A 144,179-nucleotide genomic window follows, 5' to 3' on the forward strand; every position below is an offset into this window, starting at 1 on the left:
GACTGTATAAGTTGTGATATATTGCATAATACGTCTTTTGCTTTCTCACACATAGTGTATGGTGTTAGAGGGATTGGCCACACCCAGCTGGTACGAAGAGAAAGAGACTGATAGGAACTGTGAAAAGACAAGAAAAAGTAAGGAGAGTAATTGAATGGTTTTTAATTATTGTTTCAGATAACTAAAGTAAATATTAGAAAAAATAATATGTAGATATAAAATACACAAACTACACCTTTGAGGAACACTGAGAAAATAAGGCACTAGTTGTGCTGTTTGTACCCATTCTTATGTGTGGTATCAGTGAATGGACTGGTTAACACCGATTTGCATGAGCTATGGGGACTTTCAACATCCACACACTGTGTATTTTATGACCACACACAACCTTAGATGTGGCATGAGTCGTGGATGTCAGGATATCAGGACATGCCTTGAGGCGGATCTATTTCAGATGATTAAAAAAAAACGAGGGGAAAAAGTGCAAAATGACACCAAAATGTTGACAAGTAGGAACAAAATGATCACAGAGATGCTAAAAGACAGCCAAGAAGAGCATCGCTAATTGTAAGCATGTTAGGGGGCTAAAACAGGAGGCTTGAGGCAGAGATGAGCTGTAAACCGACCATGTGTTTATTCACCAACATTAACAATGCCAAACCATAACACATAATAAAGCGATGCAGCCCAGTGGTGGGACATGGTTCCAGCAGCCTCTGATGTCAGTGCGCTGTTGCTAACTGGCCCTCGACCATAACCTCATCTGGGGTTACGTGCTAAACCAAACTAAAAACTGCAGGGATTTTCTGCAGGGAGAAAATGTACGTGAGACACAATCTTGTCACCAGAATACTCAGTTAGGATATAATTTGGCCCTCCTGCCTATATGCACATCAGGTAAATATTAAAGTAATATTTCCCACCTAGGCAGACATTAACCAGCACTCACTGAAGGACTGCCAACAAGAAAAACCTGAAGACAAATAACCAATAAAAACACGTCAGACTTCTTCTATGACTGTCATCTTTTACACAAATGTCATGATTACTCATGTATGTTAATCTAGCCAAGCAATGAAGAAGACCTTCATTACACATTAAAAAGTAATAAATAACCATAAAGAAGCCCTTTTAAGCACGAGCGCTGGAAAACAACAGGGACCAATTATGTAAAGTCAAACTATGTAAAATCATCCAATAGTCCACTTCACATGCACCGTCAGAACCGTTTGGTTTACGTGCAGCTTGGATAGAGTGCTCAGGGGGCAGGACACATGGAAACCTTTGCTGTGAATGAAGGAGAAAATTACCTACACTGTTGTCTGTGCTGCAGGACATCACAGTTTCTGTTGGAGACCTGGTAGGACTCTGCTTCAGGCCAACAGCGTCAGACATTTTCTTCAATTCAGTGTTATTTATACAGCGCCAATTAACAGCAACAGTCACCTCAAGGTGCTTTATATTGTAAGCTAGACCCTACAATAATACTTCATTTCAGTTCATTTAGTTAATATAAGACAGTAGACATAATGAAATTTCATTTATTTTCAACGAACGGCAAGGTATAAAAGTACTTTTTACAAATGACACCAAAATAATAACAGTAAAAAACCCAAACTGAAATAGTAATATCTATACTGATGTGGACTAGGTAATGTGTTAGTAAGGAAAGGATGCTAAGGCAAATCAACCTACAGAGGGCTGAATTTAAGGACACCCTAAAAATCAAAGTGGAATGATGAGTGGATGGTGTTCTGGGGGATTACCTCCCAAATCTGGACCAGGGCATCACCTCCACCTCCACTCTCCCACAAGAGCACTGGTATTGTTGTGCACAGTGTTGGGTAAGTTACTTTAAATTAGTAACTTAGTTACATTACTAGTTACTTCTATCAAAAGTAACTCAGTTACTTCAAGTTACTCGTTATTTTCAAAGTAACTAGTTACTAGGGAAAGTAACTTTGGCTTTACTCAGAATTCTCTTGTTAACGTGTTGCTAACGGGATACCCAGCCAGACTGCCAGTCTTCTAGCATGCTTACTTGCCACAGTGGACTGTGCCACCTACCAATAGAAAGGAAAAGATAATGTGCACATTTCCACAAGAGAAATCCCACGCCTGGACCGTCGTTGACTGCTGCCATGATTCTAGCCTGCGTCACAGCGTCATGTGTGCTTTTTACATCCAACACAAAAACTGCAGTCGTGGTGCTTTCGATTGTACTCAGAACTCGGAAATTCTGCCTTCTGAATAGGAAGATGTAGGAAACACCAGACTGCAGATGAGCTGCATACAGGGCTGGACTGGCCCACCATTATAGGAAACATCATAAAGCCTTTGAATGAAAACAAATGCTGTTGTGACAGTGATGTGCACTGTCTTGTTGGTATATATGTATCAATCTATCAATCGTTTGTTGTAAGATTCAGATAATTATTTATTAAAAGGTAGACATTTTAAATGCGAATAAGAAAGAAAAGTATTTCTTTGTGCCCACCTCTCCCTGTTAATGCCCTATCTGGCCCCCTGGCAACACTTTCCTAGACCCGCCCCTGCACAGTTACCAGCTGTCAGCTACATAAAAAAAGGATCCTGGGGTTATTTGTCTCTCAGAAACAGCTCATAACTTCAACTCATTCATGTTAACTAAAAGGTAAACCTGTTTCTCCATCACCTGTTCAGCTCTGATGATTCAGTAAGGACATCTCCTGGTTTCATCTTCATGTTTCCCTCTCACCACATATCCAAACCGACATCATGACCAGCAGCTTTACAGCTGTGGCTCCAGAAAACATCAGCTGATACTAGAAAGTAATATTAAATACATTCTAACAACAGCTGATCAAGCTTAAACGTGCTGCTGTTGTTTAGCGCGACATCCGCTGGTTTCCTCTTTCTGGCGCAAAGTGGGCGATAAACAAACAAGAGAGAAAAGCCGATCAGCTGATCACTGATCAGTTTCATGACTGAAGTAGCAACAGGAGAGAGAGGGAGAGAGAAGAGGCAGCTGTGCAGCAAAGACACAGAATAACTCCAGCTTTGTGTCTTTTTCCCTTCTAGCTGAAGTCCGGGACAAACTGTGTTCCTTCTCAGCTCAATACGCGTAATATTTTCTCTGAATACGAGATGATTCTGTGTTTTTGGGGACGGTTGGCAAATCTACTAACTAACCTTATGAATAAAATAAAGTTCACTATCAGTAACATCATAGCACCCACCCAGCTGTATGGAAACTCCGTCATGCTAGCTAGTAGCAGTACGAGTTATTGTAACTGACTGTAAAAAGTCAGCACAATGAAAATAAACTCCACCTAAACTTGGTTTATATCTGACCCAGATAGACTGCAGGTCATAACTTCTTACCTGAAGTTCAGTTCACCTGATACTCGGACCGGCGGCCGCCTCGGGTCTCTCCTCCTCCTGCGTCCCCTTTCCCTCCTCCACCTACTGGCCTCCACCACTTGCTAATGTTACTGAATCTGTGGAAGCTCCGTGATAGCCACCACACAAAGTAACGAATAACGAGCCTATCTAAATCCCAGTAACGATTAACGCGTTCCTGATTTTGGCATAATAATTAGTTACCGTGCTCGTTACCAGAATAATAACGTAGTTACTGTAACGCGTTACTTAATAACACGTTAGTCCCTACACTGGTTGTGCACTAGGAGGAATCCAGGACCCACCACACCAGCTTAGGGTCTGACAATGGGTCCAAGGATTTTTAGTCCATTTTTATTTACACAGCGCCAAATCACAACAACAGTCACTTCAAGGTGCTTTATATTGTAAAGTAGACCCTACAGTAATACATACAGAGAAAACCCCAACAAGCACTTTGGCGACAGTGGGAAGGAAAAACTCCCTTTTAACAGGAAGAAACCTCCAACAGAACCAGGCTCAGGGAGGGGCGGGGCCCTCTGCTGTGATTGGTTGGGGTGAGAGAAGGAAGAAAGGATAAAGACATGCTGTGGAAGAGAGACAGAGGTTAATAACAGATATGATTCAATGCAGAGAGGTCTGTTAACACATAGTGAGTGAAGAAGAAACACCCAGTGCATCATGGGAATCCCCCGGCAGCCTACACCTATTGCAGAATAACTAAGGGAGGATTCAGGGTCACCTGGTCCAGCCCTAACTATATGCTTTAGCAAAAAGGAAAGTTTGAAACCTAATCTTGAAAGTAGAGATCACAATAGCTAATAGCAGTCAGCGTGCTAGCCTGTAGAGCTCTGCGTCTCTCCATGGCCTCCCCAGAGCATCACCGACCCACCATCAAACCAGTCATTCTGAATGATATTACAGGCAGCAGGTTGTTCTCCACAGCTTCTGCAGACCCTTCTATGTCTGCCACATTGTTTGGTCAGAGACATTCATGCCAGTGCCTGCTGGAGGTAATTTTGTAGGACTGGGAGTGCTGGTTCTGTTTCTCCTTGCACAAGGAAGCAGGAAGGTCCTGCTGATGAGGTAAGGACCTTTGGCTACGTTCACACTGCAGGTCTTAATGCTCAATTCCAATTGTTTGATCAAATCCAATTTTTTTGTCTGCTTGTTCACACGACAAATAAAAAGTGACAGCAAACGCGCTCTAGTGTGAACCTTCAAAGCGGCCGCATGTGCAAAAGAAGGCATCACACAGAACGCGCTCTGTTTGGACCCAGAGCAAACAGTATTGTTTGACTGACGGACATTACATTTGGCCTAATAATGATCCTGATTGCTGTCTTAGAGGAGCGGTGCTTCAAAGGATAGCTGCAGATTTCTGTCAGAATCTGCAGATTATACAGTACAAATAAAATGTTCACGTTTCTCCAACGTTGTCTTCCAAACAGTTTCACTAACATCTACACTGGATGGCCAGGAAGCGTTCACGATGTCTTATCGGGCGCTTCTCCGGCGGAGATAATTGGCGTTTTGTCTCGTGTCAGTGACATAAAAGACGGATTTAATGCGACAAGACCATCAAACAGCAGATGCTTTCTAGAACATCAGATATGTATCGGATTCGGTACCACATACGAAAGTGACCCAGGTTGGATTTGAAAATATCGGATTTGTGCCGTTCACACTGTCACACCATGATCGGATTTGATGCGTTTTCGCCTGCAGTGTGAACGTAGCCTTTGACTGCCCTGTTCAGCTCTCCTGGAGTAACTGGCTGTCTCCTGGATTTTCTCCTATGCTCTTGACTGTGATGAGAGACAAGCCTTGTGTCAGCGGCACATATTGATGCGCCATCCAGGCAGAGTTGGACTATTTTTGCAACCTCTGGAGGCTCACCTAATGCAGCCAGTAGCAACAATGACCATAACCAAATGGATAACTAGTGACAAAACAGTCAGAAAAGATGAGAAGGGAAAAACTGTCAATGGCCCCCCACACTCCTGTTTTGGGGGTTGTCACTGTAGTGCGCCTGTTAATTTCATTAACACCAAAGCAGCTGTAACTGAGAGAAGAGCTGTCAAAGAGAAAAGGTAATTATCTGCTTAATTTGCAGAAAACCCAGAATAGTGCATCCACGGTCCTCTGGATACATTGTTACACTGTATTATTCCAAACCAGATATCTGCATTTCCTCGCTTTTTAGGTTCCCTGTGCCACCCCGACTTATATTTCATGGAAACGCCCCTGCCTTCATGTCATGTAGCGGTCAAGAGTTGTGCTATCCGGGCAAGCAGATGAGTGTGCACATGCGTGCGTGCAAGTGAGAGCAGAAGGCGTAGCTACTTCAAAGGGGGGGTCGAAGTGGGGCACAAGGAGAGGAGCGAGGAGGGTCCGGAGGTAACGAGGAGGGAGGGGAAGTGTTGTAGGTCCCTGACATGAATGGACTATGTTCGCTAAAGGAATCGTAACTCTCCCGGTTTGCTCAATTCTCCTGCTTCATCTCCCGGTTTTCCCGCTAACGGACAGCTGGCCCGTTAAGGTAAATAACTCGGGTCGTCGCCGTTCACTTCATTCCGATCAATTCTGTGTCTGTTCAGACGTTATGAAGGGGGTCTTGGTAATTCACGGTTTTATCACCAGTTTTCGTATCAAGTTCGTAATTGATGCCATCCTCCGAGTCGGTTTATTAGTAACATGGCAATGCGCTCTCTGACGTCGAGCTTCCCCGTACAGGCGGATGGGAAGATAAGTCTTCCCCAGTCCGGGGAAGTCAGGGTTCCCCTCGACGTATCCGCGTTGGACTGTAAAGAGCCATAAAACTGCTCAACACTGTTCACATTAGACGGCAAACAGACAGCAGTGAAGTGACTTAAATGTTGCTTATGATCAAAGCAGATGTAACACTAGCTGTTGAAGCTCTCCCGCAATAACTGGTGTCATATACGTTCAAACATGCCCTGTATGATGTGTGCTTTATGTTTGAAGCCAAATGAAAAAGCGTCTTTTGTCTTCGGTGGTTCAGTGTTTGGGCTGTTCTGCCGCTTCCCCCATTCAGCTTTCCTGCTTGTTTATCACAGTGTGGCTAAAAACATCAGCTTCTTGAACTACTGTCTAATTCAAACAGATGGTTTGCTGCAAGAGTAGATCTCAAAATTTTATTTTTGTCTGAACTTTGTTCATTTACTAGGCTAACTACAGGTAACTAACGGAAACTTAATTAGAGCATTTTACAGTATGCAGTAGTTTCTCAGTAACAGCTGTGGTCCATACAGAGCATTTATTTTTTGAGTCAGATCCTCTGACTATAAATAAAAGATGGTCATAATAAGAAAATTACTCTTATTCACAAAAAGGGACTCAATGCTCTGTGGAATATGACCCCAAGCTGGACCCACAAACTCAACAGGAAAATGTTTACTAAAGGTCATAGATACAGAGGGCTGAAAGACATTTTCCCATGGACATCTATACAACCAGAGAGCGGTTTCTAAAGAGAATGTGAGTTTAAGACACGTGTGTGTTGGCTTCACTCTTCATGCCTAGAAGCTGCATATCCCTCTTTTATACTGTCTGGGCCATCCCATCGTCTCATATTTATTAAGTTTTAAACTTGGTCAGCAAGTTGCATCCGTAAACTGTATGGGTGCTAAGGAACACAATAATGGGATGCATGGGTTTCACTCAGTTAAACTACAGCATATATTTCTTGGATGAACCGTATCAGACAGCAATACATATCTGTAATATACAGTGGGTAAAATTAGTATTGAACACATCACCAATTTTTATACTTATAAAAGTGCTATTGACATTAAATTTTCAATAGATGTTGTCAACAACCCATCCAATCCCCACATGCTAAAAAGAAAAAAAAAATCAAACCATAGATGTCCATAAATGATGTGCAATGATGAGAAATGACAGAGGGAACCAGTATCGAACATGTTTACTGAAATGGATTCAATACGTCGTACAAAAGCGTTTGTTGGCTTCAATACGCCTGCTGTATGCAGAAACTAGTCACAGTGACAGGTGTGATTTTACCCGTGCTGCCACACAGTCCAGAAGGTTCCGGGTCATTCTAGCAGCTTTGGTTTGTCTCTCTGAAACTAACCGAGTTTGTTGGCTGTGTTTGGCATCACTGTCCCCTCGTTTCATCTTCATCATCCTGGTAGGTGGCAGCAGGTTTTTATCAAGACTCTCAGGACATTTTTCCACTCATCCTTTAATTATTTGAATCACAGTGCTGTATGCTGAAAAACAGCTCCCCATCATTTGGTGTTTTGGGGGTGCAGTGCCGTTCACCTCCAAACATGGGGTGTATTCTGGCATCCAGAGGTCAGTTTTGGTCTCATGTGACCAGACTCTACTCTCCCAGTTTTTCCCAGGCTTGTCTAAATGTTGTTCAGCAAACTTTAAATGTACCTCATTATGTTTGTGCTTCATTATACTTGCTGTCCCTGTGTGGAGACTGAAACACTGGGTGGATTGAGAGTTTACTGTTGGTCCCCAGATTGTGGAATGGGTTGTTCCTGTTAGATTGGCCCCAGCAGTTGCAGTTTTTAAATCATGTTTAACCTCCAAAGACCCAAACTCTTTCATGGCATGCATTTTTAATTTTTCTTTGCTATTTGGGTTGATTGGGACCTAAAGAATGTAAAAACAAAGAATTACCAATTCTTTTTTTTTTTTTTACCTAATTTTTGTTTTTGAGAAAAATGAGATCCACATATGAGGACATTTGTTTCAAATTTTGATAGCACAGTGGCAGTATAATTTCCTCGTGAGTGGATATCAGGCCCTTGTAGAGAAAAATTAAGTATTTTGGTCTAGCTGTCCCAAAATGTGATGCCCACATATGTGGACGCCAGGTCATAGGAGGTTAAAAAAAAAGCCTTTGGATTTCAATGTGAGTACTACTGTTAGCGTCCAGGTAGTTTTAGTCAGTTTTTTCATCAATTTTAATCTTTTGTACCCTTTTTAAGACTTATGTTTATGTATTGTACATTTTGTGTTTTTATTTTTCTGTTTTGTATTTTTTGTCTTCTTTATTTGATATGTGTTTGTGTATTTTATTGTCGCCGTCTTCTAACTGGAAAGCACTTTGGGTAACTAAATTCCTTTAAAGTGCTGTATTTTAAAGTCAGTCACCAGAAGTCGTTAATAGCTTTACGTATCGGGCAATTAAGAACAAACTGAACAGGATCGTCAGAACTGCTGGAAAAATATTAATCAGCAACAAACTTCATTGGATAAACTGTATCATCAGGCTGTTTAAGGAAGGTCCGGTTTATTGTTGCTGACGGTGAACACCCTCTTTACTCTGACTTTGAGTTAATGCGCTCAGGACGATGATATAGGACGCCTGTCTAGAACAAAAAAGTTGTATAAGGCGTCATTGAGAATATATAGACTTGAATGATTGCCTATGTTGGATTCTCTCCAACAACCATAAACTGCAATATTTGGTCCATCTTTGTAAAGTTTTCCTGATTATATCTCCTCCACGTCACCTCCAACTCACGGGTTATCATCCAGTTCCAGGCTTCTTTACCCATTAAAAAAAAACTAAATCAAATTAATCTCCTTTTTCAAAACGTCCTTGTTTCCTGTCTTTCTAAATAGCAGCTGCTCACCTGTTAGGACACCTAAACTTTGCCCTGTGCAAAAATCCACAAGCTGCGCTTTTAACCATCTCTCCTTGACACAGTCACTCTGGACAGATCTTCTGAAACTGAACGGCAAGTCTGGTAACTTCTGCTCACCAACTGGAATGGAATCACTTTCTTTTATCATGTTCAGCTGTCCTACCCTGAGGATATTCAGCTCTACACACATGCTGCTCTTTCTGCCAGATTTGGGGATTATTATAAAATGCACCTAGTATTCAGTGCGGGTTTTTTATGGAGCCATGAATGGTCAAAAAGATCCATTCCCATCCACTGAGACAACCTTGCCACCGTAGACCAATTAACAAAGGCCAAAGAAATTCCCCTTCCATCATGAAGCTGTCAGCCACCAGTTCTTACTCAGAACAGATCCGTTATCATTCCACCGCTGTCTCCCTGTCTCGTCGTTCAGAGCCTCGGCCCTCATGCAGAGGCAGTCCCGATGCAAGTACCTAGATTTTTGGCCACAACATTCGAGATCTAAACCCCAGCATTGCAGAGCTCATGAGCCTTTTCCAAGAAGTTATTATCAACAGCCTTGCTCCTGGACTGAAATCAATTTTTATTAATTTCACTACCACTTTAAACTTCTTTAAACTTTAAACTTCTCTTCCCATCCATCTTCGACCTCATGCTGTCTACCTCTAACTTCGGATCTTTCTGTTATTTTCATGCTCCGTTACAGATATGCTCACTGCTACCTGGATTCATGTGCTGTTCAGAGTTTACCTCAACGACGACCAAATTCAGTTCAGATCTTTATCCCTGCATAAGTGACCTTCACCCAGTCTCCGAAGACTGCCTCGTCTTCTCTCTCAAACAAAGTAAAACCTCACCACACCTCACATTCAGACCCTCTGTTTATAACTGAGTCTGGCCACGTGGATACCAGATCCTTGTTTCTCTCACACTTCAAGATCTCTTACTGTCTGGAATATCTCCTAGTCTAATATTACTAATAACAGTATATTTAGGCCTAATACTTTGTTAATCAGATCATCATGATCTTTGGTGAATACAGTCTTAAGACGATGTTGACATTATATTGTGAAGCTTTTGAGTTTTCATGTAAGGGTGTGGTTGTAGCAGCATGCCAAACTTGGACCTTTCACCATATGACACATATATATTAGGGGTGCAACGATACACAAAATTCACGGTTCGGTTCGATACTTTGGTGTCACGGTTCGATATTTTTTCAATATAAAAAATGTTCATGCTTTTTTAATTAGTCATTTATTAAAATTATAAATATATATTTTAACTCAAAAGTACAGTTTTTAAATTTAATGTTGCTGAAACAACAAAATAATAAAATAAAAAAAAATCTATCGATCGAGAAATCGCTCATCTTTGGTAAATTGAGTTTATTACAGAGAAATGGCTCTTTCAAAATAAAAGCTCTACTAGACGCTTCTTCTGGGCTATATTCTCAGCAGCATATTAAACATATCAGGTCCCCATAAGGAGAATCCTGTGCTAACGGCTGTCTAAATGACTCGGGTAAAGTTTGCAGCATGCGTGCTTGTTGTTTTTGTCTGCTTCCACTTGTCTTTGCACTAGGATGATGTTGGAGTAAATGTGCAGTCATATTCGTTGTGTTCCCACTAGTGCTGTCATCGTTAATCTGAAATGACGTTAACGCCACAACACGGCAAATCTCCGTTAACGAGCCACCGCGGATCGCCCCGTGCGTGGGGCTGGACGGCCAACACGTTAACGAGCTAACTGCGCTAACACACTAGTTCCCACCCATGTAATTGAGCATTGCGTGGCACATGCGACACACTATTTTACTTTTGTCCATGACGCGCTTACCTTCAGGGTCATACGTCACATGAAAACCAAAATAGTTCCAAACGCCAATGAATGAGGGTGGGGGAGGTTCAGTTTGCCATGTTGCAAGGAGAGCTTAGCGTCTGTCTCGCTAGCTTGCCCTGCGCTCAGTGAATCTGCGTTCGACTACTCCGCCTAGGCTGCACTGTCGAGCGCAGATCCACTGAGCGCTCAACACAGACAGCATCGTCAGAAGGAAAGTTGATAAAATAAATTAAAAATGTTGTATTGTTCGATACATATGCGTACCGAACCGAAAGCACTGTATCGAACGGTTCAATATCAATACGAGTATCGTTGCACCCCTGATATTTATATATTTGTGTTCTGTATATTGTATATCGGCATTGTACCAGTCTGTCCCAAACTTTACCTGCTTGATGGGAGTCTGAGTATGGCGACATCATCCAGTCTACATGAAATTTTCATTTATAGTTTCATGCATGATATATATCAGCATTACATACGGGTAAGTATCTCTATCGCCCTCTAGTGGGCATAGATGGCAATCCTTACATAAACAACCCAACAGCCAATTATCATCTCAAGCTAAAGAAAACCGCATAAGCACACGATGCTGTTCACCTGCAGCACGCTCAACCGCAGTGCGCCTAGACGTGCAGCGGTGTGCGAGGGCTCTGTCATCACTGGTTGCAGGTTTAAATTTATATAAATTTTTTTCCTTTTATTTTTCTTTAAGCCGTCCTAATGTTCTCCATGTTTGTGTCTGTGCATGATTTGTCTGTCTGTGTCTGTTAGGACAGAAGTGAAGTAAGGGTGGGGCAGCATGACAGCCATCTACGATCACACGGAAGTCAAAATGGGAAACAGACAGGCAAAAAGGTGATCACTGTCTTTTGAGTTTCTTTGCATGCAGAACTGTTGTCATGTAGATTTCAGTCTGACTCTGAATTTTTGCAGGTGGGGGCATTTTTAACATGCTGGCGAGAAATATGGAGAGAAATGTGCCTCAAAAGGGTTACAGACGTGTACAGTGATTGGTGTGTACTCACAAGCATGTGCTTGCACCCACACATAAATACATAGCAATTTGAGCACATGTAAAACTGCTTCAGAATCAGAAAGGGTTTTATTGCCAAATGTTGAGCGGGTTTACAACATTAGGAAATTGCTGCGGTGCTTCAGTGCAAACATACTGTCATAAATTACGCTTAAATAGACATGAAAATAAAAATAAGAATAAGAGTTAAAACTGCTACGTAGAAAGATATATACATGATATATACATGAGTGCAGGTGGTGATCAGTGCAAACATGGAATGATGCAGTGAACACAGCGTAGGGTCATGTGTTAGTGGTGGGAACAGTCATACGGTTATTGTTCATGAGTCCAACAGCAGAGGGGAAGAAACTGTTCTTATGGCGAGAGGTTCTGGTGCGAATGGACCGGAGCCTCCTGCCTGAGGGGAGCAGGTCAAACAGACTGTGTCCAGGGTGAGAAGGGTCAGCTGAGATCCAAGCTGCACGCCCCAGTGTCCTGGAGGTGTACAGGTCCTGCAGAGATGGGAGTCTGCAGCCAATCACCTTCTCAGCAGAGCGCACAACACGCTGCAGTCTCTGTTTGTCCCTGATAGTGGCTCCAGCGTACCACACGGTGATGGAGGAGGTGAGGATGGACTCGATGGTGGGCTCCCACTTCAGGTCCTGGGTGATGGTGGTACCCAGGAAGCGGAATGAGTCCACAGAGGTGATGGGGGTGTCAGTCAGGATGATGGGGGGGAGTGGGGCTGTGTGCTTCCTGAAGTCCACAATAATCTCCACTGTCTTCTGGGCATTCAGCACCAGGTTGTTGTGGCTGCACTAGGACACCAGATGTTCAACCTCCCTACTGTAGGCAGACTCATCCAAACCTGAATAAAAAAACTGGCCGTTTACACACAATTAAGTTCAGCTTATGGAGTCGGATCATTTTCTTTTTCTGTGGATACAACTATCTAAAAGTTTGAATAACAACTCCGTCTCACTCACTTACAAAACCTTAAATATGATGTGAGTCTTCAAAACTTACACACAAACCACTGCACACGTTTGTAAGTACCATTACCATTATCAAGATACCATTAAGGTAAATCTATGTTTGCCACAAGTTCCTGAAAATGTCACGGTGTAAGTCCTGTTAAGAAGTGAAGTGTTTTTGAAGCGCTTTTACTTTGAAACAGAAGTGTGGAGTTTGTATAATATACAATTACAAAGTTTAACAGAACAGGATTTGATCAGACGTTGTAAAAATACTGATGGATTATTATCATTATTACATAAAGAGACCAGATGATTGAAACAGGAGTGTTCCTATTATTGTTTATGCTCAAGTTTTAGTTGCTAATGTCAAACCAGTACATCCCAGCAGCTTGTAAGGTGGAATATTTTACCAGTTATTAGTAAAATATTTCACCTTATTCTTGACTCAATACAACAGGAGCACCAAATCAACCCATGAACACCTTAAATGTCAGCTCTCTGTTGATTGCTTTAGTCTATTCAGTTCACTGATTGCTGGGTTTTAGTGTCTCTACTGGAACTGCAGAAAAAGGCAAAAAGTGACACAGTTAATGTTTTTGGTTTCTCTTCATGCCATGGAGGAATGCAACTATCTGGTTACTACTTCACAAATTGTGTGAGGAGATAAAGAATTGGACTGGATGACTGTTCTGAGATGTGGACTGGTCTGTTGTGCTGAACAAAGGGCCAGGCCTGAAGAAGTTTACCAGTTCCTCTACGGTATACTTAACTGGAAGATCTCCTCTCATCTATGACCACAACCTCTGGATAGTTACACAAAGAATAAGATTTGGATACAAGCAAATACCTGTTAAGGTATGGCTTTATTTCTGTGCCTCTATTCTGAGCGCACATCATAACATTTTGGAAACACAAATGTTGCATTTTGAAGAGAAAATGATTTTGAGTGAAGAGAATTCATTGCTGCATGCAAGAAATGTATTTCACTGTTTGCTATTATCCACACACACACACACACACACACACACACACACACACACACACACACACACACACACACACACACACACACACACACACACACACACACACACACACACAATAACAGCCACTCTCACTCAGATCTCTGCTCTGTGTGCTCACAGACATCTGCAGACCTGCTCTCAGTGTGTCGCTCTCAACATCTCTGCTCCATGCACGCTCAACTCTCTGCACACCATTATAAGTGTGCCACAAAACCAACCAATCACAGACTTGGATGCAAAAATTTTGATTGGCTGTTACAGTCTCCAATCAGCTTGCTAGCTACTGCATTCTGGAAACATGGTCCAGAGTGTAGAAAAATCCAGTGGAGTGGTTTGGTTTAAATTAGGTTAAAACCAACAATGGTATTTAAAAAAAAAATAAAAATTTTAAATAGAATAATTCAACATACTAACTGAAAATGGATTTAACTACATTTTGGAGCGTGTTTTGTGGCACACTTATAATGGTGTAGAGAGTTGAGCGTGCACAGAGCAGAGATCTGAGCGAGAGGGGCTGTTATTGTGTGAGTATGGATAATAGCAAATACTGAAATACATTTCTTGCAGGCAGCAATCAATTTTCTTCGCTGAAAATAATTTTCTTCTCAAAATCCAACATGTGCACTTGCAAAAAATTTGTATTTGCGCTCAGAATAGAGGCACAAAAATAACTTGAGCTGTTCTGGAGGCGCTAACAGTACAGTCACTACACAGTAGAGCAGGGCGATATGACCAAAAATATTTATCACGATATACATTTGAAAATTTGCAATAACGATATAACTGACGACATAATTGACACTAGAGCAGGGGTCGGCAACCTGCGGCTCTTTAGTCCTTATACTGCGGCTCCGCATGGTTTGGGAAAATAAATTACAAGTATTTAGCTGAAGTGTATTTTATTTATGTTAGTTCTTTTTAAACTTGTAGTTCTAAATTGGAAGATTATTTTGATATTGAAGTATAAAAATAAAATTATATTTTATTATTGTTCGTCGCTCAAAATAAGCGTCACACTGGCAGAAGCCGGTGTACCCGCCGAAACGCCGTGCATTTATCGAGACTTTCAACCCCAGGTAGGCCAGTTATGGATCTTCTGATCCACATTATGTCAGCAGCTCCACCGTGAACTATGTTAAAAACAAACACGCTCACGCCTCACAGATGACAGCTTACAGTCCTGCGTGAAGATGAAAGTGACTCGTACGCCCCGATCTGCAGACGCTGTGCGCAGAGGTTCAGGAGCAGAAGTCCCGTTGTAAACATATCACGGCAGACCTGACGATGTTTGCATGAACACGCTTTACAGCTTCTCTTTATTGACCACTTTTCACACACGGTTGCTGTACGCATACAGTCGGCGCTGCAGACCACGCCCCGCAACACACATTTACCATGTAAAATAAATATAAGTAAATAAATAAATATTTATGCAGAATTTTGCAAATATTTATTTTTCATTTTTTTCAGCAGCATAGTGCTTTTTTCCAATTATTTTTTAAAAGTCAGGTCAAGGCTCCAAAAGTTCAAAGGCGATATGAGGGGGGCTCACAACAGTTTTTGTTTGCTGGATCATTTTAGTTCAGCTTTCCTTTTCTTATATTTCTTTAAGAGTTCAAAATGTGTTCATTACATAAATAAAATGTAATTTTCTCTGTAGCACTTCGTGGATTTCATAAGCAACACACTTTAGTTGTTCACACAAAGCATAAAGGTAAAAAAACAATATATACAGTGTTATCTTCATTTTAGATGTCACAAAGTATTTGCGGCTCCCAGTGTTTTCTTTTGCGAGGAAACTGGGTCCAAACGGCTCTTTGGGTGATAAAGGTTGCTGACCCCTGCACTAGACAAAATACTTTACAACTCCACAACTTTATTAGTGCAATAAAAACCATCAATGTATTTCCACTTAAACAAGCAGCTGTTTTTTATCTGCATTAAAGTTATATAAAAATGTAACAGTGCAAATGCAAATTCCTCGCTGACAGTTTAACCAAAAGGCATTTCCAGTGGAAACTGGCCGACACATCCTCAGCATAACCATGTATAATATCCACAACACTTAAAAAGAGGTTATACACACACAGTACGGTAATATTATGTTGAAGCACAGTACGTATCACTCCGCGAGGCTCCGCCTACGATAGCCGTAATGCTCCGACACTCCATCAAGCGGTGCGGCTTCGTAGCTCAGCAAAGTCGTACTGAAACATCTGACAGATTTTCGAGCGCCGTGCACATAAAATCGTTTCGAGGTCAGTAAACACAACCAGAGTTCATACATAAGGCACACGGGATTATAAGGGGCTCTGTCGACTTTCAGAAAAATCAAAGGATTGATTTTAAGTGCGCCATATTTTCCAAACAACACGGTAATAACGACGGCCCGCTAGCATGCGCTACCAAAAATAGTGCTTTGTTGTGTATCTGACGGACAAAAGCTAAACCAGTTCCACACCAGTGAAGCTGCAGCATTTTTACAAACCAGTTCAGGTTCATCTGTTTCATTCAACGATCCACTTTCACTCTTCTCATTCTGCGTCGCCTCCATGTGCGTATGAAAACAAAGGTACTGCGCATGCGCGTTTTACCCATATTCTATCGCCATATTTCATTTTCTTATTGTTGCTCAACATTATACCGGTATTACCGTGAACGGTATGATATGGCCCAGCCCTACTACACAGCTCCTTAACAAGGTGTTTCTTGTTGGAGATCCTCAGGACTCAGTGTCTGAGGAGACCGGTGGACGGAGTAGGCATCTCAGCTTGGGCTGCTGTCCTCTTCAGCCTGAACTCCAAAAAAGTGGTAGACAACTGATGACATTGAAATTGTTACTTTTCTATAATACTTGGATACAAAAACATCTCAAGTAAGTCTGAAGTAAGTGCTTGCAGACATTTCCAGCTCCTGCAAAATATTTTCAGCATAAATAATTTACTATAAGAGGCAAAACACATTTAAATCTGAATTTGTACATTTCTGTAAACAATAATTTGGTTTAAATCAATTCTTTTGTCTTCAATAACTCATTGTTCATATTGCGATAGACCTAATGAACAGCTTGCATTGGCCTGACTAGTGTAATATTACACTTTACACAGTCGTGTTTCAGCGATTAGTGAGAAGTTTAAAAAGGTGACCTTTAATTGTCAACGTTTGGTTGGTCAGTAGGTCCACAGACCACTGTTTGGTGCCCACTTCTGTGAATGCTAAGGACGACATCTGCGTTCTTCGTAACAGTGGTGTCAACAATAACGGTCATTATTTTAATGTTTGATGGCTACAGGCTGACCTTAATGACCCACTTCACATTACTCACTGGCCTGTATATTTTCTCCCAGGAGGAGGTGTTTCAGTGGTGGGGGGAGTGGTCTACGTGGTCCTCCTGTTCCAGGAGCTGTGGAGGAGGAGTGAGGAGCCAGGAGAGACACTGTCTCATGCAGAGGTAACTGAGTGACTTTCAGATGATATTCCACCTTCTGAATATTTTGGTTTCCAATACATGTGGAGTCTCAGCCTACAGATGTAACTGTAACCCATACGCACAAACACCAAACATTGTTCTGAAGAATAAAACAGATCAGCTGTGCCGTGGCTATCGATTTGTTTAGTAATTGCAGTGTTTCTGCACCATATTAAAATCATATTAAAAGAAAACATTTACATTTTAGTACAGTCATTTCAAATACAGTAAAGTACACATACAACCTAAATTAAGGCATAAAAAGCATCTCTGTCCTTTGAAAGGCTGCCAGTATCTCCTGGATGAGACCGGTTTACATTTATTTATGTCAGATAATTAAACGAAGTGTGATTCCACAGCTGTTCCCACACAAACAGCAGCACGAGCAAGAGTCGCCCACCGACTCCAGACTTCCTGTTTTATTGTGATAGTCCTCGTCTTGTGTGTCTCATGTTAACTCGTCCCTACTGACGTGTCCCAGCTGTCTCTACTCACTTGTCTTCTTCCTCCAAAATAAAAGTCTGTCTTTGATTTATCCTTCATTTGTCTGTGAGTCTGCACTACATTCATCACACGGATAGCAATTTTTTTTTCACCTGTCCCGTTTGGTTCTTTTAATAATAATAATAATGGATTGCATTTTAATAGCGCTTTTCGAGACCCTCAAAGCGCTTTACAATACCACTATTCATTCACTCTCACATTCACACACTGGTGGAGGCAGCTACAGTTGTACCCACAGCTGTCCTGGGACAGACTGACAGAAGCGAGGCTGCCATCAGAATTATTGTCTAAAGGCAAAGAAAGATCCCAACGGATTTACTTTACCAAATGGACCATCCCGGCCTTGCCGTATTGGTCTATTTGATTCACCTTTGCTTTTATTGTTTATTTTAATTTATTTTCACTTGCTACACACGGGACAGACTTGACTGGGGGAAAGAAAGAGGGAAAGAAAAACAGTGGGGAAGAGGGACGGTGATAAAAGGCAAAAAACAAAAACCAACAAAACAAACAGACAAAAAATCCATCTATCAATCACCTGGATCACCTGTTGAGAAAGAAAAAAGAGAAAACCAGCAAAAAAAGAGAGCAATATAATAAACAACATGATCGCAATAATCTATGTGAATATAACAGTAAATACTAAATATTAAACATTATTGTGCAGCACATAAGATCAACAGAACACAGTGTGCTTTGAGGTAGGAGCCAAAAAGAGTGTAGTTTGTGTGTGTGATCACCCGTGTGTACACCTGTGAGCATGGACGCGCTTGTTTTTAAAAGGTTCCTTCATGTAATGATCTGTTAGAGGGTGTGGGGGGGCCACAGCCCCGTCCTCCAGGGCATGAAGCAGGTATGGAGGAGATCCAGGCTCCAGACATCCAGAGGCCCCCAGAACACAAGAGACCATGGAAGACCAACAGAGGGGCAGCCGCGCCACTGTCCCAGAAAGAGCTGAGGAGAGTCCCAGATGAGGGCTCACTCAGCAGCCGCGGAGCAGAAGCCAGGGGGAGTTGCAGTGACGTGCCCGTGAGCTCCGCCGGCAGCCAGCTGTGCCTGAGTGACCGAGCCCCAGGCCGAGAGGCCGAGGGCACCCCACCCCTGAAGGGGCCCAGCAAGCCCCAGGCTCCAGGCCCCGATAAGCAGCCACCAAGGAGTGAGCCGGTGGGTACCTGAATGCCATCCCCAGACACAAAGACCCACCAATGCACCGATGTCTGAGGGCGTCTGCCACTGTCAGGGGAAGTGGTGGTGGGTGGAGATAGGCCTCCAAACCTTGGAGGGCCTGAGATGTCCCCAGAAAGGTGGTGTCTGACACCCAACCTGACATATAGACACAGACATACAGGCACACACAGATACAAACATCCATTCCCACCCTCATGCTCTCATATGCACTCACTCCACACTCAACCAACGTGGAGACAGACATAAAGAGACGCTGTACACACGATCACACTCCCCAAGCGTACTCTACAAACCGGGTCTAGGTACCCTTGCCCCTGGAGGGGGGAACTGCACCCAGACCCAGGTGGTGTTACCCTTTTCCCTGCGGTGGGGGGAGGCAGACCGCCCCGACTCCGCAGCAGCAGGGAGGCCCCACACTCCAGACCGCAGTCGGACGGCCAACTCCTCCTAGCCCCCCCCACCCCAACATGCAACACAGAACAGGGGTGTGTGAAGACTCCAAACCTCCCTCCACCCGCTCATATGTAGTGTTGATGCATGTGTGTTCTAAGGTGCATTTAAAACCCAGGAGGGCATGGAGCTACCTGCCAGAGAGCAGCAGGTAAGCGCATAGCCCCTCCTGATAGCCCTCAATGTCTACGTGTATTTAAAATTGAGAGGTGGGCAACAGCGCCAGGGGTGAGGTTGTACACCCTGACGGTCTTCTCGATGCCGTGTAGCGTGCCCACTGTTGGGGCTGTGTTTCCACAAGCCCCGCTGGTTCACAAACTTATTCTCGTTAACGACAAAAACAAGGCGAACATCTTTTACTTGCTAGCAAGGGAGGCCCCAGCTGGTGTCTCAGAAAGCACTCTGAATCCTACCGCGTGGGGGCCCTACCCCCACACCAATCACAACAGCGAAGGTGGGACCAAACTATGACCCCCCACCCCCACTAGGTGATGGAGCTGATCATAGGAGCCCAGAGCAATTGATCTGATGTGGTGGCAGAGGCTGTATCAAGACTAAATATAATCTATTAGATAATTTCTATATTGGTTAGAATTAACCTCCTAGGACCTGCGTCCACATATGTGGACATCACATTTTGGGTTATTTAGACTAAAATACTCAATTTTGTTCTACAAGGGCCTGATATCCACTTAGGAGGACATTATACTGCCACTGTTCTATCAAAATTTTAAACAAATATCCTCATATGTGGCTCTCATTTTTCTTAGAAACAAAAATAAGGTTAAAAAAAATCTGGTAATTCTTTGTTTTTACATTCATCAGGTCCCAATGTGACCAAATATCAAAGAGAAATTAAAAATGCATGTCGTGGAAGAGTTCGAGTCTTTTCGAGTATTTTTCCAGTTCATGAGGACAGTTTTCTTGGCTATGCATAGGGCAGTGAAAACCATATGGGCTATATTCTTTTCTGTAGTGACATTATCTAAGCTGCCCAACAAACACACTAAGGGGGAAGTTGGAATGTTACATTTCAGACACTTCGATAAGTCTTCACATATCTCGCGCCAAAACTTCTGAACTGGTGGACAGAACCAAAGAGCGTGGATATAATTGTCCGGTGAATTGGTTTGGCAGTGTGAGCAGTTGTTGGTAGACGTAAAGCCCATCTTGAACATCCGATGACCTGTATAGTGCACTCTATGTAATATTTTGTATTGAATTAATTGAAGACTGGGATTTCTAATTAGATTAAAGGTTTTTAAGCAAATCTGAGACCAGAAGTTTAGGTCTAAGTTAACTGATAAATCCGCTTCCCATTTTGCAATAGGAAGTGATATTGATTCATCTGTTTTAGAAAGCATTCTGTATATTTTGGATAGTAATTTGGGGGTTTTAAGAGTAAGAAATTGAACCACACTTGGTGGTGTTTGTAGTTCAACTTGACCCGGTTTAAATTTCTTTTTTACTATGGATTTAATTTGTTGATATTCTAAAAATCTTTTCTTGTTGATCCCATATTGTGTAACTAGTCCGTCAAATGAAATAAATTCTGTTCCTTCTAGTATATGTTCTAAATATTTGATTCCTTTACCACTCCAATCTGAAAAGTTTATCATATTATTGTTTTGTAATATGTCAGGGTTGTTCCAGATAGGTGTACGTTTGCATGGGATTAATGAAGACGCCGTCAATTTTAGAAACTCCCACCATGCTGTCAGAGAAGAGCTGATGTTGATGCTTTTGAAGCATTCATGTCGTTGGATGTTTGAGCTGATAAATGGTAGGTCTGAGATCTCTAGATTATTGCAAAGTGCTTGTTCTACATCTAGCCAAGGTTCATCTAAGAGGGTATGTTTTAGCCATCCTGAGATAAACTGAAGCCTGTTGGCTAAGAAGTAGTGCTGAAAGTTAGGCAGTTCTAGTCCTCCTTTATCCTTGGTCTTTTGTAGTGTTTTTAAGCTTATACGTGGGGGTTTATTTTTCCAAAGGAATTTGGACATACATGAATCTAGAGATCTGAACCAATCTTGTGGCGGTTTAGTTGGGATCATTGAGAATAAATAATTTATTTTTGGTAAGACCATCATTTTTATAGCGGCAACCCTTCCCATGAGTGATATGGGTAGACATTTCCATCTAGCCAGATCATCTTCTACCTTCTTTAAAAGTGGGATATGGTTTAATTTAGTTAGATCTGCAAGCTTGGGAGAAACATAAACCTAAATATTTTATATTTCCCGATTGCAGTGGTGTAGAAGAGGAATTATGGAGGGAGCAATTAATCGGCAGGACTGTAGATTTTGACCAGTTAATTGAGTAATCTGATATTCTTGCAAGAGAGTTTATCAATTCAATCACCCCAGAGATATTGGTTTGTGAATTTTGGAGAAAGAGTAACACATCATCCGCATAAAGACTGATTTTATGTTCCACGTTCTTGCATTTTATGCCCTTAATTACTGAATTCTGTCTAATTGCTGCTGCTAGTGGTTCAATAAAAATTGCAAACAGTGAAGGGAAGAGTGGGCATCCCTGCCTGATGCCCCTCAAGAGACAGAAGCTGGAGGATGTCTGGTCATTTGTTCTGACACAAGCTGTTGGGGAGTTATATAATATTTTTAACCAGTTTATGAAAGAGGATCCAAAACCAAATTTGTGTAAAGTTGCAAATAGAAATTTCCAGTTAACTCTGTCAAATGCTTTTTCTGCGTCTAAAGAGAATATTGTAGTTTCTAGGTTTTTACTTTATGAGTAGTCTATCAAATTAAGTAATCTACGTGTATTTGTTGATGAGTGCCTACCTTTTATGAAACCAGTTTGGTCAGGATGAATTAAGAGGGGGGTTATTTTCTCCAGTCTCTTTGAGAGAGCTTTGCAGATTATTTTAATGGAAGCAGATACAGTGAGAGAGGTGTGTGTTTGGGAGATATTAACGCTGTAATGAAAGACAGATGCTGTAACTCTCTGTCCTCCCAAAGTTACACACAAACACATAAATAAGGCTATTTAGTCTCTTCTTTTAGTTCAAAATAACACACACACACGATGGCCTCCTCCTAAGAAACAGATCCACTGCTTTGGCTGCTAAATAGTTTACTGTGTTTACGTCTTACTGCTGTAGGAAAGGAAGTTTTAATGAGGCCAGTACGAGCTGTAAATGTTCTCCTTCGGTCTGTTCCCACAGGCTGCAGACAAGCTTGCTGGGTTTCTACAGTGGTGTCGAGCTTCTTCTGCCATGGCCCACTTTGGAATCTGAAGAAAAAGTTTTATCCCTTTTTAATGATTATGATTTTAAAAAACACATTTGAATTTTACCTGAACAACAGTCGGGTTAGAGCTGCAACATCCCACCTACAGTGACTCAGTCTGAGAACAACAGAATGAAGTGATGATCCTAAAATGGCCTTTGCTGGGTGGGAGTATTTATGTGTCTCTCTTTGTCTTCACCCTGTGATATATTGGTGAGTTAACCCAGGTGTGTCCTGTCTGTGCAGGGATAGGCTCCAGCTCCACTTCATTTTGACCAAAGCGATTAAGAAAAACGGATGAATTTAGCAGGCAAATAAAGATACCCACTGTGCCACAGTAACCATGGTGTAGCTAGTGGGCAGTGGAAGGAAAGTGCAGGATTAGGCATGTCCATTCAAGAAAATCAGTCATCTCTAAGAGCTTACCATCTAAGGTAAGACCTGGACACTGTTGGTGGGTAGCTTGGTGACATCATCCATGATACTCAGTTATACACAGTTTATTTATTGTCAGTATGTTGGTGTGATGGACACAGGAATTATGATGGTCACAGGAATTATTAGAAAAACCAGGGTTTCCATTTAACCCCCAAAAATTATATTTACAAAAATAACAAACGTTGAGCTCATAAAAGAGGTCAAAGAAACAACTCTAAACTCAGCCCAAACAAACATAACTGACCTAAACAGGAAATGACACACAAGGGTTTATATAAGGACTGATCAGACCACCATGACACACGAGGGGTAACTAAATAAAACGCAATCATAAACCACAAAAATTATGCAGTACAGCCTGGTTTGTTTATAAAGTCAACACCAAAGAAGAACGTCAAAATCACTGAACCCTAAACTCAAATATGTAATCAAATACAAAAGCTTTTTTTTTAACATTGTCTCCTTCAGCAGGAAGTGGTGGTGCGGTCCAATTATCCCTCTTTGTATTTAAGGGCTTTAAACCCTGGCCTCCACCTTTTGTCTGGTAACTCTCAGGGATCATGGCAGGTAAGCAGCAAGTAAAAGAAACAAAGCTTAGTCAAACAAAGTAATGAACTGGTATGAATACATAACCTAAATGTGCGCGCTTACAAAAAGAGCAAATGTATCCAAACCAATCAATAAACTTATTGGAAACTAAAGTGTGTTCTTGTGTTCAAATGAAGAAATGAAAATACAAGAGTTACCGACTTTCGAGTGTGGCCGTGGGTTTGGCCATCACAGTTGGCAAATTGAAGCTTTGGTGTGAAAGCACAAGCTGCCAGCAGCACTGCAGTTAGATGAACGGTGTCATTAATAAAAGTGTTGATCATCCTGCACCCTGACACTCCTGTCTGTCTCAGGCTGTCCTCCACTCAAAATGTTAACAGCTCCTGTTGTGTTGGCTCCCCTAAGAAGTACCAGCTCTGTTCAAAGCAGGTATGATATTGATCCTTTACTGATTGATTACAATAAGGAAACGGTAGAAATAAGCATTGAAGCTTTTGTCTGTGTTTGTTCGTTTTGTGTATGTATTTGTTTTGTAGCCGTGTCCCAGCACCAGTGTTAGCTTCAAGCAGCACCAGTGTTCCCAGTTCAACTCTAAAGCCTTTGGAAGGAGATACTATCAGTGGATACCCCTGTACCCAGGTCAGCCTCATGTGTCAGTTCACTTTCATCATCTACGTTTGACGATGCAACAGTAGATACAACATGTGAAGATTGTGTATTTGACACGATGTAGCCAGTGCAATTTGTTGATGTTGTTAAAGAAATGCTTTCTTAAATGTGTCCTTCCCCATGTAGCCGATTACATCAGCATCTCCAATAGACCATGTGACCTGCAGTGTACCACCATCAGTGGTGAGCGACAGCTGCTGGTTCCTGCCCACGATGGCACCTCCTGTCGGGATACTAAAAACCATGGAGTGTGTATCGAGGGGATGTGTCAGGTAACCAACCAGAAAAAGTTCAGATGCTTTTTTACTGTAGAAAATCTTAATGAAATATTTTCAACATCATAGAAAATACACTCATTAGCTGCTTCGTTAGCTTGTACGCCGTGGTGTTCATTCAACAAGGCGCTCAGACTTTTTCGTCTACTTTGGCATGATGGCACAGGTGCTGCAGCTTTGTGGTCAGCATTTTCATGATGTTCCACTACATCCCACAGCTGCTCTGTCAGACTCATTGTGCTCGTCATGCATGATGCTTTTAATTTACCGCCGTGATTTCTCAGGCAGTCTGAGATGATATGAGCTGTTTGGTTCGAGTATCTGTTAGAGGAGGGTAAACTCTGCAGAGGAGGACGCAGCTGCTGTCAGTACTGAGGCATGCTGGGAACAGCCTTCACCTTTCAACACATGGTTTCACTTCACTATAAAGAAGTTCTTTGTATGTTCTGCCGTCGCTGTAGCAGGGGGGGAGCTAAAGGAGCTGACATTCATGACCTTTCTTCTTGAACCCAGATGTGGGGCAGCTGACTGCCCTGTTGGGCTCCACGTCACCTTTCCTCCCCACTCTGACATGTGGTTGAACTCGGCTGTGTTTAAAAGTGTGCTTTAAAGAGCAAAACATGTGAACACCTTCACCCAATCACGTGGCTTGGAAGAATATATTTCCTGGTAGTAAAAATTCAAGTCAGGTGTTTCTGGTTGTTGTGAGAAAAAGCTGCATGAGTGTTGTCTCTGAAGAACAAACAGTGTCACATGTATGTGTATTATGTCTGCTCCTCTGTTCCAGCCTGTGGGGTGTGATGGGGAGCTGTACAGCAGTAAGACTGTAGACAGATGTGGTGTGTGCGGAGGAAACGGGACATCGTGCCAGCGGATCTCTGGATCCTACAGGAAGGCACTCACACAGTTAGGTAACACACACACAGATAACCACATTCAACATATCTAACTGGCACAGGATGAGCATTTAGTGATTGTTTCACTCATCAGACAGCTCAAGGAAACCATTATCTTTACAACCACCTCAGCGAAATCCACTGCACGGTGTCCTGTAAACATGTGTTGTCATAGAAGCCTGAAACCGGGGTGGATGACTCCATGATGTCTTCACCCCCTTCTGCTGGTTTGTTACTACGCTGCCCGCCAGCAGGCTGCCCGCCAGCAGGACTCTCGAAGCGAGGGAAGCTTTTTCAACATATTTTTTAATGCCTTGATTTTGCCTGCAAGGAGCCAGACTTTGTAATCTTTTTTAAAAAAATTGGTCTTGAACATTAATGTTCTTGAATTTATGAGTTTTTATTTGGACACGGGAATGTTTTTCAGTCAGTTAAATAACTTTACATTGATCCTGACATCATTCTGTTTCTACACATAACAGAAAACTTAGCAAAGAAGACATTTTAAATTGCATCTGTAGGCAATTTATTGCTAGCAACACATACACCAGTTTGTTCTTAGTTGGACCAATGAAAAATGTTGTTTGACAGCATGGTTTTGTACCAACACGGCTTCCCAAAGAGATATTGCAATGAAACTTGGCATATTGCAACATGGTGTAAAGTACGTTCTTAAAACATCAGAAGAAACAGGAGAAGTTAAGGACAAAAGAAGTGGCACACCTGAAATTCTACAGCAGATGAACAGTTATGTCCTTCAGTAATAAGGAAAATATCCAGCAAAGACCTGACAGGATCTGAGAAATGCATCTGACCCTTCGGCTGATTCATTTACTTTCCACAGAAGCCTCATTAGACGTGCTCTGAATGGAAGGACGGCTGTCAAGAAGCCACTGTTAAGGAACAGAAAGAGGGAGAACAGGCTGAAGTATGCCACATTAGAACTGGACTGGAAATCGCAGGCAACGTAACTCTTATGGAGTGATGGATCCAAACGGACTGGATCTAATCAGGAGTCCAACTGTCTACAGCCATGTTTCAAAGATGTTGGAGGCAGACGTCGACGCATGGTGTAATCCCATCGTGTGATGCAGTACCAGTGCATTAAAAACATACTTAGATAGGTTAGCCTTCGCCAGAGATCTGTCCTCACCAGACTCAGTCCTCGTATTCACAGAAATGTGTTCCTGCTGATAAACTCTTGGAGTGTTTTTTCTTTCCAATTGTGTTGCAGTTTAGTGACAAGTTTGTTTTTGTCATCAGGTTATGTGTTTATCACCAACATCCCAGCTGGAGCTTCAGACATTCAGATCATAGAGAGGCACAAGACGGAGAACATCCTGGGTGAGAACGTACAGCTTCTTTAAGGTCAATATCATCAGGGACCATGAGGGACCATGGTTCAATATCATCAAATATATGCATATATATCAGGGGTGCAACGATATTCGTATCGATATTGAACCGTTCGATACAGTGCTTTCGGTTCGGTACGCATATGTATCAAACAATACAAAATTTTTAATTTATTTTATCAACTTTCCTTCTGACGATGCTGTCTGTGTTGAGCACTCAGTGGATCTGCGTTCGACTACTCCGCCTAGGCTGCACTGTCGAGCGCAGATCCACTGAGCGCAGCACAAGCTAGCAAGACAGAAGCTAAGCTCGTTGCAACATGGCAAATTGAACCTCCCCCACCCTCATTCAGATCTGGCGTTTGGAACTATTTTGTGACTCATGTGACGTATGACCCTGAAGGTAAGCGCGTCATGGACTAAAGTAAAACAGTATGTTGGGTGTGCCACGCAATGCTCAATTACATGGGTGGGAGCTAGTGTGTTAGCGCAGTTAGCTCGTCTTGACACCGTCCAGCCCCATGCACAGGGCGATCCGCGGTAGCTCGTTAACGGAGATTTGCCGTGTTGTGGCGTTAACGTCATTTCAGATTAACGCTGACAGCACTAGTGGGAACACAACAAATATGACTGCACATTTACTCCGACATCATCCTAGTGCAAAGACAAGTGGAAGCAGACAAAAACAACAAGCACGCATGCTGCAAACGTTATGCTGGGCTTACACTGTGCGATTTTTGGCCCATTTTGAGCCGATTTTTGAGTCGTGCGACCGTTTTGGCGATCGGCCCGATTTTGGCCTTCATCGTGCGTCGTGCATCGTGTAGTATACGTGGGGTAATGCTGGGCAGACACTGCGATTTTTTCAGTCGCGTGATTCAGCTCCTGCTCAAACTGTACGATTGACTCGCAGGGGTTAGAAGTTCATAGGTCACGATGCAGGGTTTCACACTATACGGCCCGATGCTCTGATGCGACCTGAGTGCTCACACTGTGCGTCCATAAAATGAAGGTTATAACAGAAATTCTGTCGCTCGCTCTCCCTCTCTGTCTTTCACTCACACAGACACACCACCACCATCAGCTTTGCTAAATTGCTAATGAAAAACATGATCAGGCAGCTGTGATTGAGCAGCAGTGTAGATCCAACTATTTTCACGGTTGTTGTGGTCGTGATAATTTTGTGAGGCCACATGGAAAAGGCTCGGATGAGCTTGCCATAGTTCTACAAGTTGTGCCTCCATCGCTTGTGTCCAGATCACATGCTGCACTGCCGTGCTGCGCCGTCTTTTTCGCTGACATTTGTGTTTGCGCGTGCGCAGTGTGACTAACTGCGGTGACACCCTCACGACCAAGCGATTGATGATCGGGAGCTGGTCGTGAGGTGTTAATCGCTTCTCGTTACCCCACGTATACTACACGATGCACGACGCACGATGAAGGCCAAAATCGTGCCGATCGCCAAAACGGTCGCACGACTCAAAAATCGGCTCAAAATGGGCCAAAAATCGCACAGTGTCTGCCCAGCATAACACCGCGGTAAAGTGAGCCGTCATTTGTGAGCCGCGGTCAAGCCAGCCGCCTCCTATCCGCCGCATAAATTTCCTTGCGCTTTTACACCAGTCTTTACGGTAGCGCCTTTTCGCTTTATGTGCCGATTGAAAGACTATACCCGCGCGCGCACAAATTACAATGTAGCAGCCCGATACAGTCAATACAATTATGGAAATGTCAGAAATTCATTAGGCAAGGCAAGGCAAGGCAAGTTTATTTGTATAGCACAATTCAACAACAAGGTGATTCAAAGTGCTTTACAGAGACATTAGAAACAAGAACAAATAAAAAGCATGATTTAAAATTGAATAAAACAAGCAAATAAACTAACTAACTAATTAACAAACAAACAAACAAACAAACAAACAACAGTATATAAAATCAAAACAGATAAAATCAGAACAGTAGATAAAATCAGTAGTTAAATGTAAGTTTTGAAATTTAAGCTTAAAGTGTGGATTTGGTGCTTTATTCAAATGCAGCTGAGAACAGGTGAGTCTTCAACCTGGATTTAAATAAACTGAGTGTTTCAGCTGATCTGAGGCTTTCTGGGAGTTTGTTCCAGATATAAGGAGCATAAAAGCTGAATGCAGCTTCTCCGTGTCTGGTTCTGACTCTGGGAACTGATAAAAGACCGGATCCAGATGACCTGAGGGATCTGGATGGTTCATACTGGGTCAGGAGGTCACTGATGTATTTTGGTCCTAAACCATTCAGAGCTTTATAGGCCAGCATCAGAACTTTAAAGTCTATCCTCTGACGGACAGGCAGCCAGTGTAAGGACCTCAGAGCTGGACTGATGTGGTCCACTTTTTTGGTCTTAGTGAGGACTCGAGCAGCAGAGTTCTGAATGAGCTGTAGTTGTCTGACTGATTTTTTAGGTAGACCTGTAAAGATGCTGTTACAGTAATCAAGCCTACTAAAGATGAATGCATGGACTAGTTTTTCCAGGTCCTGTTGAGACATCAGATCTTTTATCCTTGATATATTCTTGAGGTGATAGTAAGCTGACTTTGTTATTGTCTTAATGTGTTTTTCTAAGTTTAGGTCTGCATCCATCACTACACCCAAATTTCTCGCCTGGTTTGTGGTTTTTAGATGTATAGATTGAAGTTCTCTGGTGACCTGTAATCGTTTTTCTTTGGCGCCAAAGACTATTACCTCAGTTTTGTTTTTGTTTAGCTGGAGAAAATTGTGGCACAACCAGTCATTGATTTCCTCAATGCATTTACCAAGAGCCTGTACAGGGCCTCGGTCTCCTGGTGACATTGTGATATATATTTGTGTGTCATCTGCATAGCTGTGATAGTTTATTTTGTTGTTGTTTATAATCTGTGCCAGTGGGAGCATGTAGATGTTAAACAGAAGGGGTCCCAAGATGGAACCTTGGGGAACTCCACATGTGATACTTGTCTGCTCAGATAAGATAAGATAAGATAAGATAAGATAAGATAAGATAAGATAAGATAAGATAAGATAAGATAGAACTTTATTAATCCCTCGGGTGGGTTCCTCTGGGAAATTCGATTTCCAAAAAAGCACAGCACCGACAGAAGTTACAGAGTTATACACACACACATATATAAATACAGAGACAATATAAATAAAATATACGAAGGGGATAAATAGAATAAATAGGAATAAAAATAAAAATACAAGTGAATTGCACATTTCAAGTATTGAGTCTATTGCACCGTTGACTATTTACAAAAGTATTGCACAAAAGGTATTGCACAGTGAGGTGAAGAGGCACTACAGCTTAGTTGTTCCCTCCTTTGTCCTCCTGTTTCCCCTCCCTCTCCCCTCCAGAGAGGAGTTAAACAGTTTGATGGCGTGTGGGACAAAGGAGTTTTTAAGTCTGTTAGTTCTTGTCTTTGGGAGAAGCAACCTGTCACTGAACAGACTCTTCTGATTGTTTATGGCCGTGTGCAGAGGATGTCTGGCATTGTCCATAATGTCCATCAGTTTCTTTAATGTCCTTTTCTCTGCCACTGTCACCAGAGTGTCCAGCTTCATGCCGACCACAGAGCTAGCCCTCCTGATCAGTTTCTCCAGCCTGGATGAGTCCTTCTTCGCTGTGCTGCTCCCCCAGCACACCACAGCATAGAAAAGTACTCCAGCAACCACCGACTGGTAAAACATCCTCAGGAGCTTCCTGCAGATGTTAAAAGACCTCAGCCTCCTGAGGAAGTACAGTCGGCTTTGGGCTTTTTTATACAGGTGCTCTGTGTTGCATGACCAGTCCAGTTTATTGTCCACCCACAGCCCGAGGTACTTGTACTTGTTGACCACCTCCACCTCCTCCCCCTCTATCTGAACCGGCAGTGGACCTGCTCTAGACCTCCCGAAGTCCACAACCAGTTCCTTAGTCTTTGAGGTGTTGAGTTGCAGGTGGTTTGTGTGACTCCATGCGACAAAGTTCCTCACCAGACTTCTGTACTCCTCTTCCTGATCATCCCAGATACACCCCATGATGGCTGTGTCGTCTGCAAACTTCTGAATGTGGCATAATTCAGAGTTGTAGCAGAAGTCAGAGGTGTACAGGGTGAAGAGAAGAGGGGACAGCACAGTTCCCTGTGGTGCTCCTGTGCTGCTGACCACTGATGTGAAGTTACCTATTGATACAAAGTATTTCCTGTTTTCTACGTATGTTTTGAACCAGTTTAGTACAGTTCCTGAAAGACCTGTCCAGTTCTCCAGTCGTTTGAGTAATATGTTGTGGTCAACTGTATCAAATGCTGCACTGAGATCCAGTAAAACTAGGACTGACATTTTTCCACTGTCTGTATTCAGACATATGTCATTAAACACTTTGGTCAGAGCGGTTTCAGTGCTGTGGTTCTGTCTAAAACCTGACTGGAAGGCATCGTAGCAATTATTCTGTTTTAAGAAGTAACTGAGCTGTTGAGAAACTGCTTTTTCAATGATCTTACTTAAAAACGGGAGATTTGAGATCGGCCTGTAGTTGTTCATTTGTGTCTTGTCAAGATTGTCCTTTTTCAGTATAGGTTTGATTACAGCAGTTTTTAGTGATTCTGGAAACACACCTGATAATAAAGAAAAGTTGACGATCTGTAACAGGTCTGACTCTAAAGTCTTTGAGACCTTTTTGAAAAAACTTGTTGGCAGGACATCTAAACAGCAGGAGGAGGAGTTCAGTTGACCTAAGATGTCCTCCAGGTCTTTGCTGTTAATAGGTTGAAACTGTTTCATGGTGTTTAAACAGTTTTTTGGTGGACACAGTACATATCCTGGATCTGCTGTTGATGTACCAACTGCTTGTCTAATTTTTTGGATTTTTTCAGTGAAGAATTTGGCAAAGTCATTGCAGGCCATGGTCGAATGAAGTTCAGCTGCCACTGACACAGGAGGGTTTGTTAGCCTGTCAACTGTAGAAAATAAGACCCGAGCATTATGGCTGTTTTTAGTGATGATGTCAGAGAAGTAGGACCTCCTTGCATTCCTCAGTTGTAAATTATAATTGTGAAGTTTCTCTTTATAAATGTCATAATGAACCTGGAGGTTTGTTTTTCTCCATCTGCGCTCAGCTTTCCTACACTCTCTTTTTTCATTTTTCACCAGTGTGGAGTTTCTCCATGGAGACTTTTTCCTTCCAGAGATAACCTTCACCTTAATGGGAGCAATAGTGTCCATTACATTTAACATGTTAGCATTGAAGCTATTGACGAGCTCATTGACTGACCCTCTGGACAGGTCAGGTGTTAATGGGAAGACCTGGTTAAAAATTGCACTACTGTGTTCAGTTATACACCGTTTTGTGATCACTGTTGTTGATATATTTGTGTGGGCTGAGATTTTACTTTCAAAGAAAACACAGTAATGATCAGACAGGCCCACATCAGACACAGTAACCTTTGAAATGCTCAGGCCTTTGGAGATCAGTAGGTCGAGAGTGTGTCCTCTATTATGTGTGGCCTCTGTTACATGCTGAGTCAGCCCAAAGTTGCCCAGAGTGTTACTCAGGTCTTTAGTCCCTTTGTCCTGAGGGTTGTCCACATGAATGTTAAAATCCCCAGCAATAATTACACAGTCAAAATCAACACAGGTCACAGACAGCAGTTCACTGAGGTCATTAAAAAAGTCTGTGCAGTATTTGGGAGGCCTGTAAACATTAAGAAACACAACTTTGGATGGGGCCTTCAGCTGTAAAGCCACATATTCAAAAGACTGAAAACTTCCAGGAGATAGCTGCTTACATTGAAATGATTCATTAAATAAGACAGCAACCCCTCCTCCTCTCCTGCTCGCCCTGACCTCACTGATAAAACTGTAGTTAGGAGGGGTCGTCTCGATGAGAACAGCTCCACTGTTACTTTGGTCCAACCAAGTTTCAGTTAAAAACATAAAATCAAGGCTGTGCTCAGTGATTAAATCATTAATTAAAAATGTTTTCCCAGCTAGAGATCTAATGTTTAATAAAGCCAACTTAAGTGTTTTAGAGGTATTACTTGTCCCCTCGTGTTTGGGAGCAGTCTGTGGCACACAAGGTATGTTTACTATGTTTAAAGATCTTTTAGAGTGCAGCTCTCTGTGTTTTGACCAGGCCACATGTCTCCTGTCACCTAAAAGTACAGAAATTTTAAAACCTTCTAGTAAACAGGGTCCCAGCTTCTCCTGGGAAAAGTCATCACTGCCATAATCCTCACAGCCCGGACCCTCCACACATCACACATCAGACTGCGGAGACAGGGCATGAAGAGGAACTAAGGGGGGCGAGGCTGGGCAATGTGACTTCGATTGCTCTGTTGAGGGTGGGGCTCGATGGCGAACCTTTGGCCGCTCTGGTGGGGGGTTTATGGGGGACAAAAAGGGATTGGGACGGGGGGTAGATCTGAGCCCAGCATTGACCCGCTCCATCATCTCCTCAGTGAATTTCAGGTGTGGGGAGGAGGGAGAAAGGGAGGGGGAGGAGGGTGATGGCCTGTCAGGGGTTTGGGGGACTGGGGAAGGTCGTGGTCCCTTGTCCTGGTCGTTGGTGTTGTTGAGAGAGTTGGAGGCAAATAGGGACCCCTCTTCTTGCCTTAGATGTCTCTCCTTTCTGAGGCTCTTCCTCAGATGCCATGGATGTCTCTCCTTTCTGAGGCTCTTCCCGGGTGGGGGCAAATGGAGCTCCTCCTCAAGGTTTCTGCTGGGCTTTGTCTGTTCTTGGAGTACTGTTTGTTCCTCTTTATGAGATAACTCCTCGTTTATCTCAGCCTTGGCACCAAGCACGGATGGATGACGTATGGAATAAAACAAGTTGGAGGTGAACAGTTTCACCCCTGACTTGTTAAAATTAAATCCATTTGCTTTGAACAGATGCCTGCGTTCCCAAAAAATATTAAAGTTGTCGATAAAGTGCACTGAGTGGTCAGCACATGCTGATATAAGCCATTTATTCAGTGTAAACAACCTGCTGAATCTCTCGTCTCCTCCTCTGACCGGCGGTACAGGTCCACTGATGAATACAGCTGCATTCAGAGAGTTTACAGTGTTTAATAATCCAGTAAAGTCCCGTTTCAGAACCTCCGACTGTTGTTTGGACACATCGTTTGACCCTGTATGCAGAACAATGTTTGTCACAGTTGGATATTCATCTGCAATTTGAAGAATTCTCTCCTTCAGGTTGTTGACCATATCGTTAGGAAAGCAGAGGACTTTAGTGTTCTTACCGCACATGCTTTGTACATCCTTTACGGCAGAGTCACCCACAATCAGAGTTTCAGGCCTAGCCTTTAGCTTTCCCCGTGGCCTTTCACTTTTCAACAGATTTTCAGACCTTATTTCGCTGCTTTTAGATGGATGGTTGTCCGATATAGATCCAGGGTCCTTTGATAGTGGAGCAAATCTGTTCTGCAGTTTCACATTCAGTTGTTTTGGAGGTTTGTTGTTAACCTTCCTATTCACGGTTGTCCAGTCCTGTTTCCTCCCGTATACAGGGGTAGAAGAGCTTCTCTGTCTCGTAGGAAGTGAAGGCCAGTCGGTTTCAGAGATTTCAGCTCGCTGTGCCCTGCCTGTGATACGTCCTCCCCCTTCCAGGAGACATGATTTATGTCTTGGTTTTGCACCAAGACAGTCTAAGGGGGGATTATCACTTGAGGATTTATAATAATGCACAGATTAAAAATCATCCTGAGTAGTTGATGTCCAACTTTCAACACATCCCCCCTCTGGGACACCTACTGTACCTGTGTGCCAGGTTTCACCCAGATTTACTGTAGAATTCCTCAGAAATTAACCCCTGTTAGGCCCTTAAAAAATGCACCCTCTAAAGGCCCTAGGGACCAAAAATGGTCCCACCCCTAAAGGTGCAATAAAAAGATTATATATTCATTTTTTCCCCACTTTAAATTGGTCAGTCTTTTAAAACTACTTCTCCCTGAAATATTCATATAAAGTTTTAATTATATTTTCGTTGTTTTAACCCTTTAAATCCCAGTTTTATTACATGAACGCCCTGTTTTTTTAGCCCCAAAAAACAAAAAAAACTAAATATTTTCAAAAAAAAACATTTGAAGTAATATTAGTTTGTTATTATAATTAGGCCTTTAGATGGACCAAAGATTGGCACCAACATTCATTTTGATCCACTTTTATTTTTTTTGCAGGAGCAGATTTAAAAAAATGCACCCTCTAAAGGCCCTAAGGACCAAAAATGGTCCCGCCCCAAAAAATGCAATAAAAAGATTATATATTCATATTTTTTTCCACTTTAAATTGGTCAGTCTTTTAAAACTACTTCTCCCTGAAATATTCATATAAAGTTTTAATTATATTTTCGTTGTTTTAACCCTTTAAATCCCAGTTTTATTACATGAGCGCACTGTTTTTTTAGCCCCAAAAAACAAAAAAACTAAATATTTTCAAAAAAAAACATTTGAAGTAATATTAGTTTGTTATTATAATTAGGCCCTTAGATGGACCAAAGACTGGCACCAACATTCATTCTGATCAATTACTATTTTTTCTAGGAGCACAGTAAATGTAATATATTGGTGATCATGTTTTCACTTTTTGATTATGTTAACTGCTTATTGGCACTTATTATTTACTTATTGCTTATTACCACTAAATACTATTACCTTGTTGTGTTCTAAAATAAAATAAAAAAATATGAAAATAAAAATACAAGGTCACTTTGAACAAGAAAACATTTATTTTTAGAACTTTAGAACAATGAACATGTGCTGTTTGGAATGGGGAAAGGTATGAGAGATGGGGGCTGGGGCTGGGGGGGGGCAGTCCTGTTCAGGTGGAGCAGTTGCTGCAGATGGTCAGGCTGTGCTCCTTGCATGCGCCCTTCCCACATTTGCAGCAGACGGTAAAGACCCTCCTTCTTCCTGTGCAAAGGTCACATTGCTTCCTCACCTTAGATCTGATGGCTGCAGAGGGGCCTGGAGAGGGATCTGCAGCAGCACCCTGCACCTGTTTCACATGCTCTGCTGTGTGGGAAGAGCGGGGAAGTCGCTCTCTCTTGGCAATGTGCGGTTGAACTAAGGTTTCTCCGACCTCCTCGATGTAGAGCCTCCTTCTGTAAGCTTTGCTTTGCTGCCAGGCTGGTTGAACCGTGGTCCACAGGACGTAACCATTATAGAGCGAAATGTCAATCAGATGGTGGAAAAGGGCTAACGGCCACCGCCTCGTTCGCCTCCTACAGGTGCAGGTGGCAACAGCCTAATAAAAAAACAAAACACACACACAAAAAAAACCCATTAAACCTACGTATATTTTACACAAGAATATATGAGCAAGAATGAATAAATTCGTGCGCAACTGATGCGTAATGACACCTACCTGATCGAGTTTGTCCACACCTCCCTTGGATTTGTTATAATCCTTTATTATGTGTGGCCTTCTCTTCGGCTCGTCGCAGACTCCTGGAGTGCGGTGTTTGGAGCTCATCAGGAGGACATTTCTGCTGCGGCGGGGGACGTATGACACGGCCGTGTGCGTCCTAGTGAAAGCAAAGACGGAGGAAAACACTCCTCTCCCCCTTGTCTGCAGCAGTTGTGGCGGAAGCTCGGGCTTGTTCTTCCTAATGGTGCCAACCAGGGTATTTTTTCGCCTGAGCAGCTCCTCTGACAGAGGGAAGGAAGTAAAAAAATTGTCACAGGTGACGCTGTGTCCCTGGAGCCCCTCTGTCAGCTCCAGAACCACTCGCATCCCCTGGTTGATCTCAGCGCGCCCACCGGCTGCTTTTCCCGTGTAGAGCTGTAGTTTCCAGGCATAAGACGTCTCTACATCGCAGACCGCCCATACCTTCAGACCATACTTTGCTGGCTTTTTGGGCATATACTGCCTGAAGGCGCACCTCCCTTTGAAAGGGACAAGTTGTTCATCCACACAAATTTCCTTGTTTGGCCAGAACATCATCTGGAGGCGATGGGTCCAAATATCCCAGATTTTGCGAAATGGACCCAGTTTGTCATCACGGTGTCTTGGTCTCGCAAGTCTGTCGTCGAATCGCAGAGCCCTGGTAATGTAGCGAAACCTTTTCTCGGACATGGTAGCCCGAAAAACCACCCGGCCGGATTTCTCACTCCAGAGACTGAGTGTTGATTCGTTTCGGGAACGGTAAACACCGGCCAGAATTAGTAGCCCCACATACGCACGCAGTTCATCGCTGTCCACGTCTTTCCAGTCAGCGATAGCATGTCTCCCCTGGAGATTGGTCATTGAGACGATATGCAGGATAATTTCATCGGTGACGAAAAGAGAAAAACTGGATTGTAGGTCACTGATCCGGGCGATGGCATAAAAAGTAGGTCCGGTGTGTCCCGTGGCCGCTGGAACGTAGCGGAGCGTCTCAGCGTTTGTCGGAGACCACTTTGTTCCATTTTTGGAAACCCACCCTGCCGATTCTTCCTCCATCTCTCCGCTCTCATTTTCAGACTCTGATCCATATGAGTCGGAACCGGACTCCTGCTCCTCCATTTCCTCCTCCGAAGAAATCTCCGCGTCATCCCCGGGGGATGACGAGGCGCTATCCCCCGTATCACTGCGGTCAAGTGAGCCCTCACTTACGAAGTCACAGTCAAGCTAGCCGCACCGCCAGCCGCACCGAAAATGTGGTTGCATTACTCTTACGCATATTACGGTATCGGTGCCGACTGGCTTAGAAACGCAGTGTTTTCTGTCCTGACACTACATTACTTCACAATCCACTCCCAGTTTTGGTTTATCTCCACTTTTCCCCCTGTGATCCACAGCCAAAATTACTGTACGGTTTTTGAGAAAATTGATAGTAAACTTTGCACAATTTACTCCACTGTACTTTTAATTTCCTCATCTGTGACCTCAGATTACAGGAAAACTATAAGAGGTGACGCAGATATTTCACTGGATTATGACTCTGGGTGACCCCCACTCTGCACCCTGTCATCCACAGCCAATATTACTGTACGGTTTTTGAGAAAATTGATAGTAAACTTTGCACAATTTACTCTACTGTACTCTATATATTCTCATCTTTGAGCTCAGATTACAGGAAAACTGTAAGAGGTGACGCAGATATTTCACTGGATTATGACTCTAGGTTGTCGCCACTCTTCACCCTGTGATCCACAGCAAAAATTACTGTACGGTTTTTGAGAAAATTGATAGTAAAATCTTCCCATTTTGCTTTACTGTACTCTACATATTCTCATATTTGAGCTCAGATTACAGGAAAACTGTAAGAGGTGACACAGATATTTCACTGGATTATGACTCTGGGTGACCCCCACTCTGCACCCTGTCATCCACAGCCAATATTACTGTACGGTTTTTGAGAAAATTGATAGTAAAATCTTCCCATATGCAGTAATTGTATTTGAATTAGTTAAATATGAGTGGGCAACTCTGACCATGACAAGACTGCATTTACTTTAAGAAATTAATAAAAAAAAATGCAGACATATTGTTGTCATTATTTCTACTCTTCAATTTGATGTGTTTTTTCTTTAAGATAGTATCAGAAGTTGCTCCTCCACCATGAAAAAAAAAACAGCTGCATGTATTCTTTTACTACATCCACGATTCTCCTCTGTGGTCTTCCTCATTCATCCTGTTTGGAGCTTAATGTTCAACATCCTTTAACTATTAAAATTACAGAAGTAGAAGAAAGTAATCATCAGAGCAGGAATCATGATAAATGATAAATAGATTACCAGTACATGAAAACATAACATTTGCATAATTTCTCTGATAACCCTGCATTGGATGGGTTTATTAACGGTGGGCTGAAATTGTACTATAGTCTGCTGATGAGGAACTTTTTTGAATGTTGAATTAAATGTCCTCCACAATCTGTATATGAATTGTCATTAAAACCATAGAGATTCTTACTTATAAAGGAAAGAAAAGTGTGACAATGCCCATCAACATATAGTGTATATTTTTTGAAACATTACAAAGATACATGTAATTCTGGGTTCACCTGAATTACGGATTAGACTGGTGGACAAACAGATGTTGTGTACAACTGGTGACAGCATCAGTGACAGGGATGCCAAAAGGAAGAACAAATTAATCAGCAAGGCTGGAAGCAGAATTAGGAGGCGTCATAGTCAGCGAGGGTCAGAGATCAATGAACAAATTTCCCACTTTCTTGGATAATGCATCACTCTCAAAAGGATTCAAAATTTGGGCCATGAAGAACAGTTCAGGAAACCTCTTTTATTGTTTCGTCTGTGAAAATGTATAAATGAAATGTAAATTATGTTAAAGGCAAACACATTTGTAAGCAATAAGAAACAAACATGCTTTGCATTATGTCTTTAAACATCTGTATGGACTTGATACAATATTTATTAACTGAATTTAAAAACATGTCTTACATAGTGGGAGTATTTCTTTTACTGATGATATTTCAATGATATGTATTTTCTATGACTGAAAAATGCCCTAACACATGGCAATAACAGCAGATGTGGCAATTTTGTAATTTGTTGTATAAATTTGATATTATTTTAGGCAGTATATTTTCTTAGCCTTTATCATACTCTGTCAACACAGCAATCTCAGAAACCGTACAGTATATTTGGCTGTGGATGACAGGGTGCAGAGTGGGGGTCACCCAGAGTCATAATCCAGTGAAATATCTGCGTCACCTCTTATAGTTTTTCTGTAATCTGAGCTCAAAGATGAGAATATATAGAGTACAGTAGAGTAAATTGTGCAAAGTTTACTATCAATTTTCTCAAAAACCGTACAGTAATTCTTGCTGTGGATCACAGGGTGAAGAGTGGCGACAACCTAGAGTCATAATCCAGTGAAATATCTGCGTCACCTCTTACAGTTTTCCTGTAATCTGAGCTCAAAGATGTCAATATGTAGAGTACAGTAAAGCAAAATGGGAAGATTTTACTATCAATTTTCTCAAAAACCGTACAGTAATATTGGCTGTGGATGACAGGGTGCAGAGTGGGGGTCACCCAGAGCCATAATCCAGTGAAATATCTGCGTCACCTCTTATAGTTTTTCTGTAATCTGAGCTCAAAGATGAGGCTATATAGAGTACAGTAGAGTAAATTGTGCAAAGTTTACTATCAATTTTCTCAAAAACCGTACAGTAATTTTGGCTGTGGATCACAGGGTGCAGAGTGGCGACAACCTAGATTCAGAATCCAGTGAAATATCTGCGTCACCTTTTACAGTTTTCCTGTAATCTGAGGTTAAAGATGAGAATATGTAGAGTACAGTAAAGCAAAATGGGAAGATTTTACTATCAATTTTCTCAAAAACCGTACAGTAATTTTGGCTGTGGATGACAGGGTGAAGAGTGGGGGTCACCCAGAGTCATAATCCAGTGAAATATCTGCGTCACCTCTTATAGTTTTTCTGTAATCTGAGGTTAAAGATGAGGAGATTAAAAGTACAGTAGAGTAAATTGGGTAAATTTTATTGTTAATTTTCTCTGAATCATACAGTAATTTGGGCTGTGGATCACAGGGGAAAAGTGGAGATACACTAAAACTGGGAGTGGATTGTGAAGTAAAATAGTGTCAGGACACAATAGACTGCGTTTCTAAGCCGGGCTTCACCCATACCGTAATATACGTAAGAGTAGTGCAACCACATTTTCGGTGCGGCTGGCGGTGCGGCTAGCTTGACTGTGACTTCGTAAGTGAGGGCTCACTTGACCGCAGTGCACAACGAGACGCGATTAACACCTCACGACCAGCTCCCGATCATCAATCGCTTGGTCGGGAGGATTTCAAACCTGTTTGAAATATATATGATTAGTGTATTACAGTAAGCAAACTAATCCAACTCCTAAGTAACTTTTTAAAGGAAGAGAACAGGATTAGTAGCTAAACTCTGGGTACTGCTATGTTAGAAAATGATGACTCTGTGTTGAGGTGCATTCTGCATGGCTTCCAACACTCAGCTGTTCATTCTGTAATTTCACTACAGATCCCAGACCTGCACAGGAAGCAAATGTCATCACATTTCAGTGGTGATGAGCGTTTTAGTCTCCAGCTAAGACTTGGTCATTTTCACTAGTTTTAAGTTAAAGAAGTCCAGTTTGACACCAGGACCGTCTTTTTTGGGTTCTGTGAATTTGCCTCCTGTCTCGAGGTATTTGAGAGTAAGAACATGCAGATCTGAACCACCTATCTAGGTTCCTAAAGTCATTCACGTCTCATCTGAAAGGCGTCTTCAGTCCTACCAACTGATGGGACGTCCCTGGCCTCAAGTGGCTCCCATCAGTTTGTCATGTGTTCGTCACCAACATCCCAGTTGGGATTTTACTGTGTCAGTTAAAGCTGACATCAGCGTGGAAATAAAACGTGTCTGGGAACAACTGCAGAGTAGGCAGAGTTTTTTTTCACAAAGGACACAGCATCTCCTCATCAACAGCCAATCACAAGTACTTCCTGTTTCCATGTGTCTAATATATGCTTTGAATTATGAGTTGTACTTCACTGCTCTGTGTTCAGCGAGATTTAAGTCCACAGATATGTGACTTGAATCTTTAAGCGCCTGATAATAAAATAGTGCTAGGTTGTCTCGTGTGCGTCTCTCAGTAGAGCACAGTTGTCACTTTGAAGGTAGATGTGAGATATATGTGGTCAGGGAGCCCCGTCAGCTGTTAGAAACATGCGTTTCAGATGAGAGCTCTTCAACAACTAACAAACAAGTCCCATCTCCTCAAGCCCTTAGACTACCACGGCCTAGATGGGAATGTAGACAATCTGAATGATATTGTGTGCCAGTGTGGTGCTGCTTATTGTGGTTGCACCAGCACAACCTTTGCTCAGTGCTTCTACCCGCTGTAGGTTTGGCCCCTTGGCTCGGGGACAACATGTAGGAAAACACTGTCCCGTTTTGGTACATGCTCAGTACCATTGGCCTGGATTTACAAAGACACACATGTACACACTGAAGCTCTGACATTTGAAAAGGACTTTTTAGCCCTCCTACCTGACGTTTTCCCTTCTTTCTAGCTCTGTCAGATGAAGCAGGATATTTCTTCTTCAATGGGAACACTGTGTTTGACAATCCTCAGAATTTCCACGTGGCAGGAACAGTGTTCAAGTACCGACGTCCAAGCGTCGTGTTGTCTGATGGGTTGGAATACATCATTGCCCAGGGACCCACTCTGCAGGGTCTTAATGTTATGGTAGTACAGGAACACACACACACACACACACACACACACACACACGTGTTTGTTAGTTTGACTGTAACAAGGCTGCATGTCATTTCAGTACTACAACTTGAATGGGAAACTCCCCCACATCACCTACGAGTATACCATCCCACTCAAGTCTCAAGCAGCTGCCGCGGCCTCACGCCACTCCAATCTTAACCTCACCTATAATGACGTAAACGTGGATGTCAGAGGGGATCAGAGTATCTCGATGAACCACAGCAGAGGGTCAGCATCTGTCCATCACGACCTGCACGACCACCCAGATGTCCAGCTGCAGGAAGAAGAGGAGGAGGAAGTGGTGTGGGAGATCCAGACCGCCAGACCAGCACCAGTGGACATTATGGTCTACAGACCAGCTGACGTCATCACTCGTGTGTTTAGTCACAATGATGTGGAGGAACAGGGACCTCCAGCACCATCTGGCTACAGTAAGTTTCATCTTACTTGTATTATTAAAGATGTTCTGAGTCGTGCCAGAGGTTCAATCAGGAGACAACAACAGCTTTAGTGATCCTTTAATCTTCCGTGATATTGGTGCTTTCTAACCACATGATTTCTGCCACTGTCTTTCTTTTCTCTGGTCATGAAGAAAGCTCTTCCAACTCTTCCAACGAGCACTCGGCTGAAGATGACAACACGCTAATGCTCACCTTCCCAGGTAGAAAAGACAAATCCAGTTGTTTCCCAAATGTTTTCACTTCAGACATCTTCCTTGTGTACAGTAAGGCGGTGGTTCCCAAACTTGCTTTGCTAGGCCCCCGTTGTCTTACAAGAACCCCGCCCACACACACACGTGCACACACGCCCATATTTTGTTTCAAACTCCACTGCAGTTTATAAATTGTAAACAATGAAAGAAATAAAAGGTTACAGGTTGCAATTAAATAAACCGCTACCTCCTTTTAAAAAAAGAAAAACAAACCATCTTTAATTATTTTACGTATAGTTGTTTTGTGTTGTTTTTTAGGTTTTTACTGTGTAATAATATTCAACATTTTTCAAAAAAATGTCTGTGCAGAGTGTTTAAAACATGAACGACTGTGGGATACTGTTTGTCCGTGATTTGAACCGGGGGAACAAACTGTGTCGGTGTCACTGACCAAACGTCTTCCCCCTGCGTGGCAAGCATTCACTGGGCACGGAGCGAGGATCCAGTTATTCCGCCTCCGTTACAGATATTAGACGTGGAAGGAGCGAGTGTTGTTACATTACCATTCAGTTTGAGGGTTACACCAGAAAATTTATATTTATTGTTCTCACGTGGTAACAGACAGGATTATTTTAACAAACATTTTGCTTGGTAATTATTTTTATCCTCCTGTAACTTTACTGTATAAAGAGCTAAAACCTCCAAAGTTTCAGGAGTAGTTAGTCGTTTTAAGAAGTGTTTGTGAACTAAAAATCAAGAATGTGGGATCCTGTTTGTCCGTGATTTGGAGAGCCCAGCGCTGCTCCCGACGCAGGGAAACAGATCCTGGTGGGGAGACCTGCCTTGGAACGACAGCTGTTGTGCAGGTGAAGCCAAAAACATGATATCCTTCATCAATATGTTCTAGTCTTTGGCTTGGAAGGAAGTTGGTTTGGAAGAATATTTGGTAAATGGACTGGTTCATATATAGCGCTCTTCTACTCTATCTGAGCACTCAAAGTGCTTTATACAAGTATGGGTGGGTGAGTGAATACTTTGGACAATACAGGGTGTGAACGCGGAATAATACAGTCTGATGTTGATCAGCTATGTGTGTGACTGGGAGCAGCTTCATTTTTCAGACAATGATCCTGAACAGAGATGCTTCTACTGCCAATAAAGGAACCTGGAGAACTCCTCCTGAAGGCTGCTTGAACTTCAGAGTTCAGGGTGTGAATAAGACCTGTGGTCACACCAAAGCTCACTGGACTCACGCACCAGTGTTGGGCCAATATACTACAACCACAGTTCCAGTGAAGTTGGGATGTTGTGTAACACAACACAGATGTTCACAAAGTGGTGAACCTCGCCCCATCCTTTAAAACGACTGAGCCGTTTGGGGATGCTCATGACAAACACCTGTTTCCCACTAACCTGTTCACCAACTTTCCCAGTCTTTTGCTGTCCCTGTAGCCGTTTCCCATTTTTCTAGCAAATTGTAAGGAAGTGAGGGAAAGCGCAAGAACAGGACTGTAGAGTTTGACTTTGATTATATACAAGTTATGAAAAAGACACCTAATAATATGAAGATTAGCAAATAAAAAATGAAACCTTAACCTTGAAAGTAATTTTAAAAATCATTTGTTGTTCACAGGTGATCAGAGGGTTCATCCTGCAGCAGAAGATGCTCCCCACCTGCTGCTGGAGGAGACAAACACTCACTCAGCCACACACACACCCACTGAGCAGCAGTCAGTTGCTGCTGCAGACACAGACACAAGCTCACAAATGCACAGGGACGTTGTCACAGTCATGGACTCTGTGGCCTCAGAAACAGTCAGTGGTCCTCACACCGCCATCCTGGTAGAGCTGCAGCAGGTGTCAGAGGTCCAGGCAGCCGACACGGAGAGGTACGATGAAGCATCTCATGATCCTCAGAGCTTATTCTGCATTTGTACTGTAATCATAACAAGAACTGCTTCACATACAGTCCTTCATCTCATCACCACACTGGGTTCAGATGTGTGCAGACTGGTCTGGGCTTTAACACGTGATCCTCAGGTTCAGTGAAGTCATTGTGACATTGGTGGGTTTCATGAATCTGCCTCCTGTCTGTGTTTCTGCTTCCTTCTAGCAACAACTTTGATGTGGAGCCACATATTAGTCTGGGAGACCTGTATAGCTGGAAGGTGTCTGCTTATGCTCCATGCAGTTCCACCTGTACAACAGGTAAACACAAAGCTGTCACCTGATACTGTTAGAGCCAAACCAGATATTTGTGTGATTGGCTGCTGCTGCAAATCAGCACAGATTCAAGCACAGTGTAAAAGTGATTGTTCTACATTTAACTGAAGGTGATCATAGTGACACTGTACTCGCTATCCCTGAGGGACTGATGAACTCCTGATGCAGGTCTAGACTTGGTGATGCGATGTTACAGTACTGCTCTGACACTGGACAAACCGTATTATGTTGTAACTTTGTAACTAAAAATATGATTTTGACTAACACTCCTTGTTTAATAATCCATACTGAAGAAGTGAATTTGTCAACAACAGTTGCAGTGGAAACGTTTCATTGTGTTTGACGCTTCGTGCTCTTCCTGACTGAATCAGGCTGAAATGGTGTGAACAGGCCGGGGGGCCAAAAACCTGCATTTTCAGTGTTGCCACATAATCGTGTCAGTCACAGCTGCACTCAGGATGGAGAGTACAATGTGATGGTAAAAATGGCTCACAGTGATGCTCTGGCTTTGTGCTGGGAGACTGCTGCAAACTGAGACCCAGCCTAAACGTGATCGACCTGTTTAGGTGAGCTTGAAAGAAGAGCTGATGTCTGCTTTGTGTAGTGTTGCAGTCTGTGGTGAAATCATACGATGCACAGAGCAGGAGAGCAGCACAGAACTACCAGAGCAATCTAAAAATGGCTCTGAACACCATCTGTCCATGAAGCCAGATAACACACACCAATGAGTTAAACTGCAGGAATGTCTTAAAGACATAAAGACCTGGATGGCCGCTAACTTTCTGCTTCTTAATTCAGATCAAACTGAGGTTATTGTACTCGGCCCTGAAAAGCTTAGAAATATGGTATCTAAGCAGATTCTTACTCTGGATGGCATTACCTTGGCCTCCAGTAACGCTGTGAGGAACCTTGGAGTCATTTTTGACCAGGACATGGAGGATGTTCATCTCTGTGAGCACTGTGTGGTGGGGTGGCTGTAGCTCAGCAGGTGGAGCAGGGTCTTGCATGAATGTGTGTGAATATTAGATAATTAGCACTTACACAGAAGAACCATAGAAAAATCATAAATGAATGGGTGCACGAGGCAAGTTGTAAAAGTGCTCAGAGGAGAGAAGTTCTGAGATGTACTGTGTTCCCAGGTATCACCAGCACATATGCCCTGTGCGTCCGGTATGATGGCACTGAAGTTGACGACCGTTATTGTGACTCTCTGACCCGACCGGAGCCCACACAAGAGTTCTGCATTGGAAAGCAATGTCCTCCACGGTACTGTTTCACCTCAGACTCACTGCAAAATCCACACCACGTTTAACACAGTTTTATGTGTGAATGGAAATGCTGGTTAACTGGAGAAACCAATCATGTTCAGTCAGGACCTCTGAGGTGGAGCAGGGTTAGAAGCAGCTTTGATCGTAGCACACGTTTCCCAGGTGAACAGTACTGATGCTGGCTGACTCTGAGATCTGCAGGGATGGATCTCCATGTCATGGCTGAACTAACACTATGCCTGATTTCAGATGATGCTGACATACTCTGAAGTCAGATGCTACTTTTAGGACCTGGAGACTTGGAGTTCACACTGGGACGAACCAAACGTGCCATTTTTATCAAATAAATCAATAAATAAACTGTTAAAAACTGACCTTTGCATCTACAGTGGGGCAAAAAAGTATTTAGTCAGCCACCGATTGTGCAAGTTCCCCCACTTAAAATGATGACAGAGGTCAGTAATTTGCACCAGAGGTACACTTCAACTGTGAGAGACAGAATGTGAAAAAAAAAATCCATGAATCCACATGGTAGGATTTGTAAAGAATTTATTGGTAAATCAGGGTGGAAAATAAGTATTTGGTCACCTCAAACATGGAAAATCTCTGGCTCTCACAGACCTGTAACGTCTTCTGTAAGAAGCTTTTCTGTCCCCCACTCGTTACCTGTATGAATGGCACCTGTTTGAACTCATCATCTGTATAAAAGACACCTGTCCACAGCCTCAAACAGTCAGACTCCAAACTCCGCCATGGCCAAGACCAAAGAGCTTTCGAAGGACACCAGGAAAAGTATTGTAGACCTGCACCAGACTGGGAAGAGTGAATCTACAATAGGCAAGCAGCTTGGTGTGAAAAAATCAACTGTGGGAGCAATCATCAGAAAATGATGAGACAAGATGGCGCCGAGTATGGCAGCCTCATCGCGAGCTCCCCCAAGCAACGGCTTTCTTCTGTGTTTAATTTTACTTTTCCTTTATTTTTTCACGAGCAGCACTTGTCTCCTTGTGTACGACCGACAAACCTTACTGGACATAAAAGACGGTCTTTCTTATAACTTTCCGGAGTTCAAGTTTTGCAACACGGACGCTCCGTTTGCAGACCCCCCATTCATCTCACCTGAGACGCGCACTTACAGACCACCGTTACCCAGTTTATTACTGGCTAATGTGCAGTCTCTGGAGAACAAGCTATGCGAGCTTCGGGCACGGATCTCATTCCAGCGAGAGATGCGGGACTGCTGCGTGATCTGCCTCACAGAAACCTGGCTATCGGACAAAGTACCGGACTCCGCAATACAACTGCCGGGGTTCTCTGTGCACCGCGCGGACAGGTCACAGGATCTTACTGGGAAAAGCAGAGGCGGTGGTGTGTGTTTCATGATCAACAACAGCTGGTGTGATTATGCGAACGTGCACCCGGTCAAATCCTTCTGCTCACCGGACCTGGAGTACCTGATGATTAAGTGCCGGCCATTCTGGCTACCGAGGGAATTTACAGCAGTGATTATTACGGCTGTTTACATTCCCCCACAAGCCGACACTGACCGTGCACTCAGGGAACTGTACAGCGCGATCAGCAGCGAGGAAACCGCACACCCAGAGGCAGCGTTTATCACAGCCGGAGACTTTAATAAGGGAAACCTGAAGAAAGTCTCACCAAAACTCCATCAACACATCCTTTTTAACACACGTGGAAACCGGCTACTCGACCACTGTTACACCTCTTTCCGGGATGCGTACAAAGCCCTCCCCCGCGCCCCATTCGGCCAATCAGATCACTGCTCCATCCTGCTCCTGCCCGCCTACAGGCAGAAGCTGAAACAGGAAGCTCCAACCCGGAGGGCGGTGCACTGTTGGACGGACCAATCGGAGTCTGCGCTGCGGGACTGTTTTGATCACGCGGACTGGGAAATGTTTCACGTGGCCGCCAGAGACATTGATGAATACACAGACTCAGTCTGCGGATTTATCAGGAAATGCGTGGAAGATGTCGTCCCATCCAGAACAGTTAAATCCTTCCCAAATCAAAAACCCTGGATTAACGGAGATGTTCGCGCGGCACTGGCGGCACGGAACACCGCCTTTGCCTCCGCGAACACATCGGACTACAAACACGCACATTACCAACTCCAGAAGACGATCAAAGCAGCCAAACGTGAGTACAGGGACAGGGTGGAGCAACAGTTTGACAACCCTCGGAGTATGTGGCAGGGACTAAACACGATCACAGACTTTAGAGGGAAAACCAGCACACCGCAGACCACGGCCTCTCTGTGTGAGGATCTAAACGTATTCTACGCTAGATTCGACACAGCGAACACCATGAGACCGGACAGTGTGCGCACCGCGGATGACGTCAGTGCGCACACTGTGTCTGAGGAGGATGTGCGGAAGTGCTTCAGGAAGGTGAACGCACGCAAAGCTACTGGTCCGGACGGGATTCCCGGCCGCGTCCTCAAGTCATGCGCGGCTCAGCTGGCTGGAGTGTTCACACACATCTTCAACCTTTCCCTCTCTCTGTCTGTAGTCCCAGCCTGCTTCAAAATGGCCACCATCGTCCCTGTACCCAAATCCTCCACCATCTCCTCATTGAACGACTGGCGACCTGTAGCCCTGACCCCCATCGTAAGCAAATGCTTCGAGAAGCTGGTCAGGGACTTCATCTGCTCTGCACTACCCGACTCACTGGACCCTCTACAGTTTGCATACCGCCACAACAGGTCCACTGATGATGCCATAGCCCTGACACTACACACTGCCCTGTCACACCTGGAGAAGAGAGACACGTATGTGAGGATGCTGTTTGTAGATTACAGCTCAGCATTCAATACCATCGTTCCCTCGAAGCTGGACAGGAAACTGCAGGATCTAGGACTGAGCAGCTCCCTCTGCAGCTGGATCCTTAGCTTCCTGTCTGACAGACGCCAGGTGGTCAGACTGGGCAGCATCACCTCATCCCCCATCACACTGAACACTGGTGCTCCACAGGGGTGTGTACTGAGCCCTCTCCTGTACTCACTCTACACCTACGACTAGCCACTAACAACTCCAACATCATTGTGAAGTTTGCGGACGACACTACAGTGGTGGGTCTTATCACCAACGGTGATGAGACGGCTTACAGGGAGGAGGTCAGCGCCCTGACCCACTGGTGTCAAGACAACCATCTCACCCTCAACGTCGCAAAGACAAAGGAGTTGATAGTGGACTTCCGGAGGTGCAGAGAAGTACACACCCCCATCACCATCAACGGCGCTGCTGTGGAGAGAGTGAGCAGCTTCCGGTTCCTTGGTGTACATCTGGCTGAGGATCTTACGTGGTCAGTACACACAAACAAAACAGTGAAGAAGGCGCAGCAGCGCCTCTTCTTTCTCAGGAGACTGAAAAGATTCGGCATGAGCCCCCGCATCCTCAGGACCTTCTATCACTGTGCCATTGAGAGCATCCTCACTGGATGCATCACCACCTGGTATGGCAACAGCACCGCCTACAACTGCAAAGCTCTCCAGAGAGTAGTGCGGTGCTCTGAACGGATAATTGGAGGTGAGCTTCCCTCCCTCCAAGACATCTACAGGAAGCGCTGCCTGAGGAAAGCGGGGAGGATCATCAAGGACTCCAGTCACCCCAGCCATAAACTGTTCAGACTGCTTCCATCAGGAAGGAGGTTCTGCAGCATCCGGTCCCGAACCAGCAGACTGAGAGACAGCTTCTTCCACCAGGCCATCAGACTGCTGAACACGTCATAGACACCTCAGCTTCACTACTGGAACTTCAACATTATGCACTCCATACTGTACAGTAACGCCACTGTTTTGCACATGTCTCACTCTGTATATTTTATTTTATATATTTTATTTATTGTTTACTCTATTTAATTTGTAAAAATGTGTACACACACACACACACACACACACACACACACACACACACACACACACACACACACACACACACACACACGTAGGAAAATATTTAGTATACACATCCAGAAATGCATATACTATTATATATTGTACATATATTTATTAGTTTCAGGTTGGCCATTCTTGTATTTTGCTCGTTTGTGTTGTTGTGTTTGCACATCTCTGTTGCTTGTGGGGCTCGCACACAAGAATTTCACTCGCATGTGCTGTGCCAGTGTGCCTGCACATGTGATGTGACAATAAAAGTGATTTGATTTGATTTGATTTGAAAATGGAAGACATACAAGACCACTGATAATCTCCCTCGATCTGGGGCTCCACGCAAGATCTCATCCCGTGGGGTCAAAATGATCATGAGAACGGTGAGCAAAGATCCCAGAACCACACGGGGGGACCTGGTGAATGACCTGCAGAGAGCTGGGACCAAAGTAACAAAGGTCACCATCAGTAACACACTACAACGGCAGGGAATCAAATCCCGCAGTGCCAGACGTGTTCAGCTGCTGAAGCCAGTGCATGTCCAGGCCCGTCTGAAGTTTGCCAGAGAGCACATGGATGATACAGCAGAGGATTGGGAGAATGTCATGTGGTCAGATGAAACCAAAGTAGAACTTTTTGGTATAAACTCAACTCGTCATGTTTGGAGGAAGAAGAATACTGAGTTGCATCCCAAGAACACCATACCTACTGTGAAGCATGGGAGTGGAAACATCATGCTATGGGGCTGTTTTTCTGCCAAGGGGACAGGACGACTGATCCGTGTTAAGGACAGAATGAATGGGGCCATGTATCGTGAGATTTTGAGCCAAAACCTCCTTCCATCAGTGAGAACTTTGAAGATGAAACGAGGCTGGGTCTTCCAACATGACAATGATCCAAAACACACCGCCCGGGCAACAAAGGAGTGGCTCCGTAAGAAGCATTTGAAAGTCCTGGAGTGGCCTAGCCAGTCTCCAGACCTCAACCCCATAGAAAATCTGTGGCGGGAGTTGAAAGTCCGTGTTGCTCGGCAACAGCCCCAAAACATCACTGCTCTCGAGAAGATCTGCATGGAGGAATGGGCCAAAATACCAGCTACTGTGTGTGCAAACCTGGTAAAGACCTATAGTAAACGTTTGACCTCTGTTATTGCCAACAAAGGTTATGTTACAAAGTATTGAGTTGTATTTTTGTTATTGACCAAATACTTATTTTCCACCCTGATTTACGAATAAATTCTTTACAAATCCTACCATGTGGATTCATGGATTTTTTTTTTCACATTCTGTCTCTCACAGTTGAAGTGTACCTCTGGTGCAAATTACTGACCTCTGTCATCATTTTAGGTGGGGGAACTTGCACAATCGGTGGCTGGCTAAATACTTTTTTGCCCCACTGTATAACTGTATCTATAAATTTACAGCATCACCCAGATTTCCTACAAACATCTGGCCTAATTGTGTTACTGCATTAGCTGCTAAATATCTGTGGATTTCTTTTTATTCTCAATAATCTGGAGCTGATTTATCAGACCTCATGTTTTACTGCCTATTTATAATATTATTATAAATATTTTAGTTAAAAATGTTATCGTATGCATATACAGTGGAACCCCGACTTACGAAATTAATTCGTTCCCGAGGGTCTTTCGTAAGTCGAAGCAGCCATCGCGCCTTTTGAGTGAACGGTAGGCTATAGGCTAGTTGCTAACGGCAACAACAATACGTCGTTCAAGTGGAACAGCGAAGCGCAAGTACGAAAGCCAAGGGGGTTGTCACATGATTCGGAAGGCATCGTGGGCATTGTAGGCATTCTGGGCTCAGCCAATCAGAGCCAGCGGATTTCGTTACACGGGCATTTTGCCTCAACACGGGCAGAAATATTGCCGTTAAGTGCCTTCGTAACTTGAATTTCTCGTTAAATGGGGTCTTCGTAAGTCGGGGTTCCACTGTAGTTGAATGTTTTTGACAAACGTTGGAAATGATTCCAGGACTGTAAGAGTGAATATTTGGGGATAGCTTTGATTTACTGCCATAGTTTGGGTTACACCTGAAGCCGTCTGCATAATGCATCACACGGGGTCACCACCGTGGATGGATGCCCCACCAGGGAATTAAACAGAAGTCCAGCACAAATCCAGGAGAGTGATTCATTACATGTGTGGAGATGTTTTACGGACCTGTGATAACTACTCCACTTTGTTCTCAGATGGGAGACGAGTGGTTGGAGCGCGTGCTCTCGGACGTGTGGCGAGGGCGTGCAGTATCGTATCGTGCGTTGCTGGAAGATGCTGTCTCTTGGGTTCGACTCCTCTGTCTACGATTCGCTCTGTCTGTCACATGATCTCCACAAACCAGCCAATAGGAAGGTGTGCCACGGCCAAAGCTGCGGACCCCAGTGGGAGGTGTCGGAGTGGTCGGAGGTTTGTGCTACAGCAGCGTCTAACTTTCATAACAACCAGTTCTCGTTTAATGTTGGTTCACTGCAAACTTCTTACATGTTCTTACGTGTTACCAAGCAAGAAGAAACTTTCCATGATTCACCTTTTTGAGATTTTGTCTCCCGTCAGGAGGACACGTGAATATTGTCATGCTTCATCACACCAGCTGTCATTCATCGTTTCTCCCTCCGTGTGTCAGTGCTCAGCACGCTGTGGCTCTCGGGGCATCCGCACTCGAGAGGTTCGTTGCTCTATGGAGAGGAAACTATGTAACGAGACCTCTCGGCCAATAGAGAGCCAGGAATGTGAAGGCCCACCTTGTGACAGACGATGGAGCGTTTCTGATTGGGGACCTGTGAGTTCAGCCCTTTACTGTACCCACCACACACTGACACTGTCAATCACTGTTTCCAAGCCTGAAACTGTAAAGTTTGGTCATTTTGATGACCTGACAGTGTGTCTGTGAGAGGTATCACCAGATACGTCACTATGGTAACAAACCAGTCTCGAGTCACTCGGGTCTTTATCTTTTGATTTTCTTGTCGTTTTTAAAGTTTTCCAGGCTTTATGAGCGTCTGTGGACACTCGCTGCTTTTTCACTCGTTTACTTGAACCTGAATGTTTTTGTTGTTAAGCCACTAAACACTGCTTCATGCCCAACTCTGGGCTGTGTGTGCAGTGTGCAGACAGCTTAGCAAAGAACCACTTTGAAACTGCATATTAAGATTATTCGTTATTAGCACAAAAACACAGAGTTTGCAATGTTTTTTTTATTATTCTACGAAAAATGCCGAAGATAAAAGAGTTTAACAGGGTAAAATAGGTTTTATATAGAGCAACAAAGAACTACACAGAGCATTTGAAGCCTTTGGGCCTTCAGTCGATCCATCTCTTTGCTTCAGCCTCTCCTGAAATGGTCCCAGTGGAACGGCGGCTGTCAGTTACTGGGCTGAAAACCAGTGGATTACAGTGGGATAAACAGCAGATTAATCTGACTCGATTTTGCAGTGTTGTAGTTTTCAGAGGTGGAGGTTATGAGCAGCTTTTGTGCAGCGTGTAAATGTATTTTGCATGAAAATGTCTCTGCATCGTGTCAGTGCTCAGGTGAGTGCGGGGAGGGCAGGATGGTGCGTTCTGTGACCTGCCGTTCGTCAGGCGGACTTGTGATGTCAGACGGGCAGTGTGACCAGCCGTTACGCCCGTTGGCCATCTATCCCTGCGGTGACAGAGACTGTGCTCCACACTGGGTTGAGCAGGAGTGGCAACAGGTGACTGTGGCACAGTGAAGACATCATATTTTAACGCTATATAAGGATCGTGCACTCTTTAGTTTTGCGTCTGTGTTTCAGTGTAACGCTACCTGTGGCCGCGGCGTGCAACAGCGTCAGGTGGTGTGTGCTGGCCTGGAAGGAGGAGTGTTCAAAGAGTTTCCAGACAGCAGCTGTAACCAAACCAACAAACCGCAGATGAGCTCATCCTGCTTCCAGAGACCCTGCTCCAAGTGGTTCACCACATCCTGGTCTCAGGTAGCGACGCCTGTCATCAGCCACCCAGCACACAATCACAGCCGTCTCACATTTTTCAAACTTTCCTCAACAAACTACAATTGGCAAGTTTGACCTCTTGTTCACTCAGTGCAGCAAGACCTGTGGGCGTGGCGTCCAGGTTCGAGAGGTCAAGTGTTACCAAGGGGAGGAGCTGGTAACGAGGGGTCACAGCTGCGACTCTGCCCTCAAGCCAGAAACCAAGCAGAGCTGTGAAATCCAGAGCTGTCCGACAGAAGCACCAGGTATAAAAACTCCAAGAGCAGACGATGCCGCCGTGAGACGATGACTTTCTAACAGGAGCTTTGTTATGTGTGTGTTTATCCTGCAGCATCACAAGGAGCAGACTTCTGCCAGGACAAAGCAACAGCCAACTGCGCCCTGGTTCTCAAGGTGAAGCTGTGTTCCCACTGGTACTACAGGAAAGCCTGCTGCCAGTCCTGTAAGGCACCCAGACCCTGAAGCCTTCGCTGTAACCTCTCACCTCAGCATCAGCCACTGTTACCAAAGGTCACGCTTTTATTGGTGCTACACAAAGCTCGCTGCTCGCCGCAGTACATCAACATAACCTGATTACTTTTATCCAATCATTGATGTCAAAGGTCAACTTATGGTCACTGTATGATTCTCTCCTTATCATTGTGGGAAGTATACCAGTACGAGGTCTTCTCCCAGCATCCTTTCTGAACTATATCACTGACTGTGGTACTAGTTTAGTCACAACCTCCAACTCAGACAATGTGAAGATAGACTAGCTTTAGGGGGCGGAGCTGGGTGATGAGGAGGAAACAGTTCTTTCTGTGTTCATCGCTCCAGATAACAAATGTGTCATTTCTACGGTGCTAAAGAAGCTGTATGTAAACACGTCAGAGCCTAAAGCGACGGTCGTCACTGTGGCAGCAGACTGAGACAGGCGGGGAAACTCGGCCCTGTCCTTAATGTACACAAACGGGGAGTTTGGGCAGGTTGTCCTCCTGCTGCCAGCATGGAACGCAGCTCCTCGTCCTCCCCGCACAGCACGGCTACCGTAATGTCACCTGTCGTGTCCATACCGCCGCTTACGTCTTCAAATCGAACTTCATTTGAACAATATTTTCAGCCCTTCAAATGGAAACACAGCTGATATTCAAAGTGAACCTGGACACAGCACAGAAAAAAAACAGCTCATTGTGTTTCCATTTAAATGAAAGAATCCAAAGTATTAACTGAGTTTATCTATACAGCATCAAATCATAAAGTCGCCTCACAGTGCTTCACGTTGTATATAACATTGTAACGTGCCTTTTAATGGGATTAATGTGCCTTTGGAACTATTGTCAAGCGACATCTAACTGAAAACTGCGTTTTCACTGCAGCATCTCTAAAGATTGTTTCCTAGCTGGTAGTAATGAGTTGCCGTTGCACAAAATGATTCTTTAGCTTGCAGCCGGGGTCGTCCTCTGTAAATAAGATGGCTCTGGGAAAGCTGGTACAAGTTTACTGGTAAGGAGTCAAGAAACAATTGTGACTTCTGTGGGCTTTTCAACCTGCAGCAGCTGAAGGACAACACGCCAGCCGTGCAAACAGAGCAGCAGGAACACGCTGCTGCCAGTGAAAACTGCCCGGGCCAAACTCTCGTCTGCGTAGTACACTGTTTGTTTACCTGATGTTACACTGCCTCAGAGCTGCTGCTGCTCTGACTGTTTGTACTGTATCCCACTGAAAGAATTAAAGGTGAGTGTTTGTGTGTTGACCCACTGCTTCTTTGTAGTCGGACTGACCCTTGCATTTAGCGATGCTGTTGGATACCAAGGTGTAGTTGTGAAATAGAAGGAACGAGCTTAAACTTTAGTGGTGTGCAGCTTAAAGGTGGTAATTCAAGCTAGGTTGTATGTGTGTGTGAATAAAAGAAACACAGACGTGAAGACGTGATCTGACCCTCTGTGTGGATGTGTGTCACAGTTAATCGTTAGATCAGTTTCACCCTTCATGACCTTCACAATTAACATCAACGTTAGAAAAGGTGAAATCTCAGGGCCCAGCCTCCTCTGCTCCACTGCTGCAGCCGAGCCCCCCACAGAGCCCTTTTTGTGCATTAACATTATCCATGATTGTGGTTGGAAAGGTAGATAGTTAACAGATATCCTCACAAAATAAAAGACAAACAGTCATAACATTGGATTTTCATAGATGAGACATCAGATACAAATATTCAATTAAGTTTTATTTATACAGTGCAAAACCACAACAGTCGCCCCAAGGCGGTTTATGTAAGTTAAAGACCCTAATAGGGAGGAAAACCCAACAATCATATGACCCCCTGTGAGCAGCACTTTCATGACAGTGGGAAGGAAAAACTCCCTTTTAACAGGAAGAAACCTTCAGCAGAACCAGGCTCAGGGTTCTCTTTACTAATCTACAAACATGACACATTATGTGAAATCCATAAGGAATCTTGTGGACTGGATTTTACTGCCATGGTTTGGGTCTAGTGATCCTTTATCCTGTAATAAAACATTTCTACCCTGATGGCAGTGACGTCCTATAGGTCAACCTTGACTAAGGGACTTTGAGTGGTTGTAGCGCTTGTTAGATTATAATATTATTTTATGCGCTGTTATACCCCTAACTAAAGATTGTGAATTATTATGTAGTTTTAGTTTGCATTATTCTCCTGAATTAGAAGAAGCTGATAACTATTGCATTCGTTAAACTGATTTGCATTACATTAGACTGCTGATTTATTGTGGATGAATGATATTGTTTTATGATGTTATAAGAAATACTGTTTGCAGAAAGTCATCGCCTTATTTGTCTGATTAGAAGAGAACAGAGCATGCTGGAGTTTTCTGCCCCATCTCAGCAGGAGCAGATAAACGGGGAGCCAAGGTCGTAGCTTAGGCGCCGTGTGAGAGAAAAGCATGTGAATGTTTAAACTTTTATGATAAGGTGGGTGCACCAGAGGCTATAAGAGTTTGAGTAATCCTCCACCATTTTGAGATCTGATGCTGTCTGCATTCAGTTTCCATCTCCCACGTGTGTGACCATTAAAATCACCGTTTGACTCAACCCGGCCGGACCAGTGTTATTATTGTGGTTTTTCTCTTGTCTCCATCCCCAATATTTTGAACCATAACATCTTGGGGGCTCGTCCTGTGGTATTGGGGTGGAATTTAAAGGTTTGGACGGTCCGAGGTTGTCGAACGGACAGGCACAAGCCAGTGGTCTGACGTGAGTGGGCATAAGCCGGCTTATCTAAAGGTAAGGCACTACCTGTTGAATTTTTTCAAAGTGTGCCAAATTGGATATGACTAAATTAAAGTCTACTCACTGAAATTACTGGTAGAGGGTCTGTTTTGATTTTGATGAGGATCCGCGTGTGTTATGCAGTTAAAGTCGGTTAAGAGTATTTAATGAAGTTGAAAAAGTATGAAAGAAATGCTGGGTTAGAGTCCCAAGGAATTGAGTTAAAGGCTCAAGTAGTTTGGTAGGGAATTGGTCATGTTGTTGGTTAAAGTCCAAATTGGTTATAAGTGTGGTCCTGTGTGATCATCTCTAGGCACTTGCCTTAGTCACACTCTTGTTTTAAGGTGTTGACTGTTGTTTCAAATTGTTACAAATTATTATAGGACGGCACCGGAAGTTTCTAAGAAGCGCATAGCCCGGAGGTTACGCTCCCTCCTGGCCGTGGACGCGCGGCTTTGACCTGTCGGCGAACAGGGATAGTTCAGTTTGGCTTATCTGTGGGGTACAGGGCATCCTGAAATAAGCTAGGAGTTAGAGTCTCCTCACCGTTGGAAACGGTGTGATGTGCTTTTTTGGACACAGTTAAATTGAGTTAGGGATTTTAGAAATCAGGCCATAGGCTGTTCTGGAGGAAACAGATACTGGTTAATTGATTACAAAAAAGTTATCTTTCTTCGGTGAGACCCGTTATGGTAAAAATTTTTGAAATTTGTTAGGTGCTGAATCTGTCAGGCCTGTCAGTGGTTGTAAATATAAGACGTCTTTGTAATATAAAATAATAGAGTCTTGCCTGAGTTTTGTCTGACCCTGTGTGTGACGACAGCGCACTGCAGCGCTGCGAGCTATTTTTAGACTGTGTGTGAACATGCAAATGAGCTGTGAGGCGCACAGAGGATTTTTGCTTCCTGTTTAGTGTGTTTTTGAGTTTTATAATTTTGATTTGCAAACAATGATACATGCCTGTAATTAAAACGCTGATTTTGCTGATTATAATATTACAAATAAGGTTTTGAATGACTATGCTGAATGTTTGATGTTTGGCTGGGTTTAGATATAGAAGAGACAAATTGTGCTTGATTAAGACCGGCACTTCAGCCGGTCTTAATCTTAATCTTAACTTCTTAATCTTAATCTTAATCTTAATCTTCAACCGGTCTTAATCACAATCTTAAACTTAATCACAATCTTAATCACAATCTTACTCTGCCGGCACTTCAGCCGGCAGAGTAAGATTGTGATGAAAATGATATTAAATAAATCTCTTAGTGTATTGATACAGGTGGCTACGGGCCTGAACCAACTGCCCCCCACGAGCACACAAAAGGTTAAATTAACCCACCTACAAACGCACATACACTAGAGCTGGGCGATATGAGATTTTTTCATATCACGATATGTTTTTTTCATTTCAGGCGATAACGATATCTATCACGATATAAGCCAAATAACTATATTTGTAAGATTTAAATGTGCCGTTGCTCACAAGTAAAATGTGAAATAATCAGCAGCTTGTTTTGATTTAAATATTTATTTCCCATAATAAGTTCAACAGGGTAGATGTACTTAAGGAACATGAGACTTTTTCAGATAAATAAAGGCAAATATTGCAAACTACACAAAAGGCAGCCGCTAAAGTGTTTAAGTTTCAAAATAGAACAAACAAAATAGACTAAATTGTCAATTCCACTTAGAAACAAAATATTAATTCTAAAAATAAATCTTAGTTTGTTTTACAGAAGAACAGACAAAACTGACTAACTTTTGTCAATATCAAATAAACTGAGAACTAAAAGGAAATTCTCAATCTCTCCTTGTTGTATAGCTGAGCTTTTCAAACAGTTTTAACAGTTACTTTAGTCTGACAAAAGCCGAATGACGAATCAGCGCTTCCAGTCAGAGACTGAGGCTACGTCCACACGTACACGGGTATTTTTGAAAACGGAGATTTTCCGTTTTCGTTTTAAAAAATAATCCCGTCCACACATAAAGGCTGAAATGAAGGAAAACGCTGCTATGAACATGCCAAAGCAGCAGGTGGCGCTAGATTCCTAACCGTGCAGAAATGTTGGCCAATCAGAAGTCTAGAAGCCTCGGTGGGAAAAAGTAAACAAAGCTGGGGCATAGAAGCAGAACCGAGTCGTATGTGTGGACGGACAGTAACTGTGTGTATATGTGAGCATTTAAACACTGCAGAGAGTAGAATTAACAGTATTGTAGAAATTCATTTCACCGAAACAATAACGTGGCGCACAGTGTGACGCATGCACCAGTTTATTGTATTTCCAGACTTCCTTTCGGCACATTTACAGTGCAGCTACTCTGTTTTTTGTCAGACTTGAAATAGCCGAAATACCTTCACACTACGGAACTTCTATGGCTCTTCCGTTCGACAATCTCTCCGGCGTTGGAACTATCGTCTGTTTTCTCTTCGGTCACGCTCGGTTGATTTTTCTAGTCGGCACACTCATTTCCTCCATTACGCGCTGGCTCCATTACCCGCTGGCTGCTTCCCAAACAAACACACGTGCGGCTTGGCACTTGTGCTGTACGTAACAAGTCACCCGACGTGACGCTGCGGCTGTGATTGGTTCGGTTCTGCGCTACTTAATTTGGATTGGCTGACCTTTTTTTTTTTTTTTTTGAGGACAAGAGCGGCGAGGTCTATCGCGATAGCTTAATTTCTCTATCGAGTAAAAGTTATATCGCGATACATATCGTTATCGTTCTATCGCCCAGCTCTAACATACACGCAATGAAGAAACAGCTTACACCCATGAACACGTGAAGATTTTCCAGCAAGTTTAAAGCAGTGAAACTTAACATACACCCGCCGTTAAACAATAAAGTTATCCACTACTAACAAATAAACTCTCTGGGTTGCAGGACAACAATTTAACTTCAAAAAAAAAAAAAAAAAAAAAGAAGACACTGGTATGACCAACCAGTGAAGGCACGACAAATTTAGTGGTTAGGAAAGTCAAATTGTGACATGTTTTCTGCTGATTGATTAATACAAGTGATTACTGAATGAAAAAAAATTCAATTTTTGAACTTTTAAACAAAATCTTAAGAATTTTAACATGTACCTGTGTTGTCCTGTCAGCTTGGTGGGTTATGAGAGGATTATATGGTGAGAAAAAACAAAAAAAGGGGGAGAGAAGGCTGACACAGGGCCTGGCCCCGGTGTTTCTCCCCTCTCTGAATGACACAGCCAACACAACATCATTATTTTCGTTCTGTTTTGTTTTGTTTTTGTTTTGTTTTTTCTCTTTATGTTTGATTACAGGCTGCTTTGTTGGCCCAGAAAGCCGAGGCTGACCCTGGACTCCTGCTCCCCCTCCCTACCATCTTTGCTCTCTCCTCCACCATCTTTGATGTGACCCTGACCAAATGCTATAACAGCTGGACCCACAACAACAACTTGAAGATGTCAACAGCGCTACAGGAAAACGATCTTATGCAGCGGAGACGGAGAGCGTTAAATCCAAGGCCCGTTTCACTACACGGGGGAGATTTCCAGACAGCTTCAGCTGACAGAGCTGTGAGGAGACGCCCATTAAGCCCGGAGGAAAAATGAGGCCGAGAAAGACAATGCTGACCTTAACCACTCTGCATCAAAGCTGTGCAGGACAGTGACGGACCAACACTGATCATCGGGCAGTAAAAAGGGCGTGCCAGAGACAGGAGGAGTAACTGAGGTCAGGAGGCACCTCAGAATGGACAAAAGCACCAGGAGAAAATAAGCTGAAGGCACAGGTGTCGGGGCTCGGCCAGGAGCTGACCTCTAAGAAGACTCGAACAGCAGAGCTGCAGAAGGCCGTGGAGCAAAGCAAGGGAAACATCAATGGACTTCAATCTGATGTGTATGGAAAAGACTCTGAGGTTTCTGCCCTCAGTAAGAGCTCAAGGCATCAGAGCAGAGACTGAGCATGGCTCAAGAGGAGCTGGCTGATAATCGAACCCATCAGGCTTGGAGTCCCAGACACAGGACTTGAAATCAGGCCGGAGCTTGCTGGAGCCAGATGAGCATTGTGATTTGTCCAGTCTGCTGTGGAGTGAACGTTAGGGGGATGGCTTCCTGTCGCCTCTGCCGTCCTCCGGTCGCTCAGCTTCCTTGGCTGCCCAGAGCCGGACTGAACGCTCGAGCCGAGACACCCCAGCAAACATGGACTCCATTCCCCTGGAATGGGACCACGACTACGACCTGAGCCGTGGGCTTGAAAGTGCAAGTGGGGATCCCAGAGAGCACCAGAGTGAGGAGGGAGACTTCCTTCGGCGCCCTGCCTCAGGCTTGTCAGATGTAGTGATCCCAGAGAGCCCTGAGGCCTTTGTTAAACTAACAGAACAAACACTGAGGTCTTCCACTGGGGAGGTTGCTGCTGCAGACTCTCATATACACCCTCTGGATGTCAGCTGTTTCCACCTACAACAAACGGACAGCAGCCGCACTTCTGCAAGCACAGAAACGGACTCCTCATACATGGGATATCTGTGACTGATGGGCGACTAGCAGATCCCAGCAGCTCAGAGTCCCAGACTTCAAGAGTGATTGAGCGCTGGAAGCTCCGGCAGGCTCAGGACCTCAGCAAGGAGATGAGAAAAAAAGCAGAACGAGCAGCAGTGGCAGCAGCTGAACTCTGACATGAACAAAATCTTGACCTAGCTGGGAGAGACAGAGGAAGAGCTGGAGCAACAGCGTAGACTGAAGCTTGGCACGGACATCCAGACGGTTGAGCTGCGTATCAAAACCCTGACGGAGCTACAGAAGAAAAAGGGTCAAGTTAAGGAGGAGCGGAACAAGGAGAAGATACAGGACACTGGAGAAAAGGACTGCCCCAATTGGGGCCAGAACCAGTAGGGACAGAACTTTGAGCAGCAGAACCGATGGATGTAAACAGACTGAAATGGAGGAGGGCAGGACCCAAGGGCACGCTTTAGGCCGTGGTTTACCCAGAACACCACAACAGGAAAGTGATGAACACAAACACCCACACAAACACACATACGCATTCGTCGATTGAGGGGGAAATGACACACACACATGCACAAATCGAAATGCTGATTCAATTCACTGAGAAGTGATACACACACACACGCTGATGCAATGAAGAATGCTTTACTAACAAATGCTGCACACTAACATTCAAATACGGAGTCTGTTATAACAACAAGAACCCATCAATTATTTATTGGTTAAATGCATTTCATGTCACCCAGAGGGCATTTGTAGATTTAGGGGACAAGGTCTATTGCAGTTTGGTAATGAAAATAATGTGTGTGCGTGATGTCTGTTTATGGCTCAAGGCCTCCACTGAATTGTTTACTGTGCTTCACACAGCCTAACAAGCAGTGTTGGGAAGGTTACTTTTAAAATGTATTCCATTACAGAATACAGAATACATGCCCCAAAATGTATTCTGTAACGTATTCCGTTACGTTACTCAATGACAGTAACGTATTCTGAATACTTTGGATTACTTAATATATTATCATGCTTTTTACAACAACGTGAATGTCCTATTGCTGTGTGATTTATTACTGTTACTGAAGGTCCGCGACTCCGAACTGTAGTAAAGGGACCTCTGACTAATACGGCGGGGTCCCTGTCGGCTCGTAGCCGAAAAATAGCTTTACTTTGTTGTGTGGGTCAACTTTGCTTGCGAGAGACAGAGAGAGGCGTTGAAAGGCTCCAACGGAACTTATTGTTTCGGAGGAAAACACGAACACGGTGTACAGTCGAGTCTTAATAGCTTACTTACAACTGGGCTCGTCAGGCTCTCTTCTTGGCTGCAGTGGTTATTATTATATTTACATGCTTCCAGCTCCCGTTTTTCCTCGATGACAGCTCGTACCTTTCCACTCCCCTTTTTCTCCCTCCTCGCGCTCACAGACCCATAACGTGTATGGCAGTCCATTCTCCCTGCAGCACGGACTACACTGCCCATGATGCTACATTCTTTAGAGCTATGCTTGTAGCATTCTGCCTGTTAGCTTAGCACAACAACAACAACAACGAAAAGGCGCTCTCTCACCCAGGAAACACGCAGAGAGAGAGCGTCGCCCTGTAACCATGGCAACCGTAACGCTGCCGCCTGGAACAACAGAGCGTAGCTGTCAAACAAAACCCAAACAGTCCTGACCCGCGACAAAATGAAACAGGAAAGTACCGCAGTGTAATCCATTTATTTCAACAAAGTAACTGTATTCTGAATACCACCTTTTTAAACGGTAACTGTAACGGAATACAGTTACTCATATTTTGTATTTTAAATACGTAACGGCGGTACATGTATTCCGTTACTCCCCAACACTGCTAACAAGGAGCAGTGGTACAGAGTGAAAATGATGAATGAACGGTGTGAGTTTTATTTCGGAGAGAATATGAAAAGGTTGTGTTGATTTAACTTAGTTGTTTAAGTTTCTGCCAAAGCAAAGCGTCTGTGTGTAACCAGTGTCCACTATTGAGTCAAGTAAATCCAACATGTTTTCGTTGGTGCAGAAAAGGAGTTTCGGTAACTGTATGCCTACACAATATAGTGTGTGGAGTTTTGGTTGATCTTTGGGTTTTGTTTGACACTAGGATGATTCTATCAGTGAGGTTTGGATTGTTTTCCTTCTGTAAGAGAGAGAAGGATGGTTTTATGTTTGAACATGTTTGCAATGGGCCCCAGTATCTGTTATTATATGAGTGTTTTATTGGTTACGTTTGTTTTTGCTTTCGTTACAGTGCACTGAGATAAGAACGTCTGAGAGGTGTGATCCACCGGTGGTGATATTTTTGGTATTTTGTGAGCTCCTGATTTAACAAATCGGCTCCTTAATCCAGGTCTGAGAGATTGAACTTTAAAGCGCTATAAAATATTCTTACTGAAAACAGTGGCAAAGTGTTTTTCTCCATGATTATAATGGGCTGGGGAGAAATTCACTTACATGGGACACTGATCGAATGAGAAGTCCTGAGCCTAAAAGGATTGCAGCGAGTCAATCCAGTCCAAAGAAAAAATAACAAACAAGGAACTGTTTCCTTTAAAATGATGACGTCATCTTGCTGGTGATGGAGGCTCGGATAGGTTGCGCGTGAGACCCCATTATCAGCAATATCTGGAATGAATGTGTGTGTGGATGTATGCATGTGACTGGACTGTGATGGACTGATGACTAAAAGTTTTAACTGACTTGATACTGAGACAAAAACGGTACTGACTTTAGGATTAGTAAATGTCCATAAACAATTCGCCCAGCCTGTAAAAGAAGGGTGGATGTTTTGTCTTGCTTTGTTTTGTTTTTGCAAGAACAGAAGGTTGACAGAGACTAAGGGGGGAGGCTGTAGCTGCACAGGAGTGTGAACTGCAGACTTAACCCTTTGGTTGCTAATTTTGAGTTACTGATGTTTACATTAAGAAAATTATGTTTTAGTAGCTGTATTTCGATTAATGTATCATATTATATGGTTGGGAATGTTAAATGCTAAAGTGAAGAAAAGGTTTGATTCCACTCATGACTGAACATGTTATTATTAACCATAGTGGGTTACTGTAGAGAGTCAATTAACTTTTATAGAGGTAAAAAACAAAACAAAACAAAACCCTCTACCGAGGTCTATGAATAACAGGGGAATGATAGACTTGTCACACGCAAAATAGAGATATGTAATGATAAACACTGGTCCCCGCCTTTTGGGTGCTTTCTTGAAATAGTCAGCAATTTAAAAGTAAGATAGAACCGACAGGGGTGGTGCTGCACAAGAACAAGAGTAAGATAAAGTAAAATATTGTGTTTAGCTTTGAGAAATTCAAATTAAAATGTACCATTACACTCAGAGGATCAATATGAAGTTTGATATATGCTAATTTTGAATGAAGTACATGACTGGTGACTGTTCTGTCCTGAGCTTTTGTTTTTACAGCACCCGCTTGACCACAGCAACAGTTTCTCGTCACCGAAAAAGGGGTACTTGCAAAGAATAGAGAATGGGGAGGAATATCATCAAAACTGGGAAAGGTAAGCCCCAAAGGGGGTGATAACGCCATAACTTTCACTTATGGTCAAAATTCTCAAAATTTGACCCTGAACTTGAAAAATTCTTCAAACATTTAGAGACAGAGTGGAGGTTTAGATAAACATAATGTCACAAACCACATAAGGATGGAGCACTTGAATCGATAATATGGTGAATTGATACGCAGTGAAATGTTGATCATGTTGATTATGTTTATTCCAGTGTGTAGAGCAAGGTTATTACGGTATTATTAAAGACAACAAATGAAATAACGAAAACTAGAAGTGGAAAAACATTTGCGTTAACGGAAAGTTTTGTAAGCAGGAGATTAAAACTTATTTATATAATAATATCAAAAAATGTAGATCAGTGATTGCACTGGGCTTTCTATTTCACAAAAGTCAATTCATTTATGATATCTGAGGAAGTACTGTGATATTTTTATTGGGAGACACAAAGGAACATTTGGCACTTCCCACATCTCACATATGTTTTACTGTTGCACCCAACTATTCTACAACTGAAATGCCTTGGACCGTTAACCATTTCAGGCAAGTGGACTGAACCATATTTTTCTGCACTCTCATCTGATTGGGCCTCCTTTTCTTGATCTTTGGAGAGAACTTTTCACTACTGGTATTATTCAGGTCTTGTTCACATGTTTGTCCCTGGTTTCTCAGCCAAGAGGAGCTTGAACTCCAGATACGGTGAATTCTTTTCGCACATTGAGATCACTGATAACTTTTAGCAACGATGTGATCTTGTAGAAACAATTAGGTGTCATGGATTCATTTATAAATGCGACTCTTATTTTTTACTTTACTGGAAATCATTTCTGCATTTTACCCATATTTTATTTTTAACTCAAAATCAAAAATTCCAGATTCTCCTACATGTTGGTTTTGGACCAGATAGGACGACAGATTTCAGGTGGCCCTGTGTTTTTCTCTATTACATCTGCCACTGCATCTCGATAATCTTTGTGTGGCTCCTCCTGGGTTCTCACCCTCTCCTATCTGGCTCACATGACTCTCATCTTCTGAAAAATCTCTGTTTGAATCTCGCTCAATTATTCTGTTGAGAATTCTCTCCGCCTTTGTTAAAGAGTTGTCTACTAGGAAAAAGTGAAATAAATACAAGTACAAAGTCCCAACGTGCACTAGAGTACACATTAATAAATTAGTCATGTTCTCTGTGAAACTAAATAAGCCTAATTCTTAAAGACCCCTTAAATTATTTACTAGATGTTTATTTTTGAATAAAATAAAAATCTGAGTTTAACAAAACATTTTAAATGTAAATATCAAGCTTACCTTTCTTTCTTCCATAAAATGTGCTGGTGGGCACGCCAGCCATTTTGAAAAGGTGGGGAAAACAATTGGCAAGGCCACACCCCCACACATGTGATATAATGTTAAAGGTACTGTTTTCCTCTCTAAGAAACATCAGGACTTAGAGGAGTGGCAAGTAGAGTATGAGAGCTACAAGCAAAAACTAAATGTGTACTACAGTGCGCAAAAATGAATTACTGGGTCATCAGGGGGTTATGAGGGACATTTATAAAACTAAAAATCCCACAAACCTTGAAGTGCACTTGAAAAGCTCACACAAGAAGGTTAACCTAGCTTATCTTGAAGAGCTCCCCCACTCAACCCGCATCCCCAGAAAACAGCTAACCCCAGATAAGGCAGCGTGATGCATCCCGAGACAACAGGACTGGGACATCTAAATAAATGTGTGAAACAATCGCCTTCAAAAAGTCTATCAATTAACTTGAACCAAAATTAGGACCACCTGGTGCAGCAAGAGTTAATAATCTTAATACCCAAGGATAAGCAGAGGAGCATGATTGATATAATGGAACTGGGATTTGGTGACAATTTTTAATTTTTGCAAAACAAAACTAAAACTATAACTGGCGCTAATCAAAACTAAACTGAAACTAAGGATTTTCAGAAAATAAAAACTAGACTAAACTAGCAAAGAATTGGTAAAAACTAATTACAACTGGTAAAAAATTGACAATCTGGAGTCGAAGCTAAATAAAAATAAAAACAAATGAAAATGGCAAAATGTTTAAAACCCTGGTGCAGAGATTCGCAAAATCTGACCAGGAAACGTTATAAAATGGATTGTCGGAACAGTCAGCGTTAAAGTCACCTTAGGCAGTCCAGACTAAGATGGCGTTGAACATCTTCAGGGCGGAAAAGGGTTGGTGTGACCAAGGTGTGGTTTGGCTTGTTGTATGTATAGTTTGAGATCATATGGCTCTGGATAGACCAGTTACCAGGGCATGGAAGGAGGACAGACTCATTAAATGAGGAGAAGGAATTTCCTGGGATTGGAGATCCTCTGGGTGAGTGGTTGACTGAAAGCATTCATAAAATAAAAGCTATCTGTTGTTATTCACTGATAATAGATTGAAAATTGGCCACATTTACAGCTGTATTGACTTGTGGTGGACGTAGTCTGCTTCATGTTTAAGCACTCTAATTAACAGATTGAAAATAGACACATTAAAGGAAGAGTGTGCAGCGCCACCCTGTCAGACGCCAGTGACGGTGGGGCTCAGTGACGAATCAGGTGAGCTGCATTCATGGCTGACTCATAGCAGAGTTTCCCCTGCTGTGGTCAGTGAAGGAAAAACCAGGGGAAGGTCAAATTTAAGAGAGCCATCTATGAACGTTTATGTGTCAAGTTAAACGGGATAAAACGGGGTGTTTTACTGTTATTATTGTATGAGAATCATGCAACAAGCATTGCATTGATCATCATTTATTGAAGCTTTTGACCTTATACTAACATCTGTGTTCCTGTGATTGTTATAACCTCTGATTAATCTTCTATTTACAGGTGTTAGGATAATGATATAATCTTTCTTTGCAGGTGTAACCATGATAATTTTTATACATATTGCAGTTTGTTGCTCATTGTAGAGTTGTGCTCAAGTTAATAAGGGTTAAAAGCTACAGTCAGCGCGAATGTCTGACTGATCTATTGAGGGAAAAGGCTTCGAGCATAGAGGGCCGAACGCGCTTACATAACATTGATATCATGTTATTCTTTGTGATCTTTTATTCAATTATGTCTTTAAGCTAAGTTCTAAATAGTGGCAGTTGATTAAACGACATTTATTAAAATATTAAATACCTGAGTCAGAACATCACACACAGATCACCTTAACAATCTGGGAAACCTTGTAGCTGCCTAACCTTTTCTTTGAATGTTCTAGCTCCGTTGATTTGACACATGGGAATGTGTCAAAAAAGGGGGGAAAGTTGAGCTTTAACATCAAACAAGGATTATTTGAACATTTTTATAACTTCATTTGTGTCTTTAATAACTTAGGAATGGTAAAGCTTAAGCTAATAGTGGCCCGAGAAGTTTCCGGACTTTCTGTAGAGGATCAGTGAGAAGCATAAATCATTATTTCCATGTTTAGGCATTAATCATTGAAATGAACTGAATTAATTAGACAAATTAATAATTTTTAGACACACCTTGCAAATGTGCTTATAATGAGTTGGCACTTGGTCTTTTGAAGGTCATAAGCTTCGTTCGGCGTGATGGTCCAGACTGATATATTGTAGGTATTGACTTTGAGTGCAGAGGGCTAAATGCATACACGCTTACACACACATAGGATATGATTAGAATAAGTCCCTGGGACATTCTGAATGTTTTAAACCAATTCTGAAACACTAGAAGGTCAGTAGATAACAACATTAGATTATTAGGGTTAGGAGGAGAGGTGTTTTGGTTTTCTGTCTCTTACAGAGAAAGGAACAGACACCAGACGAGGTCACAGATATGCGAGGATCCTTGGCAGCAGAGATAGATACGGTGACTGCCGAGACACCAACTGGGTCCAAGGGTGATGGCGTTTGGGCTCCGGGTAGTCACCTCAAAAGGATGGATCCCATAAACACAGCAATAACCATGAAGGGGTTGGCGGAAATCCGGGAACACCAGACCAACGAGGTTCGAAAGGCTCTTGGGCAAAAGGGGGACGCCTTCCTGATCTTTTTCTGGAGGACACACAGGACCTGAGGATACACAGATCGTTGTTTGAAATCGGGGCAGAATAATCCCCTGATCTGTGCCACGACTGAAGGGTTGTCTAACCCCTGAGGTTGAAGAAAGAAGAGCAGAGGATCACCCAACTGGACGACACTGGTAGCTGCAGCAATAAAATAAAGGCTAAAAGCTCCTCGGACAGAGGTTCTAGTCTGAGTACGTCTGAAGGGTATAAGGTAGCACCAAATAAAGCTGTGGGAGAACTGGGGAGTGTCATCTGTACCTGCTATTGTTGGAATAATAGTTTTTCTTGCATCTGAACTGCGCAAACACAGAGGTCATCTCACATATGGTTCACCCATCAGGGGGACAAAGGACCTCAGGAGTGAGAAGAGATGAACCCAGCCACACTGGATTATAGGGTGTTGGTGAGCTCATTATTCTAACGAGCTCATCAGGGGGAATTGTTAGATTATAATATTATTTTATGCCATGTTATACCCCTAGTTAAAGATTGTGAATTATTATGTAGTTTTAGTTTGCATTATTCTCCTGAATTAGAAGAAGCTGATAACTATTGCATTCGTTAAACTGATTTGCATTACATTAGACTGCTGATTTATTGTGGATGAATGATATTGTTTTATGATGTTATAAGAAATACTGTTTGCAGAAAGTCATCGCCTTATTTGTCTGATTAGAAGAGAACAGAGCATGCTGGAGTTTTCTGCCCCATCTCAGCAGGAGCAGATAAAACGGGGAGCCAAGGTTGTAGCTTAGGCGCCGTGTGAGAGAAAAGCATGTGAATGTTTAGGCTTTTATGATAAGGTGGGGGCACCAGAGGCTATAAGAGTTTGAGTAATCCTCCACCATTTTGAGATCAGAGGCTGTCTGCATTCAGTTTCCATCTCCCACGTGTGTGACCATTAAAATCATCGTTTGACTTAACCCGGCCGGACCAGTGTTGTTATTTTGGTTTTTCTCTTGTCTCCATCCCCAATATTTTGAACCATAACACGCTCTGTACCCTCTTTATCAAAACCTCAGGACGGGACAGCTGAGTGTGATCAGCTGAGCCCTTGGTATTTCTCCAGCTTCTCGTGTTCCTTCTTCCTGATGTTGCTGTCATTCGGAACCGCTACATCGATCACTACGGCCGTCTTCTTCTGTTTGTCTACCACCACTATGTCCGGTTGGTTAGCCACCACCATTTTGTCCGTCTGTATCTGGAAGTCCCACAGGATCTTAGCTCGGTCATTCTCCACCACCCTTGGGGGCATCTCCCATTGTGACCTCGGGACTTCCAGGTTATACTCGGCACAGATGTTCCTGTACACTATGCCGGCCACTTGGTTATGGCGTTCCATGTATGCCCTGCCTGCTAGCATCTTGCACCCTGCTGTTATGTGCTGGATTGTCTCTGGGGCATCTTTACACAGCCTGCACCTGGGGTCTGCTGCCTGAGGTATTCACTGAGCACGCGGTCAGTTGGGGCCATCTTCCTGATGTATTCGTGGATGTTCATTATCTCATCCTGGACTGTGTTGCTGACACTCACCAGTTCCCGGCCTCCTTCCTTCTGCTTAGCGTACAGCCTCAGGGTGCTGGACTTGGGGAAAAACCCTCCATGCATGGTCAGGAGTCTTGATATCAGTGGCTTCTATCTCTTCCTTTGCTCAACTTATTATCCCAGCAGGGTACCTGATCATGGGCAGGGCGTAGGTGTTGGTAGCCCGGATCTTGTTCTTACCGTTCAGCTGACTCCTCAGGACCTGCCTGACCCTCTGCAGATACTTGGTGGTTGGAGCTTTCCTAGCGACCTCTTCATGGTTCCCATTTGCCTGTGGGATCCCCAGGTACTTGTAGCTGTCCTCTATGTCTGCAGTGTCCCTTCATTGGCTTCCTGTTAAATCCAGAATTCAAAATCCTGCCCCTCACATACAAGGTCTTAAATTATCAGGCCCCATCTTATCTTAATGACCTTGTAGTACCATATCACCCTATTAGAGCACTTCGCTCTCGCTCTGCAGGCCTACTTGTTGTTCCTAGAGTATTTAAAAGTAGAATGGGAGGCAGAGCCTTCAGTTTTCAGGCCCCTCTTCTGTGGAACCAGCTTCCAGTTTGGATTCAGGAGACAGACACTATCTCTACTTTCAAGATTAGGCTTCAAACTTTCCTTTTTGCTAAAGCATATAGTTAGGGCTGGACCAGGTGACCCTGAATCCTCCCTTAGTTATGCTGCAATAGACGTAGGCTGCCGGGGATTCCCATGATGCACTGGGTGTTTCTTCTTCACTCACTATGTGTTAACAGACCTCTCTGCATTGAATCATATCTGTTATTAACCTCTGTCTCTCTTCCACAGCATGTCTTTATCCTGTCTTCCTTCTCTCACCCCAACCAATCACAGCAGATGGCCCCGCCCCTCCCTGAGCCTGGTTCTGCTGGAGGTTTCTTCCTGTTAAAAGGGAGTTTTTCCTTCCCACTGTCGCCAAAGTGCTGCTCATAGGGGTCATATGATTGTTGGGTTTTTCTCTGTATGTATTACTGTAGGGTCGACCTTACAATATAAAGCGCCTTGAGGCAACTGCTGTTGTGATTTGGTGCTGTGTAAATAACATTGAATTGAAGAGAAGAGCTGTACATAGCCACACATACACAGAGGTGAGAGCACTAAGGTCAACAGTTTATTCAGCACTGCCATTGTGTGAACAACACATACGTTTCAGTTACATTCTTGGGGTTCCAGCATTTATTCAGTGGACCTCTGTTTAGATGTGCACTGTGGTCAAACTATTATAAACCAACTTATATATGCAGTGTTGGGAGTAATGGAACACATGTACCACCGTTAAGTATTTAAAATACAAAATATGAGTAACTGTATTCCGTTACAGTTACCGTTAGGTGGTATTCAGAATACAGTTACTTTGTTGAAATAAATGGATTACACGGCGGTCTTGTCCTGTTTGATATGTTCGGCTGTCCCCGCTCTATTTTTGGTTTCCACGCCGGTGGAAACCCAAACAAAACATGGATTAATTGGCTCTAATGTCTGTGTCTCAATCTTGCGTCTCATAATGACGTGAAGAAATATATATTTTAAATGATTTAATATGAAGGCAACAGGCAGAGTGTTACAGGCATAGCGCTAAAGCATGCAGCCTGATGGGCAGTGTAGTCCGTTTAACTGCCATAAATGTAAATTATGTCAGTTTGTTTAAGTGACGTAAAGGGAAGTAAAAGGCATGTGCAAGAAGCTAAGTTAATAAGTTAACTAAGGCAGAAGAAGGAATAAATAAGCAGTTTAAAGTAAAAGAAAGCTGCAAAGAAGAAGAAATTGGGAATTATTTTTGTTAAGTTGTTCCTGAAGCGGACTCATTCCCTCACGGTTACGTGCAGCCAGCGAGGTACGTTAACTGTGTTTGTTTATCGCGTATTTGTTAACTTGGGTTTAAATGTTTATTTGTAATATTTATGTTGGTCATTCTGTACTTTTATGTAATAACAGTTTGACGGTGGATTTTTCAAAATGTCACATACAAGTAAAGAAGCTCAGGGTGCAGTAGCTGCTCTGGAAGAAGAGACTGAGTTAGAACAGACAGGTGAATCAAATATCGGGCAAAATATAGCACCACCTGAAGAGCCTCGTAGAAGTGAAAGAGCCCGAACATTAACAGAAAAAGGAAAAGAGTTTCAGAAAGAGCAAATCAAAGGGCTATTGCTTCGCTTTGACAGCAAATATGAACGATGGAAAGCTCTGATTAAGGTAGCTAAAAGATCTGTATTAAAACAGGATCCTAGTGACATCCTACAAGAACACATCACCAGTATTCAAAGGGAATTATCTGAGTTGAACATTGCTTATGATGATTACAGAAGAATTGATCAACCAGCCCATGACATGCGTCGCAAGATGGATAACTGCATCTCGATCACAAAGACTGTAGTACAAAATGCTCAATCTGAAATGCAGGGAACAGCGGAGGAGTTGATTTGGCCAGATAATAGTTCTGTATTCTCATCGTCAGCCTCCAGTGTTTCACTTCCTGCCTCTAATGGTTCTAAAGCTTCTTCTATTCACTCAAACGTATCTTCACTTAGAAGACAAGAAGCTGCTGCCGAGTATGCAGCTACACAGGCTGTACTGCAGATTATGGCTGAACAAGAGGGCCACGAAGAGAAACTGCAAAACCTTGAAGCTGAAGAGAGGTTGATCATTGCAGACCAAGAAGCAGCAGCATTAGCTCGTCATCTTGAAGGAGAAAGGGAAGAAACTGAACGTAGGCTAGAAAGAGAGAAACAAGAGGCTGCTCTCTTAAAGAAACAGCAAGAAGAGAATGCTGCAAGAAGAAGGTCTGTAGAAAACCTAAAGAGAGAACTTGAGCGTTTGGAAAATTTGAAAAGGCTGAATGCAGCCAAAGCAAGGCTTCAAGTATATGATGAGAGTGAGCTCAGTCCAGCCCAAGGGAATGCTGCACAGAGCATGGATCTACATACGGTTATGCAGCCACTCAATCAGGTGAAGACTGAGGACCAGCACTCACAACCACCAAAGGATGCAGTGCCAACACATGTGCTCCAAGATAGCACAGGAGAGCTTGTGAAGGCCTTAGCTGAGGCTATATCAGCAAATAGGCTACCCATTCCAGAGCCCACAGTTTTTAGTGGTGATCCACTCAAGTTTAATCATTGGAAGTCATCCTTCCAAACTCTTATTGAAAAGAAAAACATTCCAAGCTCGGAGAAAATATTCGTCCTCCAGAAATATGTTGGAGGAGCAGCTAGAGAGGCATTAGAAGGTTATTTTCTGATTGGTTCAGATACTGCATATGTTGCTGCATGGGAACTCCTCAATGAGCGATACGGCCAGCCTTTTATGATTGCCAAAGCCTGCCGAGACAAATTACATGCCTGGCCAAAGATAGCATCAAGAGAGAGCGCTGACTTAAGGAAATTTGTGGACTTTTTACGCAGTTGTGAATGTGCCATGGCTCACAATGAGAGTCTGCGTATTCTTGATGATGGCATTGAAAACCAAAAACTGACAGCCAAGTTGCCTGATTGGTTAAGCAGCAGATGGAACCGAAAAGCCACACAGTATCAGCTGGAGCATGGAAGGTTCCCAGATTTCAAGTATTTCGTAACTTTCCTGACTTTGGAGGCTAGTATTGCTTGTAACCCTGTTACATCTTACTATGCTTTGCGGCAAGGGGAGCCAGAAAGGACAAGATCTAAACCTCAGAATGTAGTGACCTCTAAGAACCAAGCAGCAAGTGCAAGGATTTTTACAACTAACACCACTGAGAAGAGCATAAGCACATGTATGTTTTGTAAGAAAACAGGGCATGTCTTGCACAAGTGCCGTAGGCTAACTGCAAGGCCAGTTGCTGACCGAGTGAAGTTCATACAAGGTGAGAAACTGTGCTTTGGCTGTTTGAGTCCTGGCCATCAATCCAAGCATTGCAGCAACCGGATGGTCTGCGACACCTGCTCAAAGCGCCACCCCACATGCTTACATGAGGATCGCTCAAAGCAAAAGGAAAATGACGAGACAAGTTGCAGTAAAGAAAGAAAGCCACAATCGCCGCAAGACACCACTCACGAAACCACATCCAATAGAGTTGTGCATGATGGTAACAGTGCTCAGACTTCAGCAATAGTTCCTGTTTATGCATCAATGCCAAGTGATTCAAACAAAGAAGTCCTTGTCTATGCTCTGTTAGATTCACAAAGTGATTCTTCATTCATTCTTGAAGAAGTGGTAGATGCTCTTGATGTTAATGCAGAGCCAGTCAAGTTGAAGCTGTCTACAATGTCTTCCAAGGAGACAATTGTACCATGCAAAAGACTCAAAGGTCTACAAATAAGAGGGTTATCTTCTTCTAAGAAGATCACAGTGCCAACGGTCTACACTCGTGAATTCATACCTGCCAATCGTACACACATTCCAACACCAGAGACTGCAAAGGCGTGGCCTCATTTAGAGCATCTTGCGGAACACATTGCCCCGCCGAAGAAATGTGAAATCGGTCTTCTTATCGGGTATAACTGTCCACAAGCACTAATGCCTAGAGAAGTTGTATGTGGTGAGGACAACCAGCCCTTCGCACAGAAAACTGACGTAGGCTGGAGCATAGTGAGCTATGGTGATCCAGGTGAACACTACAGTGATGTAATAGGAGTAAGTCACCGCATCATTGTAAAGCAAGTGACCCCTGAACCCAAAGTAACAAGTAAGTTGAAGAGCGAAGTTCATTATGTTTGCAAAACAAGAATTAAGGAGATGACTGCTCCAGAAGACATACTTAAGGTGCTGGAATCTGACTTCAGTGAAAGGCTTGGAGAAGAGACAAATCTCTCGCAAGAAGATCTCCGGTTTTTGACTAAAATGAAAGAAGAAATTAAGCACAAAGAAGGCGGACATCTTGAAATGCCTCTGCCTTTTAAACAGAGCAGGCCAGAGCTACCAAATAACAAGCCAAGTGCTGTTCAACGCCTCATGTGCTTGGAAAAGAAGCTCAAGAGAGACCAGAAATATCGGACAGACTACATGAACTTCATGGAAGACATTATCAGTCGTGGTGAAGCAGAAAAGGTCCCAGAAAAAGAGCTTGATAAACGATCAGCTTGGTATATTCCCCACCATGGCGTATACCACCCTCAAAAGCCAGAGAAACTGCGAGTGGTCTTTGATTGCTCGGCAAGATTTCAAGACATGTCATTGAATGACTACCTTCTTACAGGGCCAGAGCTCACAAACACCTTGGTGGGAGTTCTTTGTAGATTTCGAAAGGGCCCAGTCACTATTATGTGTGATGTGGAACGAATGTTTCATCAATTCCATGTAAAGCCTGAAGACCAAGACTACTTGAGGTTCTTATGGTGGGAGAATGGTGATCTTGAGTCTCCGCCATCAGTTTTTCGGATGAAAGTCCATTTGTTTGGGGCAGCTTCCTCACCTGGCTGTGCCAATTTTGGACTTAAACATCTAGCCACAGAAGGTCAAGATCGATTTAACCAAAGCACTGTCAAGTTCATCCGAAGAAATTTTTATGTTGATGATGGACTGGTGAGTGTAAGGTCTGATGCTGAGGCAATTAAGCTAATCAAGGAAGCAAGAGAGCTTTGCAGCACAGGCAAGCTTAGACTACACAAGTTCATTTCCAACAGCAAGAAGGTATTGGAGTCAATACCAAAGGAAGAGTGTGCAGACAGTGTCAAAGAACTGGACATAGATTTAGGGGAGCCACTCCTAGAAAGAGCACTGGGCGTGCAATGGTGCGTATCCTCTGATGACTTTCAGTTCAGAGTAACCGTCAAGAAACACCCAATGACGAGAAGGGGAGTGCTATCCACAGTAGCTTCCATCTATGATCCTCTGGGAAGAAAAAAGAAAGAGAAGGAGAGAAGGAAACGAAACAAGAGAAGAAAAAAAGGAAGGAGAAAATAGTACTACTTGTTGAAGCAGAATAAGCATGTGTTAAACTGTTGTAAATGCTTATAACTTGAAGATGCAAATCTGTGAAGAAATCGCAAGTTGAGATTTGGTGGGAGTTTAACTGCCATAAATGTAAATTATGTCAGTTTGTTTAATTTATTGTGTTCATTTATGTTATTTATTTTCTTTATTTATTGTTGTTCCTTTTGGGGTAGGAACTAAGGTTCATTCTGTGTTGCGCACAGGCCTTTTAAGTGACATAAAGGGAAGTAAAAGGCATGTGCAAGAAGCTAAGTTAATAAGTTAACTAAGGCAGAAGAAGGAATAAATAAGCAGTTTAAAGTAAAAGAAAGCTGCAAAGAAGAAGAAATTGGGAATTATTTTTGTTAAGTTGTTCCTGAAGCGGACTCATTCCCTCACGGTTACGTGCAGCCAGCGAGGTACGTTAACTGTGTTTGTTTATCGCGTATTTGTTAACTTGGGTTTAAATGTTTATTTGTAATATTTATGTTGGTCATTCTGTACTTTTATGTAATAACAGTTTGACGATGGATTTTATGGGGTTTCTGAGGAGAAGTGTGACGGAAGAATAAATCCATCTGTGAATGAAGAACCGTGGTGTCGTGTATTAACTGGAGGGAGTGATAGTCCGTGCTGCAGGGAGAATGGACTGCCATACCCGTGATGTGTCTGTGAGCGAGGGAGGGAGAGAAAGGAAAAGTACGAGCTGTCATTGAGCAGAAACGGGAGCTGGAAGCATGTAAATATAATAATAACCACTGCAGCCAAGTCAGTGCCTGACGAGCCCAGTTGTAAGTAAGCTATCAAGACTTGACTGTACACTGTGTTCGTGTTTTCCTCTGAAACAATAAGTTCGGTTGGAGCAGTCTTTCAACGCCTCTCTCTGTCTCTGCTAGCAAACTTGACCCAGACAACAAAGTAAAGCTAGTTTTCAGCTACGAGCCCGACGTATTAGCCAGAGGTCCCTTTACTACGGTTCAGAGCCGCGGACCTGTTTTATATACGCACGGAATAGTTTTCTATACGAAAAAAGTGCAGCTTTACCTAATGTCCACCTACTGTTACTCATTTATATTAAGATTTAAACATCTAGTTGGTGTTGGTGTGGAGAGTAACCTTCAGTAACAGTAACAAATCACACAGCAATAGGACATTCATGTAGTTGTGAAAAGCATGATAATATATTAAGTAATCCAAAGTATTCAGAATACATTACAAACTACATTTTGGGGCATGCAATCTGTAATCTGTAGTGGAATACATTTTAAAAGTAACCTTCCCAACACTGGATATATGTTGTGTGACACCTTGGTAACAAGAGAGCTTAAATTCAATTATATATATATTTGATGAGCCTGAACAAGCTGATATTAATTAATTTGAAATGCTTTCTAATTACTGAGATTTCAGATGGTGTCAGGACTGTTCAATACTTTGTCATTTTTCATTATTACAGTTTTAAGGATATTTGTAGCTTGAATTCTTTACGTGTACACTGGATATTACCAGCATCTCAATAGCACCTTTGTTGTTCACTTCTTACCTGCTGAGTGTGAATATTTAGTGGTGGTACAGAAATACTAACTGCATCATATGAAGTGTATTATACAGGGAGTGCAGAATTATTAGGCAAATGAGTATTTTGTCCACATCATCCTCTTCGTGCATGTTGTCTTACTCCAAGCTGTGTAGGCTCTAAAGCCTACTACCAATTAAGCATATTAGGTGATGTGCATCTCTGTAATGAGAAGGGGTGTGGTCTAATGACATCAACACCCTATATCAGGTGTGCATAATTATTAGGCAACGTCCTTTCCTTTGGCAAAATGGGTCAGAAGAAGGACTTGACAGGCTCAGAAAAGTCAAAAATAGTGAGATATCTTGCAGAGGGATGCAGCAGTCTCAAAATTGCAAAGCTTCTGAAGCGTGATCATCGAACAATCAAGCGTTTCATTCAAAATAGTCAACAGGGTCGCAAGAAGCGTGTGGAAAAACCAAGGCGCAAAATAACTGCCCATGAACTGAGAAAAGTCAAGCGTGCAGCTGCCAAGATGCCACTTGCCACCAGTTTGGCCATATTTCAGAGCTGCAACATCACTGGAGTGCCCAAAAGCACAAGGTGTGCAATACTCAGAGACATGGCCAAGGTAAGAAAGGCTGAAAGACGACCACCACTGAACAAGACACACAAGCTGAAACGTCAAGACTGGGCCAAGAAATATCTCAAGACTGGTTTTTCTAAGGTTTTATGGACTGATGAAATGAGAGTGAGTCTTGATGGGCCAGATGGATGGGCCCGTGGCTGGATTGGTAAAGGGCAGAGAGCTCCAGTCTGACTCAGACGCCAGCAAGGTGGAGGTGGAGTACTGGTTTGGGCTGGTATCATCAAAGATGAGCTTGTGGGGCCTTTTCGGGTTAAGGATGGAGTCAAGCTCAACTCCCAGTCCTACTGCCAGTTTCTGGAAGACACCTTCTTCAAGCAGTGGTACAGGAAGAAGTCTGCATCCTTCAAGAAAAACATGATTTTCATGCAGGACAATGCTCCATCACACGCGTCCAAGTACTCCACAGCGTGGCTGGCAAGAAAGGGTATAAAAGAAGAAAAACTAATGACATGGCCTCCTTGTTCACCTGATCTGAACCCCATTGAGAACCTGTGGTCCATCATCAAATGTGAGATTTACAAGGAGGGAAAACAGTACACCTCTCTGAACAGTGTCTGGGAGGCTGTGGTTGCTGCTGCACGCAATGTTGATGGTGAACAGATCAAAACACTGACAGAATCCATGGATGGCAGGCTTTTGAGTGTCCTTGCAAAGAAAGGTGGCTATATTGGTCGCTGATTTGTTTTTGTTTTGTTTTTGAATGTCAGAAATGTATATTTGTGAATGTGGAGATGTTATATTGGTGTCACTGGTAAAAATAAATAATTGAAATGGGTATATATTTGTTTTTTGTTAAGTTGCCTAATAATTATGCACAGTAATAGTCACCTGCACACACAGATACCCCCTAAAATAGCTAAAACTAAACACAAACTAAAAACTACTTCCAAAAACATTCAGCTTTGATATTAATGAGTTTTTTGGGTTCATTGAGAACATGGTTGTTGTTCAATAATAAAATTATTCCTCAAAAATACAACTTGCCTAATAATTCTGCACTCCCTGTATGACAGGTGTAAAGGTACAGGCTGGAGGGTTTTTCTGTTCCATAGAGAAGCTAAACTTAACCTACACTCACACCAACATTAACACGCTACCAGTGCTGCTACAGCTCGTCGTGCAGCAGGTGTTCGCTGCAGGTCAGGAGACAGGACACTGTGACAGATGTAGGATAAAAGCACACAGCAGATTTCAGTAGCAAACATGAGCCTTGGTGAACAGCAATGACCCACAAAGAAAAACATCTTCTCTTTTTATTTAAAATAACTGCTATGGGGACAGAATGCACAGTGGCTCATAATGGTTTTAACACCAACCCTGTGAGTCAACGCCTACCAAACGCTTTTCATCCATACCAAGATCATGTCTTTGGTATGGATGTCTGCAGGATCAGACACGTTAACGTTCACCACACTTAGCAGCTGCTACAGTCTAAAGACTGGCTGGACTTTAAAATGTGCTGCATTCAGGTCATATGGGAAACATAGGAAATATGAGCTACATCAGCTTTCTGCTGGGACCTTATCTTTTATTTAGCTTGCAAACTTAACTACAACCAAATGCAATCAAGGCTGGTTAGTAAACACTTTAAGCACTGCAGTATTTATTTGGAAATGCTACCAGAACCCCCCTCTGGAAAAAAAGAAAACAGTGTGATTCCATCCACACTGACCCTCTCGTCCACTTTTCTGAGTGGATACTGTGATTGGCTGGTGATGAACTGAGCAACAGGTGGCCCTCTGCACAGGTCTACAGGTCATACAGGACCTCCAGCACAGTGGCTAGAGACCAGGCCTGGGTCTCACAGCTGAATGGACAGTGCTGGCCATTCTCATTGGTCAGCTCTGGCAGACCCTTCCATGGAGACCTGGTGGAGGTGGACAGGTAGGGACAGGTTAGTAAAGAAAAGCAATAAAAGGCAGTCGTTTCATCAGAGGTACAGGGGAGAGCGGCCTACCTCTCCAGGTGAGTGTAATGTTGTGACAGAACATTTTTCACCAAGGTAACCGTTTTGGTGTACGTGTCTTCTCCCAGCTTCTTTGCAAAGTAGAGTTTAGCACGCAGGAAGTACCCGACTGGCCACAGCCATTCCTACGCACAAACACAAAGTGTGTAACAGGTTGTGTGACACGTTATAGGTAATGTATCCGAAATCTGACAGTGAATCCTCTGAGTGCAGCCTGTAGGTGGATGATTTTCTACCCAGAGTCCATGTCTCTGACTTTTCTACCAGTGGAGATCTGATGCATTATTAAAGTTAACTTTTAAACATTTCTTCTGGTTGGCGTTCTGTTCAGCACTGCGTTCAACCATCTGCAGTGACAGACGTGGGACTCACCGGTCCTTGGTGGTAGTTGAAGCCTCTGGCCACGTTGTAGTTGTCATTGTCCAGTGCGTTATCATAGACGCCACAGTAAACCAGGTCACTGAGACAACACAATAAGAGCCATTTAAGTCTTTCACTGCTGTTACTGAACACGCGTTGTGCTGCGGCGTTTAGTTAGAAGCTTAAATGTATTACTCAGGATCGAGGGTTTTCATTCCCAGTGGTCCCAGCAGTTTCTTCCCAGCTATCTCCAAAGCGTTCCAGGCTCTCTCCACCGTGAACAGCTCTGGAGCCTGGAGCACGCACACACGCACACACACACACACACACACACGCACGCACGCGCGCACGCACACACACACACACGCGCGCACACACGCACACACACACACACGTACACACACACACACACACGCACGCACGCACACACACACACACACACACACACACACACGTACGTACGTGTAATTATTACTGAGTGTTTTTCACACAGTACTGAAGATCACAGCGAGGCGTTGGCTGTGGTTGGCTTACCACCACCATGGCGACAGTGAAGTTGGGTCTGAGCTGGTAGTCACACCAGGGGCTGGAGGCGCCGTAGCTGTCCTTATAGATGCCTTTCTTGTGCACCAGCTCAGGGTGCTTCTCATCGGGGTCATCTGGGTCACCGGACACCCAGAAGCCAGCTTCAAAGGACTGGCTGAGCTGCTCGTTCCACTGGGAGTACGAGATGAACACTTCCTTACCTGGAATAAGGTGGTTTGGTTTTAGGTGAATGACGATGGGGAATTCGTTTATGTGAAAACAGTGGAGTTTGTCACATACCATCTCTGTGTAATTTAACTCCATCGTATGGGAACAGGCCCTTGGCGTGAAGTTCCACCACCCAGCGAACTGCAGACTTACTCAGACCAACTATCTCCACCGCTGCTCCATCTCTGCACAAAAGGCACAGGACACGATATCAGTACCAACCTGGACTTTCCTTTGATTCACTGATGTTGTCAATTCAAATTGTAATATAAAGTTCTCTAAGCCAATTAAACTTCTGTGTTTTTGCATCTTTCTAACAGCAAATGTGGCACACAGAGTGAGGACATTTGTGTTTGTCAGTTATTATCGTTGTTCTAACAATGCTGCTTGAATTGGGACTAGAAAGAGAGAGCATATTTCTCCTGTTTTGGCTTCCCTTCATTGGCTTCCTGTTAAATCCAGAATTGAATTCAAAATCCTGCTCCTCACATACAAGGTCTTAAATAATCAGGCCCCATCTTATCTTAATGACCTTGTAGTACCATATCACCCTATTAGAGCACTTCGCTCTCGCTCTGCAGGCCTACTTGTTGTTCCTAGAGTATTTAAAAGTAGAATGGGAGGCAGAGCCTTCAGTTTTCAGGCCCCTCTTCTGTGGAACCAGCTTCCAGTTTGGATTCAGGAGACAGACACTATCTCTACTTTCAAGATTAGGCTTCAAACTTTCCTTTTTGCTAAAGCATATAGTTAGGGCTGGACCAGGTGACCCTGAATCCTCCCTTAGTTATGCTGCAATAGACGTAGGCTGCCGGGGGATTCCCATGATGCATTGAGTTTTTCCTTTCCAGTCACCTTTCTCACTCACTATGTATTAACAGACCTCTCTGCATTGAATCATATCTGTTATTAACCTCTGTCTCTCTTCCACAGCATGTCTTTTATCCTGTCTTCCTTCTCTCACCCCAACCGGTCGCAGCAGATGGCCCCGCCCCTCCCTGAGCCTGGTTCTGCCGGAGGTTTCTTCCTGTTAAAAGGGAGTTTTTCCTTCCCACTGTTGCCAAAGTGCTTGCTCATAGGGGGTCATATGATTGTTGGGTTTTTCTCTGTATCTATGAAGCGCCTTGAGGCGACTTATGTTGTGATTTGGCGCTATATAAATAAAATTGAATTGAATTGCCCCTCCTTGAATCGCTACCTTATCGTGGTGGAGGGGTTTGTGTGTCCCAGGGATCCCAGGGGCTATGTTGTCTGGGGGCTTTTGCCCCCTGGTAGGTAGGGGTGCAACGATATTCGTATCGATATTGAACCGTTCGATACAGTGCTTTCGGTTCGGTACGCATATGTATCGAACAATACAACATTTGTAATTTATTTTATCAACTTTCCTTCTGACGATGCTGTCTGTGTGGAGCGCTCAGTGAATCTGCGTTTGACTACTCCGCCTAGGCTGCACTGTCGACCCTAGGCGGAGCAGTCGAACGCAGATTCACTGAGCGCTCAACACAGACAGCATAGTCAGAAGGAAGAGCGCAGGGCAAGCTAGCAAGACAGAAGTTAAGCTCTCCTTGCAACATGGACGTTCCCCACTTTCATTCAGATCTGGCGTTTGGAATTATTTTGGTTTTCATGTGACGTATGACCCTGAAGGTAAGCGAGTCATGGACTAAAGTAAAACAGTATGTTGGATGCGCCATGCAATGCTCAATTACATGGGTGGGAACTAGTGTGTTAGCGCAGTTAGCTCGTTAACGTGTTGGCCGTCTAGCCCCATGCACAGGGCGATCGGCGGTAGCTCGTTAACGGAGATTTGCCGTGTTGTGGCGTTAAGGTCATTTCAACGAGATTAACCTGAAAGCACTAGTGGGAACACAACGAATATGACTGCACATTTACATCATCTTAGTGCAAAGACAAAAACAACAAGCATGCTACTAACTTTAGCCGAGTCATTTAGACAGCTGTTAGCACGTGATTCTCCTTATGGAGACCTGATATGTTTAATATGCTGCTGAGAATATAGCCCAGAAGAAGCGGATAGTATAGCTTTTATTTTGGAAAGAGACATTTCTCTGTAATAAACTCTCTTTTCCAAAGATGAGTGATTCCTCAATCAGATACAGGGCTCGCAAAATCGCTAGCCCGACGTCCTGGGGCTAGCGATTTTTTTCAGTCGGGCTACCAAAATCTATCTCTTCCCTGCCCGTCGGGCTATTGTAGGAAGGAAAAATATATGTCAATGCTTTTGCATTCTTTCAGAAATGTAGCTGGGTAATTATGTCATTGGCATCGGTGAGCCACTGTCAATATGTGATATATTGAAATCGCGTTTGAATTTGCGCTTGTTTTTTTGCTTTCACTTTGCAATCGTGCGAACTGTGTATAGAGAGCGACAGCACTGATCTGTGAGTGATGATAATTTGTGCACCAATTCCTCTGACATCATCTTATTAATCGTTAGCTTACTATGCAAACATGACAAGTGAAATCTCCCGCAGCAAGCTTAAACATGTGAGAGGTTGATCGCGCAGAGAATCGCTGAACTTATGTGAGTGCGTGTGTAAAAGCAGCAGGATTTATATTTGACTACGATGACCTGGATGACTGAGAACCTTCACAGACAGATATATATTTTAGTTCTGCTGAGCCAAATAAGACAGGTCAGGGTGAAGAAGTGACAGCCAAAGAAAAGCTTACCACAAAACGGAGAAGTTATGACAAATCAGACTATAAGGCAAAAAGAAAGTGCAGCTTTATGGTTTCATGGACAAAAGAATTTCTGTGGCTGCAATATGACGAGCTAAATTGTTATTGTGTATATATTTATTTATATTTAGATTTCTTCATACATTCTTATATAGTTCTATATTGTGTATTGTGTATTTTGTTGTACAGTTATTTTATTTTCAACTTTAATTTATATATTTATCTTTATCTTATTCTTCCCAGTTAAATTTACCCTTCATTCTAATTTGTGTTGTACAGTTATTTCATTTTTAACCTTAATTTATATTCTATTCCTTCCTAGTTAAATTTACCCTTTTTAATTTTTCATATTTATTTCCTATCTTATTCATAGCCTTTTCCTTTTTTTGTTTTCTTTAGGTCACGAGCAGTTGTCCAAGCATTTCACTACATATCGTACTGTGTATGACTGTGTACGTGACAAATAAAATTTGAATTTGAATTTAAATAACCAGGGGTGCACATAAGTGGTCCGCAGGTGCGCATTCGCTGTCAAAATAAAAAACGCGCACAAGGGTTAGAGTTAAATTTAAAAACTGTACTTTTGAGTTAAAATATATATTTATAATTTTAATAAATGACAAATTAAAAAGGCATGAACATTTTATTTTGTATCGAAAAAATATCGAACCGTGACACCAAAGTATCGAACCGAACCGAACCGTGAATTTTGTGTATCGTTGCACCCCTATTGGTAGGGTCTCCCATGGCAAACTGGCCCTGGGTGAGGGACCAGACAAAGAGCGATTCATAAGACCCTTATGAAAAGGACACCGAGGGAACAGTTTACCCTGCCCGGGATAGGGTTACCGGGGCCCCGCCCTGGAGCCAGGCCCGGGGAGGGTGCCCGAGGGTGAGCGTCTGGTGGCCGGGCCTTAGTCCATGGGGCCCGGCCGGGCACAGCCCGAAGAGGAGACATGGGCCCATCCTCCCGCAGGCCCACCACCCGCAGGAGGCGCCATAGGGGTTGGGTGCATTGTGTGCCGGGTGGCGGCCAGGAGCGGAGGCCCTGGCGGACTGACCCCCGGCTGCCAAGACTGGCAATAGGGACATGGAATGTCACCTCTCTGGTGGGGAAGGAGCCTGAGTTAGTGCGTGAGGTTGAGAGGTACCGGCTAGATATAGTCGGGCTCACCTCTACGCATGGCTTGGGCTCTGGAACCAGTCTCCTGGAGAGGGGCTGGACTCTGTCTCAGTCTGTAGTTGCCCCTGGTGAGAGGCGGCGGGCTGGGGTGGGTATTCTAATATCCCCTCGGCTTGCTGCCGGTACGTTGGGGTTTTTCCCGGTGGACGAGAGGGTTTGTTCCCTGCGCCTTAGGGTCGGGGAACGGGTCCTGACTGTCATCTGCGCTTATGCGCCGAGTGGCAGTTCAGAGTACCCAGCCTTCTTAGAGTCCTGGAGACTCTGTTGTCCTGCTGGGAGACTTCAATGCTCACGTGGGTAACGACAGCGAGACCTGGAGGGGCGTGATTGGGAGGAACGGCCTCCCTGATCTGAACCCGAGCGGTGCTTTGTTATTGGACTTCTGTGCTAATCACAGTTTGGCCATAACGAACACCCTGTTCGAACATAAGAGTGTCCATAAGTGCACGTGGCACCAGGACGCTCTAGGCCGTAGGTCGATGATCGATTTTGTAATCGTATCAGCAGACCTGCGACCATATGTTCTGGACACTCGGGTAAAGAGAGGGGCTGAGCTGTCAACTGATCACCACCTGGTGGTGAGTTGGATCAGGTGGTGGGGGAGGACGCTGGACAGACCTGGTGCACCTAAACGCGTAGTGAGGGTGTGCTGGGAACGTCTAGCAGAGGCCCCAGTCCGCGAGATCTTCAACGCACACCTCCGGCAGAGCTTCAACAGCATTCCGAGGGAGACTGGGGACATTGAGTCCGAATGGACCATGTTCAGCGTCTCCATTGCCGAAGCTGCTGCATTGAGCTGCGGCCGCAAGGTGGTTGGTGCCTGCCGTGGTGGTAATCCCCGAACCAAATGGTGGACACCAGAGGTGAAGGGAGCCACCAGGCTGAAGAAGGAGTCCTATCGGGCTTGGTTAGCCTGTGGGACTCTGGAGGCAGCCGACAGGTATCGACAGGCCAAGCGGAATGCGGCTCGGGCAGTGGCTGAAGCAAAAACTCGGGTGTGGGAGGAGTTCGGAGAGGCCATGGAAAAAGACTTTCGGACTGCCTCGAAGAGATTCTGGCAAACCGTCAGAGGTCTCAGGAGGGGAAAGCGGTGCTCTACCTGCACTGTGTATAGTGCTGGCGGAGCGCTGCTGACGTCGACTGAGAAAATTGTCAGGCGGTGGAAGGAATACTTCGAGGACCTCCTTAATCCCACTGACACGTCTTCCGAGGAGGAAGCAGAGTCTGGGGATGAGGGGAATGACCCGCCAATTTCCGGGGGCGAGGTCACTGAGGCAGTTAAACAACTCCTTGGTGGCAGAGCCCCTGGTGTTGATGAGGTCCGCCCCGAGTTCCTGAAGGCTCTGGACGTTGTAGGGCTGTCCTGGTTGACACGCCTCTGCAATGTTGCGTGGAGATCAGGGGCAGTACCTGTGGACTGGCAGACCGGGGTGGTGGTCCCCATCTTTAAGAAGGGGGACCGGAGGGTGTGTTCCAACTACAGGGGGATCACACTCCTCAGCCTCCCTGGGAAAGTCTATGCCAGAGTGCTGGAAAGGAGAGTTCGTCCGTTAGTCGAACCTCGGATACAGGAGGAACAATGCGGTTTTCGTCCTGGTCGCGGAACACTGGATCAGCTCTTTATCCTCTCCAGGATACTTGAGGGTGCATGGGAGTTTGCCCAACCAGTCTACATGTGTTTTGTGGACTTGGAGAAGGCATTCGACCGTGTCCCTCGGGGTGCCCTGTGGGAGGTGTTGCGGGAATATGGGGTGTCTGGCCCATTGCTACGGGCCATTCGATCCCTATACAACCGTTGCAAGAGCTTGGTTCGCATTGCCGGCAATAAGTCGGACTCATTCCCGGTGGGTGATGGGCTCCGCCAGGGCTGCCCTTTGTCTCCGGTTCTGTTCATAATTTTTATGGACAGGATTTCTAGGCGCAGCCAAGTGGCGGAGGGCTTTCGCTTTGGTGGCCTCAGAATCTCATCTCTGATTTTTGCAGATGATGTGGTTCTGTTGGCTTCATCGGGTGAGGGCCTCCAGCTTGCACTGGAACGGTTCGCAGCCGAGTGTGAAGCAGCGGGAATGAGGATCAGCACCTCCAAATCTGAGGCCATGGTTCTCAGCCGGAAAAGGGTGGAGTGCCCACTCCGGGTCGGGGATGAGTTCCTGCCCCAAGTGGAGGAGTTCAAGTATCTCGGGGTCTTGTTCGCGAGTGATGGGAGAAGGGAGCCGGAGATCGACAGACGGATTGGGGCTGCAGCTGCAGTAATGCGGACGCTGCACCGGTGCGTCGTGGTGAAGAGGGAGCTGAGTGTAAAAGCGAAGCTCTCAATTTACCGGTCGATCTACGTCCTTACCCTCACCTATGGCCACGAGCTGTGGGTAGTGACCGAAAGAACGAGATCGCGGATACAAGCGGCAGAAATGAGCTTCCTCCGAAGGGTGGCTGGCCTCTCCCTTAGAGATAGGGTGAGAAGTTCGGCCATCCGGGAGGGGCTCAGAGTAGAGCAGCTGCTGCTCCACATCGAAAGGAGCCAGCTGAGGTGGTTCGGGCATCTGACAAGGATGCCCCCTGGGCGCCTCCTGGGTGAGGTGTTCCAGGCATGTCCCACCGGGAGGAGGCCCCGGGGTAGACCCAGGACACGCTGGAGAGATTATATCTCTCGGCTGGCCTGGGAACGCCTTGGTATTCCCCCGGATAAGCTGGAGGAGGTGGCTGGGGAGAGGGAGGTCTGGGCCTCTTTGCTTAGGCTGCTGCCCCCGCGACCCGGCCCCGGATAAAGCGGATGAAGATGGATGGATGGATGGATGAATTGAATTGAGCCACATTTAGAAGGACCGTGGATCTGTGGGTTACACCTGTGGACAACACCAAATGATCTCAGCAGCTTCCTCTGCTCCTGTTTATTGTGTTAGATGATTGAAGCCTGAAGAAACTAGATAGTTTATTTATTCTGATACATTATTACCATCCCAACCCGTGTGTGTGTGTGTGTGTGTGTGTGTGTTTCATAATAGCCAGCAGAGTGCACCATGATGAGACCCAGAAACTAAATATTGTGTGTGGCACCCCCACCCCACCCCCACCACAGAGAGCTGGACACCAGCAGCAGGGAGGACCCTGGGAAAGTTTCACAGAGGAGCCCGAACACCAAGCTCTGCTGTTTCGATGTGGCACTCTGTGAGGGCTGCTGTCTCAGCATGTTTAATATGTTACTTATACAACTTTGAACCTGATGGAGGGCTTCAGCGAAGTCTTTTTTGATGATTTGACTTCAGTAAAAACAGTAGAGACAGTAGAATGTGAGCAGCTGGAGTCTGCGGGTCACTTACTGCACAGCGTGAGGAGTTTGTGTTACCTTGGAGTAGCAGGCATGCCTTTGTTCCTGGCTCTCTCACTCTCTCCCATCTTGTCCATCCATGTGCCGCAGTTAAAGCGGTTTCCTCCGCTCACAAAACCTGTGGCGGGGTCGACCCGAGCAACGACGCTGAACCCTGCAAAGAGCAAAAGGTTGTGAGGTGCAGTACCCGAAAAATCTTTGTAGTAAGAACTTAGTAAAACCAGATGATGTCATCGGCTTATCAGCTGTTAGAAATTACTTTCTTAAAATGTGTATAAGTACTCTGAATACGCAACTCATTTAACACACACACCTTCATCTCTCATTTTCATGTCTATTTTGGGTCCAGCGTTTCTCTCTCTGAAGGAAATGCCCTCCAAGTGGCGCCGCAGAGCTTCATGGATCACATCATACAGAGGCTGCTCCTGCACATGTATGAACACACAGAACGTTCGGGGCATAAACACACAACACTCAGCATCTGTGTGGGCCACTCCAGTATTTGGTGACTGCCAGCAGTCGCATTAAAGAGACGCCGATGCTGCTGGAACACAGGAGGAGCAGGTATACCAGTCCAGGTGTGCACCTGTTAAATGTACTATTAGTGCTCTGATTAATAAGAGGAGCAGCTCGTTAGGATCGTGGTCTTTGTAGTTTAGCCTCCTGTTGGGTCAAAGGTTACACATCAGCTAGCTATGACGGTATGTCAGTGTGCGAGTGCTGACTGCTTTGTTAAATTGTTTGCAGTGTTTAGTGAAGCCCTGAGATAAGCATGCCGCCTGAAAATGAACTTAAGGAAAATATTTTCAGTACTGTGCAAAAATCTTGAGCCACCCCCTCATTTCTTCATATTTTAGGGACAATAGGTGCAGAGATTCATTTAAACGTCCAGAAATACAGTCAAACAGCACAAAGTGAGTATTTGGTACGATCCCTGTAACACAGCCTGAACAGCTCGTCTAAGTAACCCTAAAGAACATTTCTCTGTTCCACTCAGTCATGATGATCCCACACGAACGCTTCATGAACACAGTCTGCATCCTGTTGTACACAGGGCCACAGTCACTGGTGTCATGCCTGACTGTGCTTACAGAGGACAACTTGGACCACAAAGTCCAAAAGACCTGGTGCCACTGATGTTCCTGTCACAGCTCAGCCTTCTCTGCCCGTTTCCCTTAAGAACGGCGTAGAAATGTAGAGAGACTAATACTGGCTGAAGGGCCAGGGGTGAGCTCCAGCCTGAGGTGTGTGTGTGTGTGTGTGTGTGTGTGTGTACATACCACCTCTCCAGGTTTACAAGGCTCGCAGTCATCAGTGGGGTACATGCGTGTGACAGGGCAGCTAAGGATTTCATGCCCTCTGGGAACCTGGGTAGTGTAGTCCTGAACACAAGCACGAATGCACAAAGGTGTTTGTTTAGACACAGATTTAATGAGCAGCTTGAAAGTTAAACATTGACGTTTAGCATCATTGATCCCCCATCTCACTGAAGGGCTTTCAGTACTGTTCCACACATGAAGTTTTTAAGTCCTCACTCCGGGCGCCGTACCCTCACTCCTCACTCGTACCCGCACTCCTCACTCCCGGCGCCGTACCCTCACTCCTCACTCCGGGCACCGTACCCGCACTCCTCACTCGTACCCGCACTCCTCACTCCGGGCGCCGTACCCGCACTCCTCACTCCGGGCGCCGTACCCGCACTCCTCACTCGTACCCGCACTCCTCACTCGTACCCGCACTCCTCACTCGTACCCGCACTCCTCACTCCGGGCGCCGTACCCGCACTCCTCACTCGTACCCTCACTCCTCACTCGTACCCGCACTCCTCACTCGTACCCGCACTCCTCACTCCCGGCGCCGTACCCTCACTCCTCACTCCGGGCACCGTACCCGCACTCCTCACTCGTACCCGCACTCCTCACTCCCGGCGCCGTACCCTCACTCCTCACTCCGGGCACCGTACCCGCACTCCTCACTCGTACCCGCACTCCTCACTCCCGGCGCCGTACCCTCACTCCTCACTCCGGGCACCGTACCCGCACTCCTCACTCGTACCCGCACTCCTCACTCCGGGCACCGTACCCGCACTCCTCACTCGTACCCGCACTCCTCACTCCGGGCGCCGTACCCGCACTCCTCACTCGTACCCACACTCCTCACTCGTACCCACACTCCTCACTCGTACCCACACTCCCGGCGCCGTACCCGCACTCCTCACTCGTACCCGCACTCCTCACTCCTCACTCGTACCCGCACTCCTCACTCGTACCCTCACTCCTCACTCCCGGCGCCGTACCCTCACTCGTACCCACACTCCTCACTCGTACCCGCACTCCTCACTCCCGGCGCCGTACCCTCACTCCTCACTCGTACCCCCACTCCTCACTCCGGGCGCCGTACCCTCACTCCTCACTCGTACCCCCACTCCTCACTCCGGGCGCCGTACCCTCACTCCTCACTCGTACCCGCACTCCTCACTCCCGGCGCCGTACCCTCACTCCCGGCGCCGCACTCCTCACCCCGCGCGCCGTACCCGCACTCTGCTCTCTCTTGTTTCTAGTTTAAGTTCACAGCAGCTCCCACCTGGATGCACTGCAGCCACCACCACACAGCGTCCCTGCAGTTGTATCTGGCACATCGACCCTCCCCCAGCAGGTTGGGGATCAAACCGTGGCGCAATGTCCCTGCAAAGGCCAGGATGATGTTGCTATGGAGACCATGATAAGGAATTTAGTTTGTAAGGAAATGTAATATAATTAATACACTCGTGTATCATGAGAATCAGATGAGGTGCACGGGGCCACGCACCGAGCCTCGACGTGTCTACCAGTGAGGAGCAGCAGTCCCCTGAGAGCGATGAAGGTGTCTCTGCCCCAGCAACGGAAAATCCCCGCAGAGAAATGAGGAAGACCTGACAAAGAGACGTGACTCAAAACAAGATTTCATCGGGAAACACAGCATCAGATGTGTGCGACTGTTACCTGCAGCCAGCGAGGCGCAGCACTGCTCCTTCTGGCCCGTGATTGGACTGATGCGGTACGGGACGTCGTCTAATTGAGCAGAAACAGGAGGCAGAGCAGGAAAGCGTCCAACGCTGCACATCTGAACCGAACCGAGCGCCAGGTGACGAACAAAGGTAGAGCCGTTCTGGACAAAGCTGTTTTCAGACGGAGGACAGGTACACGTCATCGCTCGACCGCAGCGAACCGGACACAGAGATGAAGATGAGCTGTACACTAACATTTCAGTACAACAAAGAGATCTGCTGTGTCGACAGACACAGCACAGCCTACCTGGACATGAGTTTGTAGGTGGCATCGAGGGCTGTGGTGTAGGTGGAAACTAGGATAGCATCAAAGTAGCAGGGGATGAGGTAGCGGGGCATGTGTTTGAGGAAATTAAACATGGCTGCCAACCAGCGACCCACCTGCAGACACACAGAAGATGAAGACTTGTGTCTGACAGAAACAAGCAGCCGTGTTTGAGGAAGAACGAGTATAAGGAGGAGACGCAGGAAGGCTCAGTACTCAGCAGCACCTGCCTCAAACAACTATGGTCCAGGGCAGGGACAGAAATATCTAAGCTTGTGTCTCAGTCAGCTGGGTCGCACACGGGCCTGAGCAAATGACTCGGTAGCATTAGCACTTTGTAGGATTAGCGCTTTGTAGGATTAGCGCTTTGTAGGATTAGCGCTTTGTAGCTAGCAGCCTGTGAGTTCAGGTTTTTGGAGCACAATTTAAGGAGTCAGTCATGTTGCAGACGTTTCCTCCAGTGCTAATGTGGATTTCATTGAGCTTTAGTCAGCTTAGGCTTTTAACTTATTTTAGTGTTAGCCGACTAAATATCATTAGATTGTTGGAGAGTATAAAGTTTGTCATGTTTTTACCAGTGACAGTTTACAGAGTCTGTATGCACGCTTCTCTTCTTCTGCAGTACTGACTTTATGGGGTTTCATGAGAAACAGTATGGCAGATAGTCGTTTCACTTCCACACACCCTCCTTTATGTTCATCTTGTTTTTATTCGGTGATTAAAGTCTCAAATACATTTCATCCATTCATGGTTTTCTGTCATGTTTGTTCTCAAACAGCTGCTCCAGTCCTTTAGCACACTCAGTATTTCATCGTTATCTAAATGAACATTAGTGGCGATTCCCTCCGACAGAGTCTCTGAAGTACTGGGACCAACAGGAACAGGAAGAATGTGAAAACTGCACACAGAAAACTCAAACCCAGAAGCCGGCGGCCTGTGTGAGGTGGCCTGTGGTGGTAAGAGGTCATCACAAACAGGAGCCTTAAACCAGTCCCAGTCTCACCTCTGCCAGCGGCCCCTCCCTGTGCATCAGCCTATTGGCGACGAAGTCTATGAGCCAGTCTCCGTCTCTGAGGTTGGCACACAAAGGATGGCCCAGGTCGTTGTTGGGACGAACATCAGCAAACACAGACATCAGACCTGCAAACACAGCAACACTTTAGTAACACTCATTTGGTCTCCATCCTAGATGAGGTACAGACTGGACTGAAGAACATAAAGTTACCCTGAAGTCCTGCGTATTTGAGAGTTTCCCAGCCTGGGATACTGTAACAGCCTCCGCCTTCCTCTTTTTCCTCCGTGTCGCAGCAAAACAGCAGGACATTCATGTCTGCCAGCGTCAGCTTAGACATGAGCCTGTTAAACACAGTCTCAATAAGAAGCTGCTACAGGCCATCAGTCTCCATTGTGCTGCTCGTTCAAAGTACTCCTGACTGCACCTCACCTAAAGCTAAAAGCATGAACATAAACAGCAGCGTTCATCTATCCCGTCACATTTCCCTGATGATTTTATGTTCCTACTAACTGATGGATGATCAGAGTACAGCAACCTACTAATGATGTGACTGACACCTGTTTGACAAGTCCTGGTTTTACACCATAGCTCGTGACAGCTGGTATCCAATTATATCCATCAAGCTATGACGACAAAAGCGCTCAATCTTTGGGTCTGTGTGGGTACAGAGTATGTAAGAGGTGTGTGTGCTAGCAAAAATACTGTACTACTAACAGGATGAAGTACTCTGCATATCTGTGTGTCTGATATACTAGCTTCACCTTTCTGAGTGTACCCTGCAGCTCGCACCGTTGCATCTCATCTTAGCGAGACACGTTCTGTCAGTCCCATTTCATCCATACCACAAAAAGGCCTGTGTTGAGTATGTGGTGTGCTCACTGTGCCAGGGGCTTCTTCAGTGCGTCTGGTGGGTTTTCATCTGCTACGCTGCCTCTCCTGTACTTTGGGCTAAACTGGGACAGATAGTACCTCAGCAGTCCCACCAGCTTCTGGGCTTTGGGATCCAAACTGACCCTGACAAGGAGAGAAAAGAGAAACGCGAGTCTGAAAAGTGACCATAACACACAATCACGCGTGACGTTTGTGTGTGTGCTACCTGAAGGCGATGATGCTGCCGGGTGTCAGCTTCTGGAAGGTGATCTCGTGCACAAACTCTGAACGCCCTTTTGACGTCACTCCAGCTTTCTTCATCACTGTACTCTCATCCAGCTGTGCACACAGCAGAACCAGTTTAACACCGTCCGTCTGCCACTAACGCTCAGAAACACACCTGTGTTAAACACGACGCGCTCACCGAGATGTGCTCTTTCATTTCCACTGTGTATTCTGGCATGCCGTTGATGTAGTTCTCATCCTTCTTATATTTCCCGGCGCTCCTTTCCACCATCCTTGCCTCCAGCACCACCTCCTCTATTTTCCCTGGGAGAGGGAAAAGGTGGCAGCATGCACTGTGAATCCATCCAAACTACACACCTAACATGTTGTGACAAATTTTCCAGATCCGACTTTGCAGGTAACACACACACACCATATGCACTGCCTTTATGTAAAAATGTGTTCTCAAAATACACTGAAAACAATAAATAAGTAAAAGTCAGTATCAAGTAATTATGGTCCTCATGTCTCTGAACAGGACAGACTCTGGGCTCATCCAGTTCTCATGAGAAGCAGGGAGAATTTCATGGTTTGATGCAGATGTCGAAGGTGTATCAGTGTGGGACCATATCTGAGACCAGGACAGCGTTTTTAAACCAGGATTTTATCGTCTGCATCTCTTCACATATTTAGTACTGTTGGGTTACAAGACTGAACGGGGTCCTATCATGTTGTTGTTGATGTGTGTGGCTTGCAGCAGCAGCGCTGCAGCCGAGTGTGCACAGCAACGTGAATAAAGAGATGCTGCAAAGCATGAACGTGCACCCGGGTCTGCTAGCAGTACCTGATCTGAGTGAGGAGCGCACTTGTTTTCAAATGCAATGATAAGATTATTCAGATCCAACTAATCGAAAAAAATAAATCAATGAAAATAAAATAAAAAAAAACAAACGTGGTGGGTGTGCACAGCTGCACTAAGATTCAAAATCCACAGTAATGATGTTGTTCTACCAGGAATGAACATGGGCGGGACACTGGTGCTGTACTGGTGGGTTTTGGGATCCCAGAAGGCGGTCCTGCTCACGGTTACCACAGACTGGTGGGTGCTGGGACAGTGACGAGTCACTGCAACGATGTCTGCATCCACCTGGTCCACGTACACCTGGACAGGAGGAGTTGGACAAACTGTACCAAAAGGTTTTAGCATCGAAGCATCGGCTTTAGCACAGAAAGCACTTCCTGTGTGTGTGTGTGTACCTGTGTGAATCCCTGTGCAGCTAGCTCCTGGTGCAGCTTGTTTACTGCCCGTTTCCCAGCTACGATGCCGGTACAGGAGCTAACCTCACCAGGAGAGGATGGGACTGCTGACGGGTTCCACTTGGGATAGAAGCGCTCCTCCTTCACCACAGAGATCTGTGCACAGGTAAGCATGGAGTCGGTGTGTGCTCTTATTGCAGCGCCTCTCACAGGGCCTCAAAGTAACACTTTTATTTTCTTTATTTGATGAACTGCCTCGTGAATTAGCACTATTTAAACTGGAAGTATAAAGGAATGAGGGTTGACTTGAAATTTTGGATTTTATTATATATGTGACAGATTTATCCAGTGAATCTAAATTCACTGGAACATCAGCATTAACAAAGGAAAAATCCAAAACTATAAAGTGAACTTACGATGTATGTCTGTCATGTTAAGTTTGCTTCTGCTGTTTTAGATTCTAAAGACCGTTTGTGTCCACAAAAACTCCACAAAGGACCAAAGACAGGCTGAGCTTGTGTTAATGAGCAGTTAGGCACATTTTTACAAATACGCCCCATTATTGGAGACTTTGTTCTGTCGTGTTCAGCAAAATGCTGTCAGATAAATATATAATAACCTGATGTGGCACCAGTTCATCGTATCCACGGGTGGAGCCAGTAGCGCAGCACGCCATGGCCACGATAGCAGAACTGGGCAGAGCGTCGAAGGCTGAGCGGAGCTGTAAACGACACACCCGACAATTAACCATCGTACAACAGCTCGACTCCAAGCTCACTGTCAGCTGATCTCAAGAGACCCACCTGGATAGGACACTCGTTGTCATGGGTTACATCAAGAAACATGGCGTGTGATATGGAGGGTGTCAGTGGGCGGAGACTGGGCTGAACAAAAGCTCCTACTGGCTCACCGCCGTAACGATACACCAGGCGGCCCTCCTCGTGGCTGTCACCAGCTGACATCGCCTCTGATGATCGAGTGAAGGGGGAAAACCAAAGTAAGCGCTCGCAGACACAGGTGGACACACGCCATGCTGCATCACTGACAGGTGAGCTCACACACTCAGTTACATTTGTTTCCATGTGAATCCAAACTGAGTACAAATGACATCAGAACCATGATGGGGATGAAAAGTTGAATCTGTGCAAACGGTCCAGCAACATCCATCCATCCATCCATCCATCTTCATCCGCTTTATCCGAGGCCGGGTCGCGGGGGCAGCAGCCTAAGCAAAGAGGCCCAGACCTCCCTCTCCCCAGCCACCTCCTCCAGCTTATCCGGGGGAACACCAAGGCGTTCCCAGGACACGCTGGAGAGATATAACCTGTCCAGCGTGTCATGGGTCTGCCCCGGGGCCTCCTCCCGGTGGGACATGCCTGGAACACCTCACCCAGGAGGCGCCCAGGGGGCATCCTTGTCAGATGCCCGAACCACCTCAGCTGGCTCCTTTCGATGTGGAGCAGCAGCTGCTCTACTCTGAGCCCCTCCCGGATGGCCGAACTTCTCACCCTATCTCTAAGGGAGAGGCCAGCCACCCTTCGGAGGAAGCTCATTTCTGCCGCTTGTATCCGCGATCTCGTTCTTTCGGTCACTACCCACAGCTCGTGGCCATAGGTGAGGGTAGGGACGTAGATCGACCGGTAAATTGAGAGCTTCGCTTTTACACTCAGCTCCCTCTTCACCACGACGGACCGGTGCAGCGTCCGCATTACTGCAGCCGCAGCCCCAATCCGTCTGTCGATCTCCGGCTCCCTTCTCCCATCACTCGCGAACAAGACCCCGAGATACTTGAACTCCTCCACTTGGGGCAGGAACTCATCCCCGACCCGGAGTGGGCACTCCACCCTTTTCCGGCTGAGAACCATGGCCTCAGATTTGGAGGTGCTGATCCTCATTCCCGCTGCTTCACACTCGGCTGCGAACCGTTCCAGTGCGAGCTGGAGGCCCTCACCCGGTCACCTGATCATAACTGCACAGGGTTGTTGGAGTTTATCTGGTTTGATTCCAGGATTTGACAGAGTTGTGTTTGTCAGTGGGTCACACAGCTGTGGATGAAGATCCATGAAAGCCGTGACTTTGGTAACCTGCACAGAGTCACGCAGGCCTGCAGTGTACACACCTGAATAATAAACACCTGCGTTTTGTGTTTGCCTGTGTTATCTTTGTCTAACATTTACATTTGTTTCATGAAGTGTGAGAAATGTGCAAAAAATATGGAACCAGGAAGGAAGCAAACCAGGACACAGTTATTACTGTGACCTCCAACAGGTGCAGCTCTGTGACGGGGTTTGGTGCAGTGGGGTTTGGACCTCACTACATATTAAAGCTACTTCCTATACAAGTAGTTTTTAGTACCACAACTACAAGTACTGAAAGATGTCACTGAATGCCAAAAAAAAAATCTAGTTATAATTCCTGAGTTTACATTTTTGGTTTTTACTTCAAGCTTTGGGCGTGCTCCAGGAACAGCGCCACAACAAGCAGAGTTCAGCACGACTGAAATGTGGCTGATCTCCCCTTCGATGCTGGGATGTCCAGAAGTGCTCAGAATTCATTTCGGATCATCTACACAGCACGCTCTGACTTCATCACAGGCTCCACACTTTGTGCACAATCCCAGCTCATCACCAGTGACGAGAGCGGGACTCCTGGAACAGCTGAGCTCTCAGCAGTTTCAGGAGTCTGAATGTGTTTACATGGATTTATTCAAGCTGACTTGAGGCTGTTCTGAAGATGTGGAATTGATACAAATATTTAAACATGAATGAAGTCAGCAGTTAACGAACATGCTGTATTTGTAGGTGTGTTATAGACACGGTACTTTACCTCGTATGAGTGATGTAATCCCTAGCTTGGTAACAAAGACATTATCCAGCTCCTCGCTGCCGGTGAACAGCTCAGCCACCACATACAGGTCAGGACGCACCGTTCTGGCCACATCCAGCATGAACTAACAAACCACAGCATGACAAACCAGTGCGGGGGGGCATGCATGAAAGAAAGATTGAAGGAGGAAGAGGAGGAGAATGAAAGTGAAGGGGACTCAGCCAGTTAGAATGGTGCAGTCGTGCAGTCAAAGAACACACGGAGAGGTGGAGTGTTTGGAGACATGCAGAACAATGCAGTGGGGAGAGAAGAAAGACAGTCACACATTTAGCTTGCACATCAGTGCTGTACCTCGTATGAGACTGCTAATTCCCAGCCGGTTAACAAAAACATTGTCAAGGAGCTCGCTGCCTGTAAAGAGCTCAGCTATCACATACAGATTGGGTCTGACCGCTCTGGCTGCGTCTAACATGGCCTGGACGACAAACATCACGGACAAGGAGAGAGAGAGCTGCTGTTAGCAGGGACACGCTCACACGGGACAACATGGCTGTAATGACGCTGCGTCTTCTCTTTGTACATGCTTGAACTCAGCATTAATCATATTTGTCACTACAGTTAGGACCGTTACAGTGTAGCACAGACGTCCTGAGATCGTTTCACTGAATCTCACTGATAATGCGTGTCGAAGCAGAAGGGTGCGCCACAGCAGCATTTGCTCGCACCTGGACTAGACTCACTGAGGCCACATCACAGTATTACTTCAACACTTGCAGATGGAACAAGCCGGCTCTCAAATGGAGCCGAAACCAGAACAAGTTCCAGAAGGACACGGTGACGTCTGGAAATACAGTTAACACGCTAAGAAGTGGCTATCCTTCCAACATCCTCTGCAAAACACAAGACAGCCAGGACATCCAATAATAATTTGCCTGGGTTATTTATATGGTGGCTGCATACTGTAACAAAGCCCCAAAAATTCAGACCCCTCCCACAGGGCGGGTCAGCACAGGGCCACACAGCGACCTCTCTGCTGTTATCACAGATGTCTGTCTATTCAAACTGTGGCACATCAGTGATTTAAATAAACACTTTCATGCTTTGAGACTAACACAAACATGTCGTGTGTCCTCGACATGTCTGTAGAACAGTTCAACAGTGACGTTCGGCCCCAGTGAGACATCAAACATATTTCTAACATGTAAGCCTGCAGAACAACTTTACTGCAACATGGAGCTAAAGTGTTACGTGTCCTGGATTTAAACGTAGAATAATTGACATGAAGTGTGTGATGTACAGTGAGGTGTGGCGATACCTCAGCAACATGTAAAGGTGTGGAATGGCAGTTGTCCAGGCGGACTCCGTGGAAATACTTGGCTGTGATTTGCGTGTATTTCTTCATGTGATCCCACAGGTAGGGACAGTCGTCAGGCGTGTTGCCGTATCGTAGTTTGACACTGTCACCCCAGGCGATCAGCTCCCGACGAATGTACACGTTGGAGCCTTTATGGAGCAGAAGCACTTCAGTACTGATACGGTCACTTTATTACTCCCAGGTCGCAGCAACAACAGTCACTGACAGGTTAAAGCAGCATCATATTCAACATTTAGTCTTTTTTTAACCACTTGTGTGGCTCATCCTGTTTACCTGGTTCAGCAAAGTTCCTGAGTGGATCGTCGCCCATCACCCAACCGTTGTGGGCCAGGAAATGGCACATCTTGTCTGGCTGGTCCAGCAGCTGCATTTCCTGGTCCAGAGTCATGTCCTGATAGGGGAAGGTGAAATACCTGACCGGAAGATGGGAACATGGCATTATGGCTGCCCGGGTGATGTGAACGTAGTGCAGCTGTGGACACTTTGTGTCAAAGCACTTCATGTTAGACAACGGATCATTTGATGGATCCTATTCAGTGAGGATCAATGAGTTTGTCACCAACATCCACGCTTTTCAAAGAAAACATGAATCCAACTGACTGCTACTGGATATAAAGCTTTCTATGTAGTTTGAGCCTCATTTACCTGTCAGCACACATTCATCCAAGTGCTTTATTGAAATAAGCCTGAATACTTTTATCTTAATGCTCACATACTTTGATGTATGTGGAACAACTCGGGGTTCAGCATCTTGCCCTGAGTTTGACACACAGGTTGGAGAACCAGGGGTTGAGCCACCCACCTTCTAATTGGTATACAGCTCACTGACTTCTGAGACAGCGCCACCCCTAATACGTACTTATAGTATGGGCCATGATAATATCTTAGCATTATGAAGTGTTCAGCTAACCTGCCTCGTGTCTTTGTTAAAGCTTTAGTAAATGTCCTGAGTTATTAACACACTTCACTGTACTCTGTCTTCCTCTCATTAGTCAGCTCTTTAAACTGGTTACCTGGTGACCATTGGGTTTGTCCTGGTAACAGGGCCCAGCCTGGGACCGTGCTCAGCAAGTCGTTCATAGACGATGTTTCCAATAAGACAGTTGACAGCCTGGAGGGACAAAGAAGAAGGTTGTGACAGAGCAAAAGACAAATCAGACACTTGTTCGAAAACAAAGTACCCGCACACACGTTAAAGATTTTACATGTCACAGAGAAGGTGTTTGCTGAAAATGACCATGTATAGAAACAGTCCACACAGGAGCCCAGCGATGGCGACAGTTCATCTTACAGAGCAGTTATCAAACAGCTAACAGATCAATGGTTAATCTGGAGTTGCAGTCAGGTTTCAGAGCTCATCACTGTACAGGAGGCTGAAGGTTATGAAGACCTTACAGCCTCTGACCGTGGACCTCAGTGCAGTGGTCCATACGTTATTACAGCGCTGTTAGTGTTAGAGGTGCTGTGCTGCAGTGGTTTGACCTGAATCACCTGCAGCTTCCTGCTTTGACATTCAAATGAAAGCGACGTTTCTTGTAAACAGCCACAAACATCAGGATAGCATGAACTTTGCCTCCACGCTGAGCCATGTTCATTCATATTTTTATCAATCTAACATTTTATTTCATTTCACTAACGAAATGTTAGGAAACCCCTGAGCTCGTGCGGTACACCCCACGGCCCCCTTTAGCTCCGCCCCTGTTTGCAGCAGGGTCCTGTGTCCTGCCGTCAGCGTTCAGCATGCTGCCTGTCTGTATCAGTTAAACGTAACTTCTGCAAACAGCGGTGGCTGGAGCAGCTTTACACTTCTGTTGAACAGGTGCTTTGAAGGGCTACTACCAGCTTTTTCATGTGAAGCTTTTAATGGTGATTACTGGTCACAGCTCCGCCTCTTTGCTCTTCACGGCGTGTCCTCAGACTCTGGCTCCAAGTTAAAGTGACAGCATCGTCTCAGGCGTAGCTGTTATCAGTCGTTTTGCTCTAAACCTGGGGCTGCATTGGCCCGATGCTGACTGACAGACGGACGTTAATTCACAGGTTTAACAGCTTTCGATGCTTTTCCCCTCTAGCTAACACGTCAGGTGTGGCCCTGTACAGTGGCAGCCTTACCTGCTCCTGATGCTGGTGCACTATGTGATACTGCTCTGCATTCAGGTCAGTCAGTTTCTGATTGAGCCAACCGCAGCACTCCTCGATGTGTTGAGGTGACAAGCTACAGAGGGAAGCAACATTACATCACACTGCTGTGTGCCGCACACACAGATATACACACTTTACATTAACTACACTGGTCCATGTCAGCGTCACAGAGGTAACTCATATCTGAACAATGAAGAAACATAACAATGTAGTTTTTAAATGTTTGTGGGCTTATTTTTTTCAACCACGCTGTGCTGAGTGATGACTGCAAATACTACGGCGGTGGTTAAAAAGGCCCAGCAGCGTCTCCACTTTCTGAGAGTGCTCAGGAGGAACAACCTGGAGGAGAGGCTGCTGGTGACATTTTACAGAGCCACCATAGAGAGCATCCTAACGTACGGCATAACAACATGGTATGCAGGGTGCTCAGCTGCAGACAGGAAAGTACTGCAGAGGGTCATCAACACAGCCCAGAAGATCACTGGCTGCTCTCTGCCCAGCCTGGAGGTCACTGCAAACTCTCGGTACCTCAGCAGAGCTGGCAATATCATCAAGGACCACTCTCACCCCAGCAACCAACTGTTTGAACTATTACCGTCAGGCCGACGGTACAGGTCACATAAAACCAGGACAAACAGATTCAGGGATAGCTTCTTTCCCAGAGCTATCACCGTAGTAAATAAGCACAAAAACAACTGAACCTATACCATACCGTCACTGTCATTATATTATGCTGCTATTCATACTGTCATTATATTAATGCTGCTATCCTGTATATATTGTACATACTATTGTTTGAGTACTTACGATTGTTTTTTTGTACTTTTTATATTTTACATTTATATTTATTATTGAAACTTGCACCAAGGGAGTGGCACTCCAATTTCGTTGTACTCTGTACAATGACAATAAAGGCTATTCTATTCTATTCTATTCTATTCTATTCTATTCTATTCTATTCTAATAAAGGCTATTCTATTCTATAAGGTTACACATTGGTCTAATCGGGTGGTGATGTCACCTGACTCTGTCCACATTGCATGTTTAAAACTTCCTGTTGCAGCTCTAATGTGATGGCTGCGTAACATCTTCGAGCCAACTGTCAACTGCATACTTACAGTGCTGTGAAAGCAGAGTTCTTACATTTGAGCAATATTTGTCACGTTTTTCTTTAATATTAGACAAAAATAACCCATTTAAATACAAAACGCTGTTTCTGAATGATGAGGCAAAAAGACCTGGTCCGATGTGATTGTTGAGCTCACTTTGTCAGACAGACATTAAAGTTACGTCCTGATTGAACAGGCGTGGCTCGTTAATCAGTTCATTCGTTCGTTCCACACATGGCGGGATGGGTTTGGACAGCTTCATTTCCCCTTAATAAATGTAATCTTAATTTAAAAATACTTTTATAAATGCCAACAGTCTTTTACGACTGTCGGGTGAAAACAGCACATTTACTCAGCTCATCTTTGTCCAGGATTAAAAACGTGTTTGTCGATCTGAAAAGAACAAAGAAACTCAATCGCAGCACGTTGACCAGCAGCCCAACATCACACTCGTGCCGTGGACCCCGAGTTTCACCTGTGAGGCACAAACGTCTCCAAAGCAGAGTCCATGTCTGCTGTGTTGCCATAGCGACGGTATTGTGGATCCTGAATGATCCTGAGGCCCGTCTGCCCTCCAGTCTTGCTGTGGTCTGGCTTGGTACCTGATGGCAGGCACACACATGTTAACGACACAGTGAATGTGGTTTAACCCTCTGCTCATCTTTGCACACACCGTAAACACAAGTTCTTTTTTGGGGCTTCAAAATGAAAACATGCTGATGAGTTTTTGAAGCTCACATAACGACTCTTGGCTTTGGGACGTCTGTGTGGATTTACACACCGTTTTGCAGCAGGGTCCTAAACTCCTCCACAGCACTGTCCACTTTGACTTGGTAGAACTCCCACAGTTTGATCTGAGGGAACACGTCCTGCCACATCACACTACGGACGGCCTGAAACACAACAAATCAAACACACGTTACACAAACGCGTCTTTAAAGCGTGTACGATGCTGCTGAGAGAAAGTGCCTTTAACCATCTGATGAACTGACCCAGCTCAGTTCATCTGCATAGACATGAGGTTCATTATTACCTGGTTTATTCTGAGGAATTCTACAAACCCTCTTTTAGGTCAGCACTTCTGTGAGCCACTGAAGTAGTAACACACACACACACACACACACTTCAAACTAGTGTGCTAAATTTAGCGTGACTAAAGCCAGTTTTATCCACTGACACTGACCTGGTCCACAGTGGCTCATTTGTGGGCACAGCCACAGTTAACATAGGAAGAGCATTAGTTTAGTTTAATGAGCCGACTCTTGCCAACACTCACCTACCAACTCTGACACAAAGCCAGACTCCAAACAAAGAAACACCAAACTTGGAGCAAAGATTTATGCACCAAATTACAGCTTGCAAGGTAAACGCGGCTTGGTGCTCGGTTTTGGTTGTCTTAACTGTCGGGTGTAAGAGTAAAAAAATAAGGGGCAATGTGCAAATGTATATAAATAAATGACAAAATGATTATCTTTACTATAAAATAAAATCTAAATATAAAAACTGAGTATTCTCCACAGGCGTTACTCAGCAGTGCAGACCGTCAGGTGCAATAGTTTATGTCTCTGTAAAAACAGGTTATTTTTTTAATTGACATGTAAAAGTTTAACAAAAATTTTATTGAAATTGTGTCTAGAAATGTCACACAAGATATGTTCTGCTGTTTTACAGCAGGCCAGGAAAACGCCCCTTAGCTTTGATCGAAATCCCTCATAAGTTACTCAGTAAAAAAAAAATTAAAAAATAGTAAATGGCCTGTATTTATATAGCGCTTTACTAGTCCCTAAGGACCCCAAAGCGCTTTACATATCCAGTCATCCACACATTCACACACTGGTGATGGCAGCTACATTGTAGCCACAGCCACCCTGGGGCGCACTGACAGAGGCGAGGCTGCCGGACACTGGCGCCACCGGGCCCTCTGACCACCACCAGTAGGCAACGGGTGAAGTGTCTTGCCCGAGGACACAACGACCGAGACTGTCCAAGCCGGGGCTCAAACCGGCAACCTTCCGATTACAAGGCGAACTCCCAACTCTTGAGCCACGATCGCCCTGATACTACTGAGTAACTTAAAGAAACATTTTAAAAAAAGCTAGCTGCCTTTGGTGATGAGGCTGTGGATAAGATTTCAATTCATGCTCTCAGGCAAGGCTGTCATTGGCTCACACCACAGCCTGTGACATTTGTGAAAGTTCAAAGGTGAATGAATGTGCAGGAACCCAGAACTCACATTCAGATGACTCTCCGTGGTAATGTCAGCAGGAAGTCCTTTAGCTTTGTAGCGTCCCTCTGCTACTCTGGTGGTTAAATGCCACAGAGCTCTGTCTAAAACCCAGGCTGGGCGCAGGTGAGGAGAGTTCACCAGGTTGTATCCACATTCTGGATGCTCCCTTATCCACACGCTGTTAGCAGCTGTGCAGGAACACAGACAAGAAACCATTGAGCTGTTTAAATACTTTATTCATCAATGTTTTACTCTTTTTACAGATCTAATAATAGTCTGACAGTGAGTCACACATACTGTATAAATCAGAGTTCAGTCTGTATTTAACCTTCATATCAGGCTCATTTTACTGCTCGACCTTTCCTGAGCGAGGATGAGAGGGATCCACGGGTGGTCACTGCCAGCAGGACAGCACAAACACTTTGATACAACGAGCATGTCAAATGAAAAGTCTCGACCTGAAAAAACACTTTCAGAGTAACTGTTAACCAGTTTTGCTATAAGATGTTTTACCAACAACCTAAACCATACCCAGCTAACTTTTTAGTGGTCTTTAAATCTTGACCTGATTCTAAATAGATTTCAAGTGAAAGCCTTAGACAAGGCTACAGCAAGAGTACGGGAGCGTGAGCAAACCTTAACCCTGACAAAGTGTGGCAAAAATGGCACTTTTAAAGCTTAGTGTATCGAGTTAACTGCCATGTTGGACACTGTGGCGTGAAGATTTCTCCTGTTTTGGCTTCCCTTCATTGGCTCCCTGTTAAATCCAGAATTCAAAATCCTGCTCCTCACATACAAGGTCTTAAATAATCTTCTGTGCAAACTACAGATGACCAAAATGATCACAAGGACTTTGGTGCAGCAACCTCTTTGCAAACAGTTTCATCCAGCAGCAGCCAGCGACTGGCAGAAACCATCTGCCAACCAGTCAGATGCATATTCCTGCCTTGCACCTCGTGGTTATAGTGTGTGCTTGAGGTCAGGGAAGAAACCTGTGAGGCTACACTTCCACAGAGGCCGTACTGAGCCCACTATAAGAAAGCAAATGTTTCCAGTCCTCCCCACAGCACAGTGTTCACCTGCTGTGCTTCAAAGGTAACAAAACTAAACGGCTTCTCTTTACTTCCCTTTATGATTGTGAGTCAACAACAATCTTTCCTGTTCTGTCGAACTTCACAGGATAAGGGTAACGATCTGTCTGAAAGTCCTGCCTTTGGGACAGTTTAATGACACTTTCAATCCTTGGAAATGTGCAGACTCTCGGTGAAAGCATGTGTTGTTGTGAAACCTCTCGTACTATAACATGTGGTGGAACAAAGACATGTGATTGCATAAATGTTCAGGCCAAATAAAAGTGAGTGTGTGCAGCATAACAAACCATGAGCTGTAAACAAAGATCACAATAAAAGAACGTGTTGCATGTACGCTGAGTGCACACATGTCGACTTCTCCATCCTTAGTCCATAATCGAGTCCATGCATTATGAAAAGTGATGCACAGGATGTTCCGTCAGTGATCGGCTCCATGGACTGGCTCAGGAAGCCTTGTGATTCACTTCCCCTGCTATCCTTTAAGGCAAGAAAACAGTTGCATTTTTGCTCTTTGTTAACCAATTAGCACTCTTCAGTAACATGTTCTGCTGTTGGTGTGCCTAGTTAAGTTAGCTGCTGTGGGTAACTTGAAGCGTTTAACTTGGTTAGTGGTTGGTACGAGCCAACCATGAAATTTCTGAAGGATGTCGCGTCGCTGCAGTCAAAACAATATTTGGTACGTCTGATTGCAAAGCACAGGGTAGAGCGCTTAGAGGGGAGATGTCAGAATCTAAAGACAGCAGTGAACAGCAGCCGTCTCACATCAGATGCAGGAGGTGGCCTTTGACCTTCGAAGGGAAGGAAGCGGTGTTGCAGTACACTAATGAACGGCCCTCCTCATGGCTCAACTCACCAGTATGGTTATACACCACATCTGTGATGCACAGCATGTCCCACTCTGTCTTTAGCTTCTCCACCAGCCCCCCCACATCTGTCCAGTCGTAGCTGCGACCCGCTGGGCTGAACTCTGGGTTGACGCTCAGCTGGTCAGCTAAGGAGTAGCAGGACCTGGACTCCCCCAGAGTCTGCACTGGAGTGAAGTGGATCATGTTGTATCCTGGAAGACAAACCCACAGACGTACTATTAATCCTTCTATACGGCATTTTGTTTGATAGTCCTGACATGTGATGAATCCCCTCACACACTGCACTGTCCATGTGATGTAGTACCTGCACACACAGGAGGATTGATTCAGAGAGTTTAGGCCGATGACAGGAACCATGGTCGTCAATAACAACCAGAAGTGACCGAGTTTGCATTTTATGATTGAACACAAAAGAAAGAACCAGAGTCCGTGTGGGCGTGCCGTGCTAACCTACCCGACTCCTTGGCCACTCTAAGTCTATCTGGCCAGTCGTCCAAGTGTCCCAGACATTTGGACAGGTAGGTCTGGATGGTGATGCAGTCTAACGGCAAAGTATGGTCGTCGGCCCCGACACGGAGAACTGGATCCACCACAATATAACCTCCTCCTATACGCTCCGAGTCTCTGATGGAATTTAACAAAGTACAGCAGGTTAAGGAAATATACAAACGTGTCATATCACAATATGATTGATAGACTGACACCATGTATTTACTTTCTCTAGATAACAACAGTGAGACAAGCGCAGGCTTATCTGAGAGCCACGAGTCCGTTTCAGATGATGATGGAGTACCTAACAGTGAGGAAGAGGAGGTGATACTTGTAGCTGCTGATATGCAACCCAAAAGCAAACAAAGCGTTTAAGAGAGTGTTGCTGGAGCACTTCCTACTTAGAGTCCATGACAGGAGGAGCAGAAAGGTGGATGAAATGACTGATGTGGCTACACGATGGGAACGGAGGGCAAGTGGTTAAAACGCCTGAGCCAAGTAGCCACATCGCTGGGAGAAGTTTCACTTTAAAAATATGATTCCGACTGGGTGACATCACTTTAGATATTTTAATACTTAAAGTGTTAAGCAGTTATCTTACAGTTTTTCTTCATTTGCTGGGAAAAACTCAGTGCAGCGTTTAATACTTGACCATAATATTTTATTACGATATCAGAAAATCCCACAGGTACTGTAGTACTGCAGTGCTTTGAATCATACCCATCTAATAGAGTCCAGTTTGTTAATGTAAACGTGGAGGCTGCTTCATATACAAAGGCTAACTGTGGCTTCCACGGGTTGCTGTGGGCTTTCCTTAGTATTAGGTATAGATACGCGATTCCCACTTTTATCTATCCATGAAGCAAAATAACACACATCACTACTACTTCTAGATTCGACTCTTGTAATTCATCGTTAAAAAAGCCTCCAGTTGATTCACGGTGCTGCAGGATAAGTACTGACAGGGACTACAAACAGCACATTTCTCCTGTATTGGCTTCTCTTCATTGAATCTAACTTAAAATCCTTCTCACATACAAGGTCTTAAATAATCAGGCCCCATCTTATCTTAATGACCTTGTAGTACCATATCACCCTATTAGAGCACTTCGCTCTCGCTCTGCAGGCCTACTTGTTGTTCCTAGAGTATTTAAAAGTAGAATGGGAGGCAGAGCCTTCAGTTTTCAGGCCCCTCTTCTGTGGAACCAGCTTCCAATCCTCCCTTAGTTATGCTGCAAGAGGCCTCTCTTGGTGGAACGGAGCTTTGAGTCAGTGAACTGGACCTTTCAAGCACACCTGTTGTTGGTGCCTCTTGGAAGATTTGATATCGACTGCTGAGCGGTACAGAGTTCCACAATTAAAACGATCTGTTAGAATGAATCTGCAGGATGTCTGTGCATTGCACCAGTACACTTTGTGCATGAACCCTGTCGAGTAAACTATACTGGTTAGTACTTGGCACTCCACCCACTGCTCTAAATGTTGTCTGAATATTACTGGATCCTTTCTGGATGGCGTTACACAGAAAAGCTAACTGAGGTTTCGAGATGTCAGAAACCATTTGGTGACATCAAAGTGGCGACATCCATTTTTCATTTACATGCTATAGTAAACATGAGGGCAATCCCAAAAGTAAGGTGTCCTATTGTTTTAGAAATACAAGCAACCGTTTATTTTCCATAGTATGTGCAGCATTTTAAAGCTTAAAGACTCATTTTCCTACATAATCGCCATTTCGGTCGATGCGTTTTTGTAGACGCTGTGACAGTTTTACAAAGCCCACGTCATAGCCGCTCGCCGCAGAATCACCTTCCTGACAAATGTTTCTTTGGGAACAGGTGGTAGTCACTGGGTGCGAAGTCTGGACTGGTGGCTGATGATGTTTAGGGATGGGTACCGGTGTCCGGTGCCATGATGGCACCGGTTCTGACATAAACGGTAGTAACCAGACCGAAAAGCAGCGCACATTTCGGTGCTTTATTTCGGTGCTTTTTTTTCCTGAGCTGTGATACACTTCTAGCCAATCATTTTACGTTTCCGAGAATAGTAGGCGGGCCCAGGTACGTACGTTCTTTTAGAGCAAACTCAGCAGCAACAAGTGCTTTAAGCTGATACTGTGATACTGTCAAAGGAGGTAACACCTCAAATCCGATGAAACAGCTGGCGACGCATAGCGTTTTTTTTTAAAGCCCAGAAATGCGCCGTATTTGATAGCTTGCTGCGAGACCTCACACCGAGCACATCTACTGCGGGTGGGTTGCCTGTTATGCAACATCCCCCAAAAACACGAAGAGGAGAGTCCTGGCCCCTAGCCCTGCCAGTGTAGCAGAAATGATGAGGATGATGATGCAGCAGCAGCCGTTCTTCTCTGCGTGAGTAGCTTAATGTTGTTCGTGTGTAATTTAAGTTGAGTAGGCTAACCACGTTATTACATTAATGCATGTAAGGTGAACTAGCAAACATCATCATAGCTACATGCGGCTGTCCTCTTGTTTGATGGCAGATGCTCCCTTCACCCTGGCCAAAAAGGCTAAAATGACCAAAGAAAAAGTGGAAAACAGTTAAACATGAGAGGTTTTTGGACAAAGTTTGTGTTTTTTCCATTGTTTAAGCACTGCTTCCAGCCAAGAGTGATACCATATATGCCCCATAGCTGCAGAAAAGGCTAACATTGTTATTTTTTTACAAAAAACAGCTGAGCATGAGAGGTTTTTGGACCAATTTTGTGTTCTCTATTCTTTAAGCACCGGTTTGAGCACCGGCACCGTTTCAAAAGTACCGATTTGGCACCGGTATCGGATAAAACCTAAACGATACCCATCCCTAATGATGTTCCAACCAAAGTTTTGCAGGAGAGCGACAGGTGGACGGGTGACGTGTGGACACGTGGTATAACTGCAAATGAACGGTTCATATGCAGCTCCAGTTAAATAAAGACAATAAATGTAATATTCTTAACATTGTCTCTAAATGTTACAAACCTGAAAGTGCTCAAATTAGTTAAACTCAATTGTATTTATACAGCACCAAATCACAATTACCCCAAGGTGCTTTATATTTTAAGGTCGACCCTACAATAATGCATCCAGAGAAAACCCAACAATCATATGACCCCCTGTGAGCAGCACTTTGGTGACAGTGGGAAGGAAAAACTCCCTTTTAACAGGAAGAAACCTCCAGCAGAACCAGGCTCAGGGAGGGGCGGGGCCATCTGCTGTGATTGGTTGAGGTTGCTGCTCTAGTCTGCATGCCAAATATCCTTGGGCCAGATACAAACCCCAAGTGCTCTGGGAGATTGCTTTCAGCTGGAATATTAATTTATAACCTAAAAAATAGTAATAATTAGTTCCTGGTTTGATTTCCACCTAGCCAGACCTATTCAGCATCTTATTCCGGGACTGGCCGGCATCTCTGACTGACACCTTTATCACGCTGTTTCACAAAGTATTCACTTCTTAAACAATGTATAGAGTTCTACAATAATTTTTAATAAACATGGACAAATGAAGAAAGGACTGTCTAACATAAAGACATGCTATCACAGGCTTTAGTGATAGCATGGATGATTCCAACAAAATGATTTAACTGTTGGAATATTTTCCACTGCCATTTCCTGAATTCAGCTTTGACATTGAAACCCCGGATTTATAAAATGTGGGCGACTGTCAGGAGGGTCTTACACATATCCAAAGTAGTACTGATAGGACCCAGCCAACTTGAGGTCCAGAGAGCAGAACTTATCAGAGTCTTCTTCCTTTCCTGTTGGGTAGGTCCATGGCAAAACACGGAAGTTGTTTCGGTCAAACAGCTGTCCTTCAAGTGGATAGTTGGTGTGCACCATAACCTTCTTTCCCTGAAGGCTTGGACCGAGACGGAACTGCAGCTCAAACCCTGGGCAGACAGAAAAGTACGACACAAACTGAACAAACTGTGTTGGGAATTTGAATTGTAAGGAAAATTCCACTTTGTCTTCACCCTGTTAAAATGTCACAACTGTTTGTGTCTCAACAAGTCTGAAAAGATTCCCCTCTTGCAGTAATCATTACTGCTACCCACTCACAAGACAATCCCACATCCCTGACACACACACGCACACAGTCATTAGCAGAAAACTGTAGGTCTTGTTGGTCCTCCAGAGTTAGGACAGAGTTTAATTGTCTGTCTATAAATAGTCCCATATGACAGGCAGCCAACAAAATCCTTATCAGATGCAGAGCCCTCTAAATGCCAAGTGGCACATCTCTTCAACCCTTTCAGCCAAGCCGACACGCACACAAACATTTCACGCATGCACAAACGTGCATACACGGTGCATCCCAACAGAAAGGCCACACTGTTTTCTGCACAGCACTCAGCCAGCAGCTGTGCTGACTGCAGAGATGCTCAGAGCAAACTACAGAGATCATTTTAGCAAAGTTACACAATGATTTAAATCATTCTGCTGACCACCAATTGACACATTATTGCTGATGTGAATTACAAGTTTACCTGACCTGTGTTTCCCCTCAGACAGCAGTTTCAATGCTCTGACCCCGGGAATACATTTGACTGATTCTCTAGTTTCACACTTCAGAGAACAGAGTCACCAATAACCAGAGTTTGTTCCTGGTGTTTGTGTTGTCAAATGAGGAAAATCAATTTTAACAGTGGACAGGCTGACTGTAGGGCTACAATACCTCCTCAGTTACCTAGCTTGTTTCCCGACTGCGCGGGATGATTTGCTAGGGAACAGCTTATGGTGGCTTATCTACCATTGCCCTCACCTAGCTAGCTGCAGGATTTTTGAGGGCGAGAAGCCAGGTCTCCAATTCACTGAGCTTGGCCTCCAAAGCTGGAAACGCATCTTTAACACTAAATGAGGCTGAGGAATAACTACACATTTGATACACCGAGTCAGAAAGTGATGAAGGGTCACATGACAAAGCCACACCCAACTGATTTCAGCTAAGAATTAAGCTAAAAGCTATTGTTACGTTTCGGTGTTGTCAGTGTTTTGTTTTTGCGTGACTGTAATGTGTTTCCTGCTTTACTTTGAAAGTCTGTCTTATCTCAGTGTTTTCAGTTTACGCTTCCTTGTCTCGTCAGTTCTGATTTGCCCCAGCTGTGTTTCCCTCCTGTTGTCTATTCCCTGATTGCTCCCTCTATGTATTTAAACCCTGTGTTTCAGTGTGTCATGGTCGCGATCTCCCCCCGTTGTAAATAGTTTGACGTCTTGTGTTTGGTGTTTTGTTATAAATAAATAGTCTGTTGTAAATACTTTCGTCATGGGATATTTTCGTTTTGGGATTTTGGTGGAGGGCCTTCGTGGTTTATTTTTCCTTATCTTTATTTTTCTACGTTGCACCCCGGTTGCCTAGGCCGGGGTGTAACATATGGGGGCTCGTCCGGGATCGCTGGAGGGTCCGAAGGAGGGACAGCTTCGGCCTTCTGTCTTCGCTGGAGGGTCCGAGGACCGCTTCAGCCTCCGTCTGTCTTCGCTGGAGGGCCCGGGGGACCGCTTCAGCCGTCCGCCTTCGCTGGAGGGTCCGAGGCACCGCTCCAGCCTTCGTCTGCCTTCATCCGCCTTCGCCGGGGGGGAGGGTCCGTGGGACCGCCCCAGCCTTTGTCGTCGCTGGAGGGTCCGTGGGACCGCGCCAGCCTTCATCCGCCTTCGCTGGAGGGTCCGAGGGACCGCCTCAGCCTTCGTCGTCTGCTTGAGGGTCCGTGGGACCGCTCCAGCCTTCATCCGCCTTCGCTGGAGGATCCGAGGGACCGCTCCAGCCTTCTGCAGCTGGTGGGCTGCGTGTCCGTGTGTGCAGCTGGTGGGCTGCGTGTCCGTGTGTGCAGCTGGTGGGCTGCGTGTCCGTGTGTGCAGCTGGTGGGCTGCGTGTTCATGTGTGCAGCTAGTGAGCTGCTCGTCTGCCTTCGCTGGAGGGTCCGTGGGACCGCTCCAGCCTTCATCCGCCTTCGCTGGAGGGTCCGTGGGACCGCTCCAGCCTTCGTCGTCTGCTGGAGGGTCAGTGGGACCGCTCCAGCCTCCATCAGCTTCGTCTGCCTTCGTTTCAGCCTTCGTTTGTTTTGATCAAACATTTCACTTGGGGTTACATGTTTGATTTTTGGGTGGGGGGAACTGTTACGTTTCGGTGTTGTCAGTGTTTTGTTTTTGCGTGACTGTAATGTGTTTCCTGCTTTACTTTGAAAGTCTGTCTTATCTCAGTGTTTTCAGTTTACGCTTCCTTGTCTCGTCAGTTCTGATTTGCCCCAGCTGTGTTTCCCTCCTGTTGTCTATTCCCTGATTGCTCCCTCTATGTATTTAAACCCTGTGTTTCAGTGTGTCATGGTCGCGATCTCCCCCCGTTGTAAATAGTTTGACGTCTTGTGTTTGGTGTTTTGTTATAAATAAATAGTCTGTTGTAAATACTTTCGTCATGGGATATTTTCGTTTTGGGATTTTGGTGGAGGGCCTTCGTGGTTTATTTTTCCTTATCTTTATTTTTCTACGTTGCACCCCGGTTGCCTAGGCCGGGGTGTAACACTATGCTGCACTAACAAATCCAAAAGACAACATGAGAAATAAGATGAATATAATTTTCAGGAAGTGTATTTCTGAGAAAGCATGTGAAGGCTGCACTATGAAATAAGACGTAGGAATGAGTGGACACGGGAACAAAATGAAATGGCTTTGGTTTATATTTTCTACATGACTTTGTATACATTCAGAAAAGCCCTTCCTAACTTGTGATTTTTATTTTTTTTTTAAATGAAACTGAGTGTTGAAGCTGAACCTTGGTACCTTCCACATAAAACAATGGTTCCCTCAATTGCTTTCCTCAGAGTGAGGACTATAGCTCATCAGTATAACACTGGTTCCTTATGCAAACAGAAAAAGATTGGATCAGTGCATCCCTACACTTAATATATAACCACCTGCAACTGCATCTGCTTACAGTAATGCAATCACCACCATTCTTCCAATGCAGACGTCTGTGCCATTTTCTCACCGTCATAACTCTGACAGGCCACACATGACTGTTTCAGTCTTATCCCCTTATTATGTTTCATTTAAACTGTTTAACCTACATTTATTTGAGCCATGTCCAACATGAACAAATATAAATGCAACTAACAAACAAACAAAACACAGATTTTTGCATTTGTAGGGATTGTTGCAGAATTTTTAAAGGTTTATGCTTCGTCTTGCATTGAAACCAAGGAACAGTGTCTACACTGTGTGTGTGGATAGGTCTTCAGCAGTGATTTACCGACTATTTGGCTTAATATTAATACAAATATATATGTGGATTGAACATTTCCGACCTTTTCAACCGAAACAACAGCAAGACACACACATTCAAATTTTCAATGTATAAGATTAGTAGCATATAAAAACATTATCAACCAACTTAGCAGCTTAGTAGATGGAGCCACTGCAGCATAATCCCACTGCATAATATTAAACATTAAATGCAGGATTTTATAAAGTAACTGCTATTGAACAGTGCAGTACATTCAGTAATACAGTCAGGTTCTTACCTTGCTCGAGTCTGAACAGAGTTCTCTCTAAATTCTGCTTGTCGTTGAGCATGAGGACTCTAATCTGCTTCAGGTGTTGAGGCAACATACTGGGAGAATCGGTTCAGATTTAGACTGATCCCTGCCCTCCTGTCAGGACAAAAACAGGCAGGTTACTACGTGACCTACCGTGAAACACACTTTCTAACTAAACACAGTGAGAGCCATCTGTCCAATCAGCACCAGCGGGAATCTTAATATTGGAAGTGTATGTGCCATATCAGCATCGCAGTCCAACTGGTAGCACCAAGTGTAATGGAAAAACCCAAGTTCAAAACTTTGGTTTAATAACTACAAAGTTCTTAAACACTGTATTGACAGAGAGGTGCAGGGTCTTAAAGGCTTGTCTTTGTGCCTGCCGTCCTTAAACTGGCTGATGTTGATGATTAAAAAAAAAAAAATCAGTTTGTTTTTTCCTCCAGGAAAGATGATTTTATAAAAAGTGTCAACTCAATAAATAAACACTTTTTCCAGCTATTCATTGGAAATGCGTCACAGATATACAGCACTCACTGGTATCTTTAAATGGCATCTCGTTTTCCAGTATGCCACTATCAGACTGAAGGGTGAGTTTCTTCATCCCTACTGTGAACCTCTAAAGGTTAAATACAATCAGTGCTTTCAGAGTGTAGTTCCTCACTGCCACTGTGGTCATATTCACATTCAATTTTGTTATTTACCAATAAATTTCAACAGGTATCAAAATCTTTTCCAACAAACAGCAGATAATGTTTCAGTAACTGAAAAGCATGACTGCTAACATATACTACTTTACATTTACTGTGAGTTTGGTTTCAGCACTTTCTAATCTTTGTTACACGCCATGTTACAAAAGCAGGATCACAGGGATTCCCGGATGGCAAACAGAGAGAAAACCAAGATATCAGCAACAAGTCCTTCAAGTCCCGGGAACGGTGAAGCCTGGGTTCCATGGATCCCACATGTTTAGGGCTGGGTATCGTCACTGATTCCTAGAATCGATTCGAATCGAGGAAATTTTGCCTCAGAAAGTCAGAAATAATATAATTCAGATCAGTACATTTACATATTTTTCTATCTATAAAAAGGAAGCTGACACTTTCCAGACTTTATCAAAGGTGTGAGCATCACAGCAGAGGCCTTTGTGTCAAAGTCGCTGAAGATAAAACACAGAAACACATGATTTTCCTGGCCTGGGATTTTATAAAAATATTCTGCAGTACATCAAAAATGAAAGAAAACCATTAATCAGCATATGAACATCACCTCCGAAGTTACAGCGGTTTTATTAGAGACACGGCTAAGCGTTTTGCATTTTGTATAATTTTAAAAAGTTTACATTTGTTCAGAAGCCTGTTGAACAGCAGAAATTAGGTTTTCTTTTCAGAAGTAAGTAAAAACAACATCGGCCGACAGCCTGTAAACAACGGTAGACTTGTGCGTAACAAGCAAGCGAATAATGCAGGAGAGAGAGAGAGCGCAACAGCAAAAGTCAGAGTGAATTCATGACGATGTTTATGTGAAGCGTAGTTTGGATCTTCTTTTGCTGCTGGTTCAGTCAATATTGTTTGGAGAGAGATCAGACTAACAGCTTTAGAATCGGCGCAAAAAGGGCGTAAATGCCGACGCATCAGAATCAGCGAGCTGTCGGCTTTCACCCCCGACCGTGTCCGTGCCGTCGGTGAGAAAGGCAACATCTCACCGATTCTGCTCCGCGCTGTGTGTTTACGTCTTTGTGCAGAAGCCGTGTTCCTGCTCTCATTCACTGTCTTAGCTGTTTGGTGGTTGTTGAAATTTTGTGACGTTTCACCTGAGATTTTGGAATTTTGGGCAAAATACATTTATATTAAAAAAAAAAAATCGATTCAGGATTTTAATGAATCGATAGCACGTTATCCAAGCCAGAATCGATTTTAATCGATGAATCGATTATTAAAACCCACCCCTGCACATGTTTTTAAGAGTTGCTTGATCAGGAACAGATTTGGGGAGTTAGGAAGCAAAGTAAACAACTCCCTCCTGTCTCCTGCACATACACAAATCCACTGTTCTGTCTGTACTACTACACACTCAGTAATTAGTCTTGCAGTTAGTGGATGGCACTGCAATAATCATGGTGATTCGGGTTTCCCTGGCAACTGGCATGATGACAACAAAGGGTGATGTGGTTAAAAGGGAAAAACAAACACTTCAGGTAGTGAGTTTATTAAGACATGCTTTAAGCAATCCATTCTTACACAAAGTGAGGAAGTTCAGGCCTCATTTCACATAACATACAGCAAGTAACTACAGTTAGTTTAAAGTGACAACGACTCATGAATTTGGACATCAACTATCCTCTGTGAACTGTGAACCTTGTTTTTTTACACCATAAAAAATATATTTTTAAAAGAATATTTCACAGCACGTCCTACCAATCAGATCTACAGGATAACATACATGTTTAACTGAGTGCAAAATGAAGCCCATTAAACACCCGACAGAGACACTACAGTACGCGGATATAGTGAGTCTTAATATTCCTGCTAGGTTTGAATTCAGGGATTACTGCGATGTAACTGCAAACCTCGCTCTGCACTGACAGGAGCAGGTTAACGCGTCTGAAGTCACTGAACCCCACTGACCTCTCTTCCGAGTCTGCGCAGTGCTTCGAGGTGGCCAGGATAAGGTCAGGAATTCTGCCGTTAATGTCACAGCATCTATTTTTAAAAGCGTCCAGCTCATTCGGTACATTGGGTCCACGCCATTACAAACTCAGAGACATGGACATTTACATCAAGTTAATAAGCATTTGCAACGGAAAAACACGAGTCTGCACAGCTAACGTCCTTCATGTGGCTGCGCTCAGTTTAAAGGCGAGCTCGTTTCTTGTTGCCTCGCTTTGCTGCACAGCACCAGTGTTTAACTATTTCACAGTTCGGCACAGCGTGTCTGAAGAAACACGGTCAACAAAACAGCGGAATCATTGTGTTTCACACGGTGTGACAGCCTGCACACACACACCGTCAGCCAGTAGCACAGCGCGCTGTAGTGGGCGCTGCTGTCAAGCGACAATTTCACTGCGGAAAATAACACAGTAGAGCGATTTGGCCCCAATACTTCAATAATAATTCGCATTTACAAGCTAACGAGGTCAGCGGGGACAGAAGAATGAAAATGCTGTTTACCAGCAAACAGCTGACACTCCGTTTAACCACAGCAGGCTCCAAAAGTGAACAGACAACTGCAACGTGAAAAGGGTCACGTTACAAATAACATCACAGCCGTTAGTTAAGCAAACGCCGCTGAGCTAACGTAGCTAGCAACTTGTCTTCCAAGCTAGCATCGTCATCGTCTAACAACACGAGCAAAGGCAAAACGCCGTTCACCTGTCCGTTGTGTGTCCGGGGTCCGTCACAGAAACAGAACAGTTTGTGGTATTTTCCCGGATAGACAGCAGCTGTAGGGAAGGGGCGTGGCTACAGACCGTACAGTTTAGTGCTTTCACCGTAATGATGCGAAAAAACGAGCAATAAACGTGTAAAGCGAATTTTCCGTTTTGAAAGCCCTATTTAACAAAAACAGCACACAAAGATTTGAGCTAAAGTAGAAGTCTGGGTTTGTCTTTATATGTAGCACTGTGCAAAAGCTTTATGTTTTGTTTCCCACAGCCAGCGTCCGCAGCACAACACCGCCTAAACTTGTTAGTTTGAAGTGTTGTGGTGAAGTTTACAGTGTTGGGCTGGTACAAGGCAGGCTGCGGTGTTAATGGCCAGTATTAGGTATTATAATACAAGACTGGTATTTATGCTGATCTGTCTGTTTTTATCCTGTTGGATTTACCTAATCCACAAAGAGCAGTAAACACAGCGGGTTAGTCTGTATGCAAAGAAGAAAAATATAGAGGAGTTCACATTATACATATTTATATGTTTTATTTTTATTTATTTGCTGCACACCAGCTGTTAGGTTTTCCCCACCCACTAATTCCCAGGTTAACCCCTGGGCACAATGTATCTGCTCCTGTTAACACTGGTGTCTGAGACTGCTGCTGACACTTTTAAGAGATGCTGATAATAAAAGCTTTATTTTGTGGCATGTCTACTTTATTGGGCAGAAGCAGTAGTAGACAGAAGACACAGCAGAGACCTGTGGGACATGACCTGCAGGAAAGAGCCGATACTGGACTCGATCCATGGCCACTGCAAAAACAATATGTGGTACATGTTCTACCAGCTGTTGGTATTGTTATTTGGAACATTTGCAATGAAAAGAGTGAAAGAGTTTATGCTTCTTTAACTTAGGAGCATGTATGTCCCTCTGTCTTCTTTCATCTCTTGTCTCACCTTCACTTCTCACTGGGTTTGCCAGTAGTTAACATTTATTTTGTCATATCTACCCTTCGGATCAGGTACTAGTCTTGTCAAGGATAAATAGATGTAAGTGATTGAATTGAGTTCAGTGTATGATAATGTAATAACAGATCTTTAGGTTTATCTGCTTTTGTAAGCACTGTGTAGCCATTTCATGCTCAGTTTATGCATCTAATGAGATTTACACAGTGCCAGTGTTGTCCATTATAGTCCCTTTATCCAACTGTCTTGGGCCTTTTCGGTCACCTACTATATTAAAGATATATTAGTCTTTAATGGAGACTTAATGGAGCAGCTTTGTCCACTTACTACAGATCCACAGGTTGTGCTGGGGGCATTGCAACTGTTCATGAGAATCACCTCCGTCCTGTCTTTTTTCTGCTTCAATTTCTAACAAACATTTACAGTGGTGTGAAAAAGTGTTTGCCCCCTTCCTGATTTCATATTTCGTTTGTATGTTTGTCACACTTCAATGTTTCAGATCATCAAAAATTTGAATATTAGACAAAGATAACAGAAGTCAACACAAAATGCAGCTTCTAAATGAAGGTTTTTATTATTAAGGGGGGAAAAAATCCAAACTTACATGACCCTGTGTGAAAAAGTGAAACCAGTTCATCAGAAATTCTGCTCCCAAATGAACAAAATGAACATAAGAAATACACAGTACATATAGTTATAATTATAGAAGTTATAGTATATTATACTGTATATAAATGTACCTGTCCACTTGTTAGTTACATACTCACGTGGAGGCAGGGACCTCGCAGAGGAAGCATTACTCCCAACCTATCATAAGATTGTGTTGTACATTGTTATATATAGTTTTTTTTTATTAATAAAAACATCAAGAAGTCACAAACAACAGTAGAACACACCATGGTACATGATTAAACAAGGAAGGCTTATTCATCAAAATTATTTATTATTAAAATAGACACAACATCATTTTTTCACCCCAAAAAACACATGTTCAAAACACCAGCCAGATACCAGACAAGCTGTCACATGATATCAAACAGAAGCTGTCAACTCAGCTCTGTGGGCAATCATAATGAAGCAGTTCATTAGAAGTTGTAGATTCAAGCTGCTCTTCATACCTTTGGCCACCAGATGTCACCAAAGAGGCTTGTGTTGAAAAGCTTGGCGTAATGAACCACTTTTCTCTACAAACGTCAGTGTTTCAGCCTCATTTGGCCATCACTGCGGTAAACTAAAAACCTTTATTGCACTGTAGCAAATATACTAAAGAAAAAAACCAAAAACAGGAAACAGTAACAGAAATCTGGAAACTAGCAACTATGGATTTAACACACACACAGAACAATAAGGAGAACCAAGACCAAGAATAACAACAAATCAAAGACTATAACTTCAACTAGAATCATACTGGGTCACAGACCCAGTAGACCCAGTAGTCGTAGTCGCTCAGCAGGATCGTTGATATGATGGAAGCACACAGGTGGTATCAGATCAGACGCTATCTGTAATTGGATGCATCGAATTTTCCGTTATAACTTATGACATGTTTATTTATAAGGTTAGCCATTATGCTAGGAACATTAAAAGCTTCCTTCACAAACAGTCTTGGTTTTTTTTCCTCATCAGCATCATGTGTCTAGATTGCTGTTCGTGGTTTCAGTGTTGTTTCTTGCAGTTTTGATGAACATTTGAAAATTAATATTAACACAGATATTTTGTGCATTCTTTTCTAGGAGGGTTGTAGTGACCTGTGTATTAAAAAAGGAAAAATTCTATACATTCAGGACTTATATGTGGTCTAAATGAAACTTTGTTTGAGGGATGTGACAAATATGAAAGATTTGTTTAACTGAGATGGAAATACCACAACATACAATAATACAATTATAATAACAATAGCAGCATGTATTTTTAACCAGCATATTATAGCATAATGCTAAAGTATTTTACTTATTTTACTGTAGTTTTTTCATTTTGCTCTCTCTCTATCTGTTTGAGTGTTGGTGTTGTGTTTCAGGGACAGGTGCTCCTCTGGTTTCCCACCCTTGAATTCAGCATAACTACAAACACATCTGTTGGTAATGACCTGATTCCTACTGTCTTCATACCTGCCTCTTGCTTTATTTTGCTCTGCTCTTATCTTACTTTCTTTTCTCACCTGTGCAGAAAACCTCAGAAGCAGAATCTGACTGAACTGTAGGAGAGAGATTCCCGAGAGGAGATCATACTGTACATGTGTCTGTGGGAGCCCGGGCCTTGCTAACTCAAACTCAAACTTTAACTATTGCACAAAAACGTGATGAACTTTTCTTCCACACTAAGCCCATACTGGTTATGACAGAACAATTAGGTCAGAAAATGACCTCTGCAGAGTGCTCGCTGTGTAAGTCTGTGAAGGTTCTCAGTCATCCAGGTCATCGTAGTCAAAGGTGAAACGTCTTCAAGTAACTTAAAGAAGTCCAGACGCTTTTCTTTGCAAGGTCCTTTGGCTCGCTCTGTAAGAACACCAGCTAAAATTCAGGGAATTTAAAATAGAAAGTAGCTCGTCCACAGAAGGACTGGTAGCTCCCCTTACGATGAGGGTTCAGATCGCGCGAACAGGTGTGAAATGTGTGTTTAGTTAGTTTGTTTGTTTGCTTGTTTTAATCAATTTTAAATCATGCTTTTTATTTGTTTTTGTTTCTAATGTCTCTGTAAAGCACTTTGAATCACCTTGTTGTTGAATTGTGCTATACAAATAAATTTGCCTTGCCTTGCCTAAAATATGCGCCGTCACAGCTGTAGACAATAGGATGTAATTGGAGGTATGTTAATATCGTCAGCTGCAGTCAGTACCCAGCCTCAGCTTTTGTTTGCGACCACCTGAACATCTAGGGAGAGCTCGTCCCACTCCAGAAGTACTCAGTGGTGAGTTGGATGAAGGTGGAGGATTCTCAGTGTTTTTGGTGTTTAGACAACAGAATCAAACCTATGCTCCATATAGTGCAAAGACTGCCTTCCTGGTGGTGTTGTTGCGTGAACATGCTTTGAGGTGGGTAGCTTCACTACCAGGTCCTTTCTCTGTCCACGTGCTCACCTGACTTCGATCCCGAGTAAAATTCCCGGATGGCAGCCTGGCTGCTAAATTAAACATCCCATTGGAGGATTTACGTGGACCCTTACAGGTTTCAGCACCTTCTTGGTATCGCTCACAGAACACAGTCTCTCTCTCTCTCTTTGTCTGTTAATCACTCATATCAGATGCAGTTATACATTTTTGAAGCCCCTAATTCACCTGTTATAACCGGAAAAGACGGGGCAGATGTGCATCTGTCTGTTTTACTGGATTACACATAGTTGCAGTCCAAAGTCACAACTGTCCTTGCTAATGTATCAAATGATTTTACAACTTGGTGACATTCAGTTTCCAACATGGCCACGGTGGTTAGCAAGATGAAACTCATCAGTGTCAGGCCAAATCACTGAAGCTTGTTTACTTGCTAATGCTAGCTGTGCTTCCATACAAAGTGCAGATTGTTACTGATCTTAGATCAGTGAAAGCTGAGCACCAGCAGCTTGCCTCCCAGCAGTTTAGAATAAAAGACCAGTGCTTTATCCACAAGTTTATGTGCAAGCCACCAGAACAAAGCTAATGGGCTCTCAGCTTACTCAGGTGTAGTCTTTGTTGATGGGAGAAGGACACATCTGTATGACAGAGAGAGCTTCAGTTACCTATGGGATTGAAATAAGCATAGCTTTCAGTGACAGTAGACGACTGTGGCTAAAGGCTGGTTGCATATATTAACTGACAGACAAGAAGGTTCATGAAAGCACTGCTTCGGATGAAAGGAGATGGCTTTGGCCATGTCCACAGTTACGTTTTCGTTTGAAAACGCATCTTTTTCTCTCCGTTTTGGCCTCCCATCCACACTGAGACGGCATTTTCAGTCAAGGAAAACGCAGCGTTTTGAAAACGCTCTCCAAAGCGGATACATTTGAAAATGCTGTTTTCACATCACAGTGTGGACAGTGAACCCAGAGCCTTTTTGAAAACAATGACACATGTCATGTGACCAATTAAACTAAGATAGCAGAGGGCATTATACAGCAGTTGTTTTGTTTGCTCTCAATTTTGACAACCCTATTAAAGATTAATATCAGTTTGTACATGCTCCAGATATGTCATGGTTCTCAATATCTGGAGAGGTTGAGGTGTGTTTTTTGTCTTCGCCTCTCCCACCAGGGCGGAACTGGACCTTGATTCCCCGCCTCTGAACCTGTCCTGAACACACACCACACATTTACACTGATGCTGGCAGACTACTTAAGATGGCATGAGAGCCTGCTTTTTCACCGGATTGTCACACTACCCAACTGTCCGTGACAGAACGACTCACCCATAATGAACCCAGCTGACAGAGCACAGAGGAAAATGTTCTGGACTTGTAGCTGGTGATGTCAAAACAAAGCTTTACGAAGCTCTGAGGCTTTTTGAAACACGGTGTCACAATGGCCACGGGCCGATAGCTAAATTGGACTCAATTGCAGATAACCACAAACAGAGACGGCTCAAACGTTTTGCAGTGTTTATTATTTAGTCATCAAGTGAATTCGTGACAAGGTGTTGCTAACGATGTAGCCGTGGGTCAGTGGGGGTGAACGTTGATTTAACAGGTTGCGACGGGAACGGAGTGGTTGCATCTGGGAAGAAAAGAGAACAGGGTTAAGAAGGCGGCAGGTTCAGGGTATCCTAGCAGAGGTGGAACTGACTGATAGCGCTTACTGGTGACCGGCGTGAACCTCGCTTTGAGGGAGAGGTGGTGATAGTCCAGGGGAGTAGTGGAAAGGCTGGCAGACCTGAGTTCCGCTGTGTCCAAGGTGGTGAGGCTGGAGGGCAGGCAAGTGAGGGTCCTTGTATTCTTCCTGAATATGAAGATAATCCAAGGAGAGCTGGGGTTGAGGGTGATGACAAAGAAGGTCCAGAAAATGTGAGGTCGTTGAAGAACTGGCGGTGAAGGAGAGTCTGAGGGGGCCTTAAATCCTCAACCTGATTGCCCCGAATCAGTCTCAGGTGTGCAGGACTGCAGCAGGGATGATGGCTCCGCCTAGGGGTGGAGACCAAGGAACTCAGGTGCCTGATAGAACTTTCCAGTCGAGTCTCCAGATCCTGACAGTACCCCTCCCTCAAGGGACGCCTACAGGCAGCCGACCTGGCTGCAGACTCTGTCGTGACCTGTAGAAATCAGAAATCAGAGCGTGGTCAAGAATAAAAGAGCGAGGAACCCATGAGCGCTCCTCAGGACCGTAGCCCTTCCAGTCAACCAGGAACTGGCGACCTCTGCCACGCTGGCGCACATTAATGATCCTCCGGACTGTATGAGCTGGGTGACCATCGATGAGTCGGGCAGGTGGAGGGGTGTTGGAAGGTGGGCACAAAGGACTGGTGTGGACGGGTCGAATCTGCGAAACATGGAAAACTGGATGGATCCGTAGAGATGCCGGAAGGGTGAGTTTGACTGCACTGGGAGAAACAATAGAGTGAATGGTGTACGGTCCTACGAACCGAGGTGCCAGTTTACGGAATGACACTTTGAGAGCAATGTCCTTAGCCGCCAACCATACCTTCTGCCCCGGGGCGTATCTAGGTGCTGGAGTTCGACGGCGGTCCGTGTATTCGCGTTTAGGGGTGGGTTTTAATAATCGATTCATCGATTAAAATCGATTCTGGCTTGGATAACATGATATCGATTCATTAAAATCCTGAATCGATTTTTTAATATAAATGTATTTTGCCCAAAATTCCAGAATCTCAGGTGAAATGTCACAAAATTTTGACAACCACCAAACATTTAAAACAGTGAATGAGAGCAGGAACACGGCTTCTGCACAAAGACGTAAACACACGGCACGGACACGGTCGGGGCTGAAAGCTCTCTCTCTCTCGCCGTGTCTCTAATAAAACCGCTGTAACTTCAGAGGTGATGTTCATATGCTGATTAATGGTTTTCTTTCGTTTTTGATGTACTGCAGAATATTTTTATAAAATCCCAGGCCAGGAAAACCTTCATGTGTTTCTGTGTTTTATCTTCAGCTGCTTTGACACAAAGGCCTCTGCTGTGATGCTCACACCTTTGATAAAGTCTGGAAAGTGTCGGCTTCCTTTTTATAGATACAAAAATATGTAAATGTACTGTGTAAACGACCACGGCAGACCCAGTGGCATTTTGCTGCTTTTATTAATCCCTACACGGTTGCTGTACATTCGCACTCAGAGCTGCAGCTCTCCCGCTTCCAGCTCAACATAACACCAACAACCCAACCACAGGACCCAGTACAATATTTAATTCGGCGGGGCGTGATTGCGGATGCCGTGCAGGTGCGTCCGCCTCCTCTGCACGGCACCGCAGGCCACGCCCCGCCACATACCCCCATCGCCCGACTGAGGCCGGGGAACCATCCGGCCGAACGTACTCCCCCCCACCGCGAGCGGGAGAGGGGATCAGCCCGGACCGTCGGCGCCCCCGGGCCCTGGCCAAGCGACGGGGAGTTGTGAGTTCAGGTGGCCGCCTGCGAACCCAGCAGCGTCGGCGAAGCTGGTCCGGAGGTCGGCCGCGTGGCAGGTGGACGCAGCGCTGTTGGTACGGTCGTGCGCCCCAGCTCGCAGGCGGCTGGGCAGATGTCCGGCAGGCACCGGCCTCTGGTGGAGGTGAGGCCGCTCTGCTCACCCCGCTAACCTCGGGCTTCGGTGGCGCGGACTCCCCTAGCACGGGCACCACCGACTTATCCCGCGGCTTCTCCGCCCCTCCCGGTGGGAGCCGCTCCCCTCGCTGCGCCTCCGGCGCTCCCTCTACCGGCTGGAGCGGCTCCTCGGGCGCCGCCTCCACTGTTGTCTCTCCCGGCTGGAGCGGCTCCTCGGGCGCCGCCATCGCCGCTGTCTCTCCCGGCTGGAGCGGCTCCTCGGGCGCCGCCATCGCCGCTGTCTCTCCCGGCTGGAGCGGCTCCTCGGGCGCCGCCATCGCCGCTGTCTCTCCCGGCTGGAGCGGCTCCTCGGGTGCCGCCATCGCCGCTGTCTCTCCCGGCTGGAGCGGCTCCTCGGGCGCCGCCTCCACCGCTGCCAGCTCCGCCGCCTTCTTCCGGGGCGCAGGAACGGGCACCGGGCCCTGCAGAGCCCCAGCGGCTCCCACGCGAGGTGTGGGGACAGGCGCTGTGGCAGGCTGCGTGCTAGTTGGTCGCAACCCGGGGGCCGGCACGGGCGCCTGCACGGACTGGATCTCCTCCACTCCAGCGCCTTTGGGAAGCGCCGGTGGGGGTGGCGGTGGTGTCGGGCAGGACCGGATCAGCGCCGCCAGATTCTCCATCCTCTGCAGGTGGCGTTCGGTCCGGTCCTGCAGCTCTTCCTGCCTGCGGCGCCACACCGCCGCCTGCTCCTGCTGCGTGGCCGCCAGCTCGGCCACCATTCTCGCCAGCTCCTCCCTCTGCTGGCCCACTCCTGGATCTGCCGTGCCTCCCGTCCTGGGTTTCGGCACCACTGTAAACGACCACGGCAGACCCAGTGGCATTTTGCTGCTTTTATTAATCCCTACACGGTTGCTGTACATTCGCACTCAGAGCTGCAGCTCTCCCGCTTCCAGCTCAACATAACACCAACAACCCAACCACAGGACCCAGTACAATATTTAATTCGGCGGGGCGTGATTGCGGATGCCGTGCAGGTGCGTCCGCCTCCTCTGCACGGCACCGCAGGCCACGCCCCGCCACATACTGATCTGAATTATATTATTTCTGACTTTCTGAGGCAAAATTTCCCAGATTCAAATAGAATTGAATTGAATTGAATCGAATCGAATCAAATCGTGGATCGAATCGATTCAGGACCTTTTGAATCGGAATCGAATCGATTCTAGAAATCAGTGACGATACCCAGCCCTATTCACGATGGCAGGCGGCAGCTTTCTTCAAGGCTTCACGGGTTTGGGTCCACACATTCCGGCAACGCTGGAGATGGTGTTGGACCGAGGGCACAGCCAAATCAGCCTCTTCGGTAGGAAACAGTGGAGGTTGGTAACCTAGGGAAGCTTCGAAAGGGGAAAGACCCGTTGAAGCTGAGACATGAGAATTGTGTACATACTCGACCCATGGTAGGTGTGCAGCCCAGGTAGCCGGGTTATGCTTGGTGACACAGCAAAGGGCAGCCTCCAATTCTTGGTTGAGTCTCTCTGTTTGACCATTTGTTTGCGGGTGGTAACCGGAGCTGAGATTGACTTGAGCACCCATGGCAGAGCAAAAAGATCTCCAGACCTGAGAGGTGAACTGGGGTCCTCTGTCTGATGTGATATATGCAGGGATTCCATGGACGCTGGACGGATCAATCGGTGGCCGCGTTACAGGACGCACTCGATGACGCAGGCTGGGGCATGTTCAGAAACAGCTCCGATGATGATGTCAACGTGTTTACGGAAGCGGTTGTGGGATTCATCGGGAAACTAGCGGATGATACCGTGGAGACAAAGACTATCACAACGTTTCCCAACCAGAAGCCGTGGGTGGATAAAACCATCCGCAACGCTCTGAGATCCCGCACTGCTGCCTACAACATGGGACTCACGACGGGGGACATGGACCCGTACAAAGCCGCGTCATATAACGTGCGGAGGGCGGTGAAAGAGGCGAAGCAGCGCTACGGGAGGAAACTAGAGTCACAACTCCAACAGAGTGACTCTAGGAGCCTGTGGCGGGGACTAAGGACAATAACGGACTATAAAGCACCAACAACCGGTATGACGAATGCGGCCGTGACTCTGGCAGACGAGCTGAACACTTTCTATGCTCGCTTCGAGGCTGCAGCTAAGGACTCCAACAATGCTAGTGCTAGCAGCGCTAACGGCTGCAGACAGGAAGATACTGCCAGCACTGGAAACGTGCTCGTCATCTCCGAGCATGAAGTAAGGAGAGCCTTCAAGAGAGTGAACACCAGGAAAGCAGCAGGACCAGACGGCATCCCAGGTCGTATCCTAAGAGACTGCGCATACCAGCTAGCTCCTGTGTTCACTGAGATATTCAACATCTCTTTATCTCAGTCGGTGATCCGCACATGCTTCAAAGAGTCCATCATTGTTCCTGTCCCGAAGAAACCCCACCCTGCTTCTCTCAATGACTATCGCCCTGTAGCCCTCACCTCAGTAGTGATGAAGTGCTTTGAACGCCTGGTCAGAGACTTCATCATTTCTTCACTACCAGACACACTGGACCCACTACAGTTCGCTTACCATCCAAATCGTTCCACAGATGATGCCATCTCTCATCTCCTCCACACATCACTCACTCACTTGGACACTAGAAGGGGGAATTATGTTAAAATGCTCTTCATAGACTACAGCTCTGCATTTAACACCATAATTCCCTCCACACTCACCACCAAGCTGGAGCATCTGGGACTCAGCTCATCTATGTGTCAGTGGATCTCCAACTTCCTAACTGGCAGACCACAGGCAGTAAGGATGGGCGGACATGTCTCAGCCTCCACCACTCTCAGTACTGGAGCCCCCCAGGGGTGTGTTCTGAGCCCCCTGCTGTACTCTTTGTACACATATGACTGTGTGGCCACTACCAGCTCCACCACCATCATCAAGTTTGCTGACGACACCGTCGTGGTGGGCCTGATCTCTGATAACAACGAGACGGCCTACCTGAAGGAGATTAGGAATCTGGAGAACTGGTGCCAGAGGAACAACCTCCTTCTAAACGTCAGTAAGACAAAGGAGCTGATAGTGGACTTCAACACTAAGCAGGAGAGGAACTACCAGACCCCCGTCATCAACGAGTGCCCAGTGGAGAGAGTGGACAGCTTCAAATACCTTGGAGTTCACATCACGCAGGACCTGTCATGGTCCTGTCACATCAACACCGTGGTGAAAAGGACTTTTGGAAAGATGTTATCAAATATCTGTCTGAAGTGTTTAAGGTAAAAATCCCTTTAAAAGGAAAACTCTCTGTACTTGGAATATATCCAAGGAAATTTAAGCAATTGGGGAAAAAACTGAATTACTGGACTATGGACTACCTCAAGCCAGAAGAGCCATTGCGCTATGTTGGAAGAGTATGGATGCTCCCTCCATGGGACTCTGGAAGAAGGAAATTGCAGTCTCTCTAGGCCTGGAAAGACTAACATATATTGCCAAGGGCAAACAATGGGACTTTATGAATATGTGGAAGCCATATATGGATATTTTAGGGAGTGGAGGTGAAGGACATTTATGAAAAAGAAGAAAAGGAAGAAGGGAAGGAGGGGAGAATCTTGTCTATCCTAACCCATTGTATTTTTGTATTACTGTGAGAACTATGCTCATTTCTACATTTGAATGTGAGGTAGGCAGGTTTGATGTATGGATGGATGTGTGAATGTGAGGGTGTTCAACATTTGTTTGTATTGTACTATAAAAAATTTCAATAAAAATATATGGAAAAAAAAACACCGTGGTGAAAAAGGCCCGTCAGCGTCTCTACCACCTCAGACGCTTGAGAGACTTCCAATCATCTTAACCTGGTTCGGGAACAGCACCACGCAGGACAGACGAGCTCTACAGAGGGTTGTGCGGTCAGCTGAGCGCACCATCCGCTCCGAGCTCCCTGACCTGCACTCAATCTACAGCAGGTGGTGCTGGACCAAGGCCAGGAAGATGGTGAAGGACCTCAGCCATCCCAACAACAGACTGTTCTCTCTGCTGAGGTCAGGAAAGCGATTCCGCTCCCTGAAGACCAACACAGAGAGACTGAGGAGGAGCTTCTTCCCGCAGGCGATACGGTCTCTCAATCACACCACCACACAGTACTGACCCACACATATGGTTCTTACACACACACTGGACTTTCTGGACATTGTTTTCACTTCATCACTTAAATCACTTTAAGCATATTTGCACTGCACAAGACATAATGTGGATTGCACAACACTGGTCACTATATTCTTCATTTCCAGTTAATACTTGTACAGCTGCTGTTATTGTGTATATATTTACTTATATTTCTTCATACATTCTTATATAGTTCTATATTGTGTATTTTGTTGTACAGTTATTTTATTTTCAACTTTAATTTATATATTTTATCTTATTCTTTCCCAGTTAAATTTACCCTTCATTCTAATTTGTGTTGTACAGTTATTTCATTTTTAACCTTAATTTATATTTTATTCCTTCCTAGTTAAATTTACCCTTTTTAATTTTTCATATTTATTTCCTATCTTATTCATAGCCTTTTCCCTTTTTGTTTTCTTTAGGTCACGAGCAGTTGTCCAAGCATTTCACGACATATCGTACTGTGTAAGACTGTGTACGTGACAAATAAAATTTGAATTTGAATTTGAAAAGGGTTCCCAGTCATCCAGGTCATGGTAGTCTGATGAGCTTTGAAAGAAAGCAGCTGGAATTCTCTAAGTGCCTTGAAGACCTTTCACCTCTCCTCTGAGAACCTTCGTTAGATCTAAAACTAAACGTTGGAGAGTCCCAGGTATTTAAAACCCAGAGCGGGTTGTCTTTACCAGGGTCGTTGACCAACTATGAAACACATCACATGAGCCAAGGGGTGGAAAAAAGGCGTGGGTAATTATCAGCAGAGGTGAAACCATTATGAGACCTTCACATATGTAGTTTAACGTCTTTACACCGAAATTGAATGGCCTCAATTTCGATCAGAGTTTGTGATCTCTAACGCTTTTCCACTTGCACCTACCTAGCTTGGCTTAACTTGACTCAGCTCGATCTTTAAAGTTTCCATTAGGTGATAGTACCTGGTTACAGGTATTTTTTTAGTAACTGCCCAGTAAGGTTTCCAAGGCAATCTCAAAATGTGACATATACAGATTGCGTGGCAGGGACTGGGCAGTCAATGGCATCACTCAATGACTCATGAGAGTGACTCCTTCACAAACGTTGTTTTAGAAAGACAAATTGGTGTCACAGATCACATTGAAAGGTTTGGCACACAACACATTTACAATGCCCCAGAAGGAATGTGTCTTACCAAAGAATTCCATGAAGCTAAGAGCTTGTGATTTTAAGGGGGCTCGTCCGGGATTTGAACCCAGGACCTCTCGCACCCAAAGCGAGAATCATACGCCTAGACCAACGAGCCACAGGAAGCATGTGCTTAACTCTTCAACTCTGAAAGGATAGACTTAAATCAGCCTTCAAATTCAAGCAGGAATGGTGTTATGCTCTCTTCAGTATTCATTTTTGTACCTTCAGGCCTTTGCTACTGACAAGCTCCAACAGGGATGACTCCAGAGGGACTGCACACAGTGAATGAGAAAAAAAGGTTCCCAGTCATCCAGGTCATGGTAGTCTGATGAGCTTTGAAAGAAAGCAGCTGGAATTCTCTAAGTGCCTTGAAGACCTTTCACCTCTCCTCTGAGAACCTTCGTTAGATCTAAAACTAAATGTTGGAGAGTCCCAGGTATTTAAAACCCAGAGCGGGTTGTCTTTACCAGGGTCGTTGACCAACTATGAAACACATCACATGAGCCAAGGGGTGGAAAAAAGGCGTGGGTAATTATCAGCAGAGGTGAAACCATTATGAGACCTTCACATATGTAGTTTAACGTCTTTACACCGAAATTGAATGGCCTCAATTTCGATCAGACTTTGTGATCTCTAATAGCCCTTTTCCACTAGCACCTACCTAGCTTGGCTTAACTTGACTCAGCTCGATCTTTAAAGTTTCCATTAGGTGATAGTACCTGGTTACAGGTATTTTTTAGTACCTGCCCAGTAAGGTTTCCAAGGCAATCTCAAAATGTGACATATACAGATTGCGTGGCAGGGACTGTGCAGTCAATGGCATCACTCAATGAGTCATGAGAGTGACTCCTTCACAAACGTTGTTTTAGAAAGACAAATTGGTGTCACAGATCACATTGAAAGGTTTGGCACACAACACATTTACAATGCCCCAGAAGGAATGTGTCTTACCAAAGAATTCCATGAAGCTAAGAGCTTGTGATTTTAAGGGGGCTCGTCCGGGATTTGAACCCAGGACCTCTTGCACCCAAAGCGAGAATCATACGCCTAGACCAACGAGCCACAGGAAGTATGTGCTTAACTCTTCAACTCTGAAAGGATAGACTTAAATCAGCCTTCAAATTCAAGCAGGAATGGTGTTATGCTCTCTTCAGTATTCATTTTTGTACCTTCAGGCCTTTGCTACTGACAAGCTCCAACAGGGATGACTCCAGAGGGACTGCACACAGTGAATGAGAAAAAAGGGTTCCCAGTCATCCACGTCATGGTAGTCTGATGAGCTTTGAAAGAAAGCAGCTGGAATTCTCTAAGTGCCTTGAAGACCTTTCACCTCTCCTCTGAGAACCTTCGTTAGATCTAAAACTAAATGTTGGAGAGTCCCAGGTATTTAAAACCCAGAGCGGGTTGTCTTTACCAGGGTCGTTGACCAACTATGAAACACATCACATGAGCCAAGGGGTGGAAAAAAGGCGTGGGTAATTATCAGCAGAGGTGAAACCATTATGAGACCTTCACATATGTAGTTTAACGTCTTTACACCGAAATTGAATGGCCTCAATTTCGATCAGACTTTGTGATCTCTAATAGCCCTTTTCCACTAGCACCTACCTAGCTTGGCTTAACTTGACTCAGCTCGATTTTTAAAGTTCCCATTACAACAACAACAACAACAATCTTTATTTATAGAGCACATTTAAAAGCCTTGGGCATACCAAAGTGCTTTACATAAAACAATAAAAAATAAAACAGTTCACACATTAACATCAAATACATAAGAGTAACGGATTATGTTCACAGATAAAAGCCACCAATAAGAGTAAACTGCAGCACATAGGTTATAGCAAGGTAAGACTGTACCACCATGATAAAAGACACCAATAATGGAAAGATAGCAGAGAATTTAATACAATACAATACAATACAATAGGTCAATAGGTCACTGCAAGCAAGCCAGCATTTAACTGGTAGAAAAGGCAAGTTTAAAAAGATATGTTTTTAGCCGTGATTTAAAAGAATGAATAGAATCAGACGCCCGGATGCCAATCGGGAGATTGTTCCACAGCTCCGGTGCAACTTGAGCAAACGATCGATCACCTCTAGATTTCAGTCGAGATCTGGGCTGAACCAACAGTAACTGTGAGGATGACCTTAAAGCCCTAGCAGGAGCATATGGGTTTAAAAGTTCCTTAAGATAGTTTGGTGCAGTGTTATTGGTAATTTTAAAAGTAAACAACAAAATTTTAAATTGAATACGATATTTGACAGGCAACCAGTGCAGATCAGCAAGGACAGGAGTAATGTGGGCAAACTTCTTGGTTTTAGTTAGAATGCGTGCTGCAGCATTCTGAACTGTCTGTAATCTATGTAAAAGGGAAGAGTGGAGACCACAATAAAGTGAATTGCAGTAATCAAGCCTTGACGTTACAAAGGCGTGGATGAGCTTTTCTAGGTCTTTATACGGGATATAGTGCCTGGTCTTAGAAATAAGGCGAAGCTGGTAAAAACTGGATCTGACAACAGCAGACACTTGTTTATCAAGTTTAAATGAGCTGTCAAATAAGACACCCAGATTCCTAACAGTGTCAGAGAAAGAACTAGTGAGAAAACCAAAGACATCCCGAAGTTTGGCACGAAGGGCATTACTACCAAAAATCATAATTTCGGTTTTCTTATCATTAAGGATAAGAGTATTTGCCAAAAGCCATTTCTTGACCTCACACATGCATTCTCGAAAGCTATTCAAAGACAGAGCAAGATCATCGTTTAACTCAAAATAGATCTGGATATCATCCGCATAATAGTGAAAAGCAATGTGGTATTTCTCAAAGATAGCACTTAAGGGAAGCATGTACAATGAGAAAAGGGTAGGGCCTAACACAGATCCCTGGGGGACACCACAGCAAACAGGTACAGCCGAAGAAGAGGATGTGGCCAAATGTACCGAAGAGAGCCGATTGGAGAGGTAAGATTTAAACCAATCCAAGGCAGCGCCCTTAATGCCTACAGTGTGCTCTAGTCTCGCCAATAGGATGTTGTGGTCAACCATGTCAAATGCCGATGAAAGATCCAATAGCACTAGGACAGAGGGGCGTCCATTGTCAGCCATTAGTAAAAGATCATTGAAAACACGAAGCAGCGCTGATTCAGTGCTGTGATGTTGTTTGAAGGCCGATTGAAATTTATCATTTATATTATTCTCATCCAGGGTGATAGTACCTGTTTACAGGTATTTTTTAGTACCTGCCCAGTAAGGTTTCCAAGGCAATCTCAAAATGTGACATATACAGATTGCGTGGCAGGGACTGTGCAGTCAATGGCATCACTCAATGAGTCATGAGAGTGACTCTTTCACAAAATCAAAAACGTTATTTTACAAAGACAAATTGGTGTTACAGATCACATTGAATGGTTTGGCACACAACACATTTACAATACCCCAGAAGGAATGTGTCTTACCAAAGAATTCCATGAAGGTAAGAGCTTGTGATCTTAAGGGGGCTCGTCCGGGATTTGAACCCGGGACCTCTCGCACCCTAAGCGAGAATCATACACCTAGACCAACGAGCCACAGGAAGCATGTGTTTAAGTCTGGAACTCTGAAAGGATAGACTTAAATCGGCCTTCAAATTCAAGCAGGAATGGTGTTAAGCTCTCTTCAGTATTCATTTTTGTACCTTCAGGCCTTTGCTACTGACAAGCTCCAACAGGGATGACTCCAGAGGGACTGCACACAGTGAATGAGAAAAAAGGGTTCCCAGTCATCCACGTCATGGTAGTCTGATGAGCTTTGAAAGAAAGCAGCTGGAATTCTCTAAGTGCCTTGAAGACCTTTCACCTCTCCTCTGAGAACCTTCGTTAGATCTAAAACTAAACGTTGGAGAGTCCCAGGTATTTAAACCCTAGATGGGGTTGTCTTTAGCAGGGTCGTTGACCAACTATGAAACACATCACATGAGCCAAGGTGTGAAAAAAGGTGTGGGTAATTATCAGCAGAGGTGAAACTATTATGAGACCTTCACATATGTAGTTTAACGTCTTTACACCGAAATTGAATGGCCTCAATTTCGATCAGTGTTTGTGATCTCTAATAGCCCTTTTCCACTAGCACCTACCTAGCTTGGCTTAACTTGACTCAGCTCGATCTTTAGAGTTTCCATTAGGTGATAGTACCTGGTTACAGGTATTTTTTTAGTAACTGCCCAGTAAGGTTTCCAAGGCAATCTCAAAATGTGACATATACAGATTGCGTGGCAGGGACTGTGCAGTCAATGGCATCACTCAATGACTCATGAGAGTGACTCCTTCACAAAAGTTGTTTTAGAAAGACAAATTGGTGTCACACATCACATTGAACGGTTTGGCACACAACACATTTACAATGCCCCAGAGGGAATGTGTCTTACCAAAGAATTCCATGAAGGTAAGAGCTTGTGATCTTAAGGGGGCTCGTCCGGGATTTGAACCCGGGACCTCTCGCACCCTAAGCGAGAATCATACGCCTAGACCAACGAGCCACAGGAAGCCTGTGTTTAAGTCTGGAACTCTGAAAGGATAGACTTAAATCGGCCTTCAAATTCAAGCAGGAATGGTGTTAAGCTCTCTTCAGTATTCATTTTTGTACCTTCAGGCCTTTGCTACTGACAAGCTCCAACAGGGATGACTCCAGAGGGACTGCACACAGTGAATGAGAAAAAAGGGTTCCCAGTCATCCACGTCATGGTAGTCTGATGAGCTTTGAAAGAAAGCAGCTGGAATTCTCTAAGTGCCTTGAAGACCTTTCACCTCTCCTCTGAGAACCTTCGTTAGATCTAAAACTAAACGTTGGAGAGTCCCAGGTATTTAAACCCTAGATGGGGTTTTCTTTAGCAGGGTCGTTGACCAACTATGAAACACATCACATGAGCCAAGGTGTGAAAAAAGGTGTGGGTAATTATCAGCAGAGGTGAAACCATTATGAGACCTTCACATATGTAGTTTAACGTCTTTACACCGAAATTGAATGGCCTCAATTTCGATCAGTGTTTGTGATCTCTAATAGCCCTTTTCCACTAGCACCTACCTAGCTTGGCTTAACTTGACTCAGCTCGGCTTAACTTGACTCAGCTCGATCTTTAGAGTTTCCATTAGGTGATAGTACCTGGTTACAGGTAGTTTTTTAGTAACTGCCCAGTAAGGTTTCCAAGGCAATCTCAAAATGTGACATATACAGATTGCGTGGCAGGGACTGTGCAGTCAATGGCATCACTCAATGACTCATGAGAGTGACTCCTTCACAAACGTTGTTTTAGAAAGACAAATTGGTGTCACACATCACATTGAACGGTTTGGCACACAACACATTTACAATGCCCCAGAGGGAATGTGTCTTACCAAAGAATTCCATGAAGGTAAGAGCTTGTGATCTTAAGGGGGCTCGTCCGGGATTTGAACCCGGGACCTCTCGCACCCTAAGCGAGAATCATACGCCTAGACCAACGAGCCACAGGAAGCTTGTGTTTAAGTCTGGAACTCTGAAAGGATAGACTTAAATCGGCCTTCAAATTCAAGCAGGAATGGTGTTAAGCTCTCTTCAGTATTCATTTTTGTACCTTCAGGCCTTTGCTACTGACAAGCTCCAACAGGGATGACTCCAGAGGGACTGCACACAGTGAATGAGAAAAAAGGGTTCCCAGTCATCCACGTCATGGTAGTCTGATGAGCTTTGAAAGAAAGCAGCTGGAATTCTCTAAGTGCCTTGAAGACCTTTCACCTCTCCTCTGAGAACCTTCGTTAGATCTAAAACTAAACGTTGGAGAGTCCCAGGTATTTAAACCCTAGATGGGGTTGTCTTTAGCAGGGTCGTTGAACAACTATGAAGCACATCACATGAGCCAAGGTGTGAAAAAAGGTGTGGGTAATTATCAGCAGAGGTGAAACCATTATGAGACCTTCACATATGTAGTTTAACGTCTTTACACCGAAATTGAATGGCCTCAATTTCGATCAGTGTTTGTGATCTCTAACAGCGCTTTTCCACTTGCACCTACCTAGCTTGGCTTAACTTGACTCAGCTCGATCTTTAGAGTTTCCATTAGGTGATAGTACCTGGTTACAGGTATTTTTTAGTACCTGCCCAGTAAGGTTTCCAAGGCAATCTCAAAATGTGACATATACAGATTGCGTGGCAGGGACTGTGCAGTCAATGGCATCACTCAATGACTCCTTCACAAACGTTGTTTTAGAAAGACAAATTGGTGTCACACATCACATTGAACGGTTTGGCACACAACACATTTACAATGCCCCAGAAGGAATGTGTCTTACCAAAGAATTCCATGAAGGTAAGAGCTTGTGATTTTAAGGGGGCTCGTCCGGGATTTGAACCCGGGACCTCTCGCACCCAAAGCGAGAATCATACGCCTAGACCAACGAGCCACAGGAAGCCTGTGTTTAAGTCTGGAACTCTGAAAGGATAGACTTAAATCGGCCTTCAAATTCAAGCAGGAATGGTGTTAAGCTCTCTTCAGTATTCATTTTTGTACCTTCAGGCCTTTGCTACTGACAAGCTCCAACAGGGATGACTCCAGAGGGACTGCACACAGTGAATGAGAAAAAAGGGTTCCCAGTCATCCACGTCATGGTAGTCTGATGAGCTTTGAAAGAAAGCAGCTGGAATTCTCTAAGTGCCTTGAAGACCTTTCACCTCTCCTCTGAGAACCTTCGTTAGATCTAAAACTAAACGTTGGAGAGTCCCAGGTATTTAAACCCTAGATGGGGTTTTCTTTAGCAGGGTCGTTGACCAACTATGAAACACATCACATGAGCCAAGGTGTGAAAAAAGGTGTGGGTAATTATCAGCAGAGGTGAAACCATTATGAGACCTTCACATATGTAGTTTAACGTCTTTACACCGAAATTGAATGGCCTCAATTTCGATCAGTGTTTGTGATCTCTAATAGCCCTTTTCCACTAGCACCTACCTAGCTTGGCTTAACTTGACTCAGCTCGGCTTAACTTGACTCAGCTCGATCTTTAAAGTTTCCATTAGGTGATAGTACCTGGTTACAGGTATTTTTTAGTACCTGCCCAGTAAGGTTTCCAAGGCAATCTCAAAATGTGACATATACAGATTGCGTGGCAGGGACTGTGCAGTCAATGGCATCACTCAATGACTCATGAGAGTGACTCCTTCACAAACGTTGTTTTAGAAAGACAAATTGGTGTCACACATCACATTGAACGGTTTGGCACACAACACATTTACAATGCCCCAGAGGGAATGTGTCTTACCAAAGAATTCCATGAAGGTAAGAGCTTGTGATCTTAAGGGGGCTCGTCCGGGATTTGAACCCGGGACCTCTCGCACCCTAAGCGAGAATCATACGCCTAGACCAACGAGCCACAGGAAGCCTGTGTTTAAGTCTGGAACTCTGAAAGGATAGACTTAAATCGGCCTTCAAATTCAAGCAGGAATGGTGTTAAGCTCTCTTCAGTATTCATTTTTGTACCTTCAGGCCTTTGCTACTGACAAGCTCCAACAGGGATGACTCCAGAGGGACTGCACACAGTGAATGAGAAAAAAGGGTTCCCAGTCATCCACGTCATGGTAGTCTGATGAGCTTTGAAAGAAAGCAGCTGGAATTCTCTAAGTGCCTTGAAGACCTTTCACCTCTCCTCTGAGAACCTTCGTTAGATCTAAAACTAAATGTTGGAGAGTCCCAGGTATTTAAACCCTAGATGGGGTTGTCTTTACCAGGGTCGTTGACCAACTATGAAACACATCACATGAGCCAAGGGGTGGAAAAAAGGTGTGGGTAATTATCAGCAGAGGTGAAACCATTATGAGACCTTCACATATGTAGTTTAACGTCTTTACACCGAAATTGAATGGCCTCAATTTCGATCAGACTTTGTGATCTCTAACAGCGCTTTTCCACTTGCACCTACCTAGCTTGGCTTAACTTGACTCAGCTCGATCTTTAGAGTTTCCATTAGGTGATAGTACCTGGTTACAGGTAGTTTTTTAGTAACTGCCCAGTAAGGTTTCCAAGGCAATCTCAAAATGTGACATATACAGATTGCGTGGCAGGGACTGTGCAGTCAATGGCATCACTCAATGACTCATGAGAGTGACTCCTTCACAAACGTTGTTTTAGAAAGACAAATTGGTGTCACACATCACATTGAACGGTTTGGCACACAACACATTTACAATGCCCCAGAGGGAATGTGTCTTACCAAAGAATTCCATGAAGGTAAGAGCTTGTGATCTTAAGGGGGCTCGTCCGGGATTTGAACCCGGGACCTCTCGCTCCCAAAGCGAGAATCATACGCCTAGACCAACGAGCCACAGGAAGCATGTGGTTAAGTCTGGAACTCTGAAAGGATAGACTTAAATCGGCCTTCAAATTCAAGCAGGAATGGTGTTAAGCTCTCTTCAGTATTCATTTTTGTACCTTCAGGCCTTTGCTACTGACAAGCTCCAACAGGGATGACTCCAGAGGGACTGCACACAGTGAATGAGAAAAAAGGGTTCCCAGTCATCCACGTCATGGTAGTCTGATGAGCTTTGAAAGAAAGCAGCTGGAATTCTCTAAGTGCCTTGAAGACCTTTCACCTCTCCTCTGAGAACCTTCGTTAGATCTAAAACTAAATGTTGGAGAGTCCCAGGTATTTAAACCCTAGATGGGGTTGTCTTTACCAGGGTCGTTGACCAACTATGAAACACATCACATGAGCCAAGGTGTGAAAAAAGGCGTGGGTAATTATCAGCAGAGGTGAAACCATTATGAGACCTTCACATATGTAGTTTAACGTCTTTACACCGAAATTGAATGGCCTCAATTTCGATCAGAGTTTGTGATCTCTAATAGCCCTTTTCCACTAGCACCTACCTAGCTTGGCTTAACTTGACTCAGCTCGATCTTTAAAGTTTCCATTAGGTGATAGTACCTGGTTACAGGTATTTTTTAGTACCTGCCCAGTAAGGTTTCCAAGGCAATCTCAAAATGTGACATATACAGATTGCGTGGCAGGGACTGTGCAGTCAATGGCATCATTCAATGACTCCTTCACAAACGTTGTTTTAGAAAGACAAATTGGTGTCACACATCACATTGAACAGTTTGGCACACAACACATTTACAATGCCCCAGAAGGAATGTGTCTTACCAAAGAATTCCATGAAGGTAAGAGCTTGTGATTTTAAGGGGGCTCGTCCGGGATTTGAACCCGGGACCTCTCGCACCTAAAGCGAGAATCATACGCCTAGACCAACGAGCCACAGGAAGCCTGTGTTTAAGTCTGGAACTCTGAAAGGATAGACTTAAATCGGCCTTCAAATTCAGGCAGGAATGGTGTTAAGCTCTCTTCAGTATTCATTTTTGTACCTTCAGGCCTTTGCTACTGACAAGCTCCAACAGGGATGACTCCAGAGGGACTGCACACAGTGAATGAGAAAAAAGGGTTCCCAGTCATCCACGTCATGGTAGTCTGATGAGCTTTGAAAGAAAGCAGCTGGAATTCTCTAAGTGCCTTGAAGACCTTTCACCTCTCCTCTGAGAACCTTCGTTAGATCTAAAACTAAACGTTGGAGAGTCCCAGGTATTTAAACCCTAGATGGGGTTGTCTTTAGCAGGGTCGTTGAACAACTATGAAGCACATCACATGAGCCAAGGTGTGAAAAAAGGTGTGGGTAATTATCAGCAGAGGTGAAACCATTATGAGACCTTCACATATGTAGTTTAACGTCTTTACACCGAAATTGAATGGCCTCAATTTCGATCAGTGTTTGTGATCTCTAACAGCGCTTTTCCACTTGCACCTACCTAGCTTGGCTTAACTTGACTCAGCTCGATCTTTAGAGTTTCCATTAGGTGATAGTACCTGGTTACAGGTATTTTTTTAGTACCTGCCCAGTAAGGTTTCCAAGGCAATCTCAAAATGTGACATATACAGATTGCGTGGCAGGGACTGTGCAGTCAATGGCATCACTCAATGAGTCATGAGAGTGACTCCTTCACAAAATCAAAAACATTATTTTAGAACGACAAATTGGTGTCACACATCACATTGAAAGGTTTGGCACACAACACATTTACAATGCCCCAGAGGGAATGTGTCTTACCCAAGAATTCCATGAAGCTAAGAGCTTGTGATTTTAAGAGGGCTCGTCCGGGATTTGAACCCGGGACCTCTCGCACCCAAAGCGAGAATCATACTCCTAGACCAACGAGCCACAGGAAGCATGTGTTTAAGTCTGGAACTCTGAAAGGATAGACTTAAATCGGCCTTCAAATTCAAGCAGGAATGGTGTTAAGCTCTCTTCAGTATTCATTTTTGTACCTTCAGGCCTTTGCTACTGACAAGCTCCAACAGGGATGACTCCAGAGGGACTGCACACAGTGAATGAGAAAAAAGGGTTCCCAGTCATCCACGTCATGGTAGTCTGATGAGCTTTGAAAGAAAGCAGCTGGAATTCTCTAAGTGCCTTGAAGACCTTTCACCTCTCCTCTGAGAACCTTCGTTAGATCTAAAACTAAACGTTGGAGAGTCCCAGGTATTTAAAACCCAGAGCGGGTTGTCTTTACCAGGGTCGTTGACCAACTATGAAACACATCACATGAGGCAAGGGGTGGAAAAAAGGCGTGGGTAATTATCAGCAGAGGTGAAACCATTATGAGACCTTCACATATGTAGTTTAACGTCTTTACACCGAAATTGAATGGCCTCAATTTCGATCAGAGTTTGTGATCTCTAATAGCCCTTTTCCACTAGCACCTACCTAGCTTGGCTTAACTTGACTCAGCTCGATCTTTAAAGTTTCCATTAGGTGATAGTACCTGGTTACAGGTATTTTTTAGTACCTGCCCAGTAAGGTTTCCAAGGCAATCTCAAAATGTGACATATACAGATTGCGTGGCAGGGACTGTGCAGTCAATGGCATCACTCAATGACTCATGAGAGTGACTCCTTCAGAAACGTTGTTTTAGAACGACAAATTGGTGTCACACATCACATTGAACGGTTTGGCACACAACACATTTACAATGCCCCAGAAGGAATGTGTGTTACCAAAGAATTCCATGAAGGTAAGAGCTTGTGATTTTAAGGGGGCTCGTCCGGGATTTGAACCCGGGACCTCTCGCACCCTAAGCGAGAATCATACGCCTAGACCAACGAGCCACAGGAAGCATGTGTTTAAGTCTGGAACTCTGAAAGGATAGACTTAAATCGGCCTTCAAATTCAAGCAGGAATGGTGTTAAGCTCTCTTCAGTATTCATTTTTGTACCTTCAGGCCTTTGCTACTGACAAGCTCCAACAGGGATGACTCCAGAGGGACTGCACACAGTGAATGAGAAAAAAGGGTTCCCAGTCATCCACGTCATGGTAGTCTGATGAGCTTTGAAAGAAAGCAGCTGGAATTCTCTAAGTGCCTTGAAGACCTTTCACCTCTCCTCTGAGAACCTTCGTTAGATCTAAAACTAAACGTTGGAGAGTCCCAGGTATTTAAACCCTAGATGGGGTTGTCTTTAGCAGGGTCGTTGAACAACTATGAAGCACATCACATGAGCCAAGGTGTGAAAAAAGGTGTGGGTAATTATCAGCAGAGGTGAAACCATTATGAGACCTTCACATATGTAGTTTAACGTCTTTACACCGAAATTGAATGGCCTCAATTTCGATCAGTGTTTGTGATCTCTAACAGCGCTTTTCCACTTGCACCTACCTAGCTTGGCTTAACTTGACTCAGCTCGATCTTTAAAGTTTCCATTAGGTGATAGTACCTGGTTACAGGTAGTTTTTTAGTACCTGCCCAGTAAGGTTTCCAAGGCAATCTCAAAATGTGACATATACAGATTGCGTGGCAGGGACTGTGCAGTCAATGGCATCACTCAATGACTCATGAGAGTGACTCCTTCACAAAATCAAAAACGTTATTTTACAAAGACAAATTGGTGTCACAGATCACATTGAATGGTTTGGCACACAACACATTTACAATACCCCAGAAGGAATGTGTCTTACCAAAGAATTCCATGAAGGTAAGAGCTTGTGATCTTAAGGGGGCTCGTCCGGGATTTGAACCCGGGACCTCTCGCACCCAAAGCGAGAATCATACGCCTAGACCAACGAGCCACAGGAAGCATGTGTTTAAGTCTGGAACTCTGAAAGGATAGACTTAAATCAGCCTTCAAATTCAAGCAGGAATGGTGTTAAGCTCTC

General features: G+C 44.5%; 2 protein-coding genes across 11 annotated transcripts; one reads left to right on the forward strand and one right to left on the reverse strand.

Annotated features, from left to right (window-relative positions):
- Positions 1 to 5,732: 5,732 nt before the first annotated feature.
- LOC308412589 (ADAMTS-like protein 2) lies at positions 5,733 to 70,517 on the forward strand. Of its 8 annotated transcripts, XM_080907061.1 has the most exons (21): positions 5,734 to 5,923; positions 11,649 to 11,732; positions 17,242 to 17,345; positions 24,097 to 24,172; positions 24,280 to 24,382; positions 24,539 to 24,684; positions 25,475 to 25,598; positions 26,847 to 26,927; positions 41,923 to 42,098; positions 42,187 to 42,559; positions 42,721 to 42,789; positions 44,414 to 44,669; positions 44,894 to 44,988; positions 46,143 to 46,269; positions 52,384 to 52,597; positions 52,815 to 52,970; positions 53,713 to 53,883; positions 53,965 to 54,141; positions 54,251 to 54,404; positions 54,491 to 54,669; positions 60,671 to 70,517. In XM_080907061.1, exons 1-20 carry the CDS (start codon positions 5,831 to 5,833, stop codon positions 54,619 to 54,621), a joined length of 2,910 nt encoding a protein of 969 aa, XP_080763187.1. In that variant the 5' UTR covers positions 5,734 to 5,830; the 3' UTR covers positions 54,622 to 54,669; positions 60,671 to 70,517. The 8 variants fall into 8 exon arrangements, with proteins under 8 accessions (XP_080763192.1, XP_080763190.1, XP_080763187.1 ...); XM_080907066.1 differs by lacking the exon at positions 60,671 to 70,517 and having other exon boundaries at positions 5,733 to 5,923; positions 54,256 to 54,404; positions 54,491 to 54,626; XM_080907060.1 differs by lacking the exon at positions 60,671 to 70,517 and having other exon boundaries at positions 54,491 to 55,898.
- Positions 70,518 to 79,708: 9,191 nt separating this feature from the next.
- Positions 79,709 to 119,104, reverse strand: agla (amylo-alpha-1, 6-glucosidase, 4-alpha-glucanotransferase a). 3 transcript variants are annotated; one of them, XM_080907057.1, is made up of 35 exons: positions 119,016 to 119,104; positions 115,630 to 115,758; positions 111,798 to 112,008; positions 108,083 to 108,252; positions 107,616 to 107,819; positions 105,678 to 105,859; positions 104,226 to 104,337; positions 103,920 to 104,046; positions 102,306 to 102,408; positions 101,210 to 101,307; positions 100,470 to 100,609; positions 100,137 to 100,324; positions 98,822 to 98,945; positions 96,799 to 96,962; positions 96,615 to 96,716; positions 95,996 to 96,151; positions 95,750 to 95,900; positions 94,938 to 95,062; positions 94,740 to 94,852; positions 94,523 to 94,657; positions 93,854 to 93,984; positions 93,632 to 93,768; positions 92,611 to 92,744; positions 92,299 to 92,474; positions 92,126 to 92,228; positions 91,901 to 92,024; positions 90,598 to 90,699; positions 89,631 to 89,742; positions 89,336 to 89,471; positions 82,179 to 82,291; positions 81,888 to 82,099; positions 81,549 to 81,646; positions 81,366 to 81,453; positions 80,985 to 81,118; positions 79,709 to 80,894 (listed from the first exon to the last, which is right to left on the reverse strand). In XM_080907057.1, the coding sequence occupies exons 2-35, from the start codon at positions 115,715 to 115,717 to the stop codon at positions 80,777 to 80,779; spliced, it is 4,611 nt and encodes a 1,536-aa protein (XP_080763183.1). In that variant the 5' UTR covers positions 115,718 to 115,758; positions 119,016 to 119,104; the 3' UTR covers positions 79,709 to 80,776. The 3 variants fall into 3 exon arrangements, with proteins under 3 accessions (XP_080763183.1, XP_080763185.1, XP_080763184.1); XM_080907059.1 differs by lacking the exon at positions 119,016 to 119,104 and adding an exon at positions 118,815 to 118,987; XM_080907058.1 differs by lacking the exon at positions 98,822 to 98,945 and adding an exon at positions 99,173 to 99,296 and having other exon boundaries at positions 79,710 to 80,894.
- Positions 119,105 to 144,179: the final 25,075 nt, after the last annotated feature.

The sequence above is a fragment of the Rhamphochromis sp. 'chilingali' genome (genome assembly GCF_963969265.1).
Source record: "Rhamphochromis sp. 'chilingali' genome assembly, chromosome: 16".
NCBI lineage: Eukaryota > Metazoa > Chordata > Actinopteri > Cichliformes > Cichlidae > Rhamphochromis > Rhamphochromis sp. 'chilingali'.

Coding starts and splice junctions, on each gene's coding strand:
- LOC308412589 (XM_080907061.1), top strand. CDS start 5,831: ATGTTCGCTAAAGGAATCGTAACTCTCCCGGTTTGCTCAATTCTCCTG. Junction 24,685..25,474: donor GTATCGAGGGGATGTGTCAG/GTAACCAACCAG, acceptor CCTCTGTTCCAG/CCTGTGGGGTGTGATGGGGA. Junction 52,598..52,814: donor AGGTGTCGGAGTGGTCGGAG/GTTTGTGCTACA, acceptor TCCGTGTGTCAG/TGCTCAGCACGCTGTGGCTC.
- agla (XM_080907057.1), bottom strand. CDS start 115,717: ATGTTGCCTCAACACCTGAAGCAGATTAGAGTCCTCATGCTCAACGAC. Junction 94,853..94,937: donor AAATGAAAGAGCACATCTCG/GTGAGCGCGTCG, acceptor CTGTGTGCACAG/CTGGATGAGAGTACAGTGAT. Junction 81,454..81,548: donor ATGAAAACCCTCGATCCTGA/GTAATACATTTA, acceptor GTGTTGTCTCAG/TGACCTGGTTTACTGTGGCG.